This window comes from Oenanthe melanoleuca, chromosome 6 (assembly GCF_029582105.1).
Source record: "Oenanthe melanoleuca isolate GR-GAL-2019-014 chromosome 6, OMel1.0, whole genome shotgun sequence".
Classification (NCBI taxonomy): Eukaryota; Metazoa; Chordata; class Aves; order Passeriformes; family Muscicapidae; genus Oenanthe; species Oenanthe melanoleuca.
The window spans coordinates 34,207,217-34,346,252 of NC_079340.1; the positions used below are offsets into that span (position 1 = coordinate 34,207,217).

At 52.5% G+C, this 139,036-nt stretch overlaps 5 protein-coding genes across 16 annotated transcripts in view; 3 read left to right on the forward strand and 2 right to left on the reverse strand.

The window, feature by feature from the left end:
• Nucleotides 1–9,334: 9,334 nt before the first annotated feature.
• PPP2R2D (protein phosphatase 2 regulatory subunit Bdelta) lies at nt 9,335–32,700 on the forward strand. Of its 2 annotated transcripts, none has more exons than XM_056494281.1 (10): nt 9,335–9,468; nt 9,674–9,769; nt 19,877–19,974; nt 22,058–22,223; nt 23,164–23,276; nt 25,499–25,676; nt 26,681–26,848; nt 29,000–29,169; nt 29,242–29,333; nt 30,816–32,700. In XM_056494281.1, exons 1-10 carry the CDS (start codon nt 9,462–9,464, stop codon nt 31,093–31,095), a joined length of 1,368 nt encoding a protein of 455 aa, XP_056350256.1. In that variant the 5' UTR covers nt 9,335–9,461; the 3' UTR covers nt 31,096–32,700. The 2 variants fall into 2 exon arrangements, with proteins under 2 accessions (XP_056350256.1, XP_056350257.1); XM_056494282.1 differs by having other exon boundaries at nt 9,677–9,769.
• Nucleotides 32,701–33,746: 1,046 nt separating this feature from the next.
• On the reverse strand, nt 33,747–41,492 carry BNIP3 (BCL2 interacting protein 3). Of its 2 annotated transcripts, none has more exons than XM_056494583.1 (6): nt 41,343–41,492; nt 38,212–38,401; nt 37,621–37,705; nt 35,120–35,226; nt 34,886–35,035; nt 33,747–34,691 (listed from the first exon to the last, which is right to left on the reverse strand). In XM_056494583.1, the coding sequence occupies exons 1-6, from the start codon at nt 41,377–41,379 to the stop codon at nt 34,640–34,642; spliced, it is 621 nt and encodes a 206-aa protein (XP_056350558.1). In that variant the 5' UTR covers nt 41,380–41,492; the 3' UTR covers nt 33,747–34,639. The 2 variants fall into 2 exon arrangements, with proteins under 2 accessions (XP_056350558.1, XP_056350556.1); XM_056494581.1 differs by having other exon boundaries at nt 37,621–37,753; nt 41,343–41,451.
• A 5,374-nt stretch (nt 41,493–46,866) lies between these two features.
• Nucleotides 46,867–103,761, forward strand: JAKMIP3 (Janus kinase and microtubule interacting protein 3). 8 transcript variants are annotated; one of them, XM_056495223.1, is made up of 25 exons: nt 46,867–47,034; nt 67,374–67,511; nt 68,667–68,852; nt 69,908–70,405; nt 72,627–72,842; nt 74,419–74,538; nt 75,167–75,313; nt 75,681–75,812; nt 76,298–76,333; nt 77,607–77,666; nt 78,592–78,720; nt 80,946–81,074; nt 83,698–83,781; nt 84,412–84,474; nt 84,626–84,724; nt 87,282–87,380; nt 87,467–87,520; nt 88,791–88,856; nt 89,799–89,867; nt 89,939–90,016; nt 91,459–91,662; nt 93,909–93,974; nt 94,470–94,511; nt 95,676–96,844; nt 102,327–103,761. In XM_056495223.1, the coding sequence occupies exons 3-24, from the start codon at nt 68,721–68,723 to the stop codon at nt 95,880–95,882; spliced, it is 2,730 nt and encodes a 909-aa protein (XP_056351198.1). In that variant the 5' UTR covers nt 46,867–47,034; nt 67,374–67,511; nt 68,667–68,720; the 3' UTR covers nt 95,883–96,844; nt 102,327–103,761. The 8 variants fall into 8 exon arrangements, with proteins under 8 accessions (XP_056351198.1, XP_056351197.1, XP_056351199.1 ...); XM_056495222.1 differs by having other exon boundaries at nt 78,595–78,720; nt 87,467–87,526; XM_056495224.1 differs by having other exon boundaries at nt 78,595–78,720.
• Nucleotides 103,762–104,375: 614 nt separating this feature from the next.
• DPYSL4 (dihydropyrimidinase like 4) lies at nt 104,376–119,971 on the forward strand. 2 transcript variants are annotated; one of them, XM_056494818.1, is made up of 14 exons: nt 104,376–104,663; nt 106,707–106,795; nt 107,024–107,208; nt 108,389–108,553; nt 110,392–110,453; nt 110,538–110,618; nt 112,494–112,562; nt 113,511–113,631; nt 114,278–114,434; nt 114,585–114,726; nt 117,124–117,294; nt 117,934–118,113; nt 118,620–118,791; nt 119,813–119,971. In XM_056494818.1, the coding sequence occupies exons 1-14, from the start codon at nt 104,376–104,378 to the stop codon at nt 119,902–119,904; spliced, it is 1,974 nt and encodes a 657-aa protein (XP_056350793.1). In that variant the 3' UTR covers nt 119,905–119,971. The 2 variants fall into 2 exon arrangements, with proteins under 2 accessions (XP_056350793.1, XP_056350794.1); XM_056494819.1 differs by lacking the exon at nt 104,376–104,663 and adding an exon at nt 105,141–105,213.
• A 6,510-nt stretch (nt 119,972–126,481) lies between these two features.
• STK32C (serine/threonine kinase 32C) overlaps nt 126,482–139,036 on the reverse strand; it is a 62,652-nt gene continuing 50,097 nt past the window's right edge. The window contains exons 2-12 of one of the 2 annotated variants that reach the window (XM_056495465.1): nt 138,025–138,176; nt 136,468–136,641; nt 135,325–135,362; nt 134,574–134,663; nt 133,986–134,089; nt 133,795–133,911; nt 132,557–132,682; nt 132,320–132,451; nt 130,976–131,043; nt 130,097–130,242; nt 126,482–130,059 (exon numbers count right to left, since the gene is read on the reverse strand). In XM_056495465.1, coding sequence (XP_056351440.1) covers nt 130,125–130,242; nt 130,976–131,043; nt 132,320–132,451; nt 132,557–132,682; nt 133,795–133,911; nt 133,986–134,089; nt 134,574–134,663; nt 135,325–135,362; nt 136,468–136,641; nt 138,025–138,143 — 1,086 coding nt within the window. In that variant the 5' untranslated portion in view covers nt 138,144–138,176 and the 3' untranslated portion in view covers nt 126,482–130,059; nt 130,097–130,124. Of the gene's footprint in view, nt 130,243–130,975; nt 131,044–132,319; nt 132,452–132,556; nt 132,683–133,794; nt 133,912–133,985; nt 134,090–134,573; nt 134,664–135,324; nt 135,363–136,467; nt 136,642–138,024; nt 138,177–139,036 lie in introns of both variants that reach the window. The other variant, XM_056495467.1, reaches the window with a different exon arrangement.

The window sequence follows — 139,036 nt, forward strand, 5'->3', positions numbered from 1 at the left end:
CTCCATGGGAGTGCCCCAGCTGGTAACTTTTATGACACTGAAATGGAAATGAATCAGTGGAAAAGGCTCCACTTGGCAATTATGACTTGAAAGAGTTCAATGGTTGAGACAAGTTGTACTACTAATAAAACTTGCATTCTTTATGAGTAGGATATTCCACTTGCAGCAGTAACCTCAGTTGGGAAGTGGCTGCAAACTCTCCCTAAGCCTGTGGTGAGCACCCAGGGAGCTCAAATCACGGGGACAAACATTTGCCAGCGTTTGTTCTGTGCTGTGTCCTGCAGGTGCTGTTTGCCTGGCCCCAGTCCCAGAGCCAGGCTGGGTTTCACAGCTCGTGCTGTTCCCGAGGACACAGCTCTGTCACCCTGCAGGACAGGGGCCAAGGGACACTTCCTCAGCTGACAGAGCAGGCAGGACATGTAACCAGTGACAGCAGTGCCATCCCATAACAGCACAGCAGGGACAGCAGTGACATCCCATAACAGCACAGCAGTGACATCCCATAACAGCACTGCAGTGACAGCAGTGACACCCCATAACAGCACAGCAGTGACATCCCATAACAGCACAGCAGTGACAGCAGTGTCCATCCCATAACAGCACAGCAGGGACAGCAGTGTCACCCCATAACAGCACTGCAGTGACATCCCATAACAGCACAGCAGTGTCCATCCCATAACAGCACTGCAGGGACAGCAGTGTCCATCCCATAACAGCACAGCAGGGACAGCAGTGACATCCCATAACAGCACAGCAGGGACAGCAGTGACATCCCATAACAGCACTGCAGGGACAGCAGTGTCCATCCCATAACAGCACTGCAGGGACAGCAGTGACATCCCATAACAGCACAGCAGTGTCACCCCATAACAGCACAGCAGTGACAGCAGTGACATCCCATAACAGCACAGCAGGGACAGCAGTGACATCCCATAACAGCACTGCAGTGTCACCCCATAACAGCACAGCAGTGACAGCAGTGACATCCCATAACAGCACTGCAGGGACAGCAGTGTCCATCCCATAACAGCACAGCAGTGACATCCCATAACAGCACAGCAGTGTCCATCCCATAACAGCACAGCAGGGACAGCAGTGACATCCCATAACAGCACAGCAGTGACATCCCATAACAGCACAGCAGGGACAGCAGTGACATCCCATAACAGCACAGCAGGGACAGCAGTGACATCCCATAACAGCACAGCAGTGACACCCCATAACAGCACTGCAGGGACAGCAGTGACACCCCATAACAGCACAGCAGTGACAGCAGTGACATCCCATAACAGCACAGCAGTGACAGCAGTGTCACCCCATAACAGCACAGCAGTGACACCCCATAACAGCACTGCAGGGACAGCAGTGACACCCCATAACAGCACAGCAGTGACAGCAGTGACATCCCATAACAGCACAGCAGTGACAGCAGTGTCACCCCATAACAGCACTGCAGTGACACCCCATAACAGCACAGCAGTGACAGCAGTGACATCCCATAACAGCACTGCAGTGACAGCAGTGACATCCCAGTAGAAATGTGAAGTTTTCTGTGTGATGTTTAACCCAATGAACACAGTGCACATTTCCAGCCATCCCAAAAATGGTGTGTAAGCATTTGCAGCTCCAGTGACTTGGGGCTCTGATTGTGACTCAGCAGTCCCTGTCTCCCTCTCTCACCAACACCCAAACCTGCAGTCCCTGGTTTGCAGCTCCCTCCCTCACACACCATCACTGAGGTGCTCAGGGCACGCAGGCTGGAGACAGCAGAGTGTTTGAAATGTCACTCCATGGGCCCACAGGAACATACCCTGTTACCAACATCCACCAACCCCTACAGGATTCTTCCTCAGACTTCCAACCCAATTTAGCTCCACCATATGTCCTGTCAAGTGCTACTTGCTTCAGCACTGAATTTTCTTTGCTATTTCACTACAGCTAAAACACTCCTCTGCTATTCTGAATAAAATGAATAAAGGAAACAATAATTGAATAACTGAAACAAAAACCAGTTTGAGAGGATGACGGGTCTGGAAGCCAACCAAACCTACCATCCCCCTGTTGGGCAGAGTGTAGGAGCACCTGTTCAGTCCCACCTCCCTTAGAAACCCCCTCAATTTTAAGAGTTTTGCGGAACACTTTTCCCATGCCAAAGCCTGGTGAGCAGAGCACCCCGAGGGTTTGCTAAGCACTGCTGCTGGGATGTGCATTTCCTGCAGCAGCCAACAAGGAACATGGAAGGGCTTGCTCATCCTGCTCACTTTTAACTCCTGAGTTTGGCCCTTTGGTTCCCTGACCCTCTTGAAATCTCCCCCTGCCATCAGCAAGGTAAGAGGGGAAAAGAAGTTTTCATTAAAGCCTTCACTATCTCAAACTGGAGAAGCTGCATCAAGGAAAAATGTCATTTCCCACATTTATGTCATCCCACATAAAGGGTTTGGGGGCTTCCCCTTGCAGCTGACCCAAGTGAGGGGAGACTCAGTGGGGTCTGCAGCTCCTCCTGAAGCAGCTCTGATCTCTGCTCTGGGACAGGGACAGCACCAGGGATGGCTGGGGCTGGGCCAGGGCAGGGCAAGGCTGGATTTAGGGAAAGGCTCATCCCCAGAGGGATGGCACAGCCCCAGAGCTCCAGGAGGGTTTGGACACCAGGGACGCCCAGGGTGGGATTTTGGGGGTCTGTGCAGGACTGGATGATCCTGTGGGTCCCTCCAGCTCAGGACATTCCCTGATTCTATGAAATAAACGGGTGTTTCCCCAGCAGGAGTGCCCACAGAGGAATTCAGACATTTCCAAGTGAAGTGTTTTTCTTTCCACCCAGCCTTAAGCATGCCCACCAGTTTCATGCAGGAAGGAATGCTTGAGGAATGAGTGCTGCCCATGCTGGCTGTGCCACAGCTCCCTGCAGCCACTCCTTGCTGGGGCTCTGACTCACAGCTCCGCTGGGACACGTTCAGAACCTCTCTTCTCCAGAGGAAAAGGCACAGGTAGCAATTAAAATCTGGGTGAGGCCAGAGAAACCCATGAATGTTTGGAATTATTCCGAGGTTTTAATTGAAGCTGGAGAGCGGAGCAGCTACAGGGGAATGGGAATGAGGTTTTGACATTTAAGGAAGTGTCACAGAGAAATCTTGCTGTCACTGATATGAGTCACCACTGCTGGGCCTGACAGGTGTCTTCTCTGACTCCTGAGATCAAGATAATTTCACTGTAATCTGAGAGAAGCAGAGGGATGAGCAATTCCTATTATTTATAATACCAGCCCCCTTCAAAGTAACTTGAAAATGAATATTTTGGGAGGGCATTCACAGTCCCTTGCTGCAGAGGTGTGAGAACAGCACAAAGGGCCCTCTCTGGATGGACAGCACAGCACAGAGAAGCAACACTGAATAAAGCCTGTTTAGGGAAGAGACACTTTGTGGTGGGGAAAGCTGAGAGACATTGGGAGAGACCAACTTCAGACAAGGCAGCACGTGGCAAGGCAGAGATTCATTTGGTTTTCATTGCAGTAAGATGACAAACATCTGGCTCCCAATGAACCACAGTGGCACAGCTGGCTCCTTCCACCAGTGATTCCCATTGGGAAGAAGTGCCCAGGAGCTGTGCAGTGCCAGCACCCAGCCCTGAAGCAAACTGGCAGGGACTGGGGTGGGCAGGACAGAGCCACCCACCACTTGTGTCAAAGCAGTAACAGCCTGAAAGATGAACTGAGAGATGAAACAACCCGAGAGGAGGTGATTCCAAAGCCACCCCCAGCTGCTCCCAGCTCCTGCCCTAAGGAACAGCGAGTCAGGCACCAAACGAGACATGATCCCCAGCCTGGGCCTGAGTAACAGGCAGATTTCCTGGTTTTTGTGGATTTTCCAAATCCCCACCAGTGCCACTGTGGCTGCTCAGCAGGGGCACGGAGCACCCATTCCTGAGATCCTCTGGGCAGCAATATTTCTGACATGACCCCTGCAGGATCACTGCTGTAGAAGTGCTCCCAGAGTGGGAGAAGCTCCTGGAGCATTGGGTTAGCTCTAGATCTTTCCTTATAAAGCCAGAGAGCAATTACTGGATCACACGAAGAACACAATAGAACAGACACTTTCTTCAGTCAGGAGGTGATTCAGCTATCAAAGAGATTCTTTTGTTTCTATTTCGGGCAGAAAAACTCATCACTGCTTTCAGATGTCTAAAGCTGATGTTGCCAGGGTTCTTCAGGGCTGTCAGAGGCTGAGCAGGGCTCTGTGATCCCTCCCTTCTCACACTCTGGCTCCTCTGGAACACCTGGAAACGCCACCTGAGGGTGAGCAGGACACACACGGTGACTCAGAGGGCACACTGTGCCTCTACAGCCAGAAATAGAGAGCACAGCACATGGCCTTGTCCCTTGTGTCCCCTCACCCAGAGCCAGGCAGGACAAACACAAAGAGCCAGGAAAATGCTGTGCTGCCCCTTCCTCCAAGGAAAATGTAGTGCTGCCCATTCCTGCAAGAAAAATGCAGTGCTGCTCCTTCCTGCAAGGAAAATGCTGTGCTGCTCCTTCCTCCAAGGAAAATTCTGTGCTGCTCCTTCCTCCAAGGAAAATGCAGTGCTGCCCATTCCTGCAAGGAAAATGCTGTGCTGCTCCTTCCTCCAAGGAAAATGCAGTGCTGCTCCTTCCTGCAAGGAAAATGCTGTGCTGCTCCTTCCTGCAAGGGCTCCCCTCTCTTGGGCCAGGCTCAGCTGGTGCCAGGCAGGCACAGGGACACTCTGCACTCACAGGGACACTCTGCAGCCACAGGGACACTCTGCTGTCACAGGGCCACTCTGCACTCACAGGGACACTCTGCACTCACAGGGGCACTTTGCAGCCACAGGGACACTCTGCTGTCTCAGGGACACTCTGCAGCCACAGGGACACTCTGCACTCACAGGGACACTTTGCAGCCACAGGGACACTCTGCACTCACAGGGACACTCTGCAGCCACAGGGACACTCTGCACTCACAGGGGCACTCTGCTGTCACAGGGCCACTCTGCACTCACAGGGACACTCTGCACTCACAGGGACACTTTGCAGCCACAGGGACACTCTGCTGTCTCAGGGACACTCTGCACTCACAGGGACACTCTGCTGTCACAGGGACACTCTGCACTCACAGGGACACTCTGCAGCCACAGGGACACTCTGCACTCACAGGGGCACTCTGCTGTCTCAGGGACACTCTGCACTCACAGGGGCACTCTGCACTCACAGGGACACTCTGCTGTCACAGGGACACTCTGCACTCACAGGGACACTCTGCTGTCTCAGGGGCACTCTGCACTCACAGGGACACTCTGCACTCACAGGGACACTCTGCTGTCACAGGGACACTCTGCAGCCACAGGGACACTCTGCACTCACAGGGGCACTCTGCTGTCACAGGGACACTCTGCACTCACAGGGGCACTCTGCACTCACAGGGACACTCTGCTGGCACAGGGACACTCTGCTGTCTCAGGGACACTCTGCTGGCACAGGGACACTCTGCACTCACAGGGACACTCTGCTGGCACAGGGACACTCTGCTGTCTCAGGGACACTCTGCACTCACAGGGACACTCTGCTGGCACAGGGACACTCTGCACTCACAGGGGCACTTTGCAGGCACAGGGACACTGCTGTCACAGGGACACTCTGCACTCACAGGGACACTCTGCTGGCACAGGGACACTCTGCACTCACAGGAGCCCTGCACGGGACAGGCTGGTGACAGCCAGGAAAGTGATGGCACTGCTGGAACAGGGAGGGAAAAGCTGAACCATGAGGTTTAGGATATTTGCCAGGACTTTCCTTGGATGCAAGGGCTCCTTGGAGCAGGAGAGTCTGAATGCCATGCAAACCCCATACAATGCAGTATTTCAGGGGAAGTGGGGTCTGTGCCCAGTTGTGGGAGCAGGGACCTGGGCAGGAACCCCCAGAGGTTAACAAGGAGTGACCCAGGGCAAGGACTGAAGTCTAGGGTATCTTTATTAACCATAGGAATAAATACAGTGTAAAAAACACAGGTAAAATTACTGAACACAGGGCTCATAAGGCAGCCCACCAACTGCCAAACCACAGGTTTGCTCCAAAGTTTGGAACACTGGCAAGAATTCCATGGGAAAAAAAATCCGTTGTGCTTCTCACCTAATAATAATCAGGTGTTTTGCTGTCAATTAGCACATGATATGTGTGTGGTTTCTATCTGTTAATGAAATCTGGCTCTGAGTGCCCACCAGGTGTACTTCCCTTCAGGATAAACACTCTTTCCATGCTTTCTTTGCACTGTGTTTTTTCAAACTGCCCTTCCAGCACCCTGAGTTTTCAGAGCAGCAGCAGCGAGAGTCCCCTGGCAGAGCTCAGGGCTCTGCTGGTCCCAAGCAGAGGATGGAAAACAGGCTGAGAGACAGGGCTGAGGCTGGCAGCACCTCCCTCAGCACGGGAGGGGCACGAGCAGCTGACCCAGCACGATCCTATTTCCAGAGCACCTTTGGAAACTTCGCTCTCAGGAGCTTTTCTCGCTCCATGTGGCCAGGGCAGAACGTCACCTCCTCATGAGTGCAAGCCCTGAGTCCACAGCAGTGACCCAGTGACAGGAACAGCCCTGCTGACACCCTGTGCCTTGATTCTGGGAATTCTGCAACAGCACCAGACCCAGCCCGGTCCCTGCTGACACCCTGTGCCTTGATTCTGGGAATTCTGCAACAGCACCAGACCCAATCCCAAACCCTGCTGACACCCTGTGCCTTAAATCTGGGAATTCTGCAACAGCACCAGACCCAGCCCGGTCCCTGCTGACACCCTGTGCCTTAAATCTGGGAATTCTGCAACAGCACCAGACCCAGCCCAGCCCCTGCTGACACCCTGTGCCTTGATTCTGGGAATTCTGCAACAGCACCAGACCCAATCCCAAACCCTGCTGACACCCTGTGCCTTGATTCTGGGAATTCTGCAACAGCACCAGACCCAGCCCTGGCCCCCACTTGTGCAACACCTCTGCCCAGCCCCACACACACCCTGAGCTGAGCAGGGAATGCTTTCCCCAGACTCCAGGAAAAGCTTTCCCAGCACTCCCACCCCAGAAACACTCCTGTCCCCAGCGTGGGCAGCAGGGAAGGACTGGGATTCTGTGCCCAGCAGGGACCTGGAGCTGCTGCAGCCCCGAGGAGGCACCAGATGCTCAGAGATGGAGCAGCTCTGGCAGGAGAGGTTGAAGGCTGAAGGAGCCCCAGGAAACTGGGGAGAGATGATTTACAAGGGGCACAGGAATAGCTTCCCAGAGGACAGGGTTTAAAGGCATTTTTGCCCTTAAAGATGACTTTCCTGCAGCTACAGAGGAGACAGCCAAGAGAGTAAGCAAAAAATTGTTTTATTTAAATGCTTGGTACACAACACACTGCATAAGGAATAAACACAAATCAAGTAATGAATTTATAAATGGGTACAGATGTCATACCAAGAAATTAAATAAGGAAAACTTGAGTCAAACACATTTCTGTATCTAAATTACCAAGAACAGGCTGCAAGCCCAGAGCAGAAATGTCTCTGAGAGGAACCATCCTGAACTCAGGCAAGTGCTGGACTGCAGTCCTTTCACAGGAAAATCCCAAAGAACTCCAGGTAAAGTTCTATTCAGTACCATAGAGACTCCCAGAAGAGAGATTTATTTGTCCCTAGCAAGACTCTCACTCTGTAAGATGCTCTTCACTCATCTGGGTTCAAGGTCTCAATTGTCTCCTACAACCACCAGGATTTAGGATTTGAGACACAGCAGTGCAGACCTGTCACCTGTCCCAGCACTTAGTCCTTCCCTAAAGCAGGTGGGCTTTAAAGTTCTTCAAGCTGTACCACTTTCCAAGGGACTTAGAGACCAGCAATACATTAACACAGAGGTTTTGGGGCAAGCACAGAATTCATTTTCATTTCTTTCTGCTCTTTCAGACTTAGGGGCAGAGATTGCATCTTCACAAGTTCCAGTATCCTGTTTGGAAAAGCAGCAGTCAGTGTAAGAGACCAAACTCCACGGGGCACCAGCAATACTCATTTTCTGAGGCAGGAGATCAGGGAAGAGGCAGTGCCCACAGCCAGGGCTGAACAGCCCTGTTGGAGCCTAAATCAAAAACATCTGAATTTTTCAGAGAAATCAGAGAGCAGGGATTGAATTAAAGCCTTTAGATGGATTGAAGTATATTAAGCCACTCACACATGAAGTAAAGGTGTAAGGTTAAGTTTTAGACAAGTAAGTTTAATTAAGTAAGAATATGTTTTAAGTGCTTTAAAGAGTAAAGATACCAGTATAACAGAACAGTTCTAGTGAAGGCTGAGAAACACAATCCTAAATATTAGTATTGAAAATGAGTTTCCATGGAGGCTCCAAGAACATAGTTTTAGACATCATATAGTAAAAATATGACTTACATTTTTTAGATAGAACAAGATAGACCATATGCATCATTTATACGTAACCTGGTGTGCCAAGAAACCAGAATTCTAATAGATTCAGAAGAAATGGTTGGGGTTTGTGGTTTTAATTTCTTGGGTAATTTGTGTATAAAAATTTCTATGTTGGGGAAAGTCTCTGTCTCCCATTTCTTCTCTCCTCATTGCCACCATCCTCATCCAGAAGGAGACAGGAACAGTGGCAGCAACGTCGGCCCTGCTTCTATTCCTAATTGGGACTTTACTTCTCTTTAGGACTCTACAAAAAACTTTTGGGTTGGCTGGATCCCATCCCCGGAGTTCCTGGGGTGGCACTGAGTGCTTGGACTGATGATCCTGAGGGACTGCCATCCTCAGCAGCTCTGCGATTCTGTGATAATAAATATAAATATAAATATAAATATAAATATAAATATAAATATAAATATAAATATAAATATAAATATAAATATAAATATAAATATAAATATAAATATATATAAATCCACCCCAGAGCAGCGCTGCCCCCGCTCCTCTCCTTCCCCTCACGCCGGCGCTGCGCGCGCTGGAGGCGGAAACGAGTCAGAATCACGTTTGGAGATTTTTTGTTGTTTGTTTTTATCTCATCACGATTAACCCTTCAGGGAGCGGGCAGAACTAAATCGGGATGCACACAGCGTTATCTCCCCGCTGAGGCGGTCCCGCCCCGGCCCTCACGTAGAGCCGCGTTTGGAGCAGCGCCTCCGCGGCACCGAGACCACCACTCCCCCTCCTCCTCCTCCTCCTTCTTCTTCTTCCTCCTCCTCCTCCTCCTCCTGCTCCCGCTGACGCTCCCGCTGCTCCCGCCGGCCCGGCCCGGCCCGGTGCCGGTGCCGCGATCGCCGCCCCGCTCGCTGCCCGGCCCGCCCTCCCTGAGGGGAGCCGGCGGTGACGTCACGGCCGGGCCGCCCGGCAATGGGCGCCATTTTGAAACCGCGAACCCTCCCGCGGCTCCGGGCGGCTCCGTCCCGCTCCCGGCCCCGCTCCCGGCCCCGCTCCCGCGGCTCCCCCGGCCATGGCAGGTCTGCGTCCGCGCCCCGCGCTCGGCTCCGCGCCCGCGCCGGGGATGGGCCGCGGGTGGGCTCCGGGGGGCCGCGGGACCGGCCGCAGGCCGCGCCGCGCCGGGCGGCAGCGGCGGTGATGCGCCGAGCGCTGCGGGCCGGGGCCGGGCGCGGGGGGCTCCTCTCTCCCTCCCTCCCTCTCTCACCGCCCCTTCTCCCTCCGCAGTAGTGGCGAGAGCTGGAGGCGACGGCGGCGGCAACAACGAGGTGCAGTGGTGCTTCTTGCAGGTGAAGGGGGCGATCGACGAGGACGTGGCGGAAGGTGAGGGGAGCCCCGGCACGCGGGGGGCAGCGGCGCAGCGTCCGGGGGCCGAGCGTGCCGGGCTGTGCCGTGGATCTATGTGTGTGTGTGTGTGTGCCGGGGTGTGCCGTGGATCTGTGTGTGTGTGTGTGTGTGTGTGTGCGCCATGGATGTGTGTGTCTGTGTGTGTGTGTGTGTGTGTGTGCCGGGGTGTGCCATGGATCTGTGTGTGTGTGTGTGTGTGTGTGTGTGTCGGGGTGTGCCATTGATCTGTGTGTGTGTGTATGTGTGTGTGCCGGGGTGTGCCATGGATCTGTGTGTGTGTGTGTGTGTGTGTGTGTGTGTGTGTGTGTGTGTGTGTGCCGGGGTGTGCCATGGATCTGTGTGTGTGTGTGTGTGTGTGTGTGTGTGTGTGTTCCGGGGTGTGCCATTGATCTGTGTGTGCCAATACTGTGTGTGTGTGTGCCATGGATCTGTGTGTGTGTGTGTGTGTGTGTGTGTGTGTGTGTGTGTGTGTGTGTGCCATTGATCTGTGTGTGTGTGTGTGTGTGTGTGCCGGGGTGTGCCATGGATCTGTGTGTGTGTGTGTGTGTGTGTGCCGGGGTGTGCCATTGATCTGTGTGTGCCAATACTGTGTGTGTGTGTGCCGGGGTGTGCCATGGATCTGTGTGTGCCAGTACTGTGTGTGTGCGTGCCAGGGTGTGCTATGGATCTGTGTGTGCCATTACTGTCTGTGTGTGTGTGTGCCGGGGCGTGCCATGGATCTATGTCTGCCATGGCTCTGTGTGTGCGCCAAGCCTCTGTGTGTGCACGCCATAGCTCTGTGTGTGTGTGTGTGTTTGTGCCATGGCTCTGTGTGTGTACATGTGTTTGTGCCATGGCTCTGTGTGTGTACATGTGTGTGCCATGGCTGTGTGCGTGTGTGTGTGTGTGTGTGTGTGCCATATCTGTGTGTGTGTGTGTATGCGCCATGGCTCTGTGTGTGTGTGCCATGTCTGTGTGTGCCATGGCTCTGTGTGTGTGTGCCATGTCTGTGTGTGTTTGTGTGTGTGCCATGGCTCTGTGTGTGTGTGCCATGTCTGTGTGTGCCATGACTCCCACCCCTAGAGCATCACACAGCAGGCACAGCGCCATCCTCCAGGTCCTTAGTGCTGGCCCCAGAGCCCCCAGGCAGCTGGTTTGAGGGGATCTCTGGAGATGATCCAGTCCCTCCCCCTGCCCAGCAGGGTCACCTGGAGCAGGTGGCAGGGGAACGTGTCAGGAGGGTTTGGAATGGCTCTGGAGAGGGAGACCCCAGCCCCTCCCTGGGCAGCTGTTCCAGCTGTTCCCCTCCATGGACAGAAGTTCTTTCTCCCCTCGGGCTGGAACTTGTGCTTTTGTTCCTGCACTGCTGCCTGTCCTGTGTCTGGCACCGTGCTGTGCCAGCCCTGGGGAGGTCTGTGTGCATTGATGGATCCCCTCTCAGCCTTCCCTTCCCCAGACTGGCCAGGCCCAGTCCCTCATCTCTCCTCATCTCAGGGATGCTCCAGTCCCAAAATTACCTCAGTGGGCTCTGCTGGACCCTCTCCAGCAGCTCCTTGGATTTCTTGTCCTGAGGAGCCAGAGCTGGGCACAGTTCTGGGCCTAGGATAACTGTCTCCAGCTCTGGGCTTGGGATAAAAGGTAACAACAGTGATACGATACTGGGAGAGGGAAAAAAGAAACACCAGTGGAGTCTGTCAGGCTTGTCAAGTTTCGCTCTGACGCACAGAGAGTGCAGCTCTGTCATTTGTGCTGCATTGAAAAGTGCAGTTTAAAGGGTTCCTGCAGCTGTGGAGGGATTTGATTCCCACTTGTTTGGGAGCTATAAATAGGGATATTAAGCAGGAAAAAGGGCACACCTTCACATTTCTCTGAAATCTTCCAAACGCTTCATGTGTTGGACAGAGTAGAAAACAAGGAATGTTTTAACTGGGAAAAGTGTTTTCTGTGATGTGCAGAACCTGGATGGAGTTTTGCTTGACTCTGATGAGAAAGTTCTTTTTTTGCCCCTAAATTTCCTGTGCTCCAACTGTCCAGGCTGGCAGTGCTCCTCTCTAAAGTGTGAATTGACTTGCAGGGCCGTGTGTGCTCAGCTTGGGTTTGGGATTTTATTTTTGTTACTGGATGCAGTAAATATTTTCCCTTGCTGCCTGCAATGGGGAAATTGTGCTGACAGTGTTTTCATTTTCATGCCACTTGTTTGGCATTCCATTTAAAATAATGGCCATGGGAGGGATAGACTGGGAACTGCTCGAGAAACTCGACTCACTCAGTTGTTCTCTTCCTTTTTCTCTCCTCTGTGCATTTTGTAGCTTGCTCTGAAGTTCCCAGAAATCTTGTAGAAATGTATATAAGTAGCTTTTATGTTTTTTAAATGGTTCTTTTTTCTTGGATCTGTCACCTGTGTGACTAAAAGTCAGTTCTCCCTGAGTAAAGGATGTAGTTCTGGGTCACCTTGCTTCCCAGGAAACCCCTGAGCAGCGTGGATTGGCACAGAGCAGGGAAGCTCCAGGAATCATTCAGCACCTGGTTTTGCAAAACTGCCACTAAAGTTTCATTTTCCTATAGGAATACCAGAACTATTTACAGGCTTTGTGATTTTTGATTTTATTTTGATTTGTGGCCTTTCCCTTCCTGTTAGATTTTGCCTTGAAACTGGAATTAACTATAAAAAATACACTATTTATTGGCTAATAATTGGCCAAATTTAATTCTCTAGTAAGAGTACAAATACATTGCTAGATTTTGGGCCTCAGGCACTTACTTGCTCATTACCATCTTTGAAATCCTCTCTTATCAAACTGCCCATGTAAACCTGCTTGATGGACAACTGTTGCCTTGAAATAGCTTCAAATTGCACATCAATTTTTGTGACAGTGCAAGCTCACAACTGCTGGCAGTTTTTGGTCTATTTTGTGAAAAATCAGCTCTCTAGAGAAAGAGGACAGCATGGAGTTGCTGTCCAGCCTGTTCCATGCAGAATGTTTTGCTGGATTTTCTTAGAGCTCTATTCAGGAGCTGAAACTGCTCAGCCAGAAAACTTGACCAGAAAATCCTTTCTTTTTGCAGTGCAGTTCTCACATACATTTTCTATTCCATAGCTGTTTCTCAGGTGCCTGGCTTCAACACAAACAGTGGGACAAGAGGCTGTATCAGATTGGCAGCTGGATTTTCCTAAGTGGGTCATTAATACAGAAAATCACTGTCTCCTCTTTGTCTTGTCCGTGCCTTGCCTTTCCTCAGTGACTAATCCCTGACCTCTGTTCAGCTCTGTGTAAGAAAGAGGGGGCACTGTTCAGTCTGAGCATTTCTGCAAGAGCAGGATCAGCCATCATTACTGAGCATGGATTTGGGAAAGGGTTGGATTTGACTCTTCTAGAACAGACAAGTTTAGTTGGATTCAGGGAAGAGGACTGGAGGATAAAACAGATTTAATATTGGGGATGGCAGCAATCATAATTTGAATGAAAGATTGTGTTGTGATTTTGTTGTTACTGTTAACCACATGACTCCAAAACCTGTACTGGTACCCATGAAACTTTTAATCCTTGGCTTGCTTTTTTTTGTAGAAAGACCTTTCTAAATAGAGAATACAAATGCTGCCAGAGACTTTATCACTTCCATGATTTCAGTGTTGAATTTGTTTTGCATGTTCAAAATCGTCTTGTTTAGGGAGGCTCATTTTTTTTGGGCAAGTAAAATGTAGATCTGTTTATTGAATAATGTACAGATATGCCCAAATTCCTCTGGGCCAGATGCTCTGCATCTAATTCATGACCACTTCTGGGTACAGTTCTGTATCTCCAGTTAATGACCTGAGAAATAAGTTGGTTTTTTAAATTCTCCAGATAGTGACTGGTATTGATTGACTGCCCTGCCAGACTGAGACATCCCTTGTTACCATCACTTCAGCCAGGTCTCTTCTGCTTTTGCTGCCTGTTGGGTGCTGGGTCAGACACCTCAGCAGTTTGCCAGGGAGCAAAGACAGCCACAATCTAATAAAAATATATTAGCCTGTAATCCTGAGTGCAGCTACAAGTGATTTAGAAATGTTCTCTAGAAATTGTCTTTGCAAATCATCCTGTGTGGTTCAGGAATTCTCCTGTGCTTAAAGGAAATTCTGGCATGATTTTGTGCTTTTAAAAAAAACCTCTTGCAGTAGAGGTGCAGTTCTGTGATGTCTGGTTCAGTTACATGAAGGGAGTTGCACGAATTGGTTGTAAGCTTTAATAATGTGGTTTTTTTTCTGTAGGAGCTGGAAAGGAGGGGATTAATGACTTGGAGCAGCCTGGGACAGGGAAGGTGTCCCTGCCATGGCAGGGGTGGCACTGGGTGGGCTTTGAAGTCCCTCCAACCCAAACCAGGCTGGGATCCCATCATTATATTTTGGTAAAATGTAGCTTGTGAGTGGTGAAGAGTCTGAACCAGCAGTGAATATCAGTTGCAGGGTTGTAAGTGGGATTGCACAACAAAGCAATTTGAGTAGTGGGAATGCAGGAATTGGTGCAAGTCTTCCTGTGTGAGCAGTGGGAGCCACTGGGTTTGTCCCTGCAGAGGGAAAAGCCTGATGAAAAACAGCAAAAGCCACTTTTTTAAAGAATGGGAAGGTGGGAGAGCTTCAGCTGAAAGAAAAACTTGATTTTCTTATCATGTTAAGACTTTCATGAACTCCTGATAGAAGTGCACCCAAAACCATCACAATGAGCTACTTAGAAAAAATTAACAATAGCATGAATTAATTAAATGTACTTCTAGTAGGAGAAAGCTTACTGGAATTAGTGTTCTATGGTGCTGTGCCACCCCTGGTTGTGCTGTGCCACCCCGGTTGTGCTGTGCCATCCCTGAGGTTGCTGTGCCATCCCTGAGGTTGCTGTGCCACCCCTGGTTGTGCTGTGCCACCCCGGTTGTGCTGTGCCATCCTTATGGATATTTTGGATTGGCAGAGTGTTTGACAGTGTAAACTGGTACACCTCACTCCTGTGGTAACTCTACAAAGAAATCCTGAAAGTGGAAATGTAAATTTGAGTGTGCAAGGAGGCATGTTCTGAGGTGGTTTGAGTAACTTGGATGTATATGTATATTGTCAGGTGGTTATTGGTTATTACAGCTGGGAAGTTTGGCTCATGTTTCAGTGCAGTTGTGATTTCTGTCAGCTGTTAGCAAACAGCATTTTAGGAGCCCTGAGAGCAGGAGCAGTCAGTCCCTGCTCACCCAGCAGGGTGCTCCTCTGTCCCCCTGTGCTGGCAGCTGTAGGGACAGCTCTCCTTCACCTGGAGGCAGCTCAGGGACATGGACAGGCTGAGGCAGGAGTGAGTGCTGGGCTCAGACTGCTTCCCTCTGGCCACCCCAAACCCTTCAGTGCAGCTGCCTGTTCCTGTTTGGGACTCTTTGGGAAGTGCAGTTCCTGCAAATCAGTGGCCCTGTGTGTCTGCAACTTGTTAAGCTCCAGTAGGATTTTGGTTTTTTAAACATCTTTTCTATGATTTGCTCTTCAGCAGGTGCTGGTCTCTAAATTGCTTCATTTTCTTTGATAATCTCTTCCCTCTAAAGGGGCTCTCTGTTTCTCTCACTGATCCTATTTGCTCCTATTGTATTTTTTTATTTGAGGAGTCTTTCCTGAGTTGCTCTGAAGTGATGGTTCCTTGCTGTTCTCAGTGCCCATGTTTGTCACCTCTGCTCCCTCAGAGTGCTCTGCTGTCCCTGTGTGCTGCAAAGAGAGCTGTGTTCCTTCTGATGCTGTGTCACACAGTTCAGCACAGCATTCCAGGGAGATCCAGTGTCTGCTCTGAGTCCATTTAGGAGCACATAGCCTGTGCTGATCCCTTCTGCACACTCTGCTTGCTTCCCATCCCCTGTGGGAGAGCACACAGTGCCTCCCACAGCTTTGTAGGATAACAGTGTTGGAGGGAAAGGTGTGTCACCTTTGAGCCACAGAAATATTCCTCTGCTCATCTGCCACTGGCAGTCTCCTGCCAGTCACCTGCCTGCAGGCCAGTCCAGCCATGTCCTCTCAAGGCAGGAGCCTCTGCACAGGTTTCCTGCCTCACTGCAGCTCTGCTTTGGTCCCAGGGTGGGCCATGGAAGAAGGGGCTGTGCATTCAGACTCCCCTTTAGGGAGCAGGACAGGAGCCAGGTTTCAGGCAGGCATTGTTCAGGCTGTGTGCTGAAGTGCTGTGTGGTCCATTACATGGAAAATTGTGAGTTAAATTGCCCTGGAAGCTGGAGCAGCCTCCTTGTTAGGTGCTGATAGAGAGCTGTGAGTGTTTGGTTCCTTTTCACTCCATGTCTGAGGAGTGGGTTTGTGACAAGAGGCTCTGGGCAGCTCATGGGATGGGAGGCACTGGTGCTGACCCTGTCAGTGTTGAACAGAACATGAACTGCAGCTGCAGATTGCCTCTGTCCTGGGTGAGCCATCAGGTAATGCCATGTTTCCAGGTTTGGGTTTGAACCAGAGCAGCAATGCCCAGCCAGCCTGGAGAGGAAAAGTTCACAGGAGCTAATTTTAGGCACCTGATGTAGATGTTGTGGATCCCTTTGCATTCTCCATTACCTCAGCTGAGAGCCCGGCCGTTGATCCGGTGTCAGAAATACCCGGGCTGAGTCCTGGGGGTGAAGTTAGTGTGCAGTATAAGCTTGCTGTCATCTCCAAATCCTAACCAAAGCTGCTCTCTGCCACCCTGGCCCCCTCCACTCCCTGCACAACTTGCCCAGGAGGCTCTGGAGGCTGTAAACTTGCCAGCATTGTGGCAGGAGTTGTTTGTGGGAGGTTCTCACTCAGCAGAGAAGGTGAAAGGCTCAGAGCACTCAAGCTGAACTTTGACACTTCAGCCAGGGCTTACAGGGCTGTCCTGAGGCAGGGGATGGGCACACATTGCTGCAGAGCTGGATGTTTGTGGCCTCTGATGTGTTGGGATGGAGTTTGCTACCCGTGGAAGTGATCAGTGCTCTTGAATTTGGGGGTACTACAGAATCACAGTGTAGTTGCCAGCAATCCTTTTAATACACCAGCTGTGAAAACAGCCCGGTTTCTCCTCTGGATGCATTGCAACCAAGTTGGAACTCATTTCCAGAAGTGAGGCTAAACATGAATTTTTCATGTCTGGAAAGAAGTATTGCCAGCTTGTATGTTGCTGTGAAGTCCCAGGGATTGCTGCCCTCCGTGGTTACAGGAGCAGGATTTACCTGAATGCAGAACAAGTCCCAGCCCCCCAGGAACAGACTGGAGGGACAGTTGGACAAAGCTCTGCTTCTGGAAAAGCAGTAGCTGAGAAGAGAGCCTTGGGGTGCTGGTTGGCTCTGCTCAGCCTGTCCCACCTTCCATGGGGAGTTTCTGTGCTGGCATGGAGGGATAACACTGGTGCTTGTGTACCTGAGCAGCAGTTGTGCATCTGATAAAAGAGCTTAGAGATCCCAGAGGTAATGCAGTCATGAAGAACCTGCAGAGGTTTGCTTTGTTCTTTCCTAAAAGTTTTAAGCTGACTTGGAAGTGGAGAGCAAATGTAGGTGGGTGAAGTGCTGAGGGATGGTTTGGAATTCATTCTGTGCTTTACTTGGAGTCTTGGAATATTTTTTGATTTTACCTGCTTTGAGATGGAAAAGTGCTGAGGATAGTGGGTGGAATGATTTGGGGGATTGAGCTGCTTCAATTAAACATGCCTGTAGGGAAAACTTTATAATTCATACATTTATGGATAAAACAAGTACAGTGCTATTAAAACAGGTGATTGCTCATATTCCAAATTTTGTAACTTAGAAAATATTTGGAGGAAGCTTCTCTATTTTTGTCCTACTGTGCCCACCCAGTTCCCTGTTCCCTAGAGCATGTTGGTTCAGACTGTTTCAGTGCATGCTCTTTACCTCCTCTCCCTGCACTTCTTGTTTCAAGCCATGAAATTTGGGTAGTGTCTGTGTTTTGGTGTGTTTCCACCCAAGGTTCTGTTTGTCTGGATAGCACTGCTGGGGAATAATGGCTGTGTCAGCAGCTGGTTTGGGCATTTTTGGGAAACAAAAGTGATAAACAGATTATTTTGAGCAAGTAATTGTGTGAATACTCCAGTAGAAAATGGGAGAAGCTAATAATAACTTTTTCCCTTTCTAAAAGGAAATGGGAAAGGAGCTTTGTGACTTTGAAAGAATTGCATGTGTCAAGGAGGCATTTATTGCTGCTATTACTCCTGAGTCTCCAAGGGTAAAAGGGATCCTTGCTAGAAGTGCTTGCAGTGGTGGTGGTAGTGGAATATTAGTTTTGCAACTAATAAAACTTTCATAATGCAAGGGCTTCTTCATATCTGAGTGCTGAAAATGCCATAAAATTCTCAGTGAAGGCACTCACTTCACTGATTGCTTGCCTTCTCAGTTTGTTTCTTTTTCCTTGGGTTGCTGCTTTCCCAGGGTGTCCTTTAAAATCCCTGTGTCTAATTAATAATAGCTGATAATTGACTGGTAATTCCCTTTAAGGAGAGGTGACTGTAAAACTGAATGTGTCCAAAAGCTGGTTACTAGTGTGATGTTGAAGGCTGGCTTAAATCTGTAGAAAAATGATAGTTGCTCATTTATTTAGTTCTTTTAAATAATCATTTTTTAATCCAATAAGGTAAATTATCATCTCTACATACTAGGAGAAAACGTTAAGGGCATCATTGATAAAAGATGAAAAATGAACTTATATTGAGAAAACTGATTAGGGTTTCCAGTCACCTTCCTCGTGAGAGTGGGGCATTATTGAAAGGAATTTCAGAGATGGCCCATCAGAATCAATACAGGAAAGGAGTTTCCAGGGAGTCTCCAATTGCACACTCTGCAACTAATTGATAGGATACACTTCAAACCTCAGGATTCTGCTATCTGCATCATAAATGCAATATTTGATGTGAGCAGGCCCAGCAGGAGCAGTGTTTGCTGAGTGCTTTGTTGGGTTTGTTACCATCTGCCCCAGCCTGGGACAGACATTTCCAGCTCCTTATCTCCCCTCCCCTTGGCTGGGGCTGTTCAGTGGCAATTATTTCTTTATTGCCACCTCCCAGGGGGACTGTGGCTGCCCTGGGGATGAGCAGCAGCCCCAGGGCACTGCAGGTGCTGAGGGCATTTCTGTGCTCTCCTGCTTCCTCCTGTCCTTGCTGATGTTCTGGAGGGATCTGCTTCAGGAAGCTCAGCTGGAAGAATTCTTCAGCTGGAAGAGTTTTGTTTCTATTTTCCCCCTTTGGCTGAGGGGAGCTGCCTGTTCCAGGCTCCTGAAGTGAGTCCCTGAGTGCTGGGCTCAGGAAAGGCAGGTGTGCCTCAGCCTCACCTGGATCCTGGGGACAGCACAGCTGGCAGGATGCAGGGACAGCCCCATGGACATGCAGTGTTACTGCTCACACTGATACTGGGCAGCTCAGGGCAGGGACAGCCCCATGGATATTGCCCACAGCAGCACACACACCTTGGGCAGCTCAGGGCAGGGACAGCCCCATGGATATTGCCCACAGCAGCACACACACTGGGGAGCTCAGGGCAGGGATTTCCCCATGGATATTGCCCAGCAGCACACACACCTTGGGCAGCTCAGGGCAGGGATTTCCCCATGGATATTGCCCAGCAGCACACACACCTTGGGCAGCTCAGGGCAGGGATTTCCCCATGGATATTGCCCAGCAGCACACACACCTTGGGCAGCTCAGGGCAGGGACAGCCCCATGGATATTGCCCAGCAGCACACACACCTTGGGCAGCTCAGGACAGGGACAGCCCCATGGATATTGCCCAGCAGCAGCACACACACCTTGGGCAGCTCAGGACAGGGATTTCCCCATGGATATTGCCCACAGCAGCACACACACCTTGGGCAGCTCAGGGCAGGGACAGCCCCATGGATATTGCCCACAGCAGCACACACACCTTGGGTTCCAAGGCTCTGGTGACTGAAGGCCAGCTCAGAGGAGTGAATGAGTGTTTCAGCTTGTCAGTAAAAGTGTGTCAGGCTTTGGAATGAGGCTGCATTTGGGGGTGTAAATGAGGAATTGTGTCATTGCATTAATAAGAGTTGTAATGCTTTTTTTGTGCTTGTCTTGGAGCTCTTTGATTTGCTTTCCACATTACAGTGCTGGTTTATTTCTGTTCTCTCTACAGCTGATATAATTTCAACAGTTGAATTTAATTACACTGGTGATCTTCTTGCAACAGGAGACAAAGGTGGCAGAGTGGTTATATTTCAAAGGGAACAAGAGGTCAGTGACTCAAAAAACAAAAGTGTTGTTACTACACTCTTCTTGTGTTGCACAGTCTCACTTCATCTGTTCATGCCCTGAGGTTTGAATGGAGAGTTTTCTCAGAAAACCCCAAATTAGCCAAGTTTGTAAATATCTGCCCTGTGCTGTAGTTGGTAAATTGTTCTGGTGAGGGTTCCCCTCCCTCCTTCCAAAGAAAAGAGCCCCCAAAATCCAAGTGAGCTCTTTATATGTACCTGGTGTCCTCAGTGTTGCTTTGCAGAATTTGCACTTTCTCCTGAATTTTTCCACTGGATCAGGCTGATCTGAGATAAATCACAATGCTTTGGGAGAGAATGTAAAAGAAGTTCAGGAAACAAGCTTCAAGGACTACAGGATAGGGTGGTTAAAATTGTATGAGGATTTAAAACCAGTGGGAACAGCCACTTCTCCAGAAGCACTTGAGCATTTCCCATCAGGAGGGTGGGAGCTCTGTCCCTCCTGCACTTCCCCAGCTCCTCTGTGTGGAGCTCAGCTGTGGGGCACTGCTGTCATGTTCCTGTGCGTTCATCCTGAGCAGCAGAGGGGATGGGAAACGTGCACAAGTGCTGGAAAGCAGTTGTCATGTCTGGGAGGGAGGTGGGACTGTGTTCTTTACAAAGCCAGCATTCCACATGGCAGTTCTCACCAAAGTGTCTGCTTATCCTGTCCTTTGAGGAGTTGAGTGGAATTTGAGCATTCTCCTGGCTCAGAAATACCAGAATTTATACTGAAATTTTAATTCAGCTTGTCTGTGCATTAATATTACAAATCTTCAGGTGCTGTGGGATTTCTGCAGCAGAACCCCTCTGCTGTCCTTGTGGGGCTCAGATGATGCTCTGGTAATGAACACCTGGCTGTATTTTGTATTTTTCCTGGCTGTGCTGCTGGTCCCAGTGCTGTCCCACAGGTGCCTCTCAGGCTGTGCTGGAGCAGGGAGCTACCAGCACTGCTGGGATGTTCCCTGGCTGCACCCACACAGCTCCAGGCTCCTTCTGCATCTACTCAGGGTGGCCAGAGACTTAGCTGAGGCTCACAAGGTCAGAAGTGCCTCAGGAGCATCCTGAACTTCTCAGGATCTCGTGCCTGACATGAAGGGGGACTATGATGTGTTGGCTCTCTGTTTTCTGTAAGGTAAAACCCTCCTGTCACAGCAGTTCCTCAGAGGGTGGGGAAAAACAAACCCCAAGTCAGACTGTTCACACAGGAAAATTCAGCTGTCTCCTTGGGAACACATGGAGACTGGGGGAAGAGTTGGGAATGAGGGACATTTCTTTAGTCACGTGCAAAACTGCAGGAAAGAATCCAGAATAACTATTTGATGTTGGAATCTTAAAATGATAAGTATATTTGTTACCCAGTTTGGATTTTAGACTGGGTTAACAAAGTCAGTTACAGCTTAGGGTGGTTATGCAGTTCCCCAGACACTGGGATTTGGGAAGGCTCTGCATCCTGCCCTGCCTCATAGGACTTGACTTCACTTGCAAGCAGCAATTATTCCAAATGTGTGAGTAGAGAGGGACAGCAGCAGTGCCAAGGCAGCTCACCCTGAGTGCAGGGAACTTCTGGATGGGGCCAGGTGAGAGGAACATGCCCAAAATTCTTACAAGTCAGTGGCATGTAGGGAGAAAACCATGGAAAGTCTGAGAGTTAATGAGAGTGTGGAAACTGAGCCACTGCAGGGCAAACTGCAGCCCTGGGGCTGTTCTGCAGCACAAGCACTGCCACCAGCTCCCTGGGAAAGCCTGATAATGAGCTGCCTCAGATCTGATAATGCAGATCTGGGAGCCCTGGGACTTTGCTCTCTGTTCCTTGCTCCCACAGCCACCACACAGGATGGCAGAGCCTGAAGGGTGCCCAGGTAGTTATTTATACATACAGCTGCATTTCTGAAGAGGAAGGCTGTGTGCACTGTACTCCTGCTAAACTGGGTACAATATCTCAGACTGAAGATTCAGAATGCAAGAGCTGTTGGAAAAGCTGAAGTTCTGATTGACAATTTTTGATGTGTATGGGCCATTTCTGAGGGAGCCAGTGCCATCAAGAAATGCTCTTTTTCCTGCAGACTAAAAGCCGTCCTCTGTGCCGGGGAGAATACAATGTTTACAGTACCTTCCAGAGTCACGAGCCTGAGTTTGACTACTTGAAAAGTCTAGAAATTGAGGAAAAAATTAATAAAATTAGGTGGTTACCACAACAGAATGCTGCTCACTTCCTGCTGTCTACAAATGGTAAGAGCCCTTTCTTTGTCCTTGGAATATTGTCTCACCTGTCATACACTTGGTTTTGTTTTTATGTGTTTTGATGTTGTTTTAATGTTTTCTCTAATTACATGCAGAATATGTTTTGATTGTAATGTTGTCTTGTGGATATTGGGTCTGTTTAATTTTGGTGCATTGTGGAACATCTGTAAATAAAATTGTAGAACTGGGAACGTGGGTTAGGGGGAACAGTTAGACTCATGTCTTAAAGATATTTTCCAACCTAAACTATTATGTGGAAAAAACTTGCTCTTATTATGAGGGATACATTATTCCTAACAGTTTGGATCACTTTGTGAGGTCCTGGTGAAATTCTGAAAGCAGGAGTGACTTCTGTCTGAATTAAAATAATTTCCTCTGATAGAAGTCTTAATAAAGCATTCTTTAAACTGTCTGAAGTGCTCTGCAGGAGTTTGGGGAGGAGTGAGCCAAGGATCTCTCCATTGGTGAGACAAGTGTGCAGTCAGTGGCTGCACTGGAGCACCCTGGTAACCCTGGGATGTGCATTCCCTTGGAACCCCAAATCCTGATCTCTGCCTTGGGCTCTGAGAGGGACCTGGGACAAGCCTGGCTTCCTTTAGCACAGTTACTGTAAGGAGTTCATGTGTGTGCTGGGTTTGGTCCCTAGCAGGGGTCTGTTCATGTAATTCAGATAATCATCCAGGGCTCAGTGGGGCATCTGGGGAGTTGGTGTGTGAAACTCTCCCCAGGCATTTGGGGGAGTAGGAGGCACAAATTGGGGTTTTATTCAAGCTGCACCTCACATTGTGGGTGAGAAGCTCCATCAGGGCCCTTGTGCTGCAAGCAGTGGAGCCACAGCCAGGTCACTGGTGTCCACTCTGCTGAGTCCATACTCAGTGACTGCAGTCTGTGTTCAATTCATTCTCAAGCATGTCAATTTTTGTTTTAGATAAAACTATTAAGCTATGGAAGATCAGTGAGAGGGACAAACGAGCGGAAGGTTATAACCTAAAAGATGAAGACGGAAGACTCAGGGAGCCGTTCCGAGTCACAGAGCTGCGGGTACGTCTGTCTCGGCCTCTGTGTGTCTGCATGCTCTGTCCTTGTCCTGCCAGACTGCAATGGGCCAAGCAAAAATGGGGCTTGGCTCAGGGCCATGGGAAACTGTCAGAAAAAAACTGAGACACTTCGTTTTCTTATATATAAAAACTATTTTAAAAGTTTCTCTGGAATGCTTGGGGGAAACTTTCATTGTTATAATACTGTGTTTCTAAGAGGATGGTCAAAAATTGGAATAGGCTATTCTGGGGCTGGATTAAGGTGTGTTTGTTAGAGCAAATTCCAAGCATTTGGATAACCTAACATGCACTGGAACAGTCTGGGACATCATGCTGTAGTGGTAGGGTTAGTGCTCCAGCCTTGGGATCATTTGGAGCAGGGCCCAGGAAATGAAAGGTGGGGTTGGGGTTTTTCCTGGGGTTCATGTTGTTCATAATCAGCAGGAGCAGAACTGAGGCTCTCACAGCTCTCATAGCCACCCCTCATGGCAGGGACTTCAGCTGGAGGCATTTCTTGGGGTTTTGTCTTGCTTTTGCCAAGGCTAAACAGAAGCTTTGGGTGAATAGGATGCACTGGGAAGGGATATCCACTGCCTCAGTGTGTGCAAGCAGGGTTGGATTGAGTGTTCAGTGGGAGCAGCTGAACCCAAGGACATCCCTTAGATCCAGTGGTGGAGCTGTGGGTTCTGCAGCCTTGCCCTGGAGCAGCTGGGGGTTTGGTGAGAGCAGGCACCAGCTGGGGCCCTGGAGGGGCACTCTGGGCTCCTTAGGGCACTGTCCTGCACAGGGGAGCAGCAGGAACCTCTCCAGTCAGTCCCTGCACTGCTGCAGGCACTTCAGCCTGGAGAGGGGCTGATGGATGAGCCAGATCTCAACAAGAGCTGCCTGGAGGAAAAGCCACACCTGGAGGTACCTTCATGTGCTGGAATGCTGAGGGTTTGGGGAGCCAGAGGGTACCAGGAGCTTTGGGGCTCTCTTGGCAGTTTTGTTAGATGGGGACGTGGCCATGGAGGAGAAGCTGCACTTCACACAGAGACTGTGGCTCTTCCAGTCCCATTGCTGATCCTTCCCATTAGTGCAGCTGTGCTGCCACAGCCAGGCTGGGAGCACTCTGCTCAGATAGGACAGTGGCCTGATAATAAGTAATGGATTAATTGTAGTTAGCTGGATGTGAACAGGCTGGGAGATGCAGATAGGGAGCTCTGGGATGTCAGTCCCTGTTCCAGGTTGTCTCAGGCACCCCTGAGCTCAGCTGGGTGTTGGGAGCAGTACAGCCAGGTGTGCCTGAGCTGCTGACTGTTCATGAACAATTGGGAGTTTTCTTGGAGACTGTTCTTTCCAGTTTCCTGAGCAGCTGTCTGAGGTCTGGGGTCATTTCTGGCTTGTTTCTATAACCCTTGGATGCCATTGCAAACACAGCCCACGTGCTGTTGGTTGAGGCACCAAGGGCTGGCTGTGGCTGGGAGCTTTGCTGTTGGCAGTATCCAAAGTCAGGATCCATGTGCTCTCTCAGTATTTTTCGTGCTCAGTGGATTTCAGAAGTGTTTAGTCACTGAATCAATACAGAAATCTGTGCAGTGCAATTAATTAATTGTCATTAAACAAGCTGTGGGGTTCAGGGCTCAGTGTTGGCGCCAGTTCTGTTTAAGGTCTTTATTGATGATCTGGCTGAGGAGATGGAGGGCACCCTCTGAGCTGGCAGAGGATGGAAGGTGAGTGGGATTGCAGCTGCTGGGGGCAGGAAACTGGACTGGCTGGATTCGTGTGCCAGGGCAGGGCTGGAGTCCCCATCCCTGGAGGAGCTGTGTGTGGTACCTGGGGATGGGGGATAGTGGTGGCCTCAGCAGTGTTGGGGGAGTGGACTCAACTTTGCTAAGGCAGTAGCTCTGTGCTTGGGTGATGTGTGAGCTGTCAGCAGTGACCCTGTGGCTCAGCAGTGACTGGGGCTGTCAGTGGCCCCATGCCCAGCCCATGTGCCCCGTGCCCAGCCCCTGCACTCTGTGCCGGTGTGCTCTGTGCCTGTGTACCCCGTGCCCAGCCCCTGTGCTCTGTGCCCCCAGGTGCCCACCCTGAAGCCCATGGACCTGATGGTGGAGGCCAGCCCGTGTGCTCTGTGCCCATCCCCTGTGCTCTGTGCCCCCAGGTGCCCACCCTGAAGCCCATGGACCTGATGGTGGAGGCCAGCCTGTGTGCTCTGTGCCCATCCCCTGTGCTCTGTGCCCCCAGGTGCCCACCCTGAAGCCCATGGACCTGATGGTGGAGGCCAGCCCCCGCAGGACCTTTGCCAACGCCCACACCTACCACATCAACTCCATCTCCGTCAACAGCGACTACGCCACATACCTGTCTGCCGACGACCTGCGCATCAACCTCTGGCACCTGGAGGTCACCAACAGGAGCTTCAGTATCCTTGGGTGTCACACAGCCAGGGCTGGCCTACACCGTCCCTTTGATGTTACTGATCAGTGCTGTTTGCAGGCAGGGGTTAAAGTGGGATTCTGAGTCTGGGGGTGTAACGCAGTGAGAGGCTTTGGGAATCTCAGTCGTTCCTGAGGGCAAAACTGTCAGTAGAAACATCAGAGAGGTTTTGATTTCTGAGGAAAAATTGGGGGAGCATCCCTAACCTGTGGAGTTCAATCAGCTTAAATAAGAGTTGTTGGGTATGAACAGTGATATCTCTTTCCAAGTTTGTGGTCTATTAACCAAGTGACACTCCTCTTGAAACCAAATCCCAATATTTTTTTGATGTCAAATGATACCATTAACTACAGAATTAATTTTCAGATCTTTTTGCAAACCTGTGCAACTAAAACTAACAGTGTGTTTTACATTGATGAGTCTTCAGTAAAATAAAAGTTGCAGAAGTACTGGCGCCTAAATAGGTCATTTTCTAAAGTTCTAGGTCAGGTTTTCCAAAGCTTTAGGAAAAGAGATGAGGTTTACTTGGTGTGCAATAGGAAGCATTAAGGAGGAGGCTTGAGGAGACTTGCTGGACTTTGATTCTTGTGAGATATTCTTTCACTCCAGGAAATTGCCCAGCATCTGTGGATGATGGAGAAAGCTGGAGAGGCACTTTGAAAAGGGCATGTAGACAGGCCAAAGGGGAATGGATGGCTTCCCACTGCCAGAGGGCTGGATGGGATATTGGGAAGGAATTGTTCCCTGGGAGGGTGGGAAGTTCCTGGGTCCCTGGCAGTGTCCAAGGCCATGTTGGTCCCTTCCAGCCCAGCCCATTCTGGGATTCTGTGACTTGTCAAACCCAGAGCTCTCCAGGCTCTCCCCCACGCTGTAACTTACGGTGGGAAGGAGGCTCCTGCCCAGTTCCCTGCCTGCATTTTGGAGCTGTGCCACTGCTCAGCTGCTGAGGGGCTGGGGTGTGAGTGTTGCAGCCTTGACCAGCTGTGGCAGACATCGTGGACATCAAGCCAGCCAACATGGAGGAGCTGACGGAGGTGATCACAGCGGCCGAGTTCCACCCGCACCACTGCAACGTGTTCGTGTACAGCAGCAGCAAGGGCACCATCCGCCTGTGCGACATGCGCTCGGCAGCGCTGTGCGACCAGCACTCCACTGTGTGTGTGTGTGTCTGTCTGTGTGTGTGTCTGTCTGTGTGTGTGCCTGTGTGTGTGTGCCTGTGTGCCTGTGTGTGTGTGCCTGTCTGTGTGCCTGTGTGCCCTCCTGCCTGTGCGACATGCGCTCGGCAGCGCTGTGCGACCAGCACTCCAAGTGTGAGTGCTCCTTCCTCTGTGTGTGTGTGTGTCTGTGTGTGTGTCTGTCTGTGTGTGTGCCTGTCTGTCTGTGTGTGTGCCTGTCTGTGTGTGTGTGTGCCTGTCTGTGTGTGTGTCTGTGTGCCTGTGTGACCTCCTGCCTGTGCGACATGCGCTCGGCAGCGCTGTGCGACCAGCACTCCAAGTGTGAGTGCTCCTTCCTGTCTGTGTGTGTGTGTCTGTGTGTGTGTGTGTGTGTGTGTGTGCCTGTGTGCCTGTGTGTGTGTCTGCCTGTGTGTGTGCCTGTGTGCCCTCCTGCCTGTGCGACATGCGCTCGGCAGCGCTGTGCGACCAGCACTCCAAGTGTGAGTGCTCCTTCCTGTGTGTGTGTCTGCCTGTGTGTGTGTATGTGTGTGTGTGTCTGTGTGCCCTCCTTCCTGCCTGTCTGCCTGTCTGTCTGCCTGCCCTCCCTCCTGTGCGACCAGCACTCCAAGTGTGAGTGCTCCTTCCTCTGTGTGTGTGTGTGTGTGTGTGTCTGTGTGTGTGTGTGTCTGTGTGTGTGTGTGTGTGTGTGTGTGCCTGTGTGCCCTCCTTCCTGCCTGTCTGCCTGTCTGTCTGCCTGCCCTCCCTCCTGTGCGACCAGCACTCCAAGTGTGAGTGCTCCTTCCTGTGTGTCTGTGTGTGTGTGTGTGTCTGTGTGTGTGTGTGTGGCTGTGTGTGTGACTGTGTCTGTGTGTGTGTGTGCCTGTGTGCCCTCCTGTCTGCCTGTCTGTCTGCCTGCCCTCCCTCCTGTGCGACAAGCACTCCAAGTGTGAGTGCTCCTTCCTGCCCACCTTCACTCCTTCCCATCTGCCTGCCATCCATCCATCCATCCATCCATCCATCCATCCATCCATCCATCCATCCCTCCATCCCTCCTTCCCTCCCTCCCTCCCTCCTTCCTGCCCTCAGTCCATGCTGTTCTGGCCATGTGGGACCCCGCCTGACCTCCCTGGGGTGTGACAGGGCAGCAGTGCTGTGGGGTGCTGGGCAGTCTCAGTTCTCTTGTTCTAGCCATGAGGCACTGCCTGGCTGCTCCTGTTTGCCCATTTTTGCCTCAGACAGAGCGAGTGCTCTGGGCACCAGTGACACCTGTGTGCTGGCCACACTCAGGCTGGGTGCCTCTCAGGGCACCTACCCACCCTGTGCCAGTTCAGGGCAGCTCTTCCACCTCTGCACTGCAAACTGGGCTGATGCCAGCATCCCTGTCCCCAGTGCAGTGCAGGTGCTGGGATAGCATGAATCCGTAGGAGTTGCCAGGGGTGCAGGGTGGCTGCTCTTGGGCTGCTGAGCCACCAAAGCTCGAGCAGGTGAGGAAAGGGACTGTGGAACCACAATGATCCTGCCACCTCACTGATCTGCTTCAGTATTGCATTAAATCACCTAAAAGCACTTTTATTTTTAACTTCTTGTGACTGAATCACATCCTGCTGCAAGGGCTCTGTCAAACATGAGTGAGGTTGGTTAGCCTGGGTCAGGAATCTCTGATTTCAGAGGTTGGCTTGTGGATTTAAACCAAACATTTAAACCACAATCTGCTCTCTAAAATCATACAAACTGTGTTGCAACCACATTTCAGTGGTTCAGTACAGTTGTGGTTCAGAGCTAAAGAAATGTACGTGGTACAGTGGTGTCCTGTGTTTGGGTTGCTGCTGTTCTGTCTGCTCCTGTTCTGGGTGATGTGGAGATCAGCTCTGGTGGGTACAGTACCCACTGCTGTTTGCTGCTCAGGTTGGTCCCCAAGACCTGTGAGCTGTGCTTTGCTGGTGCTGTGCTCCAGTTGAGTGTTGGAGATGGACATCTGGCAGTCTGGTGACCTGGAACACCACAGTGCTAAAAAGGGGATTATTTCTGGGATGTGTCTAACAGCAACTTTCTTCAAAAAGAAACCAGTCACTGATTTAAGATTTTCCAGTACTGAAAACATTGGAAGCCGTGAGCTGGCGTTGGTTTCATGTGGAACTGTGTGTTCTCTCTGCAGTTTTTGAGGAACCTGAAGATCCTAGCAGCAGATCATTTTTTTCAGAAATAATATCCTCGATATCTGATGTGAAATTCAGCCACAGCGGGCGATACATGATGACAAGAGACTACCTGTCAGTCAAGGTGTGGGACCTCAACATGGAGAACAAGCCTGTGGAGACCTACCAGGTAGAGCAGGCGTGTGTCCTCCTGTGCCCTGTCCCGTGCCCGGGGCGTGTCCAACCCGTGTCCCTTCCCCAGGTGCACGAGTACCTGCGCAGCAAGCTGTGCTCCCTGTACGAGAACGACTGCATCTTCGACAAGTTCGAGTGCTGCTGGAACGGCTCTGACAGGTGAGGGGCTGGGCTCAGCACTGGGGGGCTGCTCTGACAGGGGCTGCCTGGAGCAGGCACTTCACACAAACAGCACTGCCAGGGCTGCTCCTGCCCCTGTGCCCAGGTGAGCCCCACCTGCAGAGCTGGCCCAGCACAGCAGCACCTGGAGCTGCTGCAGCCCAGAGGAGGCACCAAATGCTCAGAGATGGAGCAGCTCTGCTGGGAGGGAAGGCTGGGACAGCTGGGATTGTTCACCTGGGCAGGAGAGGTTTGGGGTGATCTCACTGTGGCCTCACAGCACCTGAAGGAGCCAATAAGAAACTGGAGAGATGATTTACAAGGGGCTGGAGTGGCAGGGCACAGGGAGTGGCTTCCCTCTGCCAGAGGGCAGGGTTGGATGGATTTGGGCAGGAATTGTTCCCTGGCTGCGTGAGGATGGAATTCCCAGATTTGCTGTGGCTGTCCCTGGATCCCTGGCAGTGCCCAGGCCAGGCTGGACACTGGGGCTGGAGCACTGGGACAGTGGGAGGTGTCCCTGCCATGGCAGGGGTGGCACTGAGGGGGATTTGGGGTCTCTTCCAACCCAGACCAGGCAGTGACCTGTGTGCACAAGGGACAGAGAAGCACCAGGAGAAGCTGCTTTGCTGATGTGCAGGTGACCAAAGTGTAAGTGCAGCTGGGTGCCAGTGGCAGCAGGCACAGCAGGGCACAGCTGCTCACAGAAGTCCTGCAGAAGCAGTGCTGAGCCCCAGAGGAGTGGAGCAGAGGACAGGGATGGATCCATGGCCTGGCCATGAACATGTAAGACCCAGAGCAGGGCTGGTGTTGTGGAAGATGAAACAGGAAAATCTTAAAAATATGAATGCTCAGATTCTGGGAATGTAGAAACCATGAAAGAAATTGAAATGAAAGCCACGTTTGAGATACCAAGCCTCAGTTACTGAATTGCCATGAAACAATGGGATGGCCAGCTAGGGGTAATCCCCTCTTGATAGAACAATGCCTTCTGCTAGATGGCAAGTCCAAAGGTCAGAGAAGACTTGCTAGGGTCCAAAGGGTAGTTTTTAAAGTGTAACACACTATGGTAATGTAAGGATTCCTATAGGCTGTATGTAAATGCTATAGAATTTGTATCTTGTGTTAGATTGGTTCTTGGAAATTAGAATATTCATCATGGAAGATTTATTGAATTGTAAATGGGAAATCACTCTCTTGCTTTTACTCTTTCTTACCCCTCTTGCTCTCTCTCCCTTCTTCTCTTACCCCCTCACCCTCTTATCCCATTGCTGTCTCTCTAACCCCCTCTCACTCCTTGTCCTGCTCTGTGCTGCAGCCAGCAGCCCTCAGCAGGACTCCATGTACTTTCACTCTCACAATAAATGTAACAGCAACTTTTAGACTGAATGAGTTCTGTCCCTGACGACCTCTATCCCGACACAAAGCCTCCCGCAGGGTGGATCCCGTTTCTAACAAGATGTGCCTTCCTTTCCCTCGCACCAGCACCATCATGACGGGATCTTACAACAACTTCTTCCGGACGTTTGAGCGGAGCTCGCGGCGCGACGCCACGCTGGAGGCGTCCCGCGAGAGCAGCAAGCCCCGCGCCGTGCTCAAGCCGCGCAAGGTCTGCACCAGCGGCAAGAGGAAGAAGGACGAGATCACCGTCGACAGTCTGGACTTCAACAAGAAGATCCTGCACACGGCCTGGCACCCCATGGAGAACATCATCGCCGTGGCTGCCACCAATAACTTGTATTTATTCCAGGAGAAGGTTAACTAAGGATGGGCGGAGCGCGGTCTCGCATAGTTGAGCTCAGTTGTTTATCTGTACCAGAAGGCCTTGTTGTCCCATCAGTGAGGAGCGTTGATGCACTTATTCCCTTGAGCTGTGGCAGAGATCTGGCCTGGCTTGAGTTCCTGGCGTGGTTCTGCCTGCGGCGGGTGGCTGGGCCTGCGCCTTTCGGGGAGAGCCCCCGAGGCAGAATTGGTGGACGGTGCTCAATGAGGCCAACACTCTAAACAAATGTATTTATTGATGTCTGAGCCTTCCTTTCCAGTTTATAGACCAAAAAAATTTAACACCCGAGAAGAAAAAGTTGTCATGAAAGTGTAATTTCTCTCTCTCGCTCTCTCTGCTGTAATATTTGGGCCTTTCAGAACATTTCTCGTGCTTGATGCCTGTCCATTCCTCCTGGGGCCCGGGGCAGCTCTGGCCCTGGAGCTCTGCAGGGCTTGAGGTGGGCTCTAGGCAGGTGTCCATGGCTATTTACTCACCAACTGTACCTATAACCACACCTTCTGGTGGAAACCACTTAATAAATAACAGCCTAGCAAACGTGTTCTTAGAGCTGGAGGGATGTATTCAGTCTTCTTTTTGTATTGCATGTCCTGAGCTGGTGCAGAACAGTTCTGGTGGCGCCTCTGACAGGGTTTGCCCCAAAACACCGAGTTTTTGGCAGACTAATACGAACTTTTTTGTGTAGTATCTCAGATTCTAAATTTAGAATTTCCATGGCATTGTCATAGAGTTGGAGTTGCACTGGATTTGTTGTCAAAGGCTCTGTGTGTGCCAAGTAGGAGATGGAAAGGGTCCTAAAACATCCACAGCCTTAACCAAGTGTCGGCCTTGCACGGAGGGAACCAACCCATCGCCACCTTCTCTGCTCTGAGGGCAGACATGCAGCTGCTCTGGTGCATCTCAGCCTCAGCCAGAGACAGACCTGACGTGCATTATGGTTTTTAACCTTTTTAGTCTTTGTCAGGAAGGGAACAGTTTATTTTAAGTATTTGCTGTAGTATCTTGTATTTCCCAGTGCAGTTGCAGAGCCACTCTGGGCTGTGCAGCCCAGGCTGGCAGGACAGCAGCTGCTGGAGCTCTCTTGCTCACTTGTTTTAAGCCTTAGGTACTGTTTCTTTCTTTCTTTCTTTCTTTCTTTCTTTGTTTTTCTTTTCTTCCAAAGAGGCCTAAATGACATCCCCTTCCCCCGGATGAGCCCGGGGCCACGTCCAGCAGCCCAGGCTGCCTCTGCCAGGTGCCTGCAGCCTGGGAACCCTTCCCAGAGCCCCAGGCTGTCCCCAGCCAGTCCCAGGTGTGGTTACACTCTGTGTTCCCTGCAGCGAGGGCGTGTTCCATTCCAAGAGCAAACCGTGGATCCCGCCAGCCCCGGGCCCCAGGCAGGTGGGAAGGACAAAGGCTGAGCTCTCCCAGGAGAGGCTGGGGTCAGCTGGAGGCTGGGGTGACATTTGGAACTCTGAGATGTGGAGCTGGGGGTGGCTGGAGCCTCGATCCGACCGCGTTCCCAACGCCTGCTCGAGCCGATCCGTGGGGTTGTACATAATTGTTCAGTTCTTTTGACCAAAAAGTTTAATAAATTTTAAATGTTTACCTGGCCGTGCTCCCCGTGTTTTGACAAGCTTTCCTTCGCCCGGGGGGGTTTGCAGTTGGGATGGGTGGAGTGGCCGGGGCTGCTGCCTGGATCTGTTCTGTCAGCAGGGCAGGGGGAGTGTCAGTACAAAGGATAGGCTGCAATCTCCTACCTGTATCCTCTTTGCTTTCCATTAGCTTTTAACTTCTCTTGCAATTTTTATCCTTTTATCTAAAACCAGATTTTAGTGTCAAGTTGGATGAAACTGCTGCCTAGTGGAGCACCCTGGTCTAGTGGAAGGTTGTGGCCCCCATGGCAAGGGGAGGAACTGGATGGGGCAGAACCCCAAACCCTTCTGGGATTGTTTCTGCCCCATGGCTTTGGGCAGTCCCACACATTGTGGGACTTGAATTCAAATCAATGAATCAATGAAAATGAGAGCATGGAACACTGCAGTACCTCTGTGCCCAGCAGGAGCCAGCCCTGCCCCAGGGCTGTGACCCCAGGGAGGAAGGAGCTGGGGACAGTGGCAGTGAAAAAGGGACACTGTGGTTTAACCCCTTCCCTCCCCAGCAGGGACCTGCTGCTCTCAGTCCCATGGGAGCTGGAAGCAGCACCAGAGCACTTGGGGGGTTCTGACTCCACCTCTGCTCTTGGCTCCAGCCTCAGGGGAGGTTTGGAGTGGAGAGTAGGAAAAATTCCTCCCTGGAAAGGGCTGCCCAGCCCTGGCACAGCTGCCAGCCCTGGCAGCATTTCACAGCCCTGTGGAGGTGGCACCTGGGGACACGGGGCAGTGGTGGCCTGGGCAGTGCTGGGATGGTTGGACTGGATGGGCTCACAGGGCTTTTCCAGCCTCAACAATTCCATGGTTTCCAGCTCCTCCCTGTGTGTGTGCAGTGAGTGCAGGTTACCCAGGGCCTGCTGACCTTTGTTTGATGCTTTTTCCATGGAAACTTCTCAATTCCATGTCAGGAGGTGACCAGTGGGAAAGGGGCAGGGAGAGGCCAAGAGCCTCATCAGCCCCTGTCAGCCATTACTGCAGAAAAAGGAACGAGGACACTCTGAGTTCACCAGGAACCTTTTTATTTAAATATATAAAACATGGTATTTTGGCAAACATTCATTTTCTCATTAAATAAGATAAAATCACTGAAGGGAAAGGCATTGCATCAGTAAAAACCAAGGAGAAGCCACCCTGTGGTTGGTGTGCCCAGGGCTGGGGTCAGGTGCAGGTTTTAGGGACAGGTAAAGCCTGTGAAGCAACAGCCTGCAGTAGGTACAGCAGAGAACTTGGAGTAACTGCTAGGGCTTCAAGAAATGTCCTGGCAAAAGCAGCTTTTAGTAGGCACTAAATCCACATTCTACCTCTGAACTAGGACAAACTGATGGAGTTTTACCCACGTGCTCACCTCTTCCCACTGTGTCTCAACACCTTAGACCTCCCACCCAAGTGAACAAAGCAACAACTGCCAGAGTTAAAAGTGCCCGGGGCCGGTGCCAGCCCTGGGAATTCCCGGATCAATCTGTAAGGCCACTCGTGGTTTGGGCTCTTCCCTCCCCGTGGGGACAGTGACAAGCTCCCAGCACAGGGGAGGGACAGGGCCCAGCACAAGGGCTGCTGAAAGCTGGGGCTGGTTTCAACACGGAGCTGCTCTAATTCTCAGGTACTTCACTACAAAGCACTAAGGGACATTACAGCATCTGCCACGTGCTCGAGGGATTGATCCAGCAGGGATTGATCCAGCAGGGATTGATCCAGCAGGGACTGCTCCAGCAGGGACTGCTCCAGCAGGCTCTATGTGACACGGGAGCTCCAGCGTCTCCCCTCCCATTTTTAGACTAAACTAAAACAGGACACGGACAGGACACACACACGACGGCGCCACGACCAGCTCCCCTCCTCTGCACCTCCTGTGCTCCAGCTGAGTCTGTCTGCTCCAGCTCCTCCACCACGTGCCTCTAGAAGGTGCTGCTGGAAGCTGTGGTGGTCAGGCGCCTGCCAATGTAAATCCTGGGGGCAGAGCAGAGCTCTGGTCAGTGCAGGGACACTGACCAGTGCAGGGCACACTGACCAGTGCAGGACACACTCTGAGCAGTGCAGGACACACTGACCAGTGCAGGGCACACTGGCCAGAACTGGGAATTGAAATCAGGCCTCCAAGAAAGCAGGTAAAAAAAATCTACTTTTTTTTAACTGAACCTTACCCCAGTCCAATGGCCAGCAGGTGAGAGAGCAGCAGGGATGGGAGGAAAACCTTCAGGAACTCTGCAGAGAAAATCCCCCCTTTCTTCATGACACTGGTGTTCCTCATGCTGAGCGTGGCCGTGCGCCGGGGGTGTTTGAAGAGGAATTCCCTGGATTTGGGAAGGAAGGTGAGCTGTGCTTGGGCTGGAGGAGCTGCAGGAGCTCTCTCTCCCAGCAGCTGTGGCTGCACTCACTTGGGTGGGATGTTCTCGGGCCGGCTGGACCAGTCCCAGATCCAGTCCGCGTTCTTCCGCAGCAGCCGCTCCACCTCCCTCCTCCTCTCCAGGAAATCCTCCTCGGACTGAAACACGAGCCAGCACCCATCAGGCAGCACAGCTGGCAGTGCCACAGCTCCTGCCCCACTGCCCAGGCCAGCCCTGACACCTTCCCACCCTTCCCATGCCCCTCAGTGACGGGAGCAGAGATCCGTGCTCAGTGGGGTGAGAACGGCAGAGACCACATCCCACATCCCACATCCCATATCCCATATCTCATATCCCATATCCCACATCCCATATCCCATATCCCATATCCCATATCCCACATCCCATATCCCATATCCCATATCCCATATCCCATATCCCATATCCCATATCCCATATCCCATTTCCCATATCCCATTTCCCATTTCCCATATCCCATATCCCATATCCCATTTCCCATATCCCATATCCCATATCCCATATCCCATATCCCATATCCATCTCATATCCCATTTCCCATATCCCATATCCCATATACCACATCCCACATCCCATATCTCATATCCCACATCCCATATCCCATATCCCATATCCCACATCCCATATCCATCTCATATCCCATATCCCATATCCCATATCCCATATCCCATATCCCATATCCCATATCCCATTTCCCATTTCCCATATCCCATATCCCATATCCCATATCCCATATCCCATATCCCATTTCCCATATCCCATATCCCATATACCACATCCCACATCCCATATCTCATATCCCACATCCCATATCCCATATCCCACATCCCATATCCCATATCCCATATCCCACATCCCATATCCCATATCCCACATCCCATATCTCATATCCCATATCCCATATCCCACATCCCATATCCCATATCCCATATTCCACATCCCATATCTCATATCCCATATCCCATATCCCACATCCCATATCCCATATCCCACATCCCATATCTCATATCCCATATCCCATATCCCACATCCCACATCCCATATCCCACATCTCATATCCCATATCCCATATCTCATATCCCATTTCCATCTCATATCCCATATCTCATATCCCATATCCCATTTCCCATATCCCATATCCCATATCTCATATCCCATATCTCATATCCCATTTCCCATATCCCATATCCCATATCTCATATCTCATATCCCATATCCCATATCCCATATCTCATATCCCATATCCCATATCCCTCCCATATCCCATATCCCATTTCCCATATCCCATATGTGCCCTGGCAGTGAAATCCAAGAGCCCAGCATTTCATCCTCATGCACAGACCCAAAACATGCCCAGTTCCCAGCCCTGATGGGCACTGGGCACAGGGACCCCAAATCCCACGCTCAGAGCTGGCCATGTCACTGAAGTCCTTGTCACCTCCTGGCTGGAACAACCCCAGTCCCTGGTGACCTGGCCAGGTGGCAGCTCCCAGAACAAGCCCCCCAGCCCCAGCTCTGGTGCAGTTACAGCACAAACGCTGAGTCAGGGCACAGCTCCTGCCTCAGCTGGGCTCCATTCCACACTGCCAGGCCTTGGGATAAAAATAGATCCTGCTCCCAGAATTCCAACAGCTCCCTGTGCACAGACACACACAGGATGGAAATAAAACTGTCCAGGAGCTGGGATCCTGATGGCTTTTTAACTTGGGGTTATTTGTTCTCAAAGTCTAAATAATGGTCTTTAAAACAGCTGAAGGGTGTTTCTGACAATATAAAAATTATAATTTCCAGTAATAATTAACTTGCACTACCACATTTAGCTAACCTAAAGCTGGGTCCTTGGAGTCTGGCAGGAGTTCCAGAAATGATGCAGAAAAATTCACCTCCTTGAATTACTTCCTTCCTCAAAATGTTCTCTAAGTCATTTCTTTTCATATTAAAAGCTAATTTATTACACTGAAGACTTCAGATTTCAGCCTGTCATCCTGCAATAAGCCCTGTATTGATTAAATATTGTCAATGTACATCCTCTCCCCCACTCTTGTTGCAGATGTGCTCATTAATTTTCCTTGCAAGGTAAACAAACCTACCAAGTGCAATCAGAAAGAACAGGGAGTTTTCCAAAGCAGCATGTACTCAGGTTTGGCATTAACTGTTAAAATACCTGGGACCAAAGGTGTGGCAGGGCTTGGAAACTGTGTATTTTTGGCTGCCACATTTAAGTGACTCTAAAATTCTTGCTGCTGTCAAAATAACTTTTAAAATTCCTACTAAATTGGTGGAGGTGCATTTCAGCACTGGTGGGGGATGCAGGAAATGTACCCCATGAGCAGCCAAAGGGAGAGAGGGGAAATCCTTCTGAAAACCTCAGTCACAGATTGGAAAGACCAAACCCAAACACCCCAGGTGTGAGAACAAACAGAGCCTGGATGTGCCAGGGCTCCTGGGAATTGTGGAAGTGTGTGTTCCAGCACCTCCCTCCCTCCCTGGGCTCCAAGCAGGTGGGATCTTACCTGGAAGCTGTTCTTCTCCCCGCTGCTGTGGCTCTCTATCTCCAGGGCTCTGTGGCTGTCCTGGGGGGTCTGTGAGCGAGGGGGGCTGCACACAGCACACAGCACACAGCAGTGAGCTTCCATGCACCTGCAGCTGAGTGCCCAGGGCTGGCAGGGGCAGAGCTGCCACCCCAGCCACCACTCTGACCCCCAGCCCTGCCCACACTCCTGCTGGGCCTGGCACTGCCACAGAAACAGGCAGCCAGCAAGGACTGCAGTGGGTTTGGTTTGAACCCCCAGCAGCCAGGCCAGGCCAGGCAATTCCACATCCCTCTGTGGAGTTTGGGTTTTTCCAAACACAGTTTAGGCTGGAGACCTCCCAGCCCATCAAAATCCAACAGATGGCACTGCCTGAGCACCTGGCCAGGGCTGAGCTCTTGTGTGCCACCCCTGGAGATGTGCTCAGAGGGAAACCCACAGCACACACAAAATCCACACCCATGTAAATGTGTGTCATGTACCCAGGCACATGTATGTAATCCATGTGTGTAAATACACTTGTGTCTCTGCCCCTGGCAGCCCCTGGTGGCCCTGGCAGTGCCCCCTGCTCACCTGTCACAGTGGGAGCTCTCCCTGGAGCTGCTCCTGCCCGACTCGTGCTGGGCGTCCAGCAGGATCTTCTCCATGTCCCCGTTGTGGATGGACAGCGAGGCTGGCACCTGCTCCTGGCTGCCCCCAGACACTGAGCTGCCACTGCCACTGCCACTGCCATTGCTGCTGAAGTGCAGCTCCACCCAGGACCCTGTGGGCACAAGGCACAGCTCAGACCCTGTTGGGTTGATGTGGCTAGAAACGTGAATTCTGTTACCCCAGCTGGGGCAGTGCCCCTGATCTCCTGGCACACATTATCTGCTCATGGGCCATCTTTAAACCAGCTGGGCAATCATCTTTATCTTCCCACAGCCCATCCTCCCTCCAGGAGATATCTCCTGTTCATGGCCAGTGAGTCCCAGGGCATGACTGATAAAATTCCATCATCCCATGGGAGATGCTCCAGCCAGGGGAGGAGCCAAGCCTTTCCTACCCAGATAAAAACTGACATTTGGGACACCAAGGCACCTTCTTTCCACTGGATTCCAGAGGAAAACCAGACCTTTCCACATCATCCCTGGAGCTTCAGAGGAAACTGCACCTTCTCCAGGAGCACTGCTCCAGCTGAACCACATCTGCCCCTGCAGGAGGATGCAGCCACCATTGAATGGGACTGTGCCAACACCCTGACTGACTGACGGGTGTCAGCTTGGATTCTGACTCTGGCAGGGCTGGGATTGTTCTGTGTAATACTGCATTGCTATTTTAATTTTCCTAGTCAAGAACTGTTATTCCTAATTCCCATCTCTTTGCCTGAGAGCCCCTTCATTTCAAAACTATAATAATTTGGATGGAGGGGGTTTACATTCTCCATTTCAAAGAGAAGCTCCTGCCTTTACTGGCAGACACCTGTCCTTAAACCAGGACACAGGGACACAGGGCCAGCCCTGCCTCCAGCCCATCAGCAGCCTGGAATGCAGAGTGCAGAGACTTGAGCTGGGAAGGCTCACAAGGCTGGGCAGCAGCTGCTCAGTACATTGTGTTTCTCTCTGCACATACAGATCTTTTATTTTGGGATATATCCCATTTTTATTGCTCAACATAGGTGGCAGTCAAAATAACGTAAGGGCTTTTGCTGCCAAAGCTGTTATCCATTTATTGAAAGTATTTTGGGCTCCAGATCCAGGCACTGCTTTGTGCAGCCTTTTTTCCAGCCCCATTTGTAGGTGCTGCTGTTAAGCAAGAGCGGGTGTGTGGCAAGGGCTGTCATGGGTTTGCTCCTGGCAGTATATTTAACACGGTCACATGGGCTTTGTTTTCCTAAGGGAGGGAAAAACAACTCCCTCCTGGGCAGGGACAGCTCCCTGCAGGGCCTGGGGCTGTTCCCTCCCCTACAGAATCCTGGAATGCTTTGGGTGGGGTGGGATCCCAAATCCCCCCAGTGCCACCCCTGCCACGGCAGGGACACCTCCCACTGTCCCCAGTGTCCAGCCTGGCCTTGGGCACTGCCAGGGGCAGCAAATCTGGGAATTCCATCCCAGCTCCCAGGGAACAATTCCTGCCCAAATCCCATCCAGCCCTGGCAGTGGGAAACCATTCCCTGTGTCCTGTCCCTCCATCCCCCCGGAAATGAGCTCAGGGGACAGAGAGTACCTGAATTACACAGATTCAGGAATCCACAGTGGAACAGCACAGCAGTGCACAGAGAGGACAGGAGGGCAGGGGGAACTCCCCAGACTCTGGGGAAGGATGTCTGAGGAACCAGGAGGGAAAGGGACAGACAGGGACAGAGGTGCCCGGGCTGCTGGTGCTGGCTGGGAATAAAGGCTCAGGGAACAGAGGCACAGCTGGCACAGCTGGAGCTGCAGGGTCCCTCCCAGGCAGCACAGCTGGCAGAGCAGCACTGCAGGAATGCAGCTGGGGAGAAACCCGTGCAGGGCTTTAGCCGAAACAGGAACTTCAGACAAAGATACCCCAGATATCCTGGCTGGGAGGAGACCGAGGGCTCCAAAATCAAACGGGGACAGCACAAAGCTGAACTGCCCCGTGTGCATGGACACCACGAGTGTCTCCTTTGAAATACAGACACCAACATCTGCACAGCCCGAGGACCACAGACCTGCATAAAACATCCCAGGACACCTGGATAAAACATCCCAGACACCTGGATAAAACATCCCAGGAGACCTGGATAAAACATCCCAGACACCTGGATAAAACATCCCAGGAGACCTGGATAAAACATCCCAGACACCTGGATAAAACATCCCAGGAGACCTGGATAAAACATCCCAGGACACCGAGTCCGGGAGAGCCGCCTCTCTCCCGCAGCCCTTCCCTTCACAGAGGTTTGTTTTTGTTGTTGTTTGGGTTTGTTTGGGATTTTTCCCGCACGTCACAGTGCCAGTATGTGGCAGGGAGCGTGTCCAGAGCCACACCAACCCTTCCCACCCTTTCCCCGAAATCTGTGGGAGCTCAGCTTGTCACCGAAGAACGATCGCAACCTCTAGACCCAAACTAAGACTTTATTCTGGAGTCTCACTGGGAATGCAGGATAAAGCAGGGAGAGGACTGGGATTGCAGCAGCAAGAGGAGAGAAGATGCGTTTGCAATTCTCCCTTGTTCCCTCCTCCTTTCGGGCACTCAGAGAAAGCAGCAGCCGGAACAGGCTGTGGATCACTATTTAATTTAAGGATAAGGGGCTGTGTTTTCATGGAGCCGGGAACGCCAACAGCGCAAAGCCCAGGACGGGGCGGGATGAACCCGGGACAGCGGGGCCGACACGGGTACGAGCCCTGCGGGCACAGACCTGCCCTGCGCCGCTGCACCTTCTTACCGCACAGCTGGGAACCCAGCGGGATTCCGACAGATCGTCCCCTAAATCGCGACAAGCACCGCGCCACCCGCGCTGCCGGCGCCTGCGCTGCGATCGCCCCTTTCCCGGCCATTTAACACGGTACTGACCCGGCCCGTGCCCGCGACAGACAGCACTGCGCCGCGCGCGTCTCCTACCGCAATCACCGACTATCGCGACACAGACGGGCCCCGCGCCGGTGCGGCCCGCAGAGCCGGGCAGTGCCGCCCCCCATCGCGCGGTGCCCGGGCAGTGCCCGCGGTGTCCCCGCGGTGTCCCCGCGGTGTCGCGGCCTTACCCTGCAGGTTCTCCTCGGCCGGGCTCTGTCGCGACATGGCGGGCGGGCGGTCGGGCACGCACTGACCGCGGCACCGCCCGCGCGCTGCGCCGCCGCGCCGCCCGTGACGTCAGAGCCGCGCCGAGCGCCCATTGGCCGGCGCTGCGGGGCGGGGCGGGGCGGGGCGCGCGCTCCCTCAGGCCGCCATTATGGCGGGGAGGGAGCGGGGCCGGGCGGGGACCGGGATAACGGGGACGGATCCCGCAGGGTATTCTTCATAACGTCACTCACGATATCCCTCACGACATCCCTCACGACATCCCGCAGGAGATCCCGCCGGAGTCCCGCTCTCTGCCCGCTGAGCGCTCCGCCCGCACCGCCCGCGGGCCTCCCTCACGGCGTTCGGAGTCACACGGGGCACAGAGGGGTTTCCGAGCAGACCCTGAGATTTCAGACACAGATGAGATTTCAGAGCAGACACAGAGAGGATTTCAGACACAGATGAGATTTCAGATCAGACACTGAGATTTCAGACACAGATGAGATTTCAGATCAGACACGGTTTTTTTTCCTTTTCCAAAATCACAGCTTGCCGTCGCTAAGCCAGCCCCGACAGCGAATCATAAATTACCTTAAAACATGTAATAATCACACAGTGGTTGAGTTGGAAGGGACCAACAAGCATCAGTCCTGCACAGAACAGCCCCAAGAAGGTTAATAAATAATCATAATTAATAATAAATAAATTATAATAAATAATAAATCTTCTCCTTTTAGTCTTTAATTGACGCGATGCCATCAGGTCTCTGGGCAGCGGGAACCATTTAACTTGTGTTGTTATTTGAAAGCAGATACTGATTTACTGCTGGGACTTTGTAAAGACAAATGCATCAAACCTGATTCTATTTAGCCAAAGTATTAACTCAAAGCGTGCAGGCTTTCTTGTCCTGGCTGGAATTGTTTTCACTTGCACCTTTCCGCAGCCGAGTCACAAAGCCCAGGTGGAATCATCAGTAAATTGTGAGTTATTGCGATAGTGAGGAATATTAATATTGCGTATAACCTTCCCGGAAGGTCGGGATGTTGTGGATGTGGGCATTGCGCTCTGAGCAGCCCATGGTAAAGGGAATGGAGCCAGTTCTGCCCTAAGGAACTCGGGGAAGAATTGTGCAGTGCGGAACAAAAGTTTTGTTTTGAGTGGGAAAATGTGGATGTTGTTCCCTGTGCGTTCATTGCCGCTCATCCCGCAGCGCTCTGCTGCTCCCTGCTGCTGCTCCGGGCACGGAGTTATCCCCGCTGGAATTGCGGGATTCCCGGGAATGTGCCCGTCTGGGGCAGCACTGCGGGTTATCCCCGCTGGAATTGCGGGATTCATCGGGAATGTGCCCGTCTGGGGCAGCGCTGCGGGTTATCCCTGCTGGAATTGCGGGATTCCCGGGAATGTGCCCCTCATGGGCAGCACTGCGGGTTATCCCCGCTGGAATTGCGGGATTCCCGGGAATGTGCCCGTCTGGGGCAGCGCTGCGGGTTATCCCCGCTGGAATTGCGGGATTCATCGGGAATGTGCCCGTCTGGGGCAGCGCTGCGGGTTATCCCCGCTGGAATTGCGGGATTCCCGGGAATGTGCCCGTCTGGGGCAGCGCTGCGGGTTATCCCCGCTGGAATTGCGGGATTGCTCGGGAATGTGCCCGTCTGGGGCAGCGCTGCGGGTTATCCCCGCTGGAATTGCGGGATTCATCGGGAATGTGCCCGTCTGGGGCAGCACTGCGGGTTATCCCTGCTGGAATTCCGGGATTGCTCCCCGCTGAAATTGCGGGATTCCTGCTGTGCCCCTCTGGGGCAGCGCTGCGGGTTATCCCCGCTGGAATTGCGGGATTCCCGGGAATGTGCCCGTCTGGGGCAGCACTGCGGGTTATCCCTGCAGAACCCCGGGATTGCTCCCCGCTGGAATTGCGGGATTGCTCCCTGCTGGAATTCCGGGATTCCTGCTGTGCCCCTCTGGGGCAGCGCTGCGGGTTATCCCTGCAGAACTCCGGGATTCCCGGGAATGTGCCCCTCTCCCCGGCTGTGTGAGGATTAGGATTTCAGCACTGCCCTCACACGACAAGGGGACCCGGCTCAGGAGGGACAGGGGTCATGGAATCACAGAATCCCAGAGGGGTTTGGGTTGGAGGGACTCCAAATCCCCCCCAGTGCCATGGCAGGGGCACCTCCCCTGTCCCAATGTCCAACCCCAATGCCCATCCTTGCCTTGGGCACTGCTCTTGCATCAGTCACTGGGTGAACACTTTTATTTTCATGTAAAATTTGATGGCAAAACTTTCAGGTTATTGAGGGAAAGGCACTGTGCTGTGATCAGGAAACATTGTGAATTTTCCTGTTGTTGGATGAAGTCCTTCAAAGGTTGTTGATTCATTACACTGTGATCTTCTGCACAGCTGGGACTCGCTCTAATCTTATTGACTGCCATGTCACAGACCAATCATGTGTTGATTGATTCTATTTAAGCCAGATTCAGTGACCCATCTCCTCCACAGACTAACTGAGGCAGTGATTGGAGTGTGGGCTCACACTTGCTGCTCACACAGCTTCAACTCTGGCTTTGGTTTTCAGCCTCTGGGTTGGGCCTGACACGTGGGCTCAGCCCAGCTGGGAGGGACACTGAAATGCATTTCAGGCATTGCACAGAAGGTGTTTGTAATCCCAAACCAGGGATAAACTTGCATTAGTTTAGAATTGAATATTCACTGACAATTCTTTGGTTTCTTACTAATAAAAATCAAAGGAATCCACCCACTTCCCAGTGGTACAATGTGAGACAGTGGGAATTTCAGATTTGGGAAAATGTGCCTACAACTCCCTGCCAGGAGGGGACACTGGGGGGATTTGGGATCTGGGAACAGGAACAGGAGCAGAGGGAACAGCTCAGGCTGGGCAGGGGAGGGCAGGGTGGGCACCAGCAGGAGTTTCCCCATGGAAAGGGAGCTCAGGGATTGGAACTGCCCAGGGAGGGTTGGATCCCATCCCTGGAGTGTCCCAGGAACTCCTGGGGGTGGCACTGGGAGCTCTGGACAAGGTGGGGATGGGCACAGGCTGGAGTCGCTGGGCTGGGAGGGATTTTCCCAAACGATTCTGGGATTCTGTGACTGTTGCTCCTGTGCAGACACAGGCTCAAACCCTGCTGAAACCCGAGCACTCTGTCTCCATCCCACCCAGGGTTGGTCATTAACCTCCCTGGCTGCCTCTGGAAATTGAACCGTGCGTGTATTTAGTGCTGAGCATTTCTGGGAATAAGGTTCATCATTAACCACCCAGCTGAGTCCTTTCTGAGCTGCTGCTGCTTGCCCAGGCTGTTGTGGGACAGTGCACGGTGTCCCTGGATGGAGGGATGAGCCTTAAGGTCCCTTGCAGCCCAAACCCTCCTGTGATTTTCTGATTCTCTGATTCCATTCCATTTGGAGAGTTCATGAAGCAGCCTTGTCTGTGGTGTGGCTGTGCTGGGTGTCCTGGGCCACGTCTGTCACGTTCCCCAGCAGTGCCCACACACTTTGTGTGGCTGCACGGGGTGATTGATCCCTGCCTGACCTGAACTCAGTGCCACAGTGAGCTCAGACCCCTGTGCTGCCACAGCTGGGCTCAAACCAGGGCTTAAACCAAACCCAGAGTGCTGCTGGTTTGCTTTTCAGTCCTACAGTGGAAGAAACTCTGACCACTTCCAGTGAGAATCAGAAAAACAGAGCATGAAAATTCTTTCAGCTCTTCTTACTAGCTTCAAGTTTTTAAAGCCCATTCCCATCTTTGTCCAGCTCAGCCCCTGGAAGCTGCCAGAGGAATGCTTCTCCTGAGCACTTGCCAGCTGAAAAACAAACCCCAATTCTTTGAGTGATGCAAACCACTGCTGGGCTCTTGCTGTAGGTCTTACAACACTGCCTGGGACATGACTTGTTTTGTTTACAGACTCCCACAAAGTGTTGCAATTCAGCTCTAAAAATAGAAAAGAGTTTTATTTATCCCAGAGCCGCTGTTGTCACAGCTCTCAGCCACACCAGTCCTGTTGTCCCCAAGTGCTGCTGCATGTCCCCTTGGCAAAGGATAACTGAGCAGGGAACAGGCAGGAGGAACACAGCATTAGTGATCCTCAAAAATAGGAGCAGCTTTCTAAGGAATCTGCTTAGCAGCCACATGGTTCTTGTCCTGCACAGCTGAGAGCTTTGGATGGAGGGAAAATGGAGATTTTCAATGGAAAGCTCCAGATACTTTGCTATTGTTTAAGGGGGAAAACCCCTAGACCCTCCTTTCTGAAAGTGAAACTGTGCTCCAGGGTAGGTTTCTGCTTCCCAGCCCTGCACTCAGATGACTCTGCCATTCCTGGCAGCAGTTCATGGATATACACTGGGAACAGTTCCCAGTGGCCTTCACTGTTTCTCAGGTCAGGAAGACACGAAATCAAACAAATATGCCCTATAACCTATTTGCCTGTAGAGAACGTTGTGGTGTGGGGCTGTCAGAAGTACCTTGTACCAAATGCATTTATTTGATGTGTATTTGTGACTCGGTTCTGATGGAAAGGGGAATTTTCAGTGGGTGAGTGAATATTGACAATGGTGTTTCCTCAGGAGGAGTGGGATACAGCACACTGGGGGTTACAGACCTGATTTATACCTGTGGAGGATTTTATACCTGTGCAGGGGTAGAATTGGATGGGATTTAAGGTCCCTTCCAGCCCAGAGGAGCCTGTGATTCCATGATGCTGCAACCTGATCCCATCTCCTCTGCTAGGAGCAAGAGCTGTCTTTAAATCCAAATATCCTCCAATGCCCCTGCCCTCTCCAGCAATGCAGCCCGGCTGGAGGAGCAGCTCCCTGCGGGCTCCAGCTGTGCTGGGTGCAGAGCTTTGGCTTCCTCACCCAGCTGGAAATGCCCATCCCAGCTGGAAATGCCCATCCCAGCTGGAAATGCCGATCCCGGCTGGAATTGCCCATCCCAGCTGGAATTGCCAATCCCAGCTGGAAATGCCCTTCCCAGCTGGAAATGCCGATCCTCGCAGGAGCCCGGAGTCCTGAGCACCAGAGGAGCGCGAGAGCAGCAGCATCCTCACCGGGATGGGATGGGATGGGATGGGATGGGATGGGATGGGATGGGATGGGATGGGATGGGATGGGATGGGATGGGATGGGATGGGATGGGATGGGATGGGATGGGATGGGATGGGATGGGATTTATGGGATCTGGAGCCAAGACTAGTGCTGGGATCAAGAAGGGAGGGCTCAGCTTCCCCAGCCGTGCTGGGCTCAGGAAGGGAGGGAGGGCTCAGGAATCAGGAGCAGTGCCGGGATCAGAAGGAAGGGAGGGCACTGGAATCAGGAGCAGTGCCGGGATCAGGAGGAGGGAGGGCTCAGGAATCAGGAGCAGTGCCGGGATCAGGAGGAAGGGAGGGCTCAGGAATCAGGAGCAGTGCCGGGATCAGGAGGAGGGAGGGCTCTGGAATCAGGAGCAGTGCCGGGATCAGGAGCAGTGCCGGGATCAGGAGGAGGGAGGGCTCAGGAATCAGGAGCAGTGCCGGGATCAGGAGGAGGGAGGGCTCAGCATCCCCAGCTGACGCTGCCCGCTGCAGCGCTCCGCAATGGCTGTGCCCGCCGGCGCTGAGCTCATCCCGCAGCCTGCCGGCCTCACCTGCCCTTAGCTCTGCTCGGATCTGCCTCCGCACTACCTGGTGAGCACATTTTACTCTATTCTTGCGGGATTTTTAGTCGTTTTTATTTTATTTTCCTTCTCTGTCCTCTCGGTGCTTCCCTGGACCAATCGATGCATCATCACTCCTGTTCAGAGGACAGAGATGGAAAACAGAACCATATGCAGCAGGGATGGATTATTTTTTCTATCCTTTTGCAGTGTGAATCATAAAAATCGTTTTAAATGTGTCTGCTGGAGCAGTCTATAGGTTTTATCTGAAGTGCAGTGCAGGCACTGGTGTGCGGCATGAAGGAGAGATGTTTCTGCCTACCTGTGCTTATTAATCAGTGCCTACCTGTGCTGCTTAATTAGTGCCTAACTGTGATGCTTAATTAGTGCCTCCCTGTGCTTATTAATTAGTGCCTACCTGTGCTTATTAATCAGTGCTTACCTGTGTAATGTAAATATAAATATGGACATAATGTGTGATAGATAGATAGATAGATAGATAGACAGACACATACACAGACAGATTTGTTGCACATTTGCTGCTGCCTAAGGGCCTTGTGGGCTCTGTTTTCAGACATTTGGCATTCTGTGTTTGAGTTGTTTCCCCGTCCTCCCTTAGGGCTGGATGTAGCCGTGGCTCTGATTGGCAAAGCTTCGCTCTCGGTGCCAGGAAGGGGATGGCTCTGCCTGGCACCAGGGCCCAGCTGCACCCTCCTGCTCCTTTATCCCTCGGGACTGCAGGGAGTCTGTGTGGTGTGTGATGCCCTGGAAATGCCAGGTCAGTGCTGAACCTCCTCTGCAGCTGAGATGCTGCTGGCTGGGGCAGCACACGCCCTGGTGGATTGCTGGGACAGATAATCTGTGTGTGTGCTGACCGAGGAACTGATCTGGGCATTTCCTGTTTGCTGAACTCTGTGCTGTGTGTCTCAGAACTGCTTCCCATGGCAGCCCTGTCCCCACGGGGAAATCATCCCTGTCCCCACGGGGAAACCATCCCTGTCCCCTTGGGGAAACCATCCCTGAACCCACGGGGAAACCATCCCTGTCCCCTTGGGGAAACCATCCCTGAACCCACGGGGAAACCATCCCTGTCCCCACGGGGAAACCATCCCTGTCCCCACGGGGAAACCATCCCTGAACCCATGGGGAAACCATCCCTGAACCCATCAGGAAATCATCCCTGTCCCCACGGGGAAACCATCCCTGTCCCCTTGGGGAAACCATCCCTGAACCCATCAGGAAATCATCCCTGAACCCATGGGGAAACCATCCCTGTCCCCTTGGGGAAACCATCCCTGAACCCATCAGGAAATCATCCCTGAACCCATGGGGAAACCATCCCTGTCCCCTTGGGGAAACCATCCCTGAACCCATGGGGAAATCATCATCCCTGTCCCCTTGAGGAAATCATCATCCCTGTGCCCATAGGGAAACCATCCCTGTCCCCATCAGGAAACCATCCCTGTCCCCATAGGGAAACCATCCCTGTCCCCACGGGGAAACCATCCCTGTCCCCACGGGGAAAGCATCCCTGTTCCCATCAGGAAATCATCCCTGGCAGTGCCCAGGGCCAGGCTGGATGGGGCTTGGAGCCCCTGGCAGAGCTGTCCCTGTCCATGGTAGGGCTGGAATGGATGAGCTTCAATGTGACTCCCAACCCAAACCTGTCTGAGCTTTTCATTCTATTCTGTGCTGTTTGACCTAAAAAGAGAAAGTTTTTTTATTTTTCTTTCCTGCTGCTTGCTCCCTCAGTCATTTTAAATGTGATTTATCTCATCCAGATTACTTTTCAGCTCATGGGATGCCTCTACTGACACTGCTAAAAATGGAGGCAGAAACTAGAAAGCACATTGCAGTTGGGTTGACTTTTGCCTGTCATTTCACACATTGTGATACAGCCAGAGAAGTGTGTGTAGTACAAAATAATAATTTCCTGGCAAGAAAGACTCACAGCTGCCAGCCTGGGCTCTCAGCTGACATGCAGCATCCTTGAGCTGCCACCTCTCTGCACTTGGGCTCCTCTGTCTGTGTGAGGGCTGGCTGCTGTTTGATTTGTGCTCAGCAACTGGAGGTTTCTCAGGGATTAGAGGATTACTTGGCTTTGCAGTGGAATTTCTGCCTGGTTTGTGTTGGCTCTTGGCAGTTTCCTGACTCTAACCCCTTGTTCTTCACCTGCAAATAGCAGACTGGTCGGAATTTTGGTGTTTGCAGAGGTGATTAAAAGGCCAATGTGTGGGGCCACAAGAATGGCCTGACCAGAGGAAAGTGCATTTGTCAGCAGGGCCCTGATGGAGAAAACAACACCCCCCTTGAATAAGGCTTCAGAGAATGTGCTGAAGGCTCATGGGTTGTCTTGACAAACACCAGTCTGGGATATATTTGTGGAACTGTGTGCCTGTAAATCCCTCCCTTGGTTATGCTCAGTTGTCAACACCTCCCACGTGGTGAAGTTCCACCAAGTTTCCCAGTGCACTGTCAGTTTACATGAAGAGTAAAACTTTGCTTCGCATTTTTTCCCCCTAAAATGCATCTCCAGAATATTACTTTTTATTGCAGATGGCTTGAATTCAAAGTAGCACCAGCAAATGAATGTTAACAAGTGAAGTCCTTTAAATAATGATCTTTAACAATTTCCCTTAAAACATGTGTTCTCAGCTTGTCACCTTCTGTGCTGCAGTTCTTCATGTATGATCAGGGACAGAGGCTCAGCTTAAAATGGAAAAATAATTTAGAAAGCAAATCCTAAACATTTTACACATCCTGGTTGACTGGGATGTAGGATTTGAAACCATCCAACCACTCTGGGAGTGAGATCCTAACAGCACTGAACAATTTAAAGACACATAACATTTGTATGAATATATTTTATAGTAAAAGCAGACAAATATTAACCAATGCTTCAGAAATCCCAATGAAATCACTTGTGGGATTCTGTCTTTTTTTGCCCACAGTGGTCCAGGAGCATGAACCTGGATGCAGAGTTCAGAGAGCTTCCTTCTCCCCACAGCAGGGAGTGTTGGCTGCAGCTGTGACAAAATGCTGCTCCATTTCTAGCAGTCATTTAACCTGGAAAGCAAATTCCTGATTTTCCTTTGCATGTACAGCCAAACGTGCCATGCCCAGATAAACCCCCAGAGGTCTCAGGAATTGAGTGGAATTCTGTAGAAAGGACTCTCGTGGAGAATGGCCTCGTGGCAGATGTTTGAAAGTCTCTTCACTCGTGCAGAGCTGCAGCTCTTTGCAGGCACTCCTGCTCAGGGGTTTGTTACCCACTGCTGCTCAGAATTGAGAGGAGGGGTCAGTGGATTTCACAGAGCCTGAGGAGACACAGCTGGGAAGGGTTTCAGAGGATGTCTGCAGGATAAAAGGCCTTTCCCAGACACACAGGCCAGCAGCAGGGAGTGCAGCCTTGGCTTTCCTGAAACCCAGAGGAGATCCTGGGGCTGGAACTGCTGCACTGGTCACTCGACCTTGGCAAGGTCATGGCCAACAGGGCTCTACAAAAGGGTCACTTTAGCTGCAGAAAGTGTCTTTTCCACGCCCTCACCTCATGTTCTGGCTGTGTTTGCCCTGTTGGTGGTCCCAGCTCAGCAGGGCTGCCCAGGGAGGGGCTGCAGGACCCTGGGATGGGATCATGGAAAGGGGGAGGCAGGGGCTGGTGTTTCACAGCCTGGGGCTGTGCTTGGATAGCTGACCCCAATGTGTGGATGAACCAAAACTTATAAAAGTGTAAAACTCATGACCGGGATCCATCTGGGGTTTGTTTGGGTGCAGCCCCATCCAGGCTCTGCACTGCCCAAGGTGAATCCTTTCAATAAATTCCTATTTTATCCGTTTTGCTCTGCCCAGTCTCTGTTCCAGCTCAGCCTTTTACAGTAATGGGATGATGAAGCATAAAGTGTTATGTTTGTTAGAAGCATTTATCGGGTCAGGGCAGGAGTCGGTGGCCACGGTGCCGACCTGGTTGCCCTCAGGGCGTTGTTTCAGTGTCGCTGTCCATGGTCCTGCTGAGCCGTGTCCCCGTGTTGGGTCTGAGATACAAGGGAATGCTCTCGAAGGAAAATTGATTTGTTGTGTAGTATAACAAGCAACTGGAAAACACTCAATGGTCAGAATGTATCTGTTTAATAATAATAATAATAATAATAATAATAATAATAATGATAATAATGATAATAATAATAATAATAATAATAATAATAATAATAATAATAATAATAATAATAATTAATAATAATAAATGCCTGCAGTGGTTAAAAGCCTTTTCTCTCCAATCAAAATGCCTTTGGGATTTCTACTGTGGCTACTAATGGCTAATTAAAAATTTGCTGTACTGGTAGATCCTTGTGCCCACCACATTCCCAGCTGTCCCTGAAGGATCTGGGGTGGATTTGGGGTTTGTGAGCCAGCCCTGGTCCTTGCCAGAGCTGTTCTGCAGGGCTGGCAGGGCTCCTGGCACCCCCAGCCCCATCCCAGCCCCTCTGCCCTGCCTCTGCCCCCTCCCCTCTGGGGAAACAGGCAGTGGGGAAAGGGGCTCAGCCTGGGGAAAAGGAGCCTCAGGGTTGGACTCTGCTCCCAGGGAACAGGGACAGGAGGAGAGGGAATGGCCAGGGGATGCTCAGGTTGGATATTGGTAGAAAATATTTCATGGAATGCTCGTCCAGCCCTGCCCCAGGCTGTGTGTGTGGACGTGGCAGGTGGGGACATGGCCAGGGGTGGCCTTGGCTGTGCTGGGCTGGCATCTGAACTCAGTGACCCAGGGGCCTTTTCCAGCCAGAACCATTCCACAATTCTGTGAGTTAGCAGCACAGTCAGAGACAAATCAAAATCAGGGTGGGCTTTGGGTTTAGTTTTTCCCCCCTTTCAGAAACACACAGCTGGCTCCTGAATGTGCACATGCAGAAATTGTAGTTCCACAGATTGCAGATCCCAGTTTACAGGGACAGAACCAGCACTGCCAAAGCTCTGGGCTTGGCTGCTTTGCAGAGTTGCAGGGGAAGGGGATCTCATTAGGATTTGTCCCCTCAGGATACGCTCAGGGACAGCAGGAGTTCAAGGAGCTGTTGCTTGGTAGGTGCCCCTTGTTACCTGTCAGTCACCCAGCAGGGCCAGCACTGACCTGGCTCCAGGCTGAGGGAGCTCTGCCAGCCAGCACTTCATAAACAAAGGCAATTTTTTGCTTTCTTTGGTCTGGAATTTAATTTTTTTTAAAATTCCCCTCTTAGTAAAATATCATTGTGTGTCCTAGCACCCATATGGTTTTGTCCTGACAAGGTTTTACAACCACAAATCAAGTGAAAAAACAAAGTGGAGAAACAAGCAGTGCAGGAATAGGATATATCATGGATACAAAGAGGAATGGAAAAGCCAGGAATGCTTGAAGGCTTCCTAGAGCTGTCCTGCAGGAAATGAGGGGTATGGATGGGTATGGATGGAGACAGGAAAAGCAGGGGCACAGGGCTGGGGACAGGCTCTAAGGCTGCTGTCAGAGCTCTCACCAAGAGCAGGAGCAGACAAATACAAGCATGGTCTTATCCCTCAAAGCTGTTTTTTGGTGTTTGGGGAGGCAGGGAGGGTTGGCAGTTTTTTGTTATTATTTTGTTTGTTCAGAGGGAAAAGTCTGAAACCCTGAAGCTCCAGGGTCTGGTTCCACCTCCTGCCGTGGGCAGGGACACTCCCACTGTCCCAGGTCACCCCAGCCTGGCCCTGGGTGGCAGGAGAGGGTCAGAGTCAGTCTGGCAGTGGCAGAGGTGGCACATCCCAGCCCCCAGGAGGATGGGAGCGTGAACAGACACCAAGCTCAATAAAGGACTTGTATAAACTTGGGGGGAAAGCCTTGGTGTGAAGCTTTCTCCCCTCCTTTCCCTGTAAATTCCCTGCCATTTGCTGTGGGGGTCCTTTTTCCTTGCAGGAGCTGAGCTGAAGTTTGGATTTGTTTTACCAAGAGCAGTAACAGTTCTGGGAGGGGAACAGGTTATTGGTTAGCTCGGTGTTCTGCATAAACATGTGAAAGCAAAGAGAAATAAATGTCTGCTAAAAATATCACTGCTGTTGGTTAAAAATAAGCCAGCCAACAGCTGAATTTGAGACTGAGGGGTATTACACAGGCACAAATGTTTTCTTTTCTGCTTCCATTTCCCTGCCAGCCACCACGGGGGGGTCGGGGAGGGTCAGGGAGCTCCGGAGCAGACGTGGCTCCCAGGCAGGGATGTGTGTACAGGCAGGGATGTGTGTACAGGGATGTGTGTGCACAGGGATGTGTGTACAGGGATGTGTGCACAGGCAGGGTGTGTGTGCACAGGGATGTGTGTGTACAGGCAGGGATGTGTGTGTACAGGCACAGGGATGTGTGTGCACAGGGATGTGTGTGCACAGGGATGTGTGTGTACAGGGATGTGTGTGCACAGGCAGGGTGTGTGTGCATGCAGGGATGTGTGTGCAGGCAGGGATGTGTGTGCACAGGGATGTGTGTGTGCAGGCAGGGATGTGTGCGCAGGCAGGGATGTGTCTGTACAGGCAGGGATGTGTGTACAGGCAGGGTGTGTGTGCACAGGGGTGTGTGTGCACAGGCAGGGATGTGTGTGCACAGGCAGGGGTGTGTGTGCACAGGCAGGGATGTGTGTGCACAGGGGTGTGTGTGTGCAATGACAGGGATGTCTGTGCACAGGCAGGGATGTGTCTGTACAGGCAGGGATGTGTGTGCAGGGATGTGTGTGCACAGGGATGTGTGTGCACAGGGATGTGTGTGTACAGGGATGTGTGTGCACAGGCAGGGTGTGTGTGCACAGGGATGTGTGTGCAGGCAGGGATGTGTGTGCACAGGGATGTGTGTGTGCAGGCAGGGATGTGTGCGCAGGCAGGGATGTGTCTGTACAGGCAGGGATGTGTGTACAGGCAGGGTGTGTGTGCACAGGGGTGTGTGTGCACAGGCAGGGATGTGTGTGCACAGGGGTGTGTGTGTGCAATGACAGGGATGTCTGTGCACAGGCAGGGATGTGTGTGCACAGGGGTGTGTGTGTGCAATGACAGGGATGTGTGTGCAATGACAGGGATGTGTGTGCACAGGGATGTGTGCACAGGCAGGGTGTGTGTGCACAGGGATGTGTGTGCACAGGGATGTGTGTGTGCAATGACAGGGATGTCTGTGCACAGGCAGGGATGTGTCTGTACAGGCAGGGATGTGTGGCCTGGCAGGGATGCACTCCTGCATCCCCCATCACAGTGAGAGGCAGCAAAGGCCCAGGGCTGTTGGAGCAGCAGCTGCATCCTTGGATGGAGTTTGAGGTGTTGTACACAGCACTGCATGGCACAGAGCCCAGTGAACCTGGCTGTGGCAGGTGTCCCAGCTTTACTGGGAACATGATTTCATGTCTGCTATTTCATATGAATGAAATGGCTCTGGGATCATCATTTCATGTCTGTTATTTCATATTAATGAGAGTCATCTATTTAAAGTAACCTGCCTGTGAGCTTAGGTCCTTCCAGGTTCCCTGGAGTTCTGAATTCCAAGCTGGCTTGGCTCACAGACAGTAAAATTTTTTGAGATGTTTTTTCATATTCCTATCACCCCAATCAGTTTTGTTCCATCTAAATTCAGGCCATCAGCCATGCAGGGCTGGTAGGAGTCATTTGCTACTCCAGTTGTTATTTCATTGCTGTTGTTTTCATGCTCAGACCCATCTCTGGCTCTGAGTTGTGTCCTGCCCACTGCTGACAATAAAGCAAAAATGTGAAGGGAAAACCTGACTGGGCCAAGCTTTCCCTGGAGGTCAGAGCCCGGTGTCATTTCCTGTGCAGCCCCAGCAGGTTCCTGCTTCCCAAGGATGCTCAGTGCAGTGAGCACTCCCAGCCAGGCTGCCCTCAGAACTGTGTCACTGTCTCACTTGCTGTCTCCTCGTGAGCAGAGGGCTCTGAGGCAGCTCAGAGAGAGCAGCTCTCTGGGAAATGTCACATTTGGCAGCCTTGCAGCACCTCTTCAGAATGTTTCATTTGGGTGATGAAATATTTGTAATATTCTTGCTGGGATACAGGATTTGTTTTGGTTTTTTTTTTTTTTTTTTTTTTTTTTTAAATTGCAACACATCGACTTTGAAGATGAAGCATAAAAATTATTTTTAGCATTTGCTGCTAAGTCATCAGAGATGATAAAGGAGAAAGAGCAACATTTATAGCTCCTTCTCTTTGGCAAAAGCAGAAAAACCCCATCCTCCTTCCTGGCTGAGTAAGGAGATTTCCTCAAAGTTGATCTCACAACACTTGCAGTGCCACCCCAATGGCAGGGACACCTTCACTGTCCCCAGTGTCCAGCCTGGCCTTGGCACTGCCAGGGATCCAGGGGCAGCCACAGCAAATCTGGAATTCCATCCCAGCCCCCAGGGAACAATTCCTGCCCAAATCCATCCAAATCTACCCATTCTCAGCTCAAAGCCATTCCCTGTGTCCTGTCCCTCCATCCCTGTCCCCAGTCCCTCCCCAGCTCTCCTGGATCCCTTCAGGCTCTGCAGGGGCTCTGAGCTCTCCTGGACCCTTCTCCTCTCCAGGGAGCACCCCCAGCTCTCCCAGCCTGGCTCCAGAGGGGCTCCAGCTTCAAAATAAGGCTTTAAAATTCTTGATTTTAATTAAACATAAGTGCTTCTAAAAATTCAAGTGCCATTCTAAAACATTTCATTTTCGTTTTTGACAGCATCTCAATTTCCCCGCTTAATGTTTTGACTAAAATGATCCAGAAATAAATCCATCATCAAAAACTGCTCCAGGCAGCTGTGGGAGGGTTGGAGTGCCCATCCCTGGAGGTGTCCAAGGAAGGACTGGAGGTGGCACTGAGTGCTCTGGGCTGGGGACAAGGTGGGGGTGGGCACAGGCTGGACTCCAAGGGCTTGGACTCCTTGCCCAAGCTGAATATTTCTTTGATCCTGTGTGTCAGACATTCCTTGTGCTGCAGGGAGGGTCACTGGGAACCTCAGGCACCGATGTGCAGCATCATTGCCCGTTTTTAGAAAGGGAAAGGAAAGGCAGAGGAGCAGCAGGTTTGGCCTCCATGGCAACAGCAGCAGCTCTGGGCTGTGCTCAGCGCTCAGCCCTGCCTGGGGAAGCTGCTCCTGAGCAAGGGCTTGTTTCCAGAATCTCTGTGGCTACAAGCCCTTTGCCAGGGAAGAGAATTGTGTTTCCCTACCCCAGCTGGCAGAGGGATGTGTGCTGTGCTCTGGGATGCTGCTGGAGACCCCCAGAGAGCCTGGCCCCGCTGAGAAAGGGGAGCAGGGCAAGCTCTGAGCACTGAAAATCTCTGTTCAGCTCACAGAATTTCATTATTTCATTCCCATTCCCTCCTGTTTATTCCCCACTCTGTTGGAAGGTTCCAGCCCTTGGCATGGGTTGGGAGTGGACACTGGGGCTTGGAACCACCTGGGGTGGTGGAAGGTGTCCCTGCCATGGCAGGGGTGGAGTCAGAGGAGCTTTGAGCTCCTTTTCAACCCAACCCAAGCTGGGATTTTAGGGATTTAACAAATACAGCAGTCAGACTGCTGAAAGAAATGGCTGAGTCTGGAGAGGTTGCAGCCTTCCCTGGGCCTGGCTCCCCCTCCCAGAGGAGTTCTGGTGTGTGATTAGGGGCAGTCTGCTGGGTTCTGTCCTTGGGGGGTCGGGGCTGTGCCCCCCTTCCCTTTGAACCCGGCCAGTGCACGGGGCTGGGAGCAGCAGGAGCACAGCCCTGCTCTCCTGGGCTTTGCAGGCTCTTTGAAATTGGGATTCTCTACTGCTTCAGGCTAATATTGATTTTTTTTTCTGTTTTTATTACTTTTTTATTCAAGTATTCACCTCATGTCTCCTGCATGACATGAAAATTTCATTCTGCTTTCTTACTCATTCACTCATTGAACCCATTCTAAAACTCTCAATTGCATCTTGTATTTCTCTTTTTAAAGAAGATGCTGTTCACTGTTTCACACCTGAAAACTGTACCTGATGCTCTCTGATATTTTAGTGGTTTGAACAGATTTCTGTCTGTCTGAGATGTCAGAATTCTGTCTGTATCCCTTCTGTATGTATGTGTTCTGTGTCTCTGCTGCACCAACTTTTGGCTGCTGCTGGAGCACCCTGTGTCTCAAAACCTGGTCAGAAGCTTTGTAACCTCAAGGACTTTGTTAAATCCATGGAAATTTGCAGGATGTGTTTGGGTGCCAGCACAGGAAGCAAGACAAGACAGTCCTTTTATGTAAATGGCATCTGCATTTGTGCTTCTAATTAAAAAACAGAAGGGAAAAGCTTTCTGTAATTAAAGGACGTGTTTGATTATTTGTCACAGGCTGGATTCTGGGGCACTTCTGGTTAGATCATTCTGGAAGTAACTTCAGCTTTCCCTCTCCATGGGAGAAGGAACACTGTCCTTTGTCCTGGTCAGAGCTGCCATGGGCAGGGACTCCTATTCCAATTCCCATTCCCATCCCCATTCCCATTCCATTTCTGTTCCCATTCCCATTCCCATTCCCATTCCCATTCCATTTCTGTTCCCATTCCCATGCACATTCCTGTTCTCATTCCTATTCTTATTCCTATTCCCATTCCCGTTCCCATTCCTATTAACATTTCCATTCCCATTTCTGTTCCCATTCCCATTCCTGTGCACATTCCTGTTCCCATTCCCATTCCCATTCCCATTCCTATTAACATTCCCATTCCCATTCCTATCCCCATCCCCATCCCCATCCCCATTCCACTTCCATTCCCATTCCCATTCCCGTGCACATTCCTGTTCCCATTTTCATTCCCATTCCTATCCCCATCCCCATTCCATTCCCATTCCCATTCCCATGCACATTCCTATTCCTATTCCTATTCCCATTCCTATTAACATTCCCATTCCCGTTCCCTTTTCCATTCCCATCCCCATCCCCATTCCCATTCCATTTCTGTCCCCATTTCCGTTCCCATTCCCATTAACATTTCCATTCCCATTTCTGTTCCCATCCCCATCCTCGTTCCCCATCCCCGTTCCTGTTCCCGTTCCCGCTCAGCACAGGCCCTGCACTCCCAGGATGATGTGGGGCTGGCAGCAGCGATTATTTCCCAGGCTGGCAGCAGTGATTATTTCCCAGGCTGGCAGCAGTGATTTCCCAGTGAACGCCACCTTTGCTTTTGGGTGCAGTGCAGGTGGAGCCCGGGCGCCTCTCCCCCTCGCCCAGCCCGGTTCCCACGCAGGCTCCGCGTTTGATTTTTTCCCCCAAGAAATCGTTTCCTGCCGTAACGCAGCCAGATGGGGAGGGCTCAGTGGGAACACCTCGGGAGAGGCTGGCAGAGCGGCGGATGCAGGAAGCAGATCCTCCCCGTAATACTGGCACGGTTTGGTAAGTTCCATCTGAAAAACCCAAAGCTGCTCCCTCCGTTTGCTGAGTCACAGCGCTCGGAGCCGGAGCCGTGACAGCCGGAGCGCAGGTGAGCGGGGCTCCGGAGCTGCGCCGGGGCTTTTCGGCCGGAGATGAATTTTAAATCCCATTAAAGCGCTCTGTAAGTTGAATTCCGTCTGTGGGCGGCTCGCAGGGCGGGGTGGCACGGCTGTGCCGGGATGGATGCCGGGCTCGGAGCGGCCGCGGGCGGTGCCGCCGGCTCGGGATGCGCGTCCCGGGCGGAGCGAGCGCTGCCGGGGCTGGCGGGGCCGGAGGGGCCCGGGGGGGCCGGAGAGCCCTGCCCGGTGCCAAGGGCACTTCTGCCAGGGCCGGTGCCGGTGTCGGGGCCGATCTGCCGGACCCGCTCTCCCGGTGCTGCTCTCCTGGATCCGCTCTCCTGGTGCCGCTTTCCCGATGCCGGTAACGGGGCCGCTCTCCCGTGCCCGGCTCTCCCCGTGCCGCTCTCCTGGATCCGTTCTCCCGATCCCGCTCTCTTGGAGCTGGTACCGGGGCCGCTCTCCCGGTGCCGCTCTCCCGTTCCCCGCTCTCCCGGTGCCGGTACCGGGGCCGCTCTCCCGGTTCCGCTCTCCCGGTTGCGCTCTCCCGGTGCCGGTACCGGGCCCGCTCTCCGGCTCCCCGCTCCCCTCGCCCCGCACTCCCCGCAGCCCCGGCCCGGGGCCGCTCCATCGCTCGCCCCGCGGTCCGTGCGCTGCGCTCCGGCCGGTGCGCGCTCCCCGGCTCGCTGTCCCCGGAGCTGTTTCATCTCCTCCAGCCCGCAGAGCCGCGTGTCACATCCAGAGGAATCTGTACACGGAGGAGGGAGCTGGGATTGCTGTAGGAAAGACAGGAGGGCTCCCTCACAGCAGGGAGGCTGCAGGGACGACAGGGACATTTCCTGAGCACCAGCAAAATGTAGCATTTGACACTTGGAGGTAGTTCTGGCTCTGTTGAAATGCTGCCAAGATATGTATTATCTAGGCAGAAAAATGCTCTTGGGCTGCTATTTCCAGTGTGTCTGTGGTCATTTCAATTGCAGATTTGTTTCCTGAAGCCGTTATTATTGTTAGACATGTTTTCCTTGTACTTTTTAAGAAGCTTTTAAGGAGTTGCAGAACCCTCAGTACCTTTAGGAGCTGTGAAGCTGCTGACCCGTGGGTAATCAGCTCTCCCCCAGCTGCCTGAGCACTGCAGGTGGCTGTGCCCTGAGCTGACATCCCTGAGGGATGGAGCAGAATCATGGAATCATGGAATCATAGAATCACAGAACTGATAAGGTTGATGATCATCAGATCCAACTCCTGACCCACAGCACCACTATGTTCACCTGCAAACCAAGTCCCTAAGTGTCACATCTGCATATTTTTAAACATTTCCAAGGCTGCTGACTCCATCCCTGCCCTTGGCAGCAAAGGACAAGCCTTTCCCTTTTTTTGTGTAGAATTTTTCCCTGATCTCCAACCCAAACCTCCCCTGGTGCAACTTGAGGCTGCTTGCTCTCATCCTGAGGAGTTCAGTGGGGTCTCTCCTCCCAGCCCCTTGTCCCCACTCCTGAGCCTCTGTGCCCTCCCCTCTCCTCCTGCCCAGCAGGGCTCTCCCAGCTGGGCCTGTCCCGTTCTGCTCTCTGCACCAAGCAAGGCCAAAGCAGGAGCTGTGATTCCAGCACAGAAATAATAACTGGGAAGGACAATAACAGAACTCTCCCCCACAGGCTGCTGACTTGCTGTGGCTGCTCTGGGGCTGGGCACTGCCTCCAGCACCAGGGACTCAGCTCCTGTCTTTTCCTCCCCTGTCCAGCCTGGCCAGTGGTGTTTGACCCCAGGAGCAGCAGAATGATGATCCCAGGGTTTGTGGTGTGTGGGAGATTCATCTTTCCACTGGAAAAATCCTTTTATTTCCTGCCAGTGCCCACAGGGTGGTTTCTTGTTCTTGCATTAGTACAAAAAAGTGACTGAAACATCCTTTTCACCTACACAGTATCAACCATTTAATAACTTCCTGTTCAATGCCCCTTCCAAACCATCCCAGATCCTGACTCTTTTATCACCTGGTCTCACCTATTATGTTTCATTTAGGAGAATTGGAGTGGATTAGTGAGTGCCTGCCATTTAGCTTTCTGCAGCATCATAATGCTTCTCCTCTGCTTTCACATCTCCTGCCACTGTAATACCTTATTTACACTGCTGTGTGCACAACAGATGTCCTCAGTGATGGCTTGATCCTTCCTCCTAAATCTCTGTGTGCAGGATATGTCAAATTGTATTTTTAAATGTAGATTATCTTGTACTTTCACAGATTGAATTTCATGTTGCTAAGTTACCTATTTTTTCTGGTTTGAGGTTATTGGGGTTTTTTTCCTTCTGCTTGCCTGCCTTGTCCTCTTTCCTGATTGACCTACATAATCCTCTGTTATCAGCAGGTTTTTGTCCTGCCCTTTCCTCTTTAGCAGGTCACCAGGACACTGAGCACTGCCAGCCCCTGCTCTGGGTCTCAGAGCTCACAGCTGGGAATCTCCCTGGAGCAGGAGCTCCTTTGTTGTGATCCCCCACCTGTGACACTCACACTGCCCAGTCCCCTCTCAGGGATGCCAGGGTGAGGGTTGGGGTGCCCTGGCTGCTCCCACCAGCTCAGCTATTCTGTGATTCCACAGCTCCTGGGCAGGAGAGTCCAACCCTGGAGTGTCCTTGTGAAACTGAGATCCAGTTTCCATCCTGGCTCCCCATCACCTCTCAGTGCCAGGGTTCCCTGAGTTCACTCTGCTGCCCCAAGCACAGCCCAGGTTTCTCAGCCCCTCTGCCTGCTGGGCAGGGGCTCCTGCCTGGCTGTAATGAGCAATGTTTGGGTTCAGAGAGCCCCAGGCTGCTCCTGCTGCTGCCCAGAGCTCTGCAGAACTCCCTCAGTGCCCTGCAAACCCTGGCTGGGCTGGGGGCTCATCCCAGCCTGGAGCATCCCTGCAGCCCGGCCAGAGCAGACTGGGATCAGCCAGACGGGCACAGCCCCTTGGCTGGGCATCAGCCACTTTCCCTGAGGGAGCAGGGGCTGAAGGCTGAAGGGCAGGGGAGTCCTGAGCCCAAATCCCAGCTTAGCCAGCTGCCACACTGACCCGGTGCCTGGGGCAGGCTGCTGCAGCTGCTGCTGGAGCGCTGTCCCACATCATGGAGCACATTCCACACGGAAAGGCAGGGCTGGTGCTTCTCCTGATCATTGCACAGCCCCTGAGGGCAGATTCCTGCAGGGCAGGGCTTTCCCTGAGAGGAGGGATCAGCCAGGAGATGCCACTTGGGAATGAGTCACTTGGCCTCAGAACTCCAGGGAGTCAATGGCAGTGACCCAAGGAGAGCACAGGCAGAGGCAGCTCTTGAAGTTCTGCTTTCCCCCACAGCTTTTTTTTTCTTTTTAACTATTTGTTGTTAGTCTTGGTTAAAAAAAAAAAAAAAAAAAAAAAAAAAAAAAAAAAAAAAAAAAAAGTTCTAGAGCTGTTGTGTTGAAAATAAGATTTTCCCAGAGAAATGGATCCTAAAATCCCAGAATGGTTTGAGTTGGAAGGGACATCAGAGCCCACCCAGTGCCACCCCTGCCATGGGCAGAAACCTTCCCCTGTCCCAGGCTGCTCCAGCCCCAGTGTCCAGCCTGGCCTTGGGCACTGGGATGGGGCAGCCACAGCAAATCTTAGATGGGGCTTGTTCAGCCTGGATCCCTGGAATGGTGATGGGACAGGGATGGTGATGGGACAGGGATGGTGATGGGACAGGGATGGTGTGGACAGGGATGAAGATGGGACAGGGATGAAGATGGGACAGGGATGGAGATGGGACAGGGATGGTGATGGGACAGGGATGGTGTGGACAGGGATAGTGTTGGGACAGGGATGAAGATGGGACAGGGATGAAGATGGGACAGGGATGGTGTGGACAGGGATGGTGATGGGACAGGGATGAAGATGGGACAGGGATGAAGATGGGACAGGGATGGTGTTGGGACAGGGATGGAGATGGGACAGGGATGGAGATGGGACAGGGATGGTGATGGGACAGGGATGGTGATGGGACAGGGATGAAGATGGGACAGGGATGAAGATGGGACAGGGATGGTGTTGGGACAGGGATGAAGATGGGACAGGGATGGTGTTAATCCCTGCCCCCAGTGGTACCACCTCTCTAGTAGTTGGACATGCTCCTGTTTCCTTCCTAAATCACCATTAATGTTTATTTATGGTGCTGTTACTTTATGTTCATGATTGTATTTCTGAGGATCACTTTTGCCATTCAGGAACAGGGCAGAGGAGGGCTGGACAGGGGGGACACTCAGCAAGTGTCACAGAAAGGTCATTTAAACCAGGCTATTTAGTAATGAAAAATCAGGTTTGAACTAATCTGATCCTCAGTTTTTCAGGCTGCAGGAACAGCTTTTCTCTAGAGCCTGATGGACATCTCCCAACTGTTTGCATTTGGGAGATTAATCGACTTTCCATTCAAATTCTTGTCTGTTGCTGCAAAATGTCAATTTTTATCTTGATTTAGAGCTGGGCACACACCTACCGAGAAGTAAAGCACAGTGTCAAATAGAAATGTGATTTTTGGATTGCCTGAAGAAAGGTTCCCACTCCCATCAGAGTCCTTTCCTGCTGCCCAGTTCCTCACAGCTGAATTGGATGATGATGAGTCACTCTGGAAATTAACCTTAATTCTGCAATCCAAAGCACACTGGTTTTGTTGCCACTGTTGAGTCTGTTATTTTTCAAGCTAATTTATAAATTAAATAAATCCAAGAACTGAAAATCTTTTGTAAGAGTGCAGCAATTAAATCCTGCCTTTTCCATGCTCAAATCCAGCTGTGTTGTGTGTTGGTGCCGAGGAGGGCTGGAGAGGTGGCATTAAACAGTTATTTAGGGATGTTAATAACATGTTTCAAATGTTTCCATCAAGTGCTTTTGGATGGTGCGGTGCCATCTGTGTTACAGTTGATTTAGTTAATTACACAGCGTGGATTCCTGGGAGGAGGGGTGGCGCTGCTCACAGCTCGTTGTGAGCTCGATCAGGCAGTGACACGCAATTCAGCTCCTGGAACTGGAATACATCCCTCGCTAACAGCCCTCCCCAAATTCTGCTGAGTTGCTCCAGTTTCATGGGTAATGTGGATGGGTGTGTTGTTGGAGTTTATTGCAGAAACACCAATGGGGTTTTGTACCTCAAATATTGGGGGTTACCTGAGAAAAGGGAGAAATCACTTTCCTACCTACTCACCCGTTTTTAATTAGTTATTGCTCTTTCTGCAAATTAGCCCTAAGGGCTGCACAATTAAACAGGTTTAAAATGCACCTGTTGGGATTTAGCAGCAATTGTGTTTGCCAGCATTGCACCCAGAGACTCCTGAGCTGGGACCCCCAGGGTCATCCAGCCCAGTTCTGTCCCTGCCCAGACCCCCCAAAAATCCCACAAATCCCACCCTGGGCATCCCTGGAGCCTGGGCAGTGCCCAGCACCCTCTGGGGGAAGAACCTTTTCCTAAAATCCGACCTAAACCCTCCCTGGCCCAGCTGCAGGTGCTCCCCATAAACCTCATTAGTTTCATAATTGACACCCAGCTGTGGTTCCTGTGGTTTGCACTTAAACCCAAAATCCTGTATGAAACTCCTGATGAAGAAGCAGAGGATGGGGTTTTGGTCCGTGGGTGTGGCACAAACCTTCCCACGAAGCTGCAAATGTGGAGTTCACAAAGAACATGACCCACCCATCAACGGGTTAAAGCAGCAACGGTGGGAGGATTAATCCTTGAGGAAGAATTCAGGTCAGTCGGGTTTGACATGTGTCTGTTGGAGCTGGAATTGATCTAATCCTCAGCAAAACTTTGGCCAGACTTCCATCTGCAGGGTGGGGGGAGGAATTATTTTAAATCTGAAGCAGATATTATTTCGTGAGGGACAGGTTTCAGAGCTTGTCTCACACTGGGAAGAGTTGGTTGTTATTTATTTCCCTTCTGGGTGTGGATTTTTGGTTTCCAGCAGCTGCAGGTACCAGGGGTATTAACTCTGCCTCCAGCAGGAGCAGGGACGGGTCAGATGTGCCTCTGCATGTCTGGGTTGAGTCAATCTCATTGCTTGGATTTATTAAAAAAATCCTCATAGAATGTCCAGGGCAGGAAGCAGAGCTGGGGAGGGGCTGGAGCCCCAGGTCCAGAGCAGGGACAGGAGCAGAGGGAACAGCTCAGGGTGGATTTTGGGAATAATTTCCCCATGGAAAGGGAGCTCAGGGGTTGGAACTGCCCAGGCAGGGCTGGATCCCATCCCTGGAGTGTCCCAGGAATTCCTGGAGCTGGCACTGGGTGCTCTGGACAGGGTGGGGATGGGCACAGCTGGGACTGGATGATCCTGGAGAGCTTTTCCAGCCTCAGGGACCCAGGACTGGCTCCTGTGGTTCTGCCTGTGAAGGAAATGCACAGCACAACCCTGTGAGCAGCACAATTCCTGTCTTGGCCATTGTTCCTTGGTCTCAGCTACCTGCTCACTCCTTTTCCCATGAATTCCCAGCAGGTTTCCTTCCCCTGAGTGGGTGGTTCACTGTTTATATGTGAGGTTGTGGGAACTCAGCCATGAACAGTATTACATTTTCTTTCTATTACAGTACTTCAAGGTGCACCAGAGGCTCAAAAAGGTTTGTTTAAACCAATTAATCAGAACAATTTGTCAAAAACAGAGAACACCAGTGCTCACAGGCTGTGGCAGACGTTGGAAATGTTCCATATTTGTAAGAACAGCCTTCTGCTTTCAAATGTTGGTACCCTGGGTAGGGATTAATTCACTTATTTCTAAGCGTGGTGAAACATTCATTTTGCCAGCTACTACCCAGAAAACACATTTCCCAATTAGCCTTGATGTCTGAATTGCAAGTCAGGAGGCACAGGGAGCGCTGAGCCCTGCTCAAGGCAGCTCTGATGCATTATTGATGCTGTTTTCAATATCAAACATGCCAGGAATCAGATGCATAATCTATTCTCCCATCAAAAATATGATGCCCTTTCTGTTCTGCTAAGGTGATGTGTCTGATAGCTGCCCCTGCCATGTACTGGAAAAATGAAGGAAAATCCAGAGGCAGTGATGGGTTTTCTAGGGAATGTGTGCTGTGGGGAGGGGGAGATGCTGTGTCCCCCCAGGGATGGGGTCTGTGCTCAGTGCTGGCCTCCCCATGTCCCCAAGTGTCCCCAGTGTCACAGAGCTCAGTGTCCCCTAGGGATGGGGTCTGTGTTCAGTGCTGTCCTCCCCATGTCCCCAGGTGTCCCCAGTGTCACAGAGCTCAGTGTCCCCCCAGGGATGGGGTCTGTGCTCAGTGCTGGCCTCCCCATGTCCCCAGGTGTCCCCAGGTGTCCCCAGTGTCACAGAGCTCAGTGTCCCCCAGGGATGGGGTCTGTGCTCAGTGCTGGCCTCCCCATGTCCCCAGGTGTCCCCAGTGTCACAGAGCTCAGTGTCCCCCAGCCCAGGGTGACCCTGCCCGTTCCTGTTCTCCATCAGCCCCGCTGCCTTGGGAGCGTTTCCATGGAATGTTTTCTCCCAGAATGTGTGATAAATATCCCTTCAATGCTCCTGGCACGTGGCCCTGGGTCCCAGCTGGCTCCTGTGGCCAGGCTGCTCCCACACTGGTGGCAGCACAAGCCCCAGTTCATGGCTCAACAATGTCATTGTCCCCTGCACACACACAGCTCGTGGCTGGCACTGAAGCTGCTGCAGAGGGAGTCCCTGTGCTCTGCTCAGCCCCATTCCCTTTTTCCCTGGAATAACAGCCTGTGTGTCCATCTCTGCCCCACAGAGCTGCCAGCTGAGCTCTGCTGTCCCAGCTCACTCCTGGGCTCTGCCATCCCTGCCCATGCCCACATCCCCACCCTGTGCCAGGGGAGGCTCCTGCTCCCTGCCCTGCCCCTCAGAGCCCGGGGGGTTTGTGGGGGGGTTTAGTGGGCATGGAGCTCATCCCTGTGCTGGGGGCTGGGTGCAATGCTCTGAGCAGGTGCTTGGCACAGAATTGTCATTCACACCATTAAGTATCAGGATCTGTGGCTCTGCAAATTGACCTCAGTCAGAATTCCCACCAAGTGAGCTCTGCCCTGCAGCACCAGCTCCTGAGCTCTTGTTTCTGTAAGCACAAAAATGTAAATTCTCACAGCCCTGGCCTGTCAGAAGGGATCCTGTTAGCAATTACTCTCTCAAATCCCTGTGCCATTCAAATTGTGATTTCTCTGCCATTCATGTGGAAGCAGTCAGAGCTTGTTGGTGGCTGCTCCTCATTTCCTCAGCTCATGAACCAACCTGGCTCACTCTGCCCCTGCCTTAGGAGGGAATCCTCAAAGAGAATAATTGTGATGTGCACAAAGGCCTCGTTCTCTGCAGCAGGTTGAGCTCTGTGCCTGTGGCTACAGCCTGCCCCATTTTTATCAATAAAGAAAGAGGGTTTAAATCTCCACTGGTGTGTTGTGTCTGCTTGCACAAAGCAGCAAGAATCTTGAGTGCAAAGAACATATACTCATGTTATAGATTTTTCAGGGAATATCTTTAAAATTTAATTTATTTCTATTTCTTTGCCCAATCAAACATGTTTCTTTTTATAGAAACTTCCAGGTTACAAAGTCAAGCACCAGACTGAGAAACAGCAGAACTGAGAGTGCTTTGTACCACCTTGGTTTGGACAAGTAATATCAGGAATGTTATTTTATTCTCCCACTTGTTTTTTATGTCTCAGCCTCCCTCCTCCCCTCTGGCCCAATGCAGAGGTGTAGTGCCTGCTTGTCCTGTGGGATTTCTCTGGCTCTCAGCAAACTCCAAACTCCAGCCCTCTCCCAGCCTCACATCCCATTTTCATACCCCCAGAGCATCTCCCTCCCTCTTTTCTCCCTGACACATTCAGGCTTTTTCCCCTAGAATTCCAGCCAGGCTATTTTTCATTACGATGTAGCTGTGGAGGTTGTTTTGTGCTGCTCTGCTGTTCTCATTCACTGTGCCTCTCTCCTTGCAGCTGCCCTGCCCTGCTGAGCCCCATCCCTGGACAGGGCCAGTGCCTGTGCTGGCCCCTGAGCCATGAGGGACAGAGCCAGGCACTGAGGGTCACCAGCCAGGAGCACTGCCACCCCCCAACAACACTGCTCTTCAACAGGTTGGACATGTTTTCCCAAATCTGAGCACTTTTTAATGGAATTCTGGGCTATGGCCATCCTGTGCTTCCATGGTTCTATGAAATAGAATAGACATAAAATCTCCCCAGTGGCTGCTGTCTCTGAGCCAGGGGCTGGAGCATGGATGTTCCTCCTGAACATCCACATCATCCTCTGCACTGGATGTGGTGAATCCCTGTGGTTCCCCCGTTCCCAGACCAGTTTCCCCGTTCCCAGACCCGTTTCCCTATTCCCAGACTGATTCCCAGACCCATTTCCCCATTCCCAGACTGATTCCCAGACCCGTTTCCCCATTCCCAGACCCGTTTCCCCATTCCCATTCCGTTCCCCATTCCCAGACTGATTCCCAGAGCAGTTTCCCCATTCCCAGACTGATTCCCAGACCCGTTTCCCCATTCTCAGACTGATTCCCAGACCCGTTTCCCCATTCCCAGACCCGTTTCCCCATTCCCAGACCCGTTTCCCCATTCCCAGACCCGTTTCCCCATTCCCAGACCCGTTTCCCCATTCCCAGACCCGTTTCCCCATTCCCAGACCCGTTTCCCCATTCCCAGACCCGTTTCCCCATTCCCATTCCGTTCCCCAGAGCAGTTTCCCCATTCCCAGACTGATTCCCAGAGCAGTTTCCCCATTCCCAGCCTGATTCCCAGACCCGTTTCCCCGTTCCCAGACCCGTTTCCCCGTTCCCAGACCCGTTTCCCCGTTCCCAGACCCGTTTCCCCGTTCCCAGACCCGTTTCCCCGTTCCCAGACCCGTTTCCCCATTCCCAGACCCGTTTCCCCATTCCCATTCCGTTCCCCATTCCCAGCCTGATTCCCAGACCAGTTTCCCCGTTCCCAGACTGATTCCCAGAGCAGTTTCCCCGTTCCCAGAGCAGTTTCCCCATTCCCAGCCTGATTCCCAGACCCGTTTCCCCGTTCCCAGACCCGTTTCCCCGTTCCCAGACCCGTTTCCCCGTTCCCAGACCCGTTTCCCCGTTCCCAGACCCGTTTCCCCATTCCCAGACCCGTTTCCCCATTCCCATTCCGTTCCCCATTCCCAGACTGATTCCCAGAGCAGTTTCCCCATTCCCAGCCTGATTCCCAGACCCGTTTCCCCGTTCCCAGACCGGTTCCCAGCTCTCCCTGTCCCCACAGCCCCAGAAGATGTAGAGCCCAGCGCGGCGGAGCCGGCGGGGCGCGTCCCTCACCATGGCCAAGAGGAGCTCCAGCCGTGCCAGGGGGGACAAGCCCGACGCCCTGGCTGCCCTGCAGGCTGCCAACGAGGAGCTCCGGGCCAAGCTCACCGACATCCAGATCGAGCTGCAGCAGGAGAAGAGCAAGGTGGGCACTCCCTTCCCTGGGGCGTGGCTCGGTGCTTGGAGAGCACCACGTTCTCTCTGCTGCCTCTTCTCTTTCTCTCTTGCACTGACTTTGGGTTTTGGGCTCAAACTCCTCCAGAGCAGCTGCTTACCCACATGTACAATGCTAAACCTCAGCTCTGCCTCCTGCTCTAATGCCCAAATTCCAAGGAGACCCAGCTTCTCCCTCAGCCTTCAGGAAAGGCTCAGCTGATGGAGCTGGAGCCTCAGCTCCAAGAGTTTACAGCTCTTGCCCTCAGATCCCTCCTCAGCAAGAGAATGGAATATTCATTTGCTTCTCCCTAATTCCCCCAATCAGTTTCCACTGATAAACTTTGGGGGGTTTTTGTCCCAGAATAGAAATGTGTTACCATGCAGGGGCAAAATGATAGTCTGCATTTTTCCATGAATTTGCATCATTATTAGGCATTTCAGACCATGAATCTGACACACATGAGCATATAAACAGAGCATCTGTTAATCCTTTTGCTGTGAAGCAGCATTTGCAGCTTTAAGGCTGAGGACTTTGTTTTCCTTCTCCCTGTCCTTCACAGCCACGCTTCTCTAGAGTTCATGGCATAGTTCTAAACTGAAACATCACTTGAGCCTTGTGTGGTCAGGTACAGTCAGTTATTTCTGCTGAATAATTCATTGTTTAAAAAGCATCTGGTAAAATGCAGCTGTTTGGAGCTTCACAGGAGCTTGCACAGAGCTTTTTGTGTCCTGCCTGTGCACATGCAGGTTTGTGCCTGAGCGTGCCACAGTGATGGCCTTGGCATCTCATTTTTCCCTTATTTTGGGGGGAATGTGCTGTGAGAGCTCCTACAGAATAAAGTAACTACTCAGACTTACTCAGAAGGTACTGATTCCTAAATGTGTATTAAACATGAGCCTGCTACCTCCAGTTTGTAGACACACACATCCCAGCATTGAGGTGTAATACTCTAAAGTCATCTGTACCATTTTTAAATAATATCATGATAGGCATTCATTGTTTGGTTGATTGCAAATGCTGTACTTTTTTGGTTTTCCTCACAGGTGAGCAAATTGGAAAGGGAGAAGAACCAGGAGGTGAAGCAGATCAAGGAGCACGAACAGCACAAAAGCACAGTGGTGGTCACAGAGCTCAAAGTCAAACTTCACGAGGACAAAATGAAAGAGCTCCAAGCTGTTCGAGAAACTCTTCTGAGGCAGCACGAGGCCGAGCTGCTCAGAGTGATAAAAATCAAAGACAATGAGATCCAGAGGCTGCAGACCCTGCTGAACGCCGTGCGCGATGGTGCCCCCGACAAGGTAAAGACGGTGCTGCTCAGCGAGGCCAAGGAGGAGGCCAAGAAGGGCTTCGAGGTGGAGAAAATCAAAATGCAGCAGGAAATCTCCGAGCTGAAGGGGGCTAAGAAGCAGGTGGAGGAGGCTCTGACCATGGTGATCCAGGCTGACAAGATCAAAGCAGCAGAGATCAGGAGCGTGTACCACCTGCACCAGGAGGAGATCACCAGGATCAAGAGGGAGTGCGAGAGGGAGATCCGCAGGCTGGTACGTGTGGGGCTGCTCCTGGGGGGAATCATCACTGCTGGGTGCTGGGACTCTGGGGCTTGCTGTACATTTACTGCTAGGAAGGGCAAATTGGTTTGTGAAAGTATTAGGGTGTTTTATAGGAATCTTCTTTGTCCGTGTCAGAGCCTGTTGATGTTGTTCACATTAAAGGTTTCAGGAAGAGCCCTCAGGTTGCTGGCTGGTCAGGACAATGCTACAGCAGTTGTTTCTTGGGTTATGCCTCTATTTCTTCACCAAGTTTTCTTTCCTGATCCTCCCTTTCCCAGTTCCTGTGAGCACCCCATAGTGAGGCTCAAATCCCAAATGCTCCTTTTCTGCACACAGCAGGGCGTTCAGGGGGAGCTCCTCTCCAAACCCACCGTGGTGGCTCTACTCTGCAATTGGCACCAGCTGAGCTCAGGGCTGCCTATGAACGAGCACACATAAATAAACACTCATCAATATTCATCCCAGCCCTGCAGAGGCAGGGGGTGGCTGGCAGGTGGTTGGATGCTCCTGTGCTGCCGCCCCTTCCCAGTTCCAGAGGCAGGGTGGGAGCAGGGAGAGGAGCCAGGAGCAGCCCAGTACAGCCCAGCAGCAGCAGAGCATGAGGCCAGGCTGGCCCTGCCCGGGGGCTGTGTGCCCATGGACCTGCACCACTGCCAGTGAGTCCTGGGGCCCTGCCCTGCCTTTCCTCTCATTCCTGGCCTCAGGGAATTCCCTCCCCTTTCCCTTCCATCTGTGCTGCTCCCACCCTGTCTCTGTCTCACACAGGCACCAGACCTGTCTGTGTGTCATGTGCAGGAATTTATTCAGGTGAAGGGAGATGTCAGTGCTGATGTTTGCTTGTGGTTTATGGAGGTTATGTTTAGGGATTTTTATTTTATTGGAAACAAGCCATAAGTGAAATGCTGTGAAATGTTCTGTGTTTATTCTCATCTCTTTGTCCCTCTCAATTTCACGTGTTGCCTTTGTTGTAATGTGTCTTTGTTTCCATATAAATGAGAATCAACTACCCAATATTCTGCTTATTTTAAACAGATAATCATTGTTATGATGATTAAAAGATGTGTTATCTTTTCATCTGTACATCCATTTAGATTCCTCCTCATTAGGCTTTTGGCAGAAAGACTCAGGTGTTTGTGAGCACCTTGTCTTTGTTTCATTCAAAGCCAGCAGATGCTGCCTCCATGGACATTGTTGAAAGGATCTTTAGTCAGCTGCGCCAAAATCCCTTTCATTTGCTCCATTTTGCTTTCTGCTGCCTCTGTGACCTACCAGCACCTGCCCTGGACGGGTCACGTTGGCATTTACTGCAAACTAAGTCCTTGCAATCACTGTTGATTCCCAATGTAATTTTTTTCCAGGTTTTCAGACAAAGCAGAGATACAAGTATTAACACAGCTCTTACAAGGCAAAATGTTCTTATTTGAAGCAGGCCAGGCTTAAAAGGCGACTATTGAAATTAAATTCTGAAAAACTGATGGCAAAAAATCTTGTGTTTCTGGAGGCTGAAACCAGCTCAGAGACCCCTGAGGAGCTGGAGTGGTTCCTGCCTTTCTGTGCAATCAGTGTCTGTGCCACACGAGCAGTGATCAGCTCTGCAGCCCTGGTGCAGATATGCCTGGGTGGCACATCTGGCAGTGGTGTCCCTCCCTGGGCAGGGCCCAGCCACCCTCCTGAGCCCAGCCAGAGCCCAGGGCTCTGATCCTGGCTGCTCCCACAGGATGTGCACGGGCCCTTGGCACAGGCAAACAGGGAGGGAGAGCATTGGGGATCACTGGGCATTTGTCATTTAAGCACTTCATGATTTTGCATAATGTTTATTATGTGTAAGTAAAACCTCCCTTGGAAAGGGAATTGCTCACAAGGAAAAATTTTGGAAAAAAAAAAAGTTAAAAATTCACATTTCTTTTAGGAATTTTGAAAATTTAAAGGGTACTGAGGTTTCAACATTTTTATTTGGAAAATTTGGATTAATAATTTATAGAGGTGACATCCGAGCAAAATGAATCCTCAGTGTGTTTGTGCGAAGCGATCAGAGCGCGGTGCGAATGTCAAGTTTCATTTTGTTTAAGATGTTCTGAGATGGTGCCAGGACCACAGGCTATTTGCCACCATCTCTGCCTGCTGGAGGAGGGCTGTGGCTGTGGCTGGGGTGGCTGTGTCACTGCGGGGTGCGGCCGAGCCGCTGTGTGACTGTGTTCTGTTCTCCTTGTAGATGGAGGAGATTAAGTTTAAGGACAGAGCAGTCTTCGTGCTGGAGAGAGAGTTAGGGGTGCGAGCCGGGCATGCTCAGAGACTGCAGCTCCAAAAGGAGGCTTTAGATGAACAACTGTCCCAGCTCAAAGAGTCTGACCGGCATCTGAGCAGCCCCAAGCGGGAACTTCCTTATGCAAGTGGTGCAGGAGACGCTTCAGACCATTCGGGAAGCCCCGTAAGCACTTCCACGTGGTTCCACCTAAACGGGCACCAAATGGCACCGAGTGACAGAATCTTGATGAGTGCACCCCGGGGCAGGAGCTGTCCCATGGCTGTGCAGGGGGCTGAGGCACAGAGAGTTCCGTGCTCTTGTTTTTGTCGTGCCCAAACCGTTGGGATTTCCGATCAAGCCTCGCCATGGGAGAGCTTTTGCTTCCTGTCGTTCTGTTTCCTGGTCGGTTTGGTTTGGTTTTGTCAGCAGGGTGAAATTCCTCTGTTCTTTCTCTCCTCTTCCTCACTGTTCCATGCTCAGCCACCCGCCCTAGTCTGCCAGTTGGACACGACTCTGCCAACAAACGATGCAAATGCATTTCTCACCCGCGCTGTTTGTGTGCGAGCTCTGCTGGGGCTGGGGAGCAGATGGACAAGGCCAGTTCCAGAGGGAGCAGGGCAGTCAGTGGGGCCAGGGCAGCACAGGAGCCCTGCAGCCCCCAGGGACCCCTGTCCTGCTGCCCAGCACTCTCACCCTCAGCGGGATGCAAAGGGAACCCAAGACTCCCAGCCTGTTCTGTCCTGTTTATCCCTGCACTAGCCACAACACTCAATTGGAGTCACCCCTCCAACTCTGTAACTCTGGCACCTCCCCTTGCCCAGGAGAGCCCTCGGGGAACTGCCCTCGTGCCTCTGACGTGTGCAGCTCGTCCTCATTGCTGATCCTCATCAAGATTTCTTTTGCGACAGCCTCGACTGGCTCAGTACAAGTGTAAAACTTCTACCTGAGCAAACCAATCTGTTTTATCCTTTGGCCCAAGCCTCTCCTGCACCTGTTGAATGAGGAACCCTAGACCTCCCAAAAGTGCCACCAGCACTGTGGGCACTAATTTGCACTCTAGTTGGACTCTACTTCTGCCAAAGACCAGAAAAGGTCATAGAGAAGGGGGAAAGTCTGTCACGTTTGTCAGGAGCTGTGACTCCTCTGTGATTCTGAACAAGAACACTCCTACCTGTATCTCTAGTCATTTCTAATTTGATTTAAGCATTTTCACTCAGATAAAGTGCTACCCCTGTGGCCTTACGAGTGACCCTTTAGGACCCCATAAGGGCCGCAGCTTTCTGGAAGAAGAGCTTATTGAATGCACAATTACATGGATTTTCCCCATTCAGTAATTCAGTAATTTGAATATCAGTTTCTTATGGCCAAGTCCTCAGAGTGGGCAATGTGTCTGAAGCTCTCAGTTCAACAGTGGCATCATTGGAACACGGCCTTCAGTTCTGATATTTGCTGTTGTTCCCAAGTTTACCATTTGTAAACTTTGTATCTGCACATTTGTATTGTCACATTTGTGACTCTGTATTTGCATATGCATATACATATGCACATACACCCCTCTGCATTTGCATTCTTTGTTACATTTCCACTCCTGACCTCCCACTGGTCTCACCCTGCAGCTTTCCGTGGGTTCCATGGGTTACACTCTGCGCCATAACATTTCAAAATGCTTGGATTTGGGATAGGAGAAGGTCTGGGCTCTGCCAAGGCGCTCATGAGCGTGCACTTACGAGCAGTTATTTGCAGTTGATCTTTGTTTTAGGAACAGCAGTTGGATGAAAAGGACGCCCGGCGCTTCCAGCTGAAAATCGCGGAGCTGAGCGGGATCATCCGCAAGCTGGAGGACAGGAACGCGCTGCTGTCGGAGGAGAGGAACGAGCTGGTGAGGGCACAGGGCTCTGGGGCTTGCTGTTGGACAGAAAAGTCTGCATTTTGAACCACGGGTGGTCAGTTGTTGGGTTAAAAGTAAAAATAATTTAGGTGTCATTTCTTAATTGGACAGTTTATCTTTAAAACGCCTTGTAGAGAGAGAGGGCTCCATTTTTAATTTGTTGGCTTGAAGTGCTGTAGAACTCACAGTTTGTGGGACTTGTAATATAGATAATAACTAATAAACATCTGGGTCCCAACAAGAAATACCATCTCACACATTTAATCCCACCCCTGACAAAAGGAAGATAAGAAGTGGCAGGGGCTGAGGGGCTGCTCCTCCCCAGCTCAGTGTTTGGGGCTGTGCAGCATCACTCCCCCCAGTTTGTACAACATTTGAGACAGAATTGGCTCAAATTATATTTATTTCTTTTAAAAAATAAGTACATTCTCCACACTGAGTGTTTGCTGCACAGATTGAATCATGTACAATTCTCTCTGCCCAATGGAAGATCCCAGGGATTTTTGATCAGTTCTGCTTTGCATCAGGAGAAAATATTTCTAGTGTGATAGTTGCAGAAAGTAGTTAGTGTATTTGATGAAAAAGCTCCAGAGGTGTTATTTTTCTCTTTATCTTTCAGCTGAAGCGTCTCAGAGAAGCAGAGAGTCAGTACAAGCCCATTCTGGACAAGAACAAACGGCTCAGTAGGAAGAATGAGGAGCTGTCACATGCCTTACGTCGAATGGAAAATAAACTGAAATTTGTGACACAGGAAAACATTGCCATGGTGAGTGCCTGTGCTGCTGGGAGAAGGTGGGATGTGGGGCTGGGGAGCAGGCATGGGCCACACCTGCAGCTCCCATGGGAAACTCTTCCAATCTTCCATCCCAAACTAATCTGGCATTCCGTGGTTCACCTTCCACCTTCCTGCCAGAATCCCCTCCTAACCCCTGGGAAACCTGCACTGGTGACTCTGCCCCAGCCCAGCTGGGGGAGCAGGAACATCTGGCACATGTGGAGCCCAGATGTGAGGCTCAGCAGAAGGGGGGCTGCCATTAGAGAGGTGCATCACTTGCTGCACAGGGAAGGGCCAAACATCCCTGGCAAAGCCTCCTGCTCATTTCCTCTTCTGCCCTGTGGTTCTTGGATTCTAGAGGCAAAGGACTGGAGCAATAAGGAGACCCAGCTCCTTAAACGACCTTGACCACAGCCAGGAGGAAAGGGAAGTGGATTTCCTGAGGCTGCAAGTGATTGAGCAGCAGAACATCATCGATGAGCTCTCCAAGGTGAGGTGCAAGGCTCTGCTCTCACCTGAGGGACCAAGGGCAGAGCAGGGGGAGCCCAGGGAGGGGCTCAAGGTTCTGGGGGCTGAAGGGCACAGTGGGCAGCAGGGGAAGCTGGCAGGCATTCCTGTGCTCAGCAGTAATACCAATTATCTTTAGTTTTATTTTAAGGGTATTTGGGAAAACCCTTTCAATCTGCATTGGCCTGGCAGGATAGAAACACGTCCTTACCTGTGCTGGTGGCCAGATCTGGGGGGGAAACTGCCCAAGCTCCTTCAGCTGGAGGCACCTCCAGGGCTGAGGGCTCCTGTGTGCAGGGGGTGCTCTGCAATCCTGGGCTTGGGGCTTGGCTTCCTTCTTAGCATGTTCTCAGTCCTGGGAAACAGAAAACACCAAATCAGGATACTCCTCTAGAAAATAACTTTTATTTCTTCCCTTTCTTTTTAAGCCTGTCCAGTCACTGACATTGTTTCATTCTTTTTCATTAGACCCTGGAGACTGCTGGCTATGTGAAGAGTGTCATGGTAAGAGTGACATTGACTTCCTCCCCATCTACATGTTTTAAGTTGCTGTTCATGGGAAGCAGGCAGGGTGCAGCAATATTTATTCTCCCTTCCAGCTGTGTTCAGCAGTGAGCTGACCCAGGGGTTTCCTCAGAGCAGATTTTTGTCACCAGAGAAAAGCACAGTGAGAGAGAGGAGGGAAGCCTTCATCCACCACCTGCCTGATGGCCAGGAGCCAGTGTCCCCATCTCCAGGGCAGCTCTGTCACCTTGGAACAGCATTTTTCACTCTGGCTGTCCCTGCCTTGTGTCACCCACAGCAGGGAGTGCTCAGCCTGCATTGCCCCTTCTGGGGTCACAGCCCCCATGGCTGTGGGTGGGATGTGCTGCTCCCATTGCTCCACTGTCCTTGGCCACTGCTGCTGGCCTTGGCACTGGCCACCAGCTGAGGCAGCAGCAGTGTCAGTGTCCCCAGGGTCACACAGCCAAGGAAACATCTGAGGCTTTCCCCTTGAGAGCTTTCCTCTCTGCAGCCTGGGATTGCAAGCCCAGAACAGAGACTTTTTCCTGAGTACTGTAAAAAATCAACCTAGCTGCATAAAGAGGAAGGAAATGTTCCCTGGGAGGGTGGGCAGGCCCTGAAATAGAATTCCCAGATTTGCTGTGGCTGCCCCTGGATCCCTGGCAGTGCCCAAAGCCAGGCTGGACACTGGGGCTGGAGCAGCATGGGACAGTGGAAGGTGTCCCTGCCATGGCAGGGGTAAAAGGAGGTGATATTTAAGGTCCCTCCAACCTGGAATTTGATTATTCTATCATTTCCTCTGACTGGACAAATTGTTGGCAGCAGTAAATGCCCAATCCTTACTCCAGAGGCACAGGGAACCTGCAGGTCCTTAGAGAAGGAGCTGAGCCTGGAAGTGCTGAGTTCAAAGGGGCCCTGAAATGTGCAGTGGGGCTCCTGGGGGTGTGTGTGTGTGTGTTTGCACCTGCCAGGGCCACCAGGGCCAGGAGCAGAGCCAGGACAAGGGCTGCAGTGCCATGGTCACCCATGGAGCAGCTCCAGGGACACCCAAACTCTCAGCTTATCACCAGCTTTGTTTCAGTTTGGTTTTCATGGACATAAAGAGCAGTTTCTGGTTGTCTGTGGCAAACCTGAGAGGTGTTGGAGTGAATAACCCAGGACTGGTGACAGTGTGGGACAGTGGCCAGCGGGGCCCAAAGGCTCCTGGTACTGACATGGTTAATTTAAATAACTGCTCTCTGGAAACACTCACACACATCTCTGACTCTTGCAGGAACGGGATAAGCTGCTAAGGTTCAGGAAGCAAAGGAAGAAAATGACAAGAATTCCTAAGGTAAAAACCAAAACTTTCTGTGGTGCCATGCTGATGGACAGTGCTGGGGTGCTCAGAGCACCTCAGGGCTCTGCTCTCCTTCTGCAAACGGGTCCTGGACTGAAATTTGGGTGATGCAGCTCAAGGACATTCACAGACTGCCCTGGATATTCAAGGGGACATGCATGGAGCATTCTGAGCTTTTCATGCTCTGCATTTACCCTCTGGGACTCTGGTGGGATGTGGTTGTCTTAAGAGGAGACAAATTTTATGAATTAACACATCTCCAAATGATCTTCTAGTGGTGCTGCCTGAAAACATGTGTATGTTGTAAATAATTAATGGTGGAGATTAGTAACATGTGAAAATTGCTGGTGAGGGAAGTGATGGTTAGAGCTCAGGGAAAAGGGAATGTTGGTTAATGAGGGCTGGGCAGGGTGTTAATGTAAATATTAACACTAAAATGCCACAGGAAGGTCTAATGTCAGTGTGCTGTGATCCACAGATGAAGAATTAGAGTGAGGCTGGAGCTAATGAATCTGTGAATAATTAATTGAGGTCAATGGGAGAGAGCTCCTGTCATCCTGAAAATCTCATCAGCCCTTCCAGGGAGTCAGGGTCTGTCTCTGAAAGCTGGGTGGGCTTTGGCCAGAGGGTGGAGGGACAGCACACAGGGAATGGTTCCCCACTGCCAGGGATGGATGGGGTTTGGGCAGGAATTGTTCCCTGGCAGGGCTGGGATGGAATTCCCAGATTTGCTGTGGCTGCCCCTGGATCCCTGCGGTGCCCAAGGCCAGGCTGGACACTGGGGATGGGCACTGGGACAGTGGGAGGTGTCCCTGCCACGTTCTGGGATTCTGTGATTCTGCTGTCTGTCCCTCCCAGGGCAGTCTGTCTGTCCCCAGGGCAGCCTGTCCCTGTGCTCCCTGACCCTGCTCTCTGTCAGAAGCCCGTGGTGGAGACCTTCTATGGCTATGATGAGGAGGCTTCCCTGGAGTCTGACGGTTCCTCCATCTCCTACCAAACTGACCGCACTGACCAGACCCCCTGCACGCCCGAGGACGACCTGGAGGAGGTACCGGACCCTAAACCTGACCCTGACCCTAAACCTGACCCTGACCCTAAACCTAACCTTAAACGCCTGCACGCCCGAGGACGACCTGGAGGAGGTACCTGACCCTAAGCCTAAACCTAACCCCTGACCCTAAACCTAATCCCTGACCTTAAACCTAACCCTAACCCCTGACCCTGACCCTAACCCTAACCTTTGATTCCAACCTCGACACTGCTGTTTAATGGAATTCCTGCTCTGGTCCACTTTTTCCATCTATCATTTCTGTTCTCTCATATCTCTTCTGTCATTCTGTCACCTCAGGCCACAAAATGAAACATTTCTGGTAAATTTGGTGCTGTGCATGTTAGTCAGTGTCCTGAAATCTCAGGTCTTCAGTAAGTTCACAACCTCCAGCCAGGCTGCAAATGTCATGTTGTGAGAATATTGAATTTATGGCAGATCTGCAGGTATAAACCTGAGAAACTGGGCAGCCCTGGGGAGGTGTGTTTGCTCTGAGCCTGGCTGCAGATTGTGTGTAGTTTGGGCCAGCTGGGCTCAGCACAGAGCAGTGAGGTCTGTGTTTGTGGAAGGAGCAGGGAGCACTCCCTGAAGCTCTGGGCTCCAGGGAAAGGCTGGCTCCTGGCTGGGCTCCAGGGCTCTGAGAGCAGGGCACACAAATGCAGCACAAGTTAAAGGGATTATTCCTTGTGTTTGCCAGGGCTTCCCCACAAATGCACTGCTGGATGTGTGTCAGGTCACTGGACCATTGCACAGCTCTGGGCTTAACAAGAATCTGGTAATAACCAGAATTGCCCTGATGATGTGCACGTTTCATGGTGCACTGGCTGCAGGTGTGCAATTAGATCTGACAGGGAACCTGCAGAATTCCTCACTCCACCATGGCAGATACGTGCTGGTTTCCAGGCTGTGCTGCAGGAAATGGGAATGTATTCATGTATGAGCTGTTTATTTTTCATTCCATATTGACATTCTCCCCCTGTTCAGTGGGAAGTTGATGCATGCACCCAGCAATGTAATTCAATTTCATGTTGAGTGAAATATTCCGGTCAGGCTGACATGAAAGCATTCAGTGCTGGATGTTGTGAGGAGGATGAAGGGCTCCTTTCATGTTGCTGTCACCACTTCTACAACGATTAACTCTGGATTCCTGTTTTAATAATGGAGTGAGCCTGTCAGGCTTGGTTTCCTTTCCAAACTGAAAACCTTTTGTTGTTAAAGAAAGATGCATTTTCACCTTTACCATGATGATTTCCCCTGTTCCAGCAAGAAAGGGTGGTGCAGTCATTAGTGTGCTGTATGGAAGGAAAGCTTTTATCTTTCTAAGGCAGGGATTATCTTTTTATTTCTGTATTGCATTTCCTGGAGGTAAGAGCGTGCAAGAGATGTGTAGGGGATGGAGGGGGAGCAGCTTGAGGGCACTTCACCAAGATTTTTAGTGCCTGTGTAAGACCCAAAAGAGGGATGTGGGGCTCCAGGAGGCTTTTTAAATGCTGTTTATTGTATCCAGATGATACAGCAATTTATATAGTATTTTAAATGCTGTTTATTGTATCTAGAGGATACAGCAATTCATGAGTCATGGGTGAAAGAGCTCAGCCCACAGCTGTCAGCCTCAGCTGTGGGTTTGTCTGAAGCCAACTCTAGTTTTGGTTACAGTGCATTAAATACTTTCATTGCAGAGCATCTTAAAACTTGACAACCAACCAATACCTTTACTATTACATATAGCCTATTATACCTACTAACATTACCATATTCATGTTACTGTTCTCCAATCACTAAAAGGTTAGTGTGTTACAGCTGAAGCTAGAAGTTGTATTTCAGTTTTCTTGCAGTGGAAAATTCTGAGATTTTTTTTCTACTTGCAACATGGTATTTTTGTTTGCCTGTGAAAATCTTTTTGCTTGGTAAAAATATCTTTTGATTGAGGTGGATTTATCCTTTGCTCTGAGTTATAAAAACCCTTCCAACTCATTTTACTCTTTGCTTTCTAATTATTCAGTAAGACAGGCTCAGCAATTCTTTTTTTATATCAAAACTTGCTGTCATCTCTATTCCTTCTTCATGTTCTACATTCCAAGATATTTCTGTCACACATACATATCTGTGAGACCTTTCTGTCAAACCCTTACCCTTCCCAACACACCTGCTTCCAAACTGCGTTTCAGAAGTGATGATTTTGGTGCCTGTGAGGACAAACAGAGCCGATCTCCTGTTTTTGGCAGGGCATGGCCAAGGAGGAGACGGAGCTGCGGTTCCGGCAGCTGACCATGGAGTACCAGGCTCTGCAGAGAGCCTACGCCCTGCTGCAGGAGCAGGTCGGGGGCACCCTGGATGCAGAACGGGAGGTCAAGGTGTGCACGGCCTGTGGGATGTGGGAATGTGGCCTGGGGCTGCAGGGTGGGTGGGATCTCTGCTTGGGTTGTTCCCTGTGTCCTGGTTTGGGGACAGGTGTCTGCCAATACAGGCAGGAGCTTCTCTTGGAAATGGAGAATGGAAACCCCCTCCCTCCAAATTATTATAGTTTTGAAATTAAGGGTTCTCAGGCAAAGAGATGGGAATTAGGAATAACAGTTCTTGACTAGGAAAATTAAAATAGCAATGCAGTATTACACAGAACAATCCCAGCCCTGCCAGAGTCAGAATCCAAGCTGACACCCGTCAGTCAGTCAGGGTGTTGGCACAGTCCCATTCAATGGTGGCTGCATCCTCCTGCAGGGGCAGATGTGGTTCAGCTGGAGCAGTGCTCCTGGAGAAGGTGCAGTTTCCTCTGAAGCTCCAGGGATGATGTGGAAAGGTCTGGTTTTCCTCTGGAATCCAGTGGGAAGAAGGTTCCTTGGTGTCCCAAATGTCAGTTTTTATCTGGGTAGGAAAGGCTTGGCTCCTGCCCAGTGGGATGATGGAATTTTATCAGTCATGCCCTGGGACTCAGTGGCCATAAACAGGAGATATCTCCTGGAGGGAGGATGGGCTGTGGGAAGATAAAGATGATTGCCCAGCTGGTTTAAAGATGGCCCATGAGCAGATAATGTGTGCCAGGAGATCAGGGGCACTGCCCCACCCGGATGCAGCAGGTGGGGACAGAATTCACATTTCTGGCACATCAACCCAACACAGGCTGTTACAGGCTCAGGGAAAATCTTAAAGGATTTTTCCAGTCTGGCTTTCCCAGGCTCAGCTAGGGTTTTTCCCAAGCTAGAGATCTCTCTCTAATGTAAACATAAGAGAAAGAATTATAACAAAAGATAAGCACCTGTTGGATCCATGAGGAAACCTGGGACAAGAGGTGTTTCCTTCTCTGATCAACGAATCTTCTGTATTTTTTTTGCATGTAGTCTCTTATTTAAAGCTACAGTTTTCTTCAATAAATTGCTCTTTCTTGCACCATGCAAGAGGGGTCATTTTGCTGTGTTCACTCCATAACCCCACAGAGCAACAGTCCCAGCTCACCTGGCTGCCCCAGGCACTCTGAGTCCTGCTGAGAACCCACCCCTGCTGCAGCTCTGAGCAGCCTGAGGGAAACCCAGACAGAATTTTTTATGGGAAATCCTTGAAAGTAAGCTCTTTTTCCATGGAGAACTAGGACAGATAGCCTTAAATGTATAATGCGTGGTCTTTAATTCCTTCTGGGCTCTGACAGATTACACGATTCTTCATAAAATGTTTAGGAGGCTTATAGCTGAGATTTTTCTGTTAATTGAATTTCAAAGTGCCCTGTGCTATTCTGCCTGTCTGCCTCACAGAGCTCCTGTGGCTCTGGGCCTGAAGTGCTGCTTTTGTTGGGAGCTTGTTGTGTGTTCCAAGGAGTTACAGAGGAATTGTTCCCTGGGAGCTGGGATGGAATTCCCAGATTTGCTGTGGCTGCCCCTGGATCCCTGGCAGTGCCCAAGGCCAGGCTGGACACTGGGACAGTGGGAGGTGTCCCTGCCATGGCAGGGGTGGCACTGAGGGGGATTTGGGATCCCTCCCAACCCAAACTATTCCGTGGTTCCAGGAAGGGCTGGCAGGATGGGTCATGCCCAGCCTGAAGGGGTGGGTGCACTCAGGAAAGGCACAGATCTGCTGTTTAACTTGTTCCTACACCTGCTCTGGGAAGGTGTTATCCAGGAACACTTACAGTGGGTCAAGGTGTAGTGCACAAAAATTGACATTCCCAGAATGAACAACAACTCTGAAACATCAGGGATTGCACCTGGAAAGAAACCCCCAGTGAGCCAAGGCATGCCCAGCTGGGAAAGTGACTGGATTTTAGTTTTTTCACAGAGAGCACCAGTACAGGTCACACAAACAATCACTTTCAGTGTGAATAACAGGATAAATAGAACAGAAATGGTTCAAGGAAAGAAAATGTTCTGTGAAAGTATGTAACAAATAAAACAACTGACAATAATTGCATCTATTCTCCAGAAAACGTGTAGGAATGTGGTGTCTATTTAAATAAGCAGGAAGCTACAAATATAGTGAAAAATGAGACATGGGTATGAAAGAGATATGGCCCTAAATCATGGATAAGGTTCTAAGTCCCAGATAAGGCACAAAGGTCAGTGACATTTGCCAGTTTGTAATGTGGACTCTGTTCTGAGTCTTTAATGTGCCCCAAATTTAAGTTGTGCCCAGAACTGTGCCACAATAATTTTCATTTAAAAGAGAAAGGGGGGTTCCTGCTCAGCCTGCCATGGCCAGCTGTGGGGAGCCAGCTCTGCTTTGCCATTGTGTTAATCTTGACTTAAATCTCAAAATCATTAATCCCTTCTCCTAGACTTGATTTGATTAAGTCTGATTATTTGATACTCTGTGCTCAGCTGCAAATTTCTTCTGCCAAAGAACTTTCAGAATAATTTGTTAAAAGCATTTGGTGTTTTAAATATTTTCTGTAACTGTGTTAAGTTTGATCTTTTAGAGAAAGTTTGATTTGTTTTTAAATTTATTTTTTAATTATTCTTTATGGGTTTTTTTCCTTTCTCTCATATCCCACAGACCCGTGAGCAGCTCCAAGCAGAAATTCACCGGTCCCAGGCTCAGATAGAAGACCTGGAGAAGGCTCTGGCTGAGCAGGGACAGGTAATGCTGACTCCAGCCCCTTCCCCACCTCTCTGCTGGGGGACCAGAAAGGTTCCTGGGCTGGTTACAGCTTGTGGACCACTTCTGCAGACAAAAAAAACAACAACCAAACAAAGGGGTAAAAAACAACAAACAAAAACAAACAAACAAAAAGAAACACAAAAAATCCCCACCCAAACACAAAAAGGCAAGAACAAAAAAGAAATATTGTTGTTCTTGCTGACAAACAATGTTCTGGGATTGTAGGTTTATGAATTCCTCAGTCTAAGAGATTACCTTGTGAGTAAAGTTTAGTTTGCCTGATCTGCAGAAATATGTCATTTGTATTTAGCAAAACAGAAATTTGATAGTAAGCACATAGTTAGAAATATTCCTTTTAATGGGAACCAGATTTTACCTGAGAGAGTTTTTCAATCACTGGGATGGTTTTATTCCATTTGTGTACTACAGAACTGTTAGAATTATGTGGGCAGGTTGAGCTTAGGAAGTTATTTTCAGAAGTAATGCACTTACAATTTCACAGCTGTCATTACTGTATCCCTCTGTATGTGAGACTCAGTGCAATTCTTGCTGCTGTGCTGTTGCTAAACGCTGCAGCTTCACCTACAGTGGTGCTCATTTCCTTCCCAGGACATGAAGTGGATTGAGGAGAAGCAGGCATTGTACAGGAGAAACCAGGAGCTGGTAGAAAAGGTATTCAACTCTTCTATTTGCATTATTCAAATAATATTTGTGTCTTGAGGGACGCAGAAAGTGCAATATTCTAATTAATTCTAGTATTCTAATCCACTTTCCAGCAGGGCTGGAATAATTGCTAACTGTGTGCTGCTCTGTGCCCTGGCAGATCAGGCAGATGGAGGCTGAGGAGGCTCGCCTGAAACACGACGTGCAGGACGCCAAGGACCAGAACGAGCTGCTGGAGTTCAGGATCCTGGAGCTGGAGGTGAGCACACGGGTTTGGGGTCCCTGCAGAGCCCTGACAAAGAGCAAAACCACAAACCTGTGTTTTTGGTAGGTGGCTGTGGCAGGAGGGATGAGCTCTAGGGGTCCTTCCAACCCCCAGCATGCCAATGCAGGATCCACAAATCTGGGGTTTCACCTTTCTGTGCTTCCTGGCACTGACCCCTGGAGAACTCTGCTTTGGACCTGAGCCCTTGGAGAAGCTTCCAAATTTGAGTGATGGAGTTAAAATCATGGGAATGCAGTTAAATAGAAGAGTGTGATTTCACATGATAAAGGGTTTTGAATTTGAGGTTTTTATAATATAGTAATAGGTATGGGCCAAGATGGAGAATTTGGGGTGTGGATACCTCTTCCTCCTTCTTCTCCGTGTCATCCATGCTGAGTGACATGCTGGCACTTTCAGATTGGATGGGGACAAAGCTGGACAGTTTAACCAAGTTGTATTGTATTGGAAAATAATTGTAAATACCTAGTGTGTAATTTAGACTATAAAAGATCAGTCCTGCCTCTGCCAGGCAGATTCTGCCCTGGAGGTCTGGTGAGCAGACCGCTGTTCACTGGACAAAGCATTCCTGAGATAAGGAACAATAAACAACCATGAAAACCTGTAAGAACAGCCTCCTGCAGTCTCTCATTGATGGGCATTGGAAAGAGCTGGTTCCAAACCACCTGCATGTCCTCCAGAGGTGATCCCAGCTCTGAGGAGACACCTTGGGTTGTGACAGGATGGGATGTAGCTGCCAACAGACAGGACACATCCTTGCGGCCGTCCTACAATAGATGTGCCTTTGATCCCTTGGGGAGAAAGAGATCTGAGTCTCTTTAGGAAAGTCACGTTTTATAGTCCTTTTCCAAAGCCAGTGGCTCTGGCCCAAAGGTGGGAGATTTATGGACTGTTGTGTGTGGAGATCGTTGGTGCAGGAACAGGCGCTGAGAGCAGCACCCTGAGAGCAGCACAGGCACAGACGGTGCTGGGCAGCACAGGCACAGCCACAGACAGTGCTGGGCAGCACCAGCACAGCCACAGACAGTGCTGGGCAGCACCAGCACAGCACAGACAGTGCTGGGCAGCACCAGCACAGGCACAGACAGTGCTGGGCAGCACCAGCACAGGCACAGACAGAGCTGGGCAGCACCAGCACAGCACAGACGGTGCTGGGCAGCACCAGCACAGGCACAGACAGTGCTGGGCAGCACCAGCACAGGCACAGACAGTGCTGGGCAGCACCAGGCACAGGCACAGACAGTGCTGGGCAGCACCAGCACAGGCACAGACAGTGCTGGGCAGCACCAGCACAGGCACAGACAGTGCTGGGCAGCACCAGCACAGGCACAGACAGAGCTGGGCAGCACCAGCACAGCACAGACAGTGCTGGGCAGCACCAGCACAGGCACAGACAGTGCTGGGCAGCACCAGCACAGCTACAGACGGTGCTGGGCAGCACCAGGCACAGGCACAGACAGTGCTGGGCAGCACCAGGCACAGGCACAGACAGTGCTGGGCAGCACCAGGCACAGGCACAGACAGTGCTGGGCAGCACCAGCACAGGCACAGACAGTGCTGGGCAGCACCAGCACAGGCACAGACAGAGCTGGGCAGCACCAGCACAGCACAGACGGTGCTGGGCAGCACCAGCACAGCTACAGACGGTGCTGGGCAGCACCAGGCACAGGCACAGACAGTGCTGGGCAGCACCAGGCACAGGCACAGACAGTGCTGGGCAGCACCAGCACAGGCACAGACAGAGCTGGGCAGCACCAGCACAGCACAGACGGTGCTGGGCAGCACCAGCACAGCACAGACAGTCCATGGCAGCACCAGCACAGGCACAGACAGTGCTGGGCAGCACCAGCACAGGCACAGACAGTGCTGGGCAGCACCAGGCACGGCCACAGACAGTGCTGGGCAGCACCAGCACAGGCACAGACAGTGCTGGGCAGCACCAGCACAGCACAGACGGTGCTGGGCAGCACCAGCACAGCACAGACAGTGCCATGGCAGCACCAGCACAGGCACAGACAGTGCTGGGCAGCACCAGGCACAGGCAGAGACAGTGCTGGGCAGCACCAGCACAGCACAGACAGTGCTGGGCAGCACCAGCACAGGCACAGACAGTGCTGGGCAGCACCAGGCACAGGCACAGACAGTGCTGGGCAGCACCAGGCACAGGCACAGACAGTGCTGGGCAGCACCAGCACAGGCACAGACAGTGCTGGGCAGCACCAGCACAGCCACAGACAGTGCAGGGCAGCACCAGGCACAGGCACAGACGGTGCTGGGCAGCACCAGGCACAGCCACAGACAGTGCTGGGCAGCACCAGCACAGGCACAGACGGTGCTGGGCAGCACCAGCACAGGCACAGACAGAGCTGGGCAGCACCAGGCACAGGCACAGACGGTGCTAGGCAAGCATCCACCTGGGCCAGGCCAGAACTCGGGTCCAGGGCAGTGCTGGGGTGCAGGGTCTCAGTCTCTGCTGATGGTCATGAGGCAGGTCAGAGGAACTTGCACTGACTCTCACAGCTTGTCCTTGCAGGAGAGGGAGAGGCGCTCCCCGGCCATCACCTTCCACCACGGCCCCTTCACCGAGGGGAAGAGCCCGCTGCAGGTGTACTGCGAGGCTGAAGGTGTCACAGTAAGGGATGCTCCTTCCTGTCCCCCCTCCCTGGGCACAGCCAGGTGCTCTGTGCTGATCCTGCTTCTCCCTTTCTCTCCTTTCAGGACATTGTGGTGGCAGAGCTGATGAAAAAGTTGGACATTTTAGGGGATAACGCCGTAAGTGTATGTTCCTTTAATAAATTGTGCATGCTTTTGGAATACCTGTCCTCGTGTGGAGTGAGCAAAGCTGCCTGGTCTGGTGCTGCACAGCCTGTCCTGCCTCTGGTTTGGGCTCCCAGCAAAGCACTTCCTGCATTTAAAGGTTTTGTACCCCCTGAAGAGTGAAACACGGGCTCGGTGTCACCTGCTGCTCCTGAGACTCCTGTTACTTGGAGAGGAGTGTTGGTGTTTGCTGCTTCCTGCCACTGCTCACTCACTTCTGCATTTGCCTGCTCTGCATTTGCTTTGCTTTTGCATTTCAGCAGCTGTGTGCTTTGAGGTTGTCTAATAACCCTTGATAGTACCTGGGTTATTACACAAGAAGCCAAAGCAGCAGTGCAGGAAGGAGAAGTGAATAATAAGAAACTTGCAAGTGCTTCTCCTTCAGCAGGTGGCAGTGAGTAACTGCATACAGGGGGGTCTCACAGAGGGTCTCCCAGAGCCCTCAGCCACTCCAGAATCCTCCTGGGAGCCCCCACCCCACACTGGGGCTGTAGGAGGGTCCCCACTGTTCTCACAGCTCTGCACCTGGGCTGCCCCAGCTCTCCATCAGGACAATTTGGGTCCCAGGGGCTGCCCCAGCTCTCCCCCCGGACAATTTGGGTCCCAGGGGCTGCCCCAGCTCTCCCCCTGGACAATTTGGGTCCCAGGGGCTGCCCCAGTTCTCTATCAGGACAATTTGGGTCCCAGGGGCTGCCCCAGCTCTCCTCTGACCCAGCCCCTGCCCCTTCCCCTGCTGTGCCTGTGCCACACCAAAGCTCAGGATGAAATGTAAAGCCCACTTCCAGAACTTGGATTTCTCTTGAGAGAGCAACAAAAGATGGATGGAATAGCCAGCATCTCCATAAATGCTTCCCACAATCATCACCTGCTGCACAAAGTGAGGATGGTGCATGGGATGAACACTGCATCTCTTCTCCCCGTGGCTCTTTGTGCTCAGCTTGATCTTGTCCTGTGTAAATGTGTGCTTATTCCCTGCTGGGTACAAACAGATCCAGTTTACATTTTCTTTTTAGTAAATAGAAGAGTTTTTGAAGAATTATGTATGATAAGGATTGGTAATGAATAGTGGCAATGGATTTTACAATGATTTTGTGTTACAATATTGATTTTCTCTGCCTCAGTTTGTTGTTCCTCAGACTTATTTAATGTCAGATGTATTTGAAACAGCAGTGGGTTAGGAACAAGGCACTGGGGTTGGTTGTAATTGTGTTCTGCTTTTGTGCAGAATCTGACCAACGAAGAGCAGGTGGTGATCATCCAGGCCAGGACTGTCCTCACGCTGGCTGAAAAGGTAACAACCCCAGCAGCACACCTGGGCTGGGCTGGAGAGCATCCCACCCCTGAGGAGAATTCCATGGCTCTATTGCTGGGGGAGGCGACAGCTCCACACCAAAAACCCTGGACTGGAGCTCTGTGTGGGGCTGGAGCTCTGTGTGGGGCTGGGGCTCTGTGTGGGGCTGCCCTGGGTTTGCCCCAGTACAGGTGACAAGCCAGCAGTGCAGCAGGCCATGAGTCATTGAAAATGGCACTGAACTTACAAAGCCGTGTCAGAGGGAGGGACAGGCTTTAAAATATGGGTTTTCCCCATCTCCAGCAGAGAAAAAAGCAAACCACAATGGCAGAGTTAATTTTCCTCGTTGTTTGAGCAGCACTTGCATGTGCTGAGCCATGCCCAGGTCCTGGGGAGGCTGATCCCCAGGCTGTGCTCAGGCTGATCCCCAGGCTGTGCTCAGGCTGATCCCCAGGCTGTGCTCAGGCTGATCCCCAGGCTGTGCTCAGGCTGATCCTCAGGCTGTGCTCAGGCTGATCCTCAGGCTGTGCTCAGGCTGATCCCCAGGCTGTGCTCAGGCTGTGTTTAGGCTGTGCTGGCTGGGCTCAGGCTGAGCCCTGGGCTGTATTTAGGCTGTGCTCAGCTGATCCCCAGGCTGTATTTAGGCTGTGCTCAGCTGATCCCCAGGCTGTATTTAGGCTGTGCTCAGCTGATCCCCAGGCTGTGTTTAGGCTGTGCTCAGGCTGAGCCCTGGGCTGTATTTAGGCTGGGCTCAGGCTGATCCCCAGGCTGTGTTTAGGCTATGTTTAGGCTGAGCCCTGGGCTGTATTTAGGCTGTGCTCAGGCTGTGCTCAGCTGATCCCCAGGCTGTGTTTAGGCTGGGCTCAGGCTGATCCCCAGGCTGTGTTTAGGCTGAGCCCTGGGCTGTATTTAGGCTGTGCTCAGGCTCTGCTCTCTCCCCAGTGGCTCCAGCAGATCGAGGTGACCGAGTCAGCGCTGCAGCAGAAGATGCTGGACCTGGAGAACGAGAAGGTACCTGGAGGGCAGGGAGGGAACTGCCCTGGGGCCCTGGCGGGCACTGACAGCCCCTCCCTGGTCCCCAGGAGCTGTTCAGCAAGCAGAAGGGATACCTGGACGACGAGCTGGACTTCAGGAAGCAGTCCCTGGACCAGGCTCACAAGGTGAGGGCTGTCAGTGGGGCTGGGTCGGGACCTGGAGCAGCTCCCTGTGCCCTGCCCTGGGCAGTGCTGCTCGTGGAGTGCCCCAGGGCTGCAGGGGATGAGAGTTCAGCAGATCCTCTGCACCCTGAGCCACCCACAGCTCCCTCCTGAGCACAGTTCTTGGGTGTGAGTGGCCCTTGCAGGATTGGGACCTGAGCATTAACCCAGCATGAGTTCTAGTTCAGCCAGTAAAGGACTAATAAGAAAATTAGGTTTTCATTACCTTATCTTACATTTTAAAAAATTATATTTTAGCCTAGACATTTCCTTGGATTTTGCATTACACCCTGTGTAACCAGAGCAGCTAGAGCTATTCTGGGATGTGTAAATTTGAAATGAAACTGCTTTTAAGTCAGGTTTATCCTGAGCTGATCCTAAGGCATTTCACCCATCTTTTCAGTCAGTAGCTGTCTTGTTTCCACCAAGGAGACAAAGGTTATAGATACCCACAAAAGGCATAAAGTTTCCTCTCAGTTTATCTCATTTTTCCAGTTCCATGTAAACCTAGAGCTAAGTTACACTTTCAGAGGAGCAATCAGTATTTATTCCTCTGTTTCTGCATCCCATTGTCTACTTGTGACTGAACCATTTGGGGGAGCTTGTGCTCCATACATTTTCTGTCCATTTTAGGGCTGATTTAGCCACATTAGAGCTGTATCTGGAACCAGCACGCAGTGGAAAGCACACAAGCCCTGTAGCAGCTTCCAGAGGAATCTCCCTGCCCCAGGAGGGTGCCAGGCTCAGTGGCCCCAGGGAAACCTGGCCAGTCCATTTCCATTTCCACACTTCTCCATCCCAGGGACTCCAGAGGGACCTGTCTACCTGAGAGGGGCAGAGCAGAGCCCAGCTGCAGGGCAGGCTCCTTTCCCTGAGCACAAACCCTCCTGGAGCTGACAGATCTGCCAGAGGAGGGGCTGGGAATGTCTCCCAGCACTTTCCCCTGGCAGGTGCAGGAGCACGGACTGGTGCTGCTGTGTCCTCTGCTGGAGAGCAGGATGGCTGGGAAAGGGACTGAAAAATACACTTACAAATATCTGTAACTCACAAAATGAGTTTTTTATGAACCTCTTTTCTTTTTCCCTTTACCTATTTATATTTTCCCTTCTCCCTTTTCCCTCTCCCTTCTCCCTTTCCCCCTTCCTTTCCTATTTTTGCTTTTCCCTGCTCTCTCCACGGCCACCTCCCATCCCCAGGAAGGAGAAGCTGACTCCCAGATGCTTGTGGGGTGGACTGGGCCAGTCCCAGTCCCAGCCTGGAGTGTTTCCCCTCTGGCCACAGTTCTGCTGTGGCAGGCTCAGCACTCCCCTGCTCCCATTGCCTTTCAGGGACGTTCAGCTCCTCACAAACTCCTCACCCCACCAGGGACAAGGTTGAGCTGACAGCTTTATATTGTTTTTGATTAGCAAATTCTGGAATTAGAAGCCATGCTCTATGATGCCCTGCAGCAAGAAGCTGGAGCCAAAATTTCCGAACTTCTTTCAGAAGAGGAGAAGGAGAAGCTGAAGAGCGCGGTGGAGCAGTGGAAGCGGCAGGTGATGAGCGAGCTGCGGGAGAGGGACGCCCAGATCCTGCGGGAGAGGATGGAGCTCATCCAGCACGCCCAGCAGGTGCGTGTGGCCAGCAGCTCGGGTTCTGGGCTAGGACACACCTGGCAGCGCCAGCCTCTCCTGGCAGCACCAGCCTCTCCTGGCACTGGCCGCCAGGGTCCACACCACATGCGGAGTCCTGATAGGTTCTTTTAGGGATCTCAAAGCACAAAAGACACAGCAGGGGACAAAACCAGTTTACTTTTGCAAAAATGCACCTTTTATTTAGTGCCAACAAAATGTGATAGAGGGACAGGAAATAAAAGAGAGAGAGAGAGAGAAAGAGAGAGAGAGAGAGAAAAGGGGTTGGGATTATAGCTACCAAGATTGGCAGATCCTCGTGGAACCAGCCAATAGATGTCCGTTGCTGTCCGGGGAGATCTCAGGGGTCTTTAGTTTGAGGGTATCTTTTATAGTCTTTTCCAAGGCGTCGGGCAACTGGCCAAAAGGGGGGAAGATTTATGGACTATTGTATGTGGAGATCGTTGCTCCAAGAAGCAGGTGGAAACAGGACGCTGCGCAAGTGGCCTGCGTAGGAGCAGTGCATCATGGCAGCTCCAGGCACACAGCCTGTGTAGGAGCAGTGCACCATGGCAGCTCCAGGCACACAGGAGCAGTGCACCATGGCAGCTCCAGGCACACAGCATGTATGGGAGCAGTGCATCATGGCAAGCTCCAGGCACACAGGAGCAGTGCACCATGGCAGCTCCAGGCTCACAGCCTGTATAGGAGCAGTGCACCATGGCAGCTCCAGGCACACAGCCTGTGTAGGAGCAGTGCACCATGGCAGCTCCAGGCACACAGCCTGCGTGGGAGCAGTGCACCATGGCAGCTCCAGGCACACAGCCTGTATGGGAGCAGTGCACCATGGCAGCTCCAGGCACGCAGCCTGCGTGGGAGCAGTGCACCATGGCAGCTCCAGGCACACAGCCTGTGTAGGAGCAGTGCACCATGGCAGCTCCAGGCACACAGCCTGTATGGGAGCAGTGCACCATGGCAGCTCCAGGCACACAGCCTGCATGGGAGCAGTGCACCATGGCAAGCTCCAGGCACACAGCCTGCATGGGAGCAGTGCACCATGGCAGCTCCAGACACACAGCCTGCGTGGGAGCAGTGCACCATGGCAGCTCCAGGCACACAGGAGCAGTGCACCATGGCAGCTCCAGGCACACAGCCTGTGTAGGAGCAGTGCACCATGGCAGCTCCAGGCACGCAGCCTGCGTGGGAGCAGTGCACCATGGCAGCTCCAGGCACACCAACAGTCCTTGTGACCAGTTCATTGTTGTCACACCTGTGGGAGCATTAACTAGCCCTAAACCAGTCCGAGAAACTGGCCCTGGTTGGGATGGGCACCACCTGAGAACAGTCACTTGGCATTGCTCTCTTCCCTGGCCAGCGCCTTTAAACTGCAGTTCTTTAGGCCTCAGGCGAGGGTCGTGGGGCAGGACAAACGAGAGGCTTTCAGATGGACTCTTACACTGGCTCAAGCTGGGTCCTTGCTGACCCTGCACACAGGGCTGTAGGGGTCGGGTTGGGTGGTTGCTGGACAGACTCACGAGCTTACTATTATTTGTTCTTCAGGTTTGCAGTTTATTATGAGGGTGTGGGTGTAAGAAAGAGTGTAGAGCATGGAGAGTAAGAGATAAGAGCAAGGGGGTGAGAGAGAGCAAGAGAGAGCTTAGAGATTAGAGGTAAGAGGTAAGAGAGAGCGATTTTTTGTTTACAATACAATAAGTATTCTTTTATAATGACTATTCTAATTTTCCAATAACTAATTTAATACAATATACTAATTTTTTAATATTTGCATGCAACTTTTGGGAACTACTAAATTACCATGTTTTATGGCTTTCTTATTTGTAACCCTTATCTTCAGACCTTTCCTGCCAAGCTTGGGACAGGACGTCTGTTAGTTCTTTAGTATTTGTGGCATTTGGTATCATCTTAACAAAGGAAGAGGCCTCAAACCTTAACATAACTGTTTTCAGCATCTATATCAAAATATGCTAACATCTCTATTTCATCTATTGTTTCAAAACTACTTGCTAAGCACTTATAAAATGTCTCTATTCCCTCCCCAACACAGGGCAGCGTGCTTTTCCTGCCAGTGACACCCCTGAGCACTCACCTGCAGCTCAGTTATCAATTAGTACCCAATTTATCTCTAAGCACAGCACATATAATTGATATCCCCTGAGCTAATGCATCTTCTGAGTACATCTGTATTTGGTTGGTTAATAAGTATTTTTTTATTTGACATCTGACAGAGAATTAAAGAGCTAGAAGAAAGAATTGAAGGCCAAAAAAGACAAATAAAAGAGTTAGAGGAAAAGGTAAGGTGATGCAGATGGAACAGCTGCTGTGTGTGCACATGCCCATTCTCCATTTCACCAGAGCTTGTGTGGGTAGAGCAGTGAGAAAGGGGAACAGATCCAGGAAAACAGCTTGTGTTTGCACCAGAACCTGTGAGGAGGGGAGAGGGACTGGTTAAATTGAGTTCTTATTTTCTGTTATTCCTTCCTGGTAGCCCTGGGTGCAGCCTGAACTGGGACTGGGCAGGGAAGGGGCAGAGCCCCAGGGAAGGGACAGAGCCCAGAGCTCCCTGTCACCAGGAGCTCTCCTGAGCCCAGCTGAGCCCCAAGCACTCAGACTTCCCTTCTCACTCCATATTTCTTCTCACCTGAGAGTTTTGTTGCCCTCTGTCTATAACCACAGCTTATTTCTCGGTTAAACACACTGTAAACTCTTAATCTCTTTCTTCTCTTCCATTTTTCCCTCTCTTCTCTCCCCTTTTTAGTTTTTATTTTTGTTTTTATTTTTCTCTTTAGCTTTCATTCTTTGGTCATAGTCCTTCAGGCCACATGCACAAGGTAAGCGCTTGGCTCTCCTCTGCTCTCTTCTCCATCAGAACTTTCCTTTTGCTCTATCAGCAGGACTGAAGGGTCTCTTGGGCATCCCAGAGAACCCAAAAATGGAAATCTTCAATGTGGGAGAAACAGGCCTTTTGGGCAGCAAACTAATATGATTACGTAGAAGCTGATTTATTGTTTATTTTTTAGTTTTAATTATGAATTTTAACACAACTGTTTATGCAATTACTTATTTTTTGATTGGTGTTTTTATGCTGTTTACTTGGTTTGCACGAGCTTTTTAGGTGTGATGATTGGTGGTTGTTTAGAATTTTATTGCTTATTTTTATTTTGTTTTTTTTTTAATTTTGGTATTTTGTTTTTTAGCTTTTTTTTATTTAGTACAATTTATGTTTTAGTGGCTTTGAAGGGTTTTAGCAAGTTGTAGAAAAATACTTAAAAATGGCTTATTTTGTGCACTTGTTATGAATATTGGTTTAGGCTAAGAAATATACAGAAAAACGAAGTGTGTGAAGAAATAGTAAAATATATAGAAAAACAATTAGGTAGTGAAATATGGAGAAAAACAGCTAAATATAGTTTGGCTGCTGCATACAATACAGACCATGGCCTGAACTTGTTCAATATTCCTGCACTCCAGATTCTTTAAAAAAACAGAAACCTGGACAGCAGCAGGCAAAAACTTGTCAAACAGAATTTCCTTTTTTAGAGGGAAGGCCAAGGGGAAAGCTCAAGCAAGGCAGGGAAAAGCCCAGTGTGGGCTGGTTCCTCTGGCTGATCCGTGCTGGAAATCCATGGAATCCCTCCCTGCTAGGGCACAGAGCCTGTCCTGCCTCTGGGACAGCAGCCAGCTGGGTTTGGGGGAACAGGGCATTTACTGGGGTGTGTTCCTCCAGGCCCTGTGCCCCAGGGACCCCCTGAATCCCCTTTTCCCATGTGAATAGGGGATAATTGCCCTATTTCTGTGTGAAATGACCACAGCATGGATGGCACGGAGGGGAGCACTCCCCACCAACAACATAAATGAATATATCACAAATCCTCTCTCATCAGTTGCACAGTTCAGCAGTTGCACAGTTATGAACAGGAGCTCACAGAAGTTTCATTAATGCTATTTTTGCCCAGGTGGGCTCTCCTCTGATTCCTGTTTTTCTCTCTTTCCAGCCCCCTGAGGCCACTCCAGCTGCTCCTGCTGTTCTTCCCAGGGGCACAGCCCTGCCTGAATCCCACCCCCAGACCTTGCCCTTCCACCCCCCAGACCTGTCTCGTTCTTTGCTGCTGGAGTTGGGAGGTGCAGCCTGGGGGGCTGAGCTGTGGGGGGGTCCCTGCACCCCTGAAACTCTGAGGAGCATTGGGAGAGGACTGAACTGAGCCCACAAAGAAAGGAAAACTGCTCCTCGCTGTGCTGCAGCCCAGGGCTCTGGCAGCAGCACCATCACTGATTCAGATACTCTGGATTCCTTCTGCTTCCCTGCCAAGCAGGTGGCAAATTGCTTCTGTGTAGAAGTGCCCGTGTCCTGTTTGTATGTGTTTGTTACCCACAAAAATCTGTCTTGAAAGAAGCTTTCAGGAAGTGTTCCAGAGGAGAAAGGATGAATGTGAATGAAAATGATGAATATGAATGAAAATGGAGTGGTTTGTTCCAAGGTATTTCTTCGTTGGGTATGTCCCATGCTTTGTTGAACATCCCATGAGCCCAGTTTTAGGAAAAAATGTAAAGCTACATTCAGGAAATCAAGCTGTAATTTTTTTTTTTTTTTTTTTTTTTTTGAGTTGTCAGTAAACCACGATGAGGAAAGTTAGGCAATAATTTATAATTGCCTGTCCCTGAACAATGACAAATAAGGCTTAACACTGTCCCAGCAAAAAGTTCAACCTGGAAAAGAGTGAACTCAACCAGATTATCCCTGATCCACCTGCACTGGGCTGGGACAGGCAGCAAGAGGAAACAGAGGATGTCCTCACCTGGAAGATGTTGTCACCTGGGGAAAGGGAGCACAAGTCCCACAGAGCCCAAGCCCAGGAGGCTGGCACAGGAACTGGGAAGGAAAAAGAATCCTCTAGAAAAAGTGAAGGTGAGGAGGGGAAAATCCAGAAGAAATTCCAGAGTGTGATGGACCAAGTGGGATCCACAGCTGAGCACAGAAATGTGGGGCTGAGGGACAAAGCCAGGAAGGAGGAACAAAGCCAGGAACAAGACCAGGAACAAGGGATAAAGCCAGGAATGAGGGACAAGACCAGGAACAGAACAGCCCCAGTCCTGCTGGCAGCCAAGTCCCACGGTGCCCATTCCCCAGGATCATGGGGCAGGAAGGGATCAGAGCTCTGGCCAGGTAAGATGGGCTGATCAGCTGGAAACCCTTCATCCTGGGATTCTGTGTCCTCTGGAACTCCCTCACCTGCTGCTCCCTCTTACTTGGGTTAAAATACTTCAGGTGATAACAGAGGAAATACTGAATTTGGTATTGAAATTAGCAGAGTCTTAATGTAAGCATTGTTTAATCATTGCTATATTTCTGCAGTAATTTAGGTGTTGCATTTCAGTGTGATATAATAACAAATGCTGGCTTTGTTTTAGATCAGTGGTCACTCTTAACACAGTTATTGGGAGGTAATTAAATGCACCGTCAGATTTGTATGGACAGCAAGCAATCATGCTGTTTTAAAAATGAATGTTTTAAATGCAGGAGATGAAAATAGTTTTCATTTTGCATAGAAAAGACAAATAGTAATCAGAAAGAGCTGGGTTCCAAACCACCTGCATGTCCTCCAGAGATGATCTCAGGTCTAAGGAGACACCTTGGGTTGTGACAGTTGGCGTCCCTGGGTGGGCAGAGACAGTTGGCGTCCCTGGGTGGGCAGAGACAGTTGGCGTCCCTGGGTGGGCTACAGGGCCTCAGCCCACAAAGGTGGGTGCAGACCCTTGGACCCTGAAAACCCAGCTCTTTCCAATGCCCACCGATGAGAGACTGCAGGAGCTGTTCTTAGAGGTTTCCATGGTTGTTTATTGTTTCTTATCTCAGGAATGCTTTGTCCAGTGAACAGTGGTCTGCTTGCCAGACATCCAGGGCAGAATCTGCCTGGCAGAGGCAGGACTTATCTTTTATACCCTAAATTACCTACTAGGTATTTACAATTATTTTCCAATACAATACAACTTTGTTAAACTGTCCAGCTCTGTCCCCATCCAATCTGAAAGTGCCAGCATGTCACTCAGCATGGATGACACGGAGAAGAAGGAGGAAGAGGTACCCACACCCCCAATTCTCCATCTTGGCCACGAGCACCTTAATACAAACATTCTAGAAACCTACTAATTCTACATTCCAGCAGTCTAATTTACACTCTATTTATTAATTGCAGCTTGCACTTCTTCTCTCAGCGTTGGTTAATTGTTCCAAGGAGCTAAATCCAGCCCCTGAGACACCAGGGTCTCATTCAGGGGTCTTTTGGGACCCCACCACGGGGATCTTAAACCTCCCAGGGAAACCAGAGGAACACTCTGGGCTCCCACAAGTAATCAGAAAAGTATTTAAATTCACAATTTCACCCACTTTTTTTTCAAATTTGTGCTGATAATGAGTTATTGGCAGATAAACGTGATGGGGAGAGCAGAGAAAGCTGAAGTTGCACAGGTTTTACAGCACAGTTGGGCTCAGCACTGATGGAGATTCCCAGTGGGTTAATAATTGTCAATTTGTATAAAAGTGTGGGGTGTCTCTTTGCACAATGCTTCTGCTCCACTGGCTCAGGGCTGCTGCAGCCTGAAATGCACCGAGGTGACAATGTCAGTCTGAATTTAGGGATGAGGCAGAGGAGATGAGGAGATGGAGGAGATAAAAGCCCTGGGGCAGGAGTGGTGGCTGCTGCTGAAGGAGGATCCAGCCAGGTCTGAGCAGGCTGGGAGGTCACTCATCCCAAACACCTCTGCCTGTGCACAGGCTGCTCCTTCCTTTGGTGGTTTTGCCAAATCCCACAGGAAAACACTTTGACACAGAGCAGTTGGAAATTCCTTCTAAGCAGAACACCTGGTTTATTACAGGAGGAACTCGTGGTTGTGCTCCCTGGGCACGATGTGGGACCAGCCTTTCATTTATCCTCTCTGCAACTAAAAACCCCCCAGTCCTGTGCTGCTGTGGGGACACCACACACAGCACAGAGTCCCAGAATGGTTTGGGTTGGGAGGGACTCCCAAGGTCATCTCACTGCCCCTGCCATGGGCAAGGACACCTCCCACTATCCAAGCCCCATCCAGCCCTCCCTTGAGTCATTTATATGGGTGTTCCTCTTTCTGTGGGAAGTACAGAAGAGCTTTTTGGGGGGTGGATTTGTGCAGCAGTAGCAGTTTGGTGTCCTGTGCCTCCCCCTCAGCACCCCATCACCTTCCATCCTCAGCTTGCTCTCAGAGAGAAAACTCCACCTGGCTCTGTACAGAGCTGGGACTGGCAGGGTCAAAGCCTGCTCCTCCAAGCTGGTTTTGAAGATAACCATTCAGTTCACCTTTCATTCCCCACAGCACTCCTGGGCAGAGCAGCTTCCTTCTCATCACAGCTGAAGGGTTCTCCCCTTAATTTGGGTCTTGCTGAGCTCTTGAAAATAATAAGGACAAGTATTTTTGTAGTTTACCAAACTCAGTGTTGGCCTGAAGAATTATTCAGCTGGAAAATCTATCTTTCAGTTAGCTTTTTTTAAAATAATGCATTCTGTTAGTAAATTAACGTTTGTGTAAATGGCCCCTGCCATGGAGAGGGTTGGGGTGCTCAGTGATATGTCTGCATTTCCAGGTCAGCAGAAATCCCAGAGAAAACTCCCCAGGAAAGGAGAACATGTCCAAGTCACTCAGGCTGTACTGGCCTCACGCAGATCTGTAGAGGCAGACGAGGAAATGCTGTTCTGTCAATGGCTTTTTCTGGAAACAATGCCCCGGGGGACACTTTGCTCCTTGTTATCAACAAGGATGCTGTAAACAGCCCCGGGACCCAGCAGATTGGTGAGCAGAGTGTCAGGACAGGCAGTTGGCAGAGCTGAGATGGTCCTGGAAGGGCACAGGGAAATAATCACTTCAAACCAAAACCACATTTCTCCCTCTCTTAAACGCACCGGGAGAATTCTGACGGCTGTGAATTCACAAATGCCAGGTTCTGACAGGGCTCTCTGTGGCTGTTGCCCAAAAGCTGCTGTGAGGTGGTGCAGGCATGAGCAGGGTGTTCCTGCAGGGTGTTCCTGCAGGATGGAGCTGTGCTGTCACCCCGTGCTCCTGTGGGGTGGGACAGGGCTGGTGTCCCCCCAGTGTCACCCAGTGCCTTTCCTGGGAGCAGGTGCAGGGGAGGCCGAGGTGTCAGCCTGCATTTCCTGAGTTTCCTACATTTCCTGCATTTCCTGCCTCAGCTCTGCCTGTTCAGCCTGACTGGGCACCGTCCTGCTGAACTGATCCTGAACTGATCCTGACCTGTCCCTGCTGAACTGATCCTGACCTGTCCCTGACCTGTCCCTGAACAGATCCTGAACTGTCCCTGACCTGTCCCTGACTGACAATGTCATGGATGTGATGCCCAGCATCCCCAGCCCAGCTCCAGCCTCCCCCCAGGCTCCTGGAGCTGCTGGAAAGCTTCAGGGGTCAGGGAACAGAGTTTCAGATCCCAGTCTATGGATGTTTCAGGGGTCAGGGAGCAGAGTTTCAGTCTATGGATGGTAATGAGGTGAAATGCTTTTATGCCCGTGGGTAGTCCCCAGCTCAGCTATGCTCACAGCACAGATGGGGAGCACTCCTTCCATTGGTAAATTGGACTGGTTTAAGACAGGAAAACCCCAGAAGTTCCCAAGTCAGTACAGACAGGAACAAAATACACCATGGACATGCTCACTGGGATGTCCTGTGAAACAGTGCTCTTCATTATTACATTGAAAATGAGGAATTGCATGACAAATTAAATGGACAGTGAGGGGCTGCTGATTGCTGACATTCTCAGGGCTGCAGCCACAAAAACCGTGGGACTGTGGCCTGAAATGCAGTCAAGAATCTGAATTTTTGCAGGCTCCATAGCAAATTGCCTGAGTGTGTTCATCCCCTCATCCTGCTCACAAATGGTCCCTTGTTATATATATAAATAAACATAGCTATATATATATATATAAATAAGCATGTAAATATGTATATATGTATATCTAGATAAAGATGAATGTGTAAATATATATTTCCTTCCATTGCAGCCTTGGTAAGAGGCTGTGCTGAAGAAGGTCATCATTCTTAATCAGGAAGTGTCGTGACAGGACAAAGTCATGGGTTCAAACTGAAACAGGGGAAATTTAGCTTAGATAATATGGAAGAAATTCTTCCCAGTGAGGGTGGGCAGGCCCTGGAATCCTGGGGATTGGATCCCTGGCAGTGCCCAAGGCCAGGCTGGACACTGGGGTTGGAGCACTGGGACAGTGGGAGGTGTCCCTGCCATGGCAGGGGTAGCACTGGGGGGGATTTGGGGTCAAAGCTTCCCACCCAAATCATTGTGGGGTTTTGTGCTTCCTCTCACATGAAATTTGATCCATAATCTTTGAGGAATTGCACTCCTGCATTGTTCTATCCAACAAAGCTGCTGTTTTCCACAAGCATGAGTGCTCAGAAGCACAAACACGAGCGCTTCATCCATTACCATTTTGAAATGCTTTTGTCCCGTTTTTACAGCTTTCTGGAGCGATTGTCTGCGGGAGGCAGGGGGGTGAGGGAGAGGGAAATGTGCCTTTTGTGAGGTCGGCAGCCGAGCAGCCCCGGGCAGCCCCGCTGACACCGGCGCTGGCACGGCGCCCCCGGCGCGCTCCGGTGCCAAACGCGCTGTGACAGGCACGGGGGGGCAAAGCAGAGCAGTGGTGGAAAATCCCGTGTGAGCCACCCTCGGCTCCTCTTCTGGCATCCACTTCTCAGCCTCTTTCCAGGAATTGCTTCTGAAATCCTTGGGGACTCCTCTGAAATCCTTGTTGTGCGCCTGTGAGCAGCATCCCCTGTCTCAGGGGGGACAAAGGAGCCGGTGACCTGCAGGAGCTGGTCTGGTGGAAACCCACGGCAGGGTTTGGGATGAGATGAGGTTTAAGGTCCCTCCCAGCCCGAGGCAGTCCAGGATTGTCTCCCCTGGCAGCAGGACGGGCTGGGAAGGGTTAATCCTTTCCCCACACAGTGCAGGGGCTGCGCCAGGGAGGGACATCCATGTGCTGCTGAGGTCTGGGGAGAAGGGACAGGGAATGGGGGACTCTCTCCTTTCCAGCAGGGCTGGGCTGTCCTGCTGCCCAGGTGTGCTCCCAGGAATTCCCCATCCCACTGGCACTGCTCTCGGCTGGGTGTGAGGCGGGAGCAGGGACAGGGAGGGTGCACAGGAAGGGTCAGGGCAGCTGCAGCAGCCCCCTCCCACCCACGGGCACCACTCCTCCCCTCCCCTGAGGGGGTGGAATTTGGCTCCGTGTTTATTAACTCATCCTCTCAGAGCTCGTCAGAGGAGGAAGGTTTAAATTCATCATTCACCACTATCATCACCATATTCTGTGTGTTACCCACAACTGCTAGGGGAGTATTGCTTAAGGAAAATGAATGATGTATGGCACAGCCTAGAGAAAACAATATGTTTAACATTTAATGAATGATCTCTTTTTTTTTTAGGGCAAACACAGTAACTGGCTAAGCCTATTCCAAATTAGACTGAACTGAGAGCTGCTTAACACTACCCAGCACAATCTAAGGGATGGAAATGTTGTAGATTTTGGGATTAGAAATCCCATGTGGAGGAGAAGACCACCACTGTAGTTAAACCTTGTGTTTATTTTATTCTGTAGGTCCCTGTGCCGCTGGAGTTTATAAAGCAATGAAGAAAACCCCTTGATACTGAAATTCTTCAGCCTCTTCCTGCACTCGTACATCGACCATGTTTTAACCCAGCACAGGGAGCTCAGTGCAGAAACACAAGGAATTGTGCTGGTCAGAGAAGTGTGAGATTTGAACTGAAGGGATGCACTGTTTTAAGGCCAAGGCTGTGATATCAGCATATGATTCCACCACGGAATTGATTTACCAAGCTCCAGCTCTACCAGACACCAATACCAGTGCTGGATTCTGGGATGAGCTGCATTTTTACTTCTGCATTTCATGCCTAAAACGGGTCCATGTTGAGCTCCACTGAAATACTTCATGTCTTAAAATACTGCATTTACTGGAAGCCCTGCAGGTGGTGGATAAGGTGACAAAGGGCACGTTAGGAGGTGGCTTGAGTCCATCTCATGGCTCTTCATTGAGGATGTGTTGTTGCCAGGTGTGCTCATGTGTCTCAAATATCGGTTCTGTTTTCCGATTAACTTCCTTAATCCTGGGGGTTTTAAGTACAAAGCCAATTGTACAGGACAGGTCTGTGTGTAAATAAGGGGTTGTACTTCCCTATATGTCACTATAAATATGTGTGAAGTTTTGTACATAGGAAAGAAACAACTGCTCAAAGAATGTTTTCAGAACTGTTCAAATGCACAGGCAGGAGATTGGCATCCATGTGCTCCCTCACTCTGATCCTGCTGGTTCTGCTCACTGCCTGCATCCCTCTGGGCTCTGTGTGAGGAGTTTTGCTGGCCCAGGGCCAGGCTGGGCTCTGTGACGAGTTTTGGGTTAGGATCAGGTTTTGGGCCACCTCTTGCCCCAGACCCACTGCTGTGTGTGCATCAGGCAGGGACTCCTTGTTCCAGGAAGGATGTGGCTGTCATTTCCAGTATTCTGCTCTATAATATCTGTAGCCTTCAGTGATTCCTTGAGTGCCTTACATGGCTTGTGGACAGAATTCCTGACCAGGAGGAGGAAACGCCCCTGGACTGATGCTCCCTCACACCCTGTGCCATTCTCTGGCAGGGTGGGTGTGCACAGAAGAGATTTAGCTTCGACTCAGGAACTCACCTGTGAATATGTGTATTAAACCCTGTATCATGTGCTGTACAGTTTATTAAAAGGGACTATTGTAAACTTATGCAAAATGTAAAGCAGAGAAAATGGAGGTTTTTGGTCTGCTGGCTGTGGTGCCGTGACCCGTGTCCTCTGACCCTACTCCAGAACCATATCCAACATACAGAGCGTTGGGTTCAGTGAGTGACAGCCCAAAACGGGCTGGAGCCATCGGCTAGAGAATTTTACAGATATTTTTGTATTGTGATTCCTATGATATATATCGAGAGACTTTCTATTCCTTTGTAAAATACATAAATTATTGTCAACTTTTAATTAAAAAGATCTGTTTTAAACCTTCAAATTAGACGAGCTGGTTTGGGTTTGAGGGGATGGGGAGCTGGTCTGTGGCACTGGGGACTGGGAGATGCCCGGGGGGGCTCGGGGGGCGTTCAGCCCACCCCGGACAGCCAGCCCCGCCTGTCCCTGCCACCACTGCGCTGCGAGATGTCACCTCGCGGCCGTACGTGGGGACGGGCACGGGTGGATGGGCACGGCAGGGGCGGGGGGTCCTTGGGCGGCTCTTAACGCGGCGCTGGGCTCTGCTTGGCAGGGCGAGCGGCTGCGGGAGAGCGGGGAGAGCGCAAGGGGAGCGCAGAGAGAGAGCGAGGGGAGAACAGGGAGAACAGGGAGAACAGGGGGAGCACAGGGACAGTGCAAGGGGAGAGCAAGGGAAGAGCAAAGGGAGCGCAGGGAGAACAGGAGAAGCACAGGGGGAGCGCAGAGAGAGCGCAGGCAGTGCAAAGGGAAGGCAAGAGGAACGCAGGGGGAGCACAGGGAGGGCAAGGGGAGCACAGTGGGAGAGCACAGGGAGTGCAAAGAAAGCGCAGGGGGAGCTCACGGGGAGCGCAGGGGGAGCTCAGGGAGCGCAGGAGGAGCTCAGGGAGCGCAGGGGTGCCGGGCCCATGTCGGGGCGGCAGGAGGAGGCTCTGCCCGCCTGCTTTGCGGGGCTGGGTGCGGGCAGCCCGCGGCCGCGGCAGAAGCGCGGCGGGATGTTCTGCAGCGTGGAGGATGCCTTCGACAACAAGACGCTGAACTTCGCCTCGCTCGCTGCCTCCGGAACAGCTACACCCGTCGGGGGGCAGCGCCGCGACCCCCACCCGGGACCGAGCCCCGAGCCCGAGCCGGGTCCCGCCGCGGCCGCGCTGCCCCCGAGAGCGGCTCCGGCTGCGCTGCCCGACGGCTGCCGGCAGGTAACGGGAGTGCGGCGGGACAGGGGCTGGGGGCGCCGCTGGGAGCCAGCCTGGCCAGCACCGCGCCGGGAGGGCCAGCGGGGACCTGTCTGTCTGTCTGTCCTGCTGCCGTCCCGTTTCGTCCGGTCCCGTTTGTCCCATCCCATCCCATCCCATCCCATCCCATCCCATCCCATCCCATCCCATTATCCCATCCCATTATCCCATCCCATTCCATCCCATCCCATCCCATCCCATCCCATCCCATCCCATCCCATCCCATCCCATCCCATCCCATCCCATCCCATCCCATCCCATCCCATCCCATCCCATTATCCCATCCCATCCCATCCCATCCCATCCCATCCCGGCTCTGAGCAGGGCACGGCCCCGGGCCCGCTGTTCTCTCGGGGGTCTCGGCTCCCCCCGCTCTGTCCGTGTGCGCGGCCGGGCGGGCGGGGGCGCGCACGCAGGCGGGGGCGCGCGGCGGGGGCGCGCGGCAGTCCCGCACACGGCGGCGGAGGCGGCGGCGATGTCGCAGCCGGGCAGGAAGAGCGCGACCCGCACCGCGGTGAGGGGTCCAGCAGCGGGACCGGGGGCTGCGGGACCGGGGGGCTGCGGGGCTGCGGGCCGGGGTCGCTCCGGAGATGGAGCGGGGCGGGCGGTCTCGCACAGCCCGGGGTGCCGGTGCCGGTGCCGGTGCCGGAGCGCTGCCCCGTGCAGCCGCCCCGCTCCGCTCCTTTGTTGCGGGGCCCGGCCGGAGCTCGGCGGTGCCGGCGCTTTGTCCCGGGTTTGCCCCGGCCGGACAAAGGCTGCGGGGCTGCCCCGCGGTGCCCCGGTGCCCCCGGGGCGGGAGACGCGCTCCGGGATCGCTGTCACCGAGGGATGGGTTTGCGGTGTGGGCGCATCTCTGCCCTCCCCTGTTCCTGCTCTCCCCAGCCCGGGTCCCCCCGCGGCTCCCCCGCCGCGCTGCGTGGGAGGGGATTCCCTTCTCCCTGCAGGAGTCGGGACAAATCGTTCGGTTGCGATGCCTGGTGTTTTGTTTTCTCTCCTGTCGCTGGCTCGCGGCAGAACTCCCTCGGGAAAAGCGCGATGGGTGCGGGAGCCGGGGAGCAGCCGCGTTACGGGGATGCGGGAGCGGGTCCGGTGTGGGGATGGGGTGAGGATGAGGATGGAGTAAGGATGGAGTAAGGATGGAGTAAGGATGGAGTAAGGATGGGGTCGGGATGAAGACGGGCCCCACAAGGGGAGCAACACTGGGGTTTCTTTTGATTGATGCTTTTGATTGATTGGGACAAGAGGAAACAATAGAGACAATAAATCCCTGACAGTTAAAAAAAAAAAAAAAAAAAAAAAAAAAAGAGAATGCAATTCTTTAATTTAGCTTCATATACCAGTGATGCTCTTTTAAACAAGCCCCAAAATGTTTCCGGGCAGTTTTGCCTCAGGACCCGGCTCTTTGTGGAGCAGCATCTCCAGGCTGTGCTGCCACGTGCTCGGGCGTCCCTCGGCTGGTTTTGTGCCCAGCCCCTGCTCTTTGTGTTGCCCATTTCAGCACTGGGAGTAATTTTTCAAGCAATAGCAGAGAGCAGGAAAGGAATCCTCTGAAATTAGGCTGCAGCTCCACATAGACATCAGTGCTACTGCTTCCTAAATTTCCTAGTTAAAGATTCTGGGTGAAGATTCTGCAAATCTGGAAACTGTGCCACTGTCTGGCTTTGAAGTGAGGCGAGTGCTCGAGGCTTTATCTGCCTCTGACTGTGAGAAGGGATGAATGGCAATAAATTACCAGGTTAATGAGATGCACTGAGAAGCCTCAGCTGGAGCTGAGGGAGGAGGAAAACGGCTCAGCCCCCGGTGCTGGGGGTGCCCAGGGCTGCCAGGCTCAAGGCACAGTTTCATATGGTTCCCCTTGCAAATGTAGTTATAGAATAGTCTGGATAGTCACTGAACTTGAGTGATTGGAAGGAAAATATTAAACCTAGATTTACTTAAAGCTTGGAATGAGTAAAGTGGAATCCAAACCAAGGAATCTTTAAAAAACTGGTTTTTTTTCCCTATTAGAGTGACCAGATTCTAATCAAAGGAGGAAAAATTGTCAACGATGATCAGTCATTTTATGCAGACGTTTATGTGGAGGACGGCTTAATAAAGTAAGTTAAAAATTTATATTTGTTAATGTAATTTCTTGGAAATTCGGATTTGAACAAGGTTGCTTCCATAATTTTTTTTCTTTAAAATCTTTTAGAAAAATAAAGGCAGCATTTTAGTGTCAGGAAAGAGCTACAGCTGGAAAACTTGAGAAGCACTGGCGGCAGAGCTGGTTGGGCACCCTCATTGCAGAGGGGCTGCCGGCTCAGGGGACGCTGTTTCCTTGGCAGGCAGATCGGAGAGAAGCTGCAGGTGGCGGCGGGCGCCAGGACCATCGACGCCCACGGGCAGCTGGTGATGCCGGGCGGCATCGACGCGCACACGCGGCTGCAGGCGCCCGCCCGGGGCATGAGCTCGGCCGACGGCCTCTGCCAGGGCACCAGGGCGGCGCTGGCAGGAGGCACCACCATGATCAGTAAGGGGCAGCCATCCCAACAGCTTTCTAGCAGGAGTCACCCGGCTGGAGTCGCTGCAGGGTGTTTATATTCATAGCACAGAAACGTCCATTTCTGCTGGGCAGACCAAAACACCACAGAGCTGATCGAAGGTGGTGTGAAATGTGCAGAGCTCCTTCCCTTGCTGCACATGGGTATTAAAAACACACACCTGTATTAAATATGTGTGTCTGCTGCTGCCTCATCTCATCAGAGAGCAAAACAGAACAACACTTTAAACACCTTTTAATGTGTTTTTAACAGCTTTGCAAGTGTGGGGTTCTTTGAGTTTCTTGGCTTTAAGCACAGGCTCCATTTTTTTGTTTATGTGAAATGGTTTTGCTCTCTGCTCCTGTCCCATTCCCAAGAACCACCCCCAGGCACTCACAGTGCTGTGCTGGCCGAGACAAAGGTGGCAGAGCCATAGTTTGGGGTCTGAACTCTTGCTTGTTGTTTGTTGTCTCTGTGTCTGGGAGATCTGTTCTCTCTGCCCGGGAGCAGAGCTGCCCTGCAGTGCCCGCTCCCCAGCAGCAGCTCTGCCAGGCCAGCTGCCCGTGTGCCCGTTCCTCACATGGTGTCCCCGTCCCTCACGCCCTGTCCCCGTCCCTCACTCGCTGTCCCCATCCCTCCTGCCATGTCCCTCACTCCCTGTCCCCTGTCCCTCACTCCCTGTCCCCATCCCTCACATGGTGTCCCCATCTCTCCCGCCGTGTCCCTCACTCCCTGTCCCGTCCCTCACACTGTGTCCCTGTCCTTCACTCCCTGTCCCATCCCTCACATGGTGTTCCCATCCCTCCCGCCGTGTCCCTCACTGCCTGTCCCTGTCCCTCACTCCCTGTCCCCGTCCCTCACTCCCTGTCCCTGTCCCTGTCCCTGTCCCTCACTCCCTGTCCCCGTCCCTCACTCCCTGTCCCCGTCCCTCACTCCCTGTCCCGTCCCTCACTCCCTGTCCCCGTCCCTCACCCCTCCCTCACACGTCCCTCACTCCCCCCATCCCTCCCGACCTGTCCCCATCCCTGATGCCCTGTCTCTGTCCCTGTCCCGTCCCTCACTCCCTGTCCCCTCCCTCCTGTCCCGTCCCTCACTCCCCCCGTCCCTCCCGCCCTGTCCCCATCCCTGATGCCCTGTCCCTGTCCCGTCCCTCCCGCCGTGTCCCCGCAGTCGAGCACGTGTGTCCCGAGCCCGGGGCCAGCCTGCTGGCCGCCTACGAGCAGTGTCGCGGCCGCGCCGACAGCCAGAGCTGCTGCGACTACGGGCTGAGCCTGGACATCCCGCGCTGGCACGACAGCCTCCGCGAGGAGATGGAGGCGCTGGCCAAGGACAAGGGTAAGGCACGGACCCGGGTGGGCCTTGGGAACGAGGGAACAGGAGAACCTTATCTGAGTGCTTAGCGAAAAATTCTGAAACCATTATCAAAATAGAAATGAGAGCAGTTTTCAACTGTGGGGCTGAGAGCAACCATGTGAACGTTTAAAGCCTCTTTCCTTTGTTGAGGTAATGCCAAATGCCACAAATACCAGAGAGCCAGCACACATCCTGTTCCAAGTATGGCAGGAAAGGTTTAGAGATAAGGTTTATAGATAAGAAAGCAATAAAACATGGTAATGTAGCGATTCCTATAGGTTGCATGCAAATATTAGAGAATTTGTATTTTGTAGTAGATTGGTTAATGGAAATTAGAATATTCAACACAGAAGATGATTTATTGTAAACAGGAAAATCGCTCTCTTACCTCTCTTACTTCACTCCTTTACTTCATTCTCTTACTTCCCTCTTGAATCTGTTAAAACTCCTGCTACCTCCCAGCAGGGCCCTTTATACCCATGCCCTATATAATAAACTGCAATCTTCAAGGCCAGAATATAGAGAGCACTGAGTTTGTCCTGCCACCATCCCGACTCCCACACCCAGGGATGCACAGGCAGCCACATCTCCCCTTCAGCTGGGAGCTCCCCACACCTGGCCATTGTAAGAGTCCATCTAAAAGGAGGGGACACTGGCACCAGGTTCCTGCCATAGCACCTGGCTCTGTGCCCTCACCTTTGGGCAACTAGCTGCCTGCTCATGGAAAGGGGGTTTGGAAACTAAAGGAGTGGTGTTGGCCACCCTGATGTGATGTACAGAGAAAACATTTAAATAAAAACCTCCAAGACCGGGCTTAGAGAGGGAAACTCAGTGTTGCATAGTGGTTCTGTTGTGCCTGTAGCTCCTGTGCATCCTGAGGTGTCTGTGGGACATGGCTGCCTGGAAAGCAGGAAAGTAGACCAAGCAGCAGGGATTCATGCATTCATTAATACCTATTGCTATGTTTGGAGCTGTATTTTCCTTCAGATATGCTAATGCAGAGCTCAATGTCTTCAGTGTAATTTGTAGTCTTGCAAGCAAGGGTTTAATTGGTCAATTACCATAGAAATTCCCAGTGAATTTCCTATTAAAATGCAGAGTGGCTGCAGTAATGGAGCTGTTCCTTGGAATATGAAATACAGCTGTAATTTGATCATGGTTTGGTATTGCTTATTGCCTCTATCCATACAAAATACAGCAGCAATTCATAGAATCATGGAATGCTTTGGATTAGAAAGGACCTGATCCCATTCCCTGCCATGGCAGGGACACCTCCCACTGTCCCAGTGCTCCATCCCCAGTGTCCAGCCTGGCCTTGGGCACTGCCAGGGATCCAGGGGCAGCCACAGCAAATCTGGGCACCCTGTGCCAGTGCTCACACCATCCCAGGGAACAATTTCTGCCCAAAATCCTGTATAAATCTACCCATTGTCAGCTTAAAGCCATTGCCTATGTCCTGGCCCCCCATCCCTTCTCCCAGATTTGAGGATAAGCCATAGACTGAAGCCAGCACTGGAGGAAATCCAGCCTGGGAGTGAGGCAGCTGAGTGTGCATTTGGAGCAGTCACAGAGGGCACCCAACCCCAAATGATTATCACAGGGGTTTCATTTTTTGGTTCAGGTGCACCATAAAGGACAGGTTTGTTGTCTTTCACAACTCCCAAGCTTTGGGGTCAGTGCTTGTGGGGACATTTCCCACATCAGCCCTTGGCTTTGCTCTGGTTCCAGTGTAACCCTCGCCAGCAGAACCCCCGGCTCAGCCCCCCTGCCCAGCCCACCCAGGGCAGGGACAAAGCCACACGTGTGTTTTCTTTTCCCAGGTGTGAACTCCTTCCTGGTGTTCATGGCCTACAAGGACAAGCTGCAGTGCACCGATGGCCAGGTAGGACAGGGAGTGCAGGGACAGCCACAGCCTCACCTGAGCCAGGGGGTGCAGGCTGACCTGGGCACCCGCTGTGCCTGGCAGATGTACGAGATCTTCTGCGCCGTGCGGGATCTGGGGGCCATCGCCCAAGTGCACGCCGAGAACGGAGACATCATCGAGGAGGTGCCGGCTGTGTCCCCTGGGAGCTGGGACAGGGAGTGGGGAGGGGAGCCCTGCCCCTGTCTCTGCTCCTGCCCCTGTTCCTGCCCCTGTCCCTGCCCCTGCCATGTCCCTGTCCCTGCCCCTGCTCCTTTTCCTGTCCCTGTCCCTGCCCCTGTTCCTGCCCCTGCCTCTACCCCTGCCCCTGCCCCTGCCCCTGCCCCTGCCCCTGCCCGTCCCTGTTTCTGCCCCTGCCCCTGCCCCTGTTCCTGCCCCTGCCCCTGTCCCTGTCCCTGTCCCTGTCCCTGTCCCTGTCCCTGTCCCTGCCCCTGTTCCTGCCCCTGCCTCTACCCCTGCCCCTGCCCCTGCCCCTGCCCCTGTTCCTGTTCCTGCCCCTGTCCCTGCCCCTGTTCCTGTCCCTGCCCCTGTTCCTGCCCCTGCCCCTGCCCCTGCCCCTGTTCCTTTTCCTGTCCCTGTCCCTGTCCCTGCCCCTGCCCCTGTCCCTGCCCCTGCTCCTGTCCCTGTCCCTGTCCCTGTCCCTGTTCCTGTCCCTGCCCCTGTCTCCTGCCCCTGTCCCTGCCCCTGTCCCTGTCCCAAAGCCTTGCAGGGAACAGGACCCTGTGCAGCAGTGTGTGCAGGCAGAGGAATGTGCAGGAGGACCAGGGAGTCCTGTAGAATCATCAGTGTCCCCATGGAACTTCACAGGTGCTTGGGTTCCAAAAAGCACTTTGGGGATTCCTAAGGGTGACTGACTGCCTTAAGTGATTCTTTTTCTCATTATCTGTTGTGTTTAGGAGTTTGGGTTACTTGAAAAAATCGGGAGTTTTGAGGCTTTTACAGTAATGTCTGTGACATTGGCAGTATTTAACTCCACCACCAGCACTGGGGAGTTCCCAGGTGTCAATGTCTCAGCTCATGGGCCTCATTTTCCCTTTTTACTTGCAGAAAAGACAGACTTGGCTCCAGCCTCAGTCAGACTGGCAGCTCCTTTAGCGTGTGGTCACGCCAGCATTCAGTCTGGTGTGGGAGGAAGGCTGGACTGAAAGCCAGATCCAATCCTTCAAATGGGTTTATTTGAACAAACAGGAGAGAGGCTAATTCCCACCTCCTGGGATTTGATGTGGAAGCCTGTTCCTCAGCTGGCTGTGCAGCTTGAAGTGACCCCAGGCAGCTCAGAGCTGCAGCAGGTTCTGTAAGCTGCCAGCATGGTGACACCTGAGCCCTGGGGACAAACTTGGAGCAGATCTGTGACAAAAATACAGACAAATCAGCACCCTCTAAGAGCAGGGTCCTTGAAAGGATCCTGTGGGATCTGCTCCGTGGTGTTGGATAACAGCCTTGCATTAGTGCCAGCTGACTGGGGGTTAGTGATACAGAGCAGTGCAGAGGGGACAGGGGAGGTGTGTGCTGGACATCTGTGTTCAGATAACACTTGAGTGACCTGGGACATCCCAGAGCTCAGCTCAGCATCTGTCACCGTGGGTTCCCTTCCCTCTGTGCCACATGTGACATGCAAAGGGACAGGAGTGCTCAGGAGAGGTGGCACTGGCTGCACCCCAGTGACATTGTCACATCCCTGTGCCCAGCCCTGCCTTCTCCAGGGGCTCCTGAGCAGCTCCAGCAGCCTCAGGAGCTGGGGACCCCCTGTCCCTTTGCTGGAGCCATGTCCCTGCTCTGAGGGACACAGCAGCTCCCACGCAGGAGCATTCCTGCAGCAAGGACAGGTCTCTGGAAGTGCCCCGTGGTGGGTGGGGTGTCCCAGTGCAGTGCCCATGAGCCACCTGCTCAGGGGTTCATCACCTTCACCTGCCCTCAGGTGGCTCTGGACAAGCTGTGCTGTGTCCATGGCGCCCCAGGCAGGCCGTGCCCGTCCCTGACTGCTCTCTCCTTCCTCCCCAGGAGCAGAAGAGGCTGCTGGAGCTGGGCATTACGGGGCCAGAGGGGCACGTCCTGAGCCGCCCTGAGGAGGTAACAATGCCAGCCCTCGTGCTGAGCTCTGGGCCTGCTGTGCAGAGGGGCTGGGACACCTGTGAGCTGGGACACCTGTGAGCTGGGGTACCTGTGTGTGGGGACACCTGTGAGCTGGGATACCTGTGTGCTGGGGTACCTGTGAGCTGGGACACCTGTGAGCTGGGATATCTGTGTGTGGGGACACCTGTGAGCTGGGATACCTGTGAGCTGGGATATCTGTGTGTGGGGACACCTGTGAGCTGGGACACCTGTGAGCTGGGATATCTGTGTGTGGGGACACCTGTGAGCTGGGATACCTGTGAGCTGGGGTACCTGTGTGTGGGGACACCTGTGAGCTGGGGTACCTGTGTGTGGGGACACCTGTGAGCTGGGACACCTGTGTGCTGGGATACCTGTGTGTGGGGACACCTGTGTGCTGGGACACCTGTGAGCTGGGATACCTGTGTGCTGGGATACCTGTGTGTGGGGACACCTGCGAGCTGGGACACCTGTGAGCTGGGATACCTGTGTGTGGGGACACCTGTGTGCTGGGACACCTGTGAGCTGGGACACCTGTGAGCTGGGATACCTGTGTGTGGGGACACCTGTGTGTGGGGACACCTGTGAGCTGGGACACCTGTGAGCTGGGATACCTGTGTGTGGGGACACCTGTGTGCTGGGACACCTGTGAGCTGGGACACCTGTGAGCTGGGATACCTGTGTGTGGGGACACCTGTGTGCTGGGATACCTGTGAGCTGGGATACCTGTGAGCTGGGATATCTGTGTGCTGCGATACCTGTGAGCTGGGATACCTGTGAGCTGGGATACCTGTGTGTGGGGACACCTGTGTGCTGGGATACCTGTGTGCTGGGATACCTGCATCCTGGCACACCTGTGTCCTGGCACACCTGTATAATGGGATACCTGCATCCTGGCACACTTGTGCCCTGTTCTTGTGCCCCCAGGTGGAGGCAGAGGCCGTGTTCCGTGCCATCACCATCGCCAGGCAGGCCAACTGTCCCCTCTATGTCACCAAGGTGATGAGCAAGGGTGCTGCAGATGTGCTGGCTCAGGCGAAGAGGAAAGGTAACGTGGCCTGCACGGGCAGTCCCTGAGCCCCTGACTCCAGCCAGGAATCTCATGCTGGCTGTGAGCTCTGATAACTCCTCATCCTCTGAGCTCCCCCAGCACTGAGGCTCCCGCTGGTGTTCATGCTCCCGTGCTGGAGCTAATTGCTTGGAGCTGGGAAGATTGGAAGGGATGTGTTGGAAACTGTGACACTTCCATCTTGGCAGACACAGCTGAGAAACGGGGAATAATCCACTTGTGATCATTTGGTGTGAACTGAATGAAAAGCAGATGTGGAGCAAGCTGCAGATTCTGGCTGGGGGTGGAGAGGGAAGGGCTGGGATCAATCCTGTGGGGAGCAGGGTGGAAGGGGGAGCTCGGTCAGAGCTTCCCCTGCCTGGTGGCTGCCAGACAGACACGGGTTGGGTTTAAAGGAAGGCGTGGCAGCTTGCAGGAACGTGTGCCTGCTGTAGGGAGAGGACAGACAGATGCAGAGCTTGCAGTGACAGTGTGTGCCCCATCTGAGATAATCTGAAGGATTAGCAGAGCCCGAAGCGCAGGGATGCTGCAGGAGGGGGAGCTGTGCTGTGCTCACAGCAGGGCTGTCTGTGCCCCTGCTGTCCCTGTGCCCTGCTGTCCCTCCTGCCCACACACTGCCCTGCAGGCACCGTGGTGTTCGGGGAGCCCATCACCGCCAGCCTGGGCACCGACGGCTCCCACTACTGGAGCAAGAACTGGGCCAAAGCCGCCGCCCTGGTCACGTCCCCGCCCGTCAGCCCCGACCCCAGCACGCCCCATCACCTCAGCACTCTGCTGGCCAGGTGGGTGTGTCACAGCTGCACCTGCACCCTGCCCACACCCAGGGATACCTTTCCTGGCTGAACCCACAGCCCGGGGTGCCCCCCAGTCTGCCCAGCGAGGGGGCCGGGGGCCACCAGTGCCCCCCTGAGCCTGCCCTGTGCCCTCCCCAGCGGGGACCTGCAGGTCACGGGCAGTGCCCACTGCCCCTTCAGCACTGCGCAGAAAGCCGTGGGCAAGGACAACTTCACCCTCATCCCCGAGGGCACCAACGGCATCGAGGAGAGGATGGCCATCGTCTGGGAGAAGTGCGTGGTACGTCTGCAGCCTGGGGGCGAGCTGGGAGATGTGGGGACACTGAGATGTGGGGACACTGAGATGTGGGGACACTGAGATATGGGGGCACTGAGATATGTGGGAACACTGAGATGTGGGGACACTGAGATGTGGGGGCACTGAGATGTGGGGGCACTGAGATGTGGGGGCACTGAGATGTGGGATCACACTGAGATGTGGGAACACACTGAGATATGGGAACACTGAGCTGTGGGAGCACTGAGATGTGGGAGCACACTGAGATGTGGGAACGCTGAGATGTGGGAACACTGAGATATGTGGGAACACTGAGATGTGGGAACACTGAGATGTGGGAACACTGAGATATGTGGGAACACTGAGATGTGGGAACACACTGAGATATGGGAACACTGAGATGTGGGAGCACACTGAGCTGTGGGAACACTGAGCTGTGGGAACACTGAGATGTGGGAACACTGAGATGTGGGAACACTGAGATATGTGGGAACACTGAGATGTGGGAACACTGAGATGTGGGAACACTGAGATGTGGGAACACTGAGATATGTGGGAACACTGAGATGTGGGAACACTGAGATGTGGGAACACACTGAGATGTGGGAACACTGAGATGTGGGAACACTGAGCTGTGGGAACACTGAGCTGTGGGAACACTGAGATGTGGGAACACTGAGATGTGGGAACACTGAGATATGTGGGAACACTGAGATGTGGGAACACTGAGATATGTGGGAACACTGAGATGTGGGAACACTGAGATGTGGGAACACTGAGATGTGGGAACACTGAGATATGTGGGAACACTGAGATGTGGGAACACTGAGATATGTGGGAACACTGAGATGTGGGAACACTGAGATGTGGGAACACTGAGATATGTGGGAACACTGAGATGTGGGAACACTGAGATGTGGGAACACTGAGATATGTGGGAACACTGAGATGTGGGAACACTGAGATATGTGGGAACACTGAGATGTGGGAACGCTGAGATGTGGGAACCCTGAGATGTGGGAACACTGAGATGTGGAGCACTGAGATATGGGAACACTGATATGTGGGGGCACACTGATATGTGGGAGCACACTGAGATGTGGGAACACTGATATGTGGGGGCACTGAGATATGGGAACACTGATATGTGGGGGCACACTGATATGTGGGAGCACACTGAGATGTGGGAACACTGATATGTGGGGGCACTGAGATATGGGAACACTGATATGTGGGGGCACACTGATATGTGGGAGCACACTGAGATGTGGGAACACTGATATGTGGGGGCACTGAGATATGGGAACACTGATATGTGGGATCACCCTGAGCTGTGGGATCACCCTGAGCTGTGGGAGCACACTGAGCTGTGGGAGCACACTGAGCTGTGGGATCACCCTGAGCTGTGGGATCATACTGAGCTGTGGGAGCACACTGAGCTGTGTGAGCACATGGCAGCTGTGCCTGTGCTGGGCTGTCACTGCCTTGTTGATCCACACCAGCCAGAGGGCTGACACTGTCTAGACACTGCTGCAGCTTCAGAGAGCTGCTGAGAGAGACTGAGACACACAAATGCCTTCACAAGAGACTGAGACACACAAATGTCTCCACAGAGTCTTCAAAGGCTGCTGTGTAGGAACCACCCTCTGCTCTCGCAGTCACAGGAGTGTCTCCAGCACTTTCTCCCCAGCGTGATGAGTGTTCCTGTGCCCTGGTGCTCACCAGAGGCCTGGGGAGGTGCCTGGGGAGAGGGTGTCCCTCCCAAAGGACATGGCCATGCTTCCAGCTGCCTGGTCACCCCAGGCCCCAGAGTGGGGACAGGTCTCAGTGTCACCTCAGGGTCTGCCTGGCAGCAGGGCTGTGATCAGAGGGTGGGATCAGTCTGTGTCCCTGCACCTTCCCTGCCAGCAGCATCCCTGGGGGCTCTGTCCTGCACCCCCAGAGCAGATGTCCCTGTGCAGACTGCAGGAGCTTGGGAGCCAAGCCACCCTGGAACCTCTCTTAGGTGGGCTTTGTTCAAAGAGAAATAAAACCTTTCTGAAGATGACAAGTGAAGATGACAAATAGCACTGGTTAGGTTCACTTCCAGCCCTTCTTCCCTGGGCTGTCCTTAGCCCTCTTCAGTGATCCTGAGATTCCTGTGCAGGAGTTGGAGCCAGCCAGAGAGGATCTTGTTTTCCAGAGACTTCAGCCTCAGGAGTCCAAGGGAAATAAAACTTGTCTCTGGTATCTTTATCCCGCAGGGACCAGGCTCATCCTCACATCCCCTTCCCCTGTGCCAGTGCAGACCTCACCCCCATGGGCATGGGCTGGGTCCTGCCCGTGGGACAGCCCAGGGGACAGGGACAGGGACAGGCTCGGGGCTGTGTCCAGCTGGGATGTTTCCTCACCCCTCCCCAGGTCCCTGGGAAGATGGATGAGAACGATTTCGTGGCGGTGACCAGCACCAACGCTGCCAAGATCTTCAACTGCTACCCCAGGAAGGGGCGCGTGGCTGTGGGCTCCGACGCAGACCTGGTGCTCTGGAACCCCAAGGCTACGAAAATCATCTCAGCAAAAACCCACAATTCGGTAAAATGTATTTTAAATCGTTTTCTGGGGCTGGTTTTAGAGGCAGAAGAGATCTGAAAGCAATGCATGTCCTTATCTAGATCGGATCATTCAGCAGGGGAGGACCTGTCTATATGGGGACACTGATGAAGGACCTTGCATTTGCTTTTAAAAATACTGGGAAAATATCCTTTTATTGCTGTAAAGGGTGGGATTGGTACTGGGTCACCACTCCAAGGCAGTCGGAATCTGATACAGAAATCTTAATGTCAGTGTATTTACTGTGGACTAGAAAAATGAAAGTGCTGAAGTACTGAACTATTGCTAAACTGTAATGTGTATTAGTTGTAGTTTAAAATTTATTAAACTATTGCTATCATTTAATATATAATGGTATTCATCTTAATATAGTACATCATTTAAATATTCCATAAAGAATATATAAAGAATATAAATATAATTGAATAAAAGCATTAAACTATTGCTGTAGTTTAATATGATTGGTTTTAAGGTTTGTTTTCTCCATTCCAGTTTGCTTCCTTTGGATTCTTGTTATTTGTAATATGAGGGGTTGGTTAGTTCTGACTGGTGGTGCACGAGGAGCAGTGTACAAAAACGGGAGGCATTGTTGGCCTGAATATCAGGGTTTGCTTTTTCCAGAACGTGGAGTACAACATATTTGAAGGCACCGAGTGCCACGGGGTCCCAACCGTGGTCATAAGTCAGGGAAGAGTTGTCCTTGAAGATGGAAATCTGAATGTCACCCAGGGCTCCGGCCGCTTCATCCCGAGGAAGACATTCCCTGACTTCGTTTATAAGAGGATAAAGGCAAGGAACAGGGTAAGGAGAGTTTTATTTGCCATAATCCCGTGGTTTGATGGGTCTGTCCGTGGGTCTGTCCGTGTGTCTGTCTGTGTGTCTGACCCTGTTTCCTGTGCAGCTGGCCAAGGTGCTTGGTGTGCCCCACGGGATGTCCATGGGTGTGTCCGTGTGTCTGTCCGTGTGTCTGACCATGAGTCTGTCCGTGGGTCTGCCCATGTGTCTGTGTGTCTGTCTGACCCTGTTTCCCTGCAGCTGGCCGAGGTGCTCAGTGTGCCCCACAAGATGTACAATGGGTCTGTCCGTGTGTCTGTCTGTCCATGTCTCTGATCCTATTTCCCCTGCAGCTGGCCGAGGTGCTCGGCGTGCCCCAGGGCATGTACGACGGTGTGTTCATGGGTCTGTCTGTCTGTCTGTCTGTCTGACCCGTTTCCCCTGCAGCTGGCCGAGGTGCTCGGCGTGCCCCGGGCCATGTACAGTGTGTCTGTTCGTGTGTCTGTCTGTCTGTCTGACCCGTTTCCCCGCAGCTGGCCGAGGTGCTGGGCGTGCCCCGGGCCATGTACGACGGCCCTGTGCACGAGGTGCCGGCGAGTGTCAAGGCCGTGGCTCCCGGCGTGGCCCCGCGCCCCGCGCCCTGCGCCGGCAAAGCCGCGGCGCCGCCCGTGCGCAACCTGCACCGCTCCGGCTTCAGCCTGTCCGGTACGTGGGGCTGGGCTGGGCTGGGCTGGGCTGGGCTGGGCTGGGCTGGGCCTGCTGGGAGCCTGGGCTGGGCTGGGATGGGCTGGGATGGGCTGCAGAAAGCGCAGCTCTGCTCACTGGGAAAGCAGTTTGTCCCGGTGTCGCTATATGCGGAGAGCGGCCTATAACGACAGATGACTTCTTAAGCAAGAGAAGCGAAAGAAGCATTTTATTGAAAAACTGAATATATTTATAGAGTGATTCAAAAGCTTTAAACAGGACAGTAATTCATTGGACAACAGGAGAAAACATCTCCTGTCACGTACATCACGAAACTGTCTCTCAGTCAACACCAGGTACAAATCTCTGTTTATTAATTCCTTTCTGTTTACCAGAAAGTTATCACCCTGGGAAAGGCTCAGGCCGGAGCTGAGAAACTGTCTCAGCCTGGGAAACATCCTCCCAGCCTAAGAAAAAGAACTCAGAACCTTAGAAAAGGCCTGGCAAAAATCTGCCTAGGCCTTCAGCAGTGTCCACATCCCATGGCAGCAGCCAGGGGAACAAGAGCAGCACAGAAAGCTCTGGAATGTTCTGCAGTATTTATGTAAAGGCACAAAGCCTGGCAGGGGCTCTGTTTGCAGGAGCAGGGACTCAGCATCATTCCTTCTGCAGGAACCTGCCCAGCAGCTGTCAGGAGCTTGGAAAACCAATTCCAATTTAGGGCGAAGCTCTGCTGTTAAATGACTTCCACCATGCTTTTTAGCTGGTTGGATCAGATGGGTCCCATATTGTTTGATAAATGTTACCAGTCCCCACATTTTATTATATGCAATATTTATTTATAGGAAAGCCATTTATAAATCTCCCAGAAAGAAATAATGAAAAGTGAAGACGTTCAGGCAAACGCAGCCATTCCAAACTGTGCCATGCTCATAGAGTGTCTGAAATTACATATAATGTTATTATTAGTATTTCCTGAGGAGATGTTTTATGGTTGTGGCATGTAAAGCAGCGGGACTGCCCCGCTCTCTGCTCTCCCCAGGGTCACAGGCCGATGACCACATTGCCCGGCGCACGGCGCAGAAGATCATGGCCCCGCCAGGAGGGAGGTCCAACATCACCTCGCTGTCCTGACACCGTCCTGGTGCTGTCCTGGTGCTGTCCTGACACTGTCCTGACACCGTCCTGGTGCTGTCCTGACACCGTCCTGACATTGTACTGACACTGTCCTGGTGCTGTCCTGGCTCTGTCCTGACACCATCCTGACACTGCCCTGACACTGCCCTGACACTGCCCTGACACTGTCCTGACACTGTCCTGACACTGCCCTGACACTGTCCTGGCTCTGTCCTGGCTCTGTCCTGACACTGTCCTGACACTGTCCTGGCTCTGTCCTGACACCGTCCTGACACCGTCCTGACACTGCCCTGACACTGCCCTGACACTGTCCTGACACTGTCCTGACACTGCCCTGACACTGTCCTGGCTCTGTCCTGGCTCTGTCCTGACACTGTCCTGACACTGTCCTGGCTCTGTCCTGACACCGTCCTGACACCGTCCTGACACTGCCCTGACACTGCCCTGACACTGTACTGACACTGTCCTGGCACTGTCCTGGCTCTGTCCTGACACCATCCTGACACCGTCCTGACACCGTCCTGACACCGTCCTGACACTGTCCTGACACTGTCCTGGTGCTGTCCTGACACTGTCCTGTCACCATCCTGACACCGTCCTGACACTGTCCTGGCACTGTCCTGGTGCTGTCCTGGTGCTGTTCTGGCACCATTCTGACACTGTCCTGACACTGTTTTGGCACTGTCCTGGCGCCGTCCTGGTGCTGTCCTGGCGCTGTCCTGGTGCTGTCCCTGCACTGTCCCCGTTGGGAAGGGTCCCTTGTGCCGCCCTCCTTGCAGGAGGAGCAGGGACCGAGCGCCCTTCCCTCGTAGGTAGAGAGTAGAGTGATGCTGGGGTGCCAGTGATGCTGAGGTGCCAGTGATGCTGGGGTGTCAGTGATGCTGGGGTGTCAGTGATGCTGGGGTGTCAGTGATGCTGAGGTGTCAGGGTGATGCTGGGGTGTCAGGGTGATGCTGGGGTGTCAGTGATGCTGGGGTGTCAGTGATGCTGAGGTGTCAGGGTGATGCTGGGGTGTCTATGATGCTGAGGTGTCAGTGATGCTGGGGTGTCAGTGATGCTGAGGTGTCAGGGTGATGCTGGGGTTTCAGGGTGATGCTGGGGTGTTAGTGATGCTGAGGTGTCAGGGTGATGCTGGGGTGTCAGTGATGCTGGGGTGTCAGTGATGCTGGGGTGTCAGTGATGCTGAGGTGTCAGGGTGATGCTGGGGTGTCAGGGTGATGCTGAGTTGTCAGTGATGCTGGGGTGTCAGTGATGCTGGGGTGTCAGGGTGATGCTGAAGTGATGGGGTGTCAGGGTGATGCTGAGGTGTCAGTGATGCTGGGGTGTCAGTGATGCTGGGGTGTCAGTGATGCTGGGGTGTCAGGGTGATGCTGGGGTGTCAGGGTGATGCTGGGGTGTCAGGGTGATGCTGGGGTGTCAGTGATGCTGGGGTGTCAGGGTGGTGCTGGGGTGTCAGTGATGCTGGGGTGTCAGTGATGCTGAGATGTCAGTGATGCTGGGGTGTCAGGGTGATGCTGGGGTGTCAGTGATGCTGGGGTGTCAGGGTGGTGCTGGGGTGTCAGTGATGCTGGGGTGTCAGGGTGGTGCTGGGGTGTCAGTGATGCTGGGGTGTCAGTGGTGCTGGGGTGTCAGTGATGCTGAGGTGTCAGAGTGATGCTGGGGTGTCAGTGATGCTGAGGTGTCAGGGTGATGCTGGGGTGTCAGGGTGATGCTGGGGTGTCAGTGATGCTGAGGTGTCAGGGTGATGCTGGGGTGTCAGGGTGATGCTGGGGTGTCAGTGATGCTGGGGTGTCAGTGATGCTGAGGTGTCAGGGTGGTGCTGGGGTGTCAGGGTGGTGCTGGGGTGTCAGTGATGCTGAGGTGTCAGTGATGCTGAGGTGTCAGGGTGATGCTGGGGTGTCAGTGATGCTGGGGTGTCAGTGATGCTGAGGAGTCAGGGTGGTGCTGGGGTGTCAGTGATGCTGGGGTGTCAGTGATGCTGGGGTGTCAGGGTGGTGCTGGGGTGTCAGTGATGCTGAGGTGTCAGTGATGCTGGGGTGTCAGTGATGCTGAGGTGTCAGTGATGCTGGGGTGTCAGTGATGCTGAGGTGTCAGTGATGCTGGGGTGTCAGTGATGCTGAGGTGTCAGTGATGCTGGGGTGTCAGTGATGCTGAGGTGTCAGGGTGGTGCTGGGGTGTCAGTGATGCTGGGGTGTCAGTGATGCTGAGGTGTCAGTGATGCTGAGGTGTCAGGGTGATGCTGGGGTGTCAGTGATGCTGGGGTGTCAGTGATGCTGAGGAGTCAGGGTGGTGCTGGGGTGTCAGTGATGCTGAGGTGTCAGTGATGCTGGGGTGTCAGGGTGGTGCTGGGGTGTCAGTGATGCTGGGGTGTCAGTGATGCTGGGGTGTCAGTGATGCTGGGGTGTCAGGGTGGTGCTGGGGTGTCAGTGATGCTGGGGTGTCAGTGATGCTGAGGTGTCAGGGTGATGCTGAGGTGTCAGGGTGATGCTGGGGTGTCAGTGATGCTGAGGTGTCAGGGTGGTGCTGGGGTGTCAGGGTGGTGCTGGGGTGTCAGTGATGCTGGGGTGTCAGTGATGCTGGGGTGTCAGTGATGCTGGGGTGTCAGGGTGATGCTGGGGTGTCAGGGTGGTGCTGGGGTGTCAGTGATGCTGGGGTGCCAGTGATGCTGGGGTGTCAGGGTGATGCTGAGGTGATGAGGTGTCAGGGTGATGCTGAGGCAGTGTCCCCATGGGTTCTCCACTGTTCCCCCACTAGCTGCTGGCCAATCCCTTCCCTGTGCATGCACTCTGCTGGGCCAGGCGCAGATGAAGGCACGTCCAGGCTGGATCCCGCTCTTCCCCAGCCTCTCACACCACAGGATCCCAGTGCTGAGCACCTGCACAGCTCCCTGGCCGTGCTCCTGTCCTCCCCAGACCGTCTGTCCCTCGAGGTCACAGCTCAGGGCAGCTGCAGCCCCGTGGCCTGGGCAGCCCGTGGGCCAGGGCTCTTCTGTCAGCCTTGTTTTTTAAGGATTATTTATACAGCATTTCAAGAGCTGAGCCTGAGCCCAGTACCCAGTAGCAGGGCTGGTTTGGAGGCCAGGTGCATGCCACACACTTGTCACAAAGATGATTCTAGCCCAGGTGTTGTATTTAAAGGTGTGCTCAGAGTGAGCTGTGCATGTACCTCCAGGAACAGCTTTCCATTCCTGCCTGCTCCTTGCTTGGAATAAACTCGGTTGGAAACCAGGAATGGTGGAAGTGCTTGATCCACCCGAGTCCATCTGGGTGTTTTGTTCCTTTGAGTGCTTTGGGTGAAGTTTGTGCCATCCCACCCCGACCTGCAGGTTGGGTGGGCAGAGCCCACCCTGCTCATGTGCGTGAGATGTCACGACGTGTGAGATGTCACCACGTGTGAGATGTCACCACGTGTGAGATGTCACGACATGTGAGATGTCACAACATGTGAGATGTCACCACGTGTGAGAGATGTCACCACGTGTGAGATGTCACCACGTGTGAGATGCTGATTTCCCTCGGGCACTGCCAGCTTGGCTCTGCAGCTCTGCCTGAGCCAGGCTCAAGGAGGGGAGCAGGGCTTGGGGTGGCACAAGCAGGATCTGGTTTGTGAGTGGGAGCTGGAACCACACATATGGCAGCTCTAGATACACAAATCCATGAATTAGGAATGAGCCCACCAATGTAAACCAGGGAGGGATTTAATTTTTTTGTTGTTGTTTTGACCTACATTTCACAGCTTAATGCTGCAGTAATTTCTGCATTAAGCATATGGGAATATATTTGTTTGGGTGTTTCATATTTAATTTTAACATAATTTCATTTATTGATTTTCTGTTTTTCCCTGAAATTGCACCAAGGCAATTAACACCTAGTGGAAGGTGTCCCTGCTGTGGCAGGGGGTAGAATGAGATGAGCTTTAAGGTCCCTTCCAACCCAAACTATTTACAATTCTATGACCTCTTTTCTTCCTGAACAGAGCAGTGGGAAATCCATAAGGAATGGGAAGGATAGAAGGCACAGTTTGATGGCAGTGACCTCTCCATCACCCCAATGTCCATGGGGTGACAGGGACACCCCAGCACACCCAACAGTAAACACTTAGCAAAGGAGGTTCTGTAAATGTCCCTTTTCTCACAGCTGGCCTGGTTGGTGCCAGGAGGCAGCAGACCCAGTTCCCTCTCCCACACCACCCAGTTTAGGTCCCAAGTCTCCAACCCTGCCAGCCCTTCCCTCACAGAGGGAGGGTTTGCATTTATTTATTTAGTCTCTGTGTCAGGGAGCTGTCAGAGCCAGCACAGCTGCCCAGCCTCCTCCCAGTGCAGGAGCAGAGCCAGCAGCATCCTGCAGCTCTCCCAGTGCAGGATCAGAGCCAGCACAGCTGCCCAGCCTCCTCCCAGTGCAGGTTCAGAGCCAGCAGCATCCTGCAGCTCCCCCAGTGCAGGAGCAGAGCCAGCAGCATCCTGCAGCTCCCCCAGTGCAGGTTCAGAGCCAGCAGCATCCTGCAGCTCCTCCAGTGCAGGAGCAGAGCCAGCAGCATCCTGCAGCTCCCCCAGTGCAGGATCAGAGCCAGCAGCATCCTGCAGCTCTCCCAGTGCAGGAGCAGAGCCAGCAGCATCCTGCAGCTCCCCCAGTGCAGGATCAGAGCCAGCAGCAGGGGCAGAGCCAGCAGCATCCTGCAGCTCCCCCAGTGCAGGATCAGAGCCAGCAGCAGGGGCAGAGCCAGCAGCATCCTGCAGCTCCCCCAGTGCAGGATCAGAGCCAGCAGCAGGGGCAGAGCCAGCAGCATCCTGCAGCTCCCCCAGTGCAGGATCAGAGCCAGCAGCATCCTGCAGCTCCCCCAGTGCAGGAGCAGAGCCAGCAGCATCCTGCAGCTCCTCCAGTGCAGGGGCAGAGCCAGCAGCATCCTGCAGCTCTCCCAGTGCAGGATCAGAGCCAGCAGCATCCTGCAGCTCCTCCAGTGCAGGGGCAGAGCCAGCAGCATCCTGCAGCTCTCCCAGTGCAGGATCAGAGCCAGCAGCAGGGGCAGAGCCAGCAGCATCCTGCAGCTCCTCCAGTGCAGGGGCAGAGCCAGCAGCATCCTGCAGCTCCCCCAGTGCAGGGGCAGAGCCAGCAGCATCCTGCAGCTCTCCCAGTGCAGGATCAGAGCCAGCAGCAGGGGCAGAGCCAGCAGCATCCTGCAGCTCCTCCAGTGCAGGAGCAGAGCCAGCAGCATCCTGCAGCTCCCCCAGTGCAGGATCAGAGCCAGCAGCATCCTGCAGCTCTCCCAGTGCAGGAGCAGAGCCAGCAGCATCCTGCAGCTCCCCCAGTGCAGGATCAGAGCCAGCAGCAGGGGCAGAGCCAGCAGCATCCTGCAGCTCCCCCAGTGCAGGATCAGAGCCAGCAGCAGGGGCAGAGCCAGCAGCATCCTGCAGCTCCCCCAGTGCAGGATCAGAGCCAGCAGCAGGGGCAGAGCCAGCAGCATCCTGCAGCTCCCCCAGTGCAGGATCAGAGCCAGCAGCAGGGGCAGAGCCAGCAGCATCCTGCAGCTCCTCCAGTGCAGGGGCAGAGCCAGCAGCATCCTGCAGCTCCCCCAGTGCAGGGGCAGAGCCAGCAGCATCCTGCAGCTCCTCCAGTGCAGGATCAGAGCCAGCAGCATCCTGCAGCTCTCCCAGTGCAGGATCAGAGCCAGCAGCAGGGGCAGAGCCAGCAGCATCCTGCAGCTCTCCCAGTGCCAGGAGAGGCTGAGCAGTGCCTGCTGATGGAGCCAGAGCCTGCAGGAAACACCTCCCCCACAGCCCCACACAGTCGTGGCCCTAATTCCTTTGGACAGCTTTCCTGCAGGCTCTGGGTCAGGGACAGCAGGGACACGCTCTGTGCCCTTGGCTGAGCCACATCCCCGGCTCTGCAGCACCAGAGCTGTGAGGGAGGGGCCCCAGGACCCCACACCTGTGTCTGGAGTGGAGATGCACCCCTCAATTCCCTGTAGGACAGCATCCTTAGGGATGGACCCCACAATTCCCAGCACAGCATCCGCAGGGGTGGATCCCTCAATTCCCTGCATTACAGCAGAGCTCCTCAGGGATGGATCTATGGAATCACATAACCCATTCCCCATGGAACCACATAACCCATTCCCCATGGAACCACATAACCCACACCCCATGGAACCACATAACCCACACCCCATGGAACCACATAACCCACACCCCATAGAATTACACACCTATGGAATCACACAACCCACTCCCTATGGAATCACATAACCTACACCCCATGGAATCACAAACCTATGGAATCATATAACCCACATTCCATGGAATTACACACCTGTGGAATCACATAACCCCATGGCATCAGCACCACCAGCTGGCACAGGGGGGACATGCAAACACCTGGATGCAGCTGTTCCCCTTTCAGTGCCTATTCCTGAGGCATTTCAGGGCAGTGGTCCCACAGCTCCTGTCCCACCCAGCTCTGTGGTGGCTGGCAGTGTCCCACCAGCCCAGATTCCAGCTGGGTGCCAGGATTCCAGTATTTGGGTGTTTCTGTGTTTCCATGCATCTACAGCTCAATACCCTGGAAATGACACCAAATCCTTGGCAATGTTAAAAATACACATTTATTACTCCACATGTGCAATGCCTTCAGACAGGATCTGCAAAAACACAACCTTGTCATAACTTAAATATTCTGTGGTGTGGTAAAATTGTCATGCAAGAAAATTACAGGGATGTATTAACATAAAATACAAAGATATATTTACATATATCTGCACTGAAATAATTTTTTAAAATACCCTCCCAAGGCAGCAGGATTTCAGCACTGTCCAGGGTCAAGTCCATATTACTGGTATTTCTGCTAGTATTTTATTACTCTTAGACTCTTTTTGGCAAGCTCTGGAGTAATAGAGAATTGGCAACCGAAGAAACATCAGGACCTGACCTGCCATTTGTCTTCTGCACAAAATTCCCAGTGAAGGCTGTGGAATTCTATGCCAACACTTAAAAATATGCAACTTTGCAAAACTTTGTAACACAACAGAGATAAGAAAAACAATCTCATGGCAAGTGATTAAAGGAGAATAATTTATAGGTGCTGTAGACTTTTCACAGCAGATAATGGCACACACTGTATAAATCTGTCATACAAAAAAATACAGGTATTTAAATATTTATGTACAGAAAATTCCTGTGTGGCTGTAGCTGTCAGTGACACCTCCCAGCTGGGGTGGGGGCCTGGGCTCTGGCACTGTGAGGTTTGCCCAGCAGCAGCAGCCAGGGCACCACAGCCCTGCCACAGCCCCAGAGCTTTGTCCCCAGCCTGTGCCAGCAGCCAGGGACAGGAGCAGCCAGGGAGTGGCACAGGGAGGAGAGAGAGGATCAAACCCCAGGACTCCTGTGTGGATGGGGGAGCTGGACATGGACACCTGGCAGGAGCCACAAAGATGTGTAGGGCAAACAGGAGCGAGCTGGGCTCAGCTGGCACAGGCTCAGCTGGCACTGGCAGGGACAGGGACACAGCAATGGGGACACAAGAGGGGCCCAGAGTGGGGCACAGGAGGCCCCAGAGCCCTGGAACCTCCAGAGGGCTTCTGACAATGGGTAACACTGAGCTGTTTCCTATCACTTGCCCCTTTTCCTGCTGCTCTTTCCATGCCACTCCTTCTCCAGGGACTGAGTGCAGACAGGTGTCAATGGGACTCTGCCACCCTGGCTCTGCTGAGGTTATGCCCAAATATTATTTCAGACCAAACCAAACACTTCAGTGGTGTCCATGGTGCCTCCCCCACTCAGCAGAGATCCCACAGCTCTGTGTCCTGGTACTGCTCCAGGGATTCAGGTCCAGCAGTGACCCAGCACAGCCCTGGGATGCCCTGCTGGATTCCAGGGGTGCTGCCCAGGCAGCCTGGACCTGCCCTGGGAAGGAGCCATTCCCTGGCACCCCCAGGAGCTCTCCTGGCTCCTGCCAGGTGCTGCTGAGCTGTTCTGCACAATGCCTGGAGAAGAGGGGAGCAGGTGACTGACAAGGGATCAGATGACTGGCACAGAGAGGGTTTGGGCTGAGGAACCCCCATTTCAGAACAAGCCAGCTCCTCCCCACACACACCAACCCCTCCTCAGGCCACACCTGCCTCCTGCCCTAGGAAAGCAATGAAAACATCAATTACCCACATCCTGTGGCTGCCAACACATCCCAGTTCAGCCAGAAGCTCTCAGGCCAGGAGAGGTATCTTCATCACTCATCTGTGGGATAGTTTGGTCAAAAAATCAGTAACACTCTGTCATTCCAGTAGCCCAAAATTTTGCCATCATTTACAAGAAGTTGCTAAATAGTGCAAGGGAATTCACTGTAAAAGCCTACCCACACCAGTGGAGTAAATCACCTGTAATTCCTAACTCCTGAATAAATACAGGCTCACCTGCTGTGCCAGGACAGAGCTGGTGCTCAGCTGAGCTGTGGGGTGGAGACACAAGGGGAGCACAGAGCCCTGGGACAGGACCAGGCTGAGAGCAAGGGCAGGGCAGTGGCACACCTGCACACACAGGTGAGCTCTGGCAGGTGACAAGGCAATTAGGGCTCCCTGGTACCCAGTAAGACACTGGGAGCTACTGGGGGCAGAGGGGCAGGTTCCCCCAGCACAGCCTGGGTCAGAGCAGGAGCAGGAGGACACACTGATTGCAGCCCCTGACTGATGGCCACAGCCCCTGAGCTGTCATTAAGGCAGCTGCTAACGAGCACAGGGTGTGCAGGGCCACGGGTGACACCAGGGCCAGGGCCTGGCAGCATCCCCTGGCTCTGCCCTGAGAACAAACACAGAACTGGAGCAGAGCTCTGGCCACCCCCTCCTGCCCACCCTTCCATGAAACATCCCTGCACAGCTTCAGCCACACGCTGCTCCCCACATAAAACTGGGGGAGACACACCTGCTGAGTCCTGGCTCTGCAAGATCATTTCGTACCCCTCTGCCTTCCTGGTTTATTCCTGGAAACAAAAACCACAACGAAACTGCTCCTGGCAGAGCCTGATCTGTTCAAAACATCTCCCACCCATTTCTGCATCAGGAGTGCCCAGGAAGGAGGCAGACACTGCTGGGTGGGTGGTGACTGTGGGGCCACCAGAGCAGTCCTGGGGCACTACAGGGCTCAGCCACAGTGACCAAAAGCCACTGCAGCAGCTTAAACAGCTCCTATGGTGAAGGGCCCTGCAGCAGGAACAGCAACACCCTCAGCTGGAGCCAGGGAGATGTCCTGTCTTATTAAGTTAAGACAGGTATTAGCAGATTATATACAGTACTTGTACTTTACACTGAAAATAAAGGAAGTCTAAGGGTGAAATACAATATTCCTGCCTTTCATCCACACGTCACCCACTCTGCCTCCAACAAAACCTCAGCCTGTGACAAACTGTGTCCTCCAAAGCTGGGACATGGAGCCAGACCCCAACCATCCCACAGCTCCTCACTGCCTGCAGCAGCCACGTCCAGGAGGAGAATATTTAAATGCATTCTGCAGCTCAAATACACATTGAGCATAACCCAGCCCCTGAAGAATCCATGGAGTGCACAAAAAACATTTGTTTGCCTTGAATGGGGGAAGGACCTGACAGGCGACACAGGGACAGGAGGTGCCTGGGGCATCCTTGTGCTGCAGGAGCTGAACCTGGGGCTGCTCTGCTCTGCACAGGGACTGTGCCAGGCTGTGCCAGGCTGCCCATGGCCTGTGCCCAGAGCAGCATCCGAACAGGGAGTGCCAAAGCCAAGCTCACACCCCCTCCCTGCCCTTCCTCCCTGCCCCATGTCCCCCTGCTCCTCCTCCTCCCAAGGACACAGCTTCTCTCCCCGTCCTCTCACTGCATTAAAAACGTGTAGATCGGCCATCTGACATGAAAACAAAGATTAAATCAGTCCCCCCCTGACAAGTTGCATAGGTCCTGTGTTCCCCCAGCAGGCAGCCACGGTGCTGGGCTGGAGATCCGTGGCTGGAGAGCAGTCCTGGGGAGCTCTGGCCTCTTCCAGCTCTCAGGGACAGTCCTGGGGAGCTCTGGCCTCTTCCAGCTCTCAGAAGGAGCTGGGCTGGCAATCCATGGCTGGAGGGCATCCTGAGGAACCCAGGCTGGCTCCAGCTCTCAGGGGAGCTGCCGGTGCTGTCCAGGGCAGGCTCAGTGCTCAGCACACCTGGGGCAGGTGAGGGCAGGCTCAGTGCCCAGCACACCTGGGGCAGGTGAGGGGCTGTCCCTGGCCTAGCTGCTGCCCGAGGAGCACACAGAGCTGCACATGTGCAGGGGCTCAGCCTCTGCCTCCTCGGGGGTCTCGGAGGTGGACACGGACTCGCTGGGCTGCTCCTGGCTCCTCTTCAGCCTGGGGAGAGGAGGAAGCAGGAGTCACACAGCTGTGCCAAACAAACCCCCAGGAGTGGGCAGCAAGCCCTGGTGCCCACAGAGAACGGGGAGTCCCAACAGAGGGGTCAGGACAGAGCCCAGCAAAGCATCAGCAAAGCACACTGACCTGCTCTGGAATGCCCCAAAACAGCCTGCAGGGCTTCAGCCCACCCAGACCTGGCCACGAGTGCCCCAGCACAGCCAGGCTCCTGCACCCCCAAACCCCCAAATCCCAACCCTGAGTGCCCCAGCACAGCCAGGTCCTGCCAGCACTTTCACTTCCTGCTTATTCCCACCAGGGACTTTTCCAACCTTAATCATCCTATGAATCTACTCTCTTTGTTAAAGGCCTCCTCAGCCATTGAGTCCAACCTTCCTCGCCTTCATTTCCCAAAACATCACTTGCTGAAAGCAGGATGGGTTGAGGAGGTGCCACAAGGGAATGGAGGCAGTCACATACACATGTTAAATCCCAGAAGTCTCTCTACAGCATATTTTACATAATGGCAGTTGATAATCCCTGATCTTGCCTCCCTTTGTGGCCAGAACCATTTTTCATACACAGGCAGCACCTGAGCTCCTCTGCTGACACCATTCACCTGGGGCTAAGCCAGCAGCAAGGTGCTCCTGGCTGTCAGGCACTGGCACTGCTTCCTAGGGGAAAGCAGAAAAAGGAGCATTTTTCCCTAAAAAAAAGCAGCTCACACACTCACTTCTCTCTGTTGAAGATGACAAAGTCCTGCTGGATAGCTTCGAGGCATTCCTGGAGATAGTCATTTTCCTGTTGAAGGAAAACAAAACATGCACAAGCAGCCCCATGTGCATCCCCTGGCTGCCTGCAGCCCCCAGCACTCCAGCTGTGCAGGAGCCCCCAGGCCCTGAGCCTCAGCCCCACATCTGGAGGCAGCAGGGCTGGCTGCCAATGCTCCCACCAGGGGCTTGTGCCACGCACAGCAGCAGCTTTCCACAAAACACAGATCCCACTGGGCCTGACATGAACATTTGTCCATGCACGCTGCATTTGGGGAGTGCTGTGAGCCCAAAGGGAGCAGGGGCAGCGTGGGGAGAGCCCAGCACACAGCCAGTGAGAGTCCCTGCAGAGGCAGGCAGGGAGTGCTGCCTGTGCTGAGCTGGGGCTGGGCTGGTGTCTTGGGCTGCAATGCAGGATCTGGCCAGAAATGTGAATTCTGTTACCCCAGCTGGGGCAGTGCCCCTGATCTCCTGGCACACATTATCTGCTCATGGGCCATCTTTAAACCAGCTGGGCAATCATCTTTATCTTCCCACAGCCCATCCTCCCTCCAGGAGATATCTCCTGTTCATGGCCAGTGAGTCCCAGGGCATGACTGATAAAATTCCATCATCCCACTGGGAGATGCTCCAGCCAGGGGAGGAGCCAAGCCTTTCCTACCCAGATAAAAACTGACATTTGGACACCAAGGAACCTTCTTCCCACTGGATTCCAGAGGAAAACCAGACCTTTGCACATCATCCCTGGAGCTTCAGAGGAAACTGCCCCTTCTCCAGGAGCACTGCTCCAGCTGAACCACATCTGCCCCTGCAGGAGGATGCAGCCACCATTGAATGGGACTGTGCCAACACCCTGACTGACTGACGGGTGTCAGCTTGGATTCTGACTCTGGCAGGGCTGGGATTGTTCTGTGTAATACTGCATTTCTATTTTAATTTTCCTAGTCAAGAACTGTTATTCCTATTCCCATATCTTTGCCTGAGAGCCCCTTAATTTCAAAATTACAATAATAATTTGGAGGGAGGGGTTTACATTCTCCATTTCAAAGAGCAGCTCCTGCCTTTATTGGCAGACACCTGTCCCCAAACCAGGACAGCAGGGACACAGGCTGAGCACACTGGGCTGCCCAGACCCCTGCTGCTCATTTCACTTCTGTGTCAGTTTGGCCAAATTTCCTCAAGAGGAACACGTGGCTATTGAAACAACGGGTTTCCATCAAAATAAATGCAGAGTGTGGCAGTAAGAGCAGCAGTGCCCGCCCAAACGCCGCCTTCTCCCGGCTGGTGTCCCCCCAGGCAGCACGTACAGACTGGGAGCTGTCCTTGCTGTTATCCCTCGACTTGTTCTTGGCCAGCCTCTTCTTCTTCTTGTGCAGGGGCCTGGACTCCAGGATCATCTCCTCCAGCTCGAAGGTGGGGTCGCAGTGCAGGCGGCCCTTCTGCCGGGACACAGAGGGGACTCAGGCACGGCCGGGGCCGGACAGCCCCAGGGTCCAGCCGTGACAGGGCCGGCTCGGCCCGGCTCAGCCCGGCCGGTCACTCACGTTGGGCACGAAGCCCGGCTCCACGCGCTTCTCGCCCACGGCGCCCCACGCCACGCCCGCCAGGTGAGCCGAGCCCTGCATGTGCTCCAGGCTCGAGAAGCGGTGCTCGGGGTTCACTGTCAGCAGCTGGGGAGGACACAGGGATCAGGGGGGGCACAGGGGAAGGCAGTGCCCGCGGCAGCGCGGGGCGCAGCCGTGCCGAGGAGCCTTTCTGCCGAGGGAAACAGGCGGCGCTGCAGGAAAAGCAGCCGAGGAAACGCTCGGCAGGTGCCCGGAGCTGCGGGACACGGGGGTCCCTCCCAGCCCTGCGACAGGCTGGGCTCCTGCGAGCCCGGCTGCCCAGCAGATGGCAATGCAAACCTGAGAATGCGCTCTGCCCGCGGCGCTGCTGCTCATTAAACACAATCTAATTATGCAAATTACCCACCCAACAGTAACTCGTACCGCAGGCACTTACTGGCTGCCAGCACCGGCTGTATCTTTCCTACAGCGAACTCCTCAGCTCCTTTCCAGAGTTCCCAAGCAAGCCAGAGCTGCACCAGATGTCCCAACCCATCCCAGCCTTCTCCAGCAGCAGCATGAGGAAAGCAGCAGAGCACTCCACAGAGCCATTCCCTGTCCCTGTCCCTCCACCTATTGCCCCAAGGCCTTTTCCAGCTTCTCCTGGAGCCCCTTCAGGCACTGGAAGGGGCTTTAAGGTCTCCCTGGAGCCTTCTCTTCTCAAGGCTCAACATCCCTGACTGTCCCAGCCTGTCTTTTGTATATTATTATTATCATTACTCTTACTATTCATTGTTCATTAATATGCTGATAATTTTCCAGCTAGTCCTGCCTGCACAGTAGCCACCATCCAACCCAAACCCACCCCAGAAGGACAATTCATCCAGCAATTCACCCAGCTCCATCCTGAGGGAGAATCCATTCAAAAATTCACCCAGTTCCACCCCAGAAGGACAAATCACCCATTCCCAGCCCAGAAGGATAATTCATCCAGCAATTCACCCAGCTCCATCCTGAAGGACAATTCACCCAACAATTCACCCAGCTCCAGCCCCAAAGGACAATTCACCCAACAGTTCACCCAGCTCCATCCTGAAGGACAATTCACCCAAGAGTTCACCCATTCCCAGCCCAGAAGGACAATTCACCCAACATTCAGCCGTTCCCAGCCCAGAAGGACAATTCACCGAACAATTCACCCAACACTTCAGCCGTTCCCAGCCCCGAGGGGCCCCCACCTTCCTCAGCAGCCCGACCATGTCCCTGGACCAGCCTGAGGAGTACTGCACGCTGACGGTGCTGAAGAGCTGCACCAGGGACTCCACGGGGTTGTTGGAGTGGATGTCGTAGGGCCTCTGGGGACAAGAGCAGGGGTGAGGGCTGCCCCCTCCCCTGGCTCAGGGTCGAGGGAGGGGGAGCCGAGCCCTACCCAGCCCCGCAGCAGCTCGTAGGCCATGATGCCCAGGGACCACCAGTCCACCTCGAAGGAATAGCCCGTGCCGCCGCTCAGGAAGGAGTGGAAGATCTCCGGGGCTGAGCAGAGAGGGAAACGGGCAGCAGCAGGTTATTTGTGCCTCTCTGTTCCAAATTCCACGTCAGCCAGAGCACTGTGCTCATGGCAGCTTTTCTGAGTGAGGCTGAGTGAGGCAGGGGAGCAGCAGCAGGGGATGGGGATGGGGGGACTGGGCAGGATGTAATGGGAAGGGCAGGAGAGGGCAGGGAGGGATGGGGAGAGTAAGATGGGGTGGGAAGGGCAGGAGGGGATGGAGAAGACTGTACAGGATATAATGCAGATGGCAGGACAGGACAGGAGGTGATGGGGTGACAGGACAGGAGGTGATGGGGTGACATGCCAACCACGATGCCTTCACACTGGGAGTTCCCCTTCTCAACCCATCAGGCTCTGCTGAACGAATTGGGCACAAACACCAATTCCTAAATGAACTGGATGCCCCTGGCCCAGCGTGGGCTGAGCACCCAAAATGTGACACAGGCACGAGCAACTGCTGTTTCTTACCCATGTATGGCTTGGTCCCAGCCAATGCTGTCGCTCTTTCACCGTCCCTAATGATTGTTGCAATATTAAAATCTGTTAAATGGGCATGACCTTAAATAAAGACACATTTTAAGAAGGAATTAATGGCAGTGCAGTGGCAATGCAGAGTCAGAACACATTTGTTTCATCAGCTTCTGCCCTCAGAGTAGCACAGACACAGGCAGGGCAGGGTCAGATCCCATGGAATGGCCATAAGAGATCCCAAAGGTTTCCAGGATTTGGGATGGCCAGGTGAATAAAGCTGGGAGCTTTGGGTCTTGATTTTAAATCCCACTTGGAGCTAGCCAGTAACCCTCCAGCACTGGCCAAATTGCTCTGGCCAAAGCTGGAGGAGTGACAAGACACCAGGGAAACACTATCATAGAAGCTCAGAATGTTGGGGTTGGAAGGGACTTGGGATCATCTTAGGGATCATCATGCCATGGAGCTTCCACTAGACTGGGGTGTCCCAAGCCCTGGAAGCCACTGAGCTGCAGTGACTCCAGATTGCCAGGGCTGAAGTGGGGCTGCCCCTCCGTGCTGAGCACAGCACAGGGGTCACAGCTGGGGGATCCTCCCCTCAGCAAACAGCTCAGCAAACGTGAGCCAGTAAAGGCAGAGCAGCTCATCCCACACTCTCCCCAGGTGAAGAGATGCCCAGCACCCAGGAGTGTAAAGAATCTGTCCCTGGAATCAGTGAGGGGGCAAACCAAGAGGAGCAGAGTGATCCTACCTTGCTCATCCAGGAGGATGTTGTCTGGTTTTACATCTCTGGGGAAAGAAGGAAGATTACAGCAGATGGAATCTCAGCCAGAACAGGGATGAGACTCAATGACAAAAATCCTGCAATTTTATCTATCAAGAATTGGGAACAAATAAAAATATTCTAAGGTGAGGCAAGCCCCTTTATGATGGACTAGAAATAAACTTTTTCTGAGCAACCTGGTGAAAAACTGGAAGCATTATACTTGCTCAGGCCTCATTCCCAGTGAAAAGGAATAACAGGACTGGGGATATTGGTGTGAAGCCCTGGATGGCTTTAACACCTGCCCTGAAACGTTCATCCCCCCAGTGAAGCATCAGAGTCACTCTGAGAGGTGGGGGCAGGACCAGCACGGGCAGCACGAGCCACCCCAGGGACAGCAGGGCAGGGTCAGCAGGGCAGGGGACACCAGGACAGGGGACACCAGGACAGGGGACACCAGGATAGGTCCCAGCAGGGCAGGGGACACCAGGACAGGGGACACCAGGACAGGTCCCAGCAGGACAGGTCCCAGCAGGGCAGGGGACACCAGGACAGGTCCCAGCAGGGCAGGTCCCAGCAGGGCAGGGGACACCAGGACAGGTCCCAGCAAGACAGGGGACACCAAGGCAGGTCCCAGCAGGACAGGTCCCAGCAGGACAGGGGACACCAGGACAGGGGACACCAGGACAGGGGACACCAGGACAGGTCCCAGCAGGGCAGGGGACACCAGGACAGGTCCCAGCAGGACAGGGGACACCAAGGCAGGTCCCAGCAGGGCAGGTCCCAGCAGGGCAGGGGACACCAGGACAGGTCCCAGCAGGACAGGGGACACCAGGACAGGGGTCAGCAGGACAGGTCCCAGCAGGGCAGGTCCCAGCAGGGCAGGGGTCACCAGGACAGGTCCCAGCAGGACAGGGGACAGCAGGACAGGTCCCAGCAGGACAGGGGACACCAGGACAGGTCCCAGCAGGGCAGGTCCCAGCAGGGCAGGGGACAGCAGGACAGGTCCCAGCAGGGCAGGGGACACCAGGACAGGTCCCAGCAGGGCAGGTCCCAGCAGGGCAGGGGACACCAGGACAGGTCCCAGCACGGCAGTCCCAGCAGGGCAGGGCCCTGGCAGCACCCTGGTACCTGTGGATGATGTGCTGGCTCCGCAGGTAGTCCAGGGCCAGGGCCATCTCACAGATGTACAGTTTCACCGTTTCCTCGGTGAACTGCACGTTCTGCTGCAGGTGGTAGCGCAGGTCCCCCCCCAGGAGCAGGTCCACCACCATGAACATGTCCTCCTCATCCTGGAAGGAATACCTGCAGGACAGGGAGGGCTGAGCCCCAGGGGCTCACAGACCCTTCCCCAGCTCTGCTCCCTCACAAACCCAGCTCCAGCCCCTCCAGCTCCTTGCAGTGATGCACCCAAAACTGGAGATGCAGCTTTGCAATCAAGCAAGCCCAGCTCAAGATGCTCACTTGTTTTTCAATAAATTCCTGCACTAAGCAGTGCTTCCCTGGAAGAGATGAGTATCCAGGTAATGTCCCCTGCTCACCCCTCACTGTCCCTGAGCAGCTGGGCCATGTCAGCCCACCAGCACAGAGCTCCCAGAAGCCACACACGGCACAGAAACTCCACATTTTCAACTGCAAAAAATCTCATAAAACCTACTTAAAATACCTCAGCCTATCCTGAAGATGAATTGGAGAACACAACTGCTAATTTAACCAGATAAACCAGAAGAAGAGGTTTATATTTACTGTGGAGTAAACCGCCTCTCTAAATGTGCCGTGGGTCCCACGGGAGACTGACAGCAGTGGGGACACACCAAAACAAGGCTCATTGTTATATTTGGTGACTGCAGCTCAAGGAAAGAGTATGTGGGATTGTATAATACTTATGAATCACTCACTTCTGCTCCCATCTTAAATGTAGGATTATTCTAAAGCTATGAGCTGAAAGGGTTTGCTACGAGAGCAACTTCTCTCCAGAATTTCATTGCTTGTTGAGAAAAATATTTTCAACTGCTGAGAAACTGAAAATTACCAATATTAACTCAATTGGCTATTCTGGAGCAATGGATCAACAAATCAAATGTGACACATCGCCCATTTCCATCACTTTGGGTATAAAACTTCCCCAACCTTTAGAAGTGTCCCCCTGCCCTCCAGCCTGGCACACATCAGCGCTGCTGGAGTGGGAGGGGGCCCCTCCCAGGGCAGGGAGCCAGGAAAGAACAGATCACCTGCAGCACTGACCAATAGCTCTAGGATAAAATGCTCTACTCTCTAAACCTGTAGATCAGCTTTTCCTGCGAGGTTTGGCAGTGATGTGTCTGAGCTCCAAAGGAATGTGTTCTGTCTGGCCAGTGAGCGTGGTGCAGAGCACAGGGAGGGATGCTGGAGGGCTCAGGGGTCCATGGGGGTGTAGGGCAGAGACAGACTGCAGCCTTTGGTACTGGCACTGCCTGGACAGGATACACCTCACAGGCACTGCTGACTCAAGCTACTTTTCAGATTTCAACCCGATTTTAAGAGTTTAAATCAGACCCTAAAACGTTGCTCAGCAATGAGGATATTTCTGCTGGTGCACGCACAGTGAAGTCACTGTGGAGCAATTTGAAATGCTGCTGTTGCAGTGGTGTGCAGGGAAGGTTCTGAGAGCCTGGCACTGTCAGGGTGTGGCCCTGGGGAGCTGCTCACCACAGGTTCACCAGGAAGACGTGCTCGATCTCCTGCAGGATCTCCAGCTCCCGGAAGACGTTGCGCACCTCGTCCCTCTCGATGCACTGCTGCTTGTTCATGTACTTCATGGCGTACATCTTCTCCGTGTCCCTCTTCTGCACGATGCACACCTGGGCCAGGGAGAGCACAGGCAGGAGCAGCTGCACAGCCTCCTCTGCCCCTCGGGAGCTGAGACCTGCTGTGCTCCGTGCCCCAGACACCTCTGACCCCTGATTGTTGATCCCTGTTCCTTCATCCCTGTTCCTTCATCCCTGTTCCTTCATCCCTGATCCTTCATCCCTGATCCCTGGTTCCTGATCCTTCATCCCTCATCCCCAATCCCTGATTCATGATCATTGATTCCTGATCCCTGATCCTTCATCCCTGATCACTGATTGCTGATCCCTCATACCTGATCACTGATCCCTCCTCCCTCATTCACGATCCCTGATCCCTCATCCTTCATCCCTGATCCCTGATCCTTCATCCCTGATCACTGATTGCTGATCCCTCATACCTGATCACTGATCCCTCCTCCCTCATCCACGATCCCTGATCCCTCATCCTTCATCCCTGATCACTGATCCCTGATCCTTCATCCCTGATCCCTGGTTCCTGATCCTTCATCCCTCATCCCCAATCCCTGATTCATGATCATTGATTCCTGATCCCTGATCCTTCATCCCTGATCACTGATCCCTCATCCCTCATCCCTGATCACTGATTCCTGATCCCTCATACCTGATCACTGATCCCTCCTCCCTCATCCACGATCCCTGATCCCTCATCCTTCATCCCTGATCACTGATCCCTCATCCCTGATCACTGATCCCTCATCCTTCATCCCTGATCACTGATCCCTCATCCCTGATCACTGATTCCTGATCCCTCATCCCTGACCCCTGATCACTGATCCCTCCTCCCTCATCCACGATCCCTGATCCCTCATCCTTCATCCCTGATCCGTGATCCCCAGTTCCCGAACCCTGAT

Excerpts from the sequence above, each read along its gene's own strand:
- PPP2R2D (XM_056494281.1), top strand. Across the intron at positions 23,277-25,498 it reads TCCGAGTCACAGAGCTGCGG|GTGCCCACCCTGAAGCCCAT; the intron begins GTACGTCTGTCT and ends CTGTGCCCCCAG. Across the intron at positions 29,334-30,815 it reads TGCTGGAACGGCTCTGACAG|CACCATCATGACGGGATCTT; the intron begins GTGAGGGGCTGG and ends CCCTCGCACCAG.
- BNIP3 (XM_056494581.1), bottom strand. The coding sequence starts at position 41,379 with ATGTCGCGACAGAGCCCGGCCGAGGAGAACCTGCAGG. Across the intron at positions 38,402-41,342 it reads GGCCGAGGAGAACCTGCAGG|GGTCCTGGGTGGAGCTGCAC; the intron begins GTAAGGCCGCGA and ends TTGTGCCCACAG. Across the intron at positions 34,692-34,885 it reads CTGCTGGCCATTGGACTGGG|GATTTACATTGGCAGGCGCC; the intron begins GTAAGGTTCAGT and ends CTCTGCCCCCAG.
- JAKMIP3 (XM_056495222.1), top strand. The coding sequence starts at position 68,721 with ATGGCCAAGAGGAGCTCCAGCCGTGCCAGGGGGGACAAGCCCGACGCC. Across the intron at positions 76,334-77,606 it reads GCTATGTGAAGAGTGTCATG|GAACGGGATAAGCTGCTAAG; the intron begins GTAAGAGTGACA and ends TGACTCTTGCAG. Across the intron at positions 89,868-89,938 it reads TGGACCTGGAGAACGAGAAG|GAGCTGTTCAGCAAGCAGAA; the intron begins GTACCTGGAGGG and ends CCTGGTCCCCAG.
- DPYSL4 (XM_056494818.1), top strand. The coding sequence starts at position 104,376 with ATGTCGGGGCGGCAGGAGGAGGCTCTGCCCGCCTGCTTTGCGGGGCTG. Across the intron at positions 108,554-110,391 it reads GGCGCTGGCCAAGGACAAGG|GTGTGAACTCCTTCCTGGTG; the intron begins GTAAGGCACGGA and ends TTCTTTTCCCAG. Across the intron at positions 118,792-119,812 it reads CTCCGGCTTCAGCCTGTCCG|GGTCACAGGCCGATGACCAC; the intron begins GTACGTGGGGCT and ends TGCTCTCCCCAG.